Source organism: Alexandromys fortis, unplaced genomic scaffold (genome assembly GCF_014885135.2).
Source record: "Alexandromys fortis isolate MF-2015 unplaced genomic scaffold, M_Fortis_MF-2015_v1.1 scaffold_35, whole genome shotgun sequence".
NCBI classification, from domain to species: domain Eukaryota; kingdom Metazoa; phylum Chordata; class Mammalia; order Rodentia; family Cricetidae; genus Alexandromys; species Alexandromys fortis.
The window spans coordinates 14,123,265-14,267,443 of record NW_026067913.1 but is presented as its reverse complement, the minus strand read 5'-3'; positions in this window follow the sequence as shown (position 1 = coordinate 14,267,443).

Genomic DNA, 144,179 nt, shown 5'->3' with positions numbered 1-144,179 from the left:
CCTTGATTCACCCTGGTTGGCAGAAGTAGATCTATGGCTTTCTGTAGAAGGTCAAGCACATCCCCCCCGCCACCAAACCGGTTTTAGCAGGTGGGAAGGAGGGTATTACAGATGGGCATTACTACCTAATAATGAAGATGCTTGTTTGAGGCGTTCTCCCAAGTAGACTGTGTTATTGCCAGGTTGCCTAGCTTGAACTGGGTACGTCATGTGGGATCCAGTTCGATCCTCACGTACTGTAAACTTGAGATTCTTCTTGATTTCTCAGTTAAGGAAGTTGAAGTGCCAAGAATTGGACTAGCTGTCTAAAGAAATGCAACTAATAGAATTCAAAACAAGACAAGAGCAAAGTGCTCTAGTGGGAAGGATTAAAGTGCAGCCCTTCAGACTGAGGACAAGCGATCATTTGGAAGTGTTTCCCTGCCTGGATCCTCTGCTGGCTCAGCAGATCTGCACCCCAGTTGTGCTTACGGGGATTAAAAATGATTTTTTCTTGATCTCACTTTATTCCTTAGCCCTTTATGGAAGCATATCTTGATCAAAACAGACATCTCACACATCATGCTATTTCCATCCTTTCTCCTCATTGTCAACTTAATAAATATTGTGAACTTTTCCCTTCTGGAAGAACATACATAAATTGGTGTGTTGCAAGAGAATGCCAATGGATCATCTAAAAGTCAGTGTCTCACAGGCTTATCTGAACATTACAACTGCCTAGAAAAATGTAATATCGTGCCTGGGTCACACACACAAATTTCTTAAGTAGTGTTTCAGAGGAAGAGAGCAAGCACTGAGGTCAGCATCAGTGCTTTTAAAAGCATTCTACAGTCTTCAGCAGTACATCTATAACTGTAATAAGCCCCAAAGGTACCCAGGGATCTTGTTAAAACGCCACTTCTGATGGAAGGTCGGAGTGAAGGTGATAGCCAACATTCCTGCTCCCTTACTCCATCTGCAGTGTGGTGGAGCGCTGAGGCTCCAGACTAGCTGTTCTCAAGCTCTGGATCTGTGGCATGGGCATCATAAGAACATTCTTGTGCCCTGTGTACAGAACCCAGCAATCTCTTTGGGAGAAACTCAAGATGATTCCAATGGGTATCAAAGACAGAACTATTGCTGAAGGATCTTCTAGCGTCTGGCTCAGTGGTAGGCTTTGAGGGGCAAGACAGAAAGATCACACAGTGGTCCACAGAAAGGGTGTACTGGCAGGACACTTGTGGACAGAAGAGATCAGACTAGGAGAATCCAGGAAATAAATGGACAAGGATATGTTTGGCAAACCTCTGAGTCACCATGAAGCTTTCCAGGAATGGTGATGTGTCTGGGAAGTGTTATTCAGCATCTGGGATGATGAAACAGGCTGGTACCACTGTGGACCAGATCCCGATAGTAATGATTCTTCTTCTAGTCCCTTCTTTTATTGGGAAACAAATGTTTTCCCTGTCTCTGCACGTAGCAGAGCAGCTTGGCGGAAGATTTAGGATGAGGTTACTTGACTTAGAATTCTGCTTACTGACTGTATAATAAGGCACTGGTAGACTTTATTGACCTCAGATTCCTTATCATGGAAAATGAGACAAATGTGTTAATTAGAACTACCCATAGCTTTCTGCATAGGAAGGAGATAATGGGCGTACCATGTTAAGAGTATTCCTAGGGCTCAGGACGTATTCCTCAAATAAAGCGGCCACTTCCTTGATTTGTGTCTTCATATCTCCAGCTGAATCTATGCTTCACTACCACAAGTCTAAAATCCAGTTCAACACTTGACACCTATTGCGGTGGTGAGTTACTGTCACAGTGTAACTCTTCCACCTGAGGAACCTGTGGAAGCCATGCATTTGCTGTTTGGACTTGGCTGCCCCCTAGTGGTCCGGAGCACATTGTTTACTTCCACCAGAAGCTAAAGCCTGTGGGATATGGCACCACCTACAGGACATCCAATCACAACAATGCGCCCTTCAGGTATGTCATTCCTCTAGCTTCTCATTAGCCACTCCAACCACTTGCTGACATTGTATCTAAATGTGCATTAAGTGTGCATTTTATAGATCTGTTTTGATGTAAATCTACCTCGTTTTAATTGAGCACATATGTTATAGAAGTGAGGAAAGTTTTTAACTATTCTTTCTTTTTCTTTTCCTTCTTTCCCCTTTGTTTACTTTATTCTCCTTTTTCTTCTTATTTGTTTTGTTTTGCAAGACAGGGTTTCTCTGCATAGCCTTGGGAGTTCCGGAATCTGTTCTGCAGACCAGGTTGACCTTGAATACAGAGATCTGCCTGCCTCTGCCTCCTGAATGCTGGGATTAATGGTGTGCACCATCATGCCTGGCCTGTCATTTCTTTTTTTGTAATGAAAAAACTCAAAATTTATTCTTATTTTATGTATATGGTGTTTTATCTGCATGCATGCCCGTGCACCACTTGCATGTTTTGTATCCATGGAGACCAGAAGAGGGAGTTGGATCCCCAGAAACTGAAGTTACAGGTGGTTACAGATGGCCAAGCCGGTGCTAGGAATTGGACCTAATTGCTCTGGAAGAGCATTTAATGGTGCTCCTGGTCACTGAGCCTCTTCTCTAGGCTCCAACATGGTCATTTCTGCCTCTTCTGGAATCACTCAATTAACAAAGGAGCAACTTGTCTACTAGCATTTATTTTTACATTTATTTATTTGTGTGTGTGTGTAGGTGTGTGTGTGTGCGTGCATGTGTTCCCATCACAACTGGCATGTGGAGGTCAGAGAACCAGCAGCAGCCAATTCTGTCCTCCTACCATGTGAGTCCTGGGAACTGAACTCAGGCCATCGAATTAGGAGGCAAGCGTGTTTACCTGCGGAGCTATCTCACCTTCTTCACTTAATAATTTGTTTAATTTTTTACTCATTTTTTTTAAGAGAAAACACTTCTATACATGTAGTTCGTGTTTACCTTGAACTTACAGTGTGACTCAGGTTGGCATCAAACTTGAGATCCTCCAGGCCATGGTAGAAAGTGCTAGGATTAGAGCTAGGCATCACCAGACCTTGCAAAGGAGTGAACACTCATGAAAGGAGAAGGAGCTGCTCACTGATTCAGGGGAAGAGACTGATGATTTAGAGCTAAGTAGTGCACTTCCCTTGAACTTCAGAATGTCTGTCCTTGCTCAGGCTTGGAGAAAACAGGAGCTCTTGTTAGTCACTCAGAAACTCCTTTCATCTGTGTTCCCAGACAGGCTGCTGGATTCATTCACTCACAGGTGTCTTCTTTACTATCAGTAGTGCCTTAATGGATTCTTCATGGAAGACTAGACAATTGTGTGACTCAGTGGCAACTGCCCATTCTTGCCCCAGATATTTCTAGGCAGCAGTGTGAGAAACTTCTCTTTGTGGTTTGAATTTGCACAACAACATTTAATTGTCGATCTTTCAGAATGTCTGTGGGTTCTTCTATCTCCCTATAGGAAGGAGGGTGGAGAGAAGGGAGAGGGAGGGAAGGAAACAGAGAAGGGTAAAGGGAGTGAGCAAAAGATTTTGAACAGAGATCATCATGAAATGTCACATCATGAGGTCACCCTGGTCCCCAGCCCTAAATGTTGTGTGATATTTTGATTGTGTTCTGACATTTGTTTTGAATCAGCAGGTAGAGCTAGATACTAGCTAACCAAAATTAACCATAGAGGTTTTGGAGGACTGAGGACAGATAGGGGACAGGAAGTAATAAGGCAGAGCTGAGAGAGGAGCTTAGGTATTTTGGATTGAGGAACAGAAGAGAGAAGAGGTGATTGGTGACTTCTCCTCTTCTCTGATCATTCAGGTGCTTACCCCAATATCTGACTCTAATTTTTCATTGATAAAGAATAATGAGATAAACACATCAGTTAAAGGCCTGAATGGATCAACGTCTTGAGAATAATTTAGAAATCTCCCTGGTGGCCTTCAATTTGGCACATTAGCTTTGCTGTTTTTAAATTTTCCATAGGCATGTGAACTAGTTCTTTGTAATAAATAAATATCAGTAAAGAATGCTAGTTTTGTTTTCTTAAAAAATGTTAACACAGTTGCCTTCCAAAACCTTGAATCCAACAGAGGGCAGAGAAGGTGGAGACGTTTGAAGCCAAAAGGAAAACATAAACACCATACCGAATGTTAGTTAATAAAAGAAAAGGATATCTAAGACTCATTATACCTAGAACAATTCAATTTTACTTTTCCATAGAAAATAATCATGTTTTAAAACAATGAAGATAGTTGTTAGAATCTGGTCTGTGATATACAAGAGGTTTGGAAATGGGAAAGAAAGACCCCAATACCAGGAATTCCAAACCCCATAAAGCTTCCTGTAGATTCACCCTTATAGTATCCACCACACAAATTCACTTATTTTTCCCACGAAAGTATGTAAAAATTCACCATAAAGCTTCATGAAAATATATTGTTTTAAAATCACAAACTCATTTACTTCCCCCCAAATAAATTAGTGTTGTGTTATGATTTAGTCTCCTGTTCAGAGTGCTGGAGATGCAGGTTAGAAGACAATGAAAACAGAACCCTCATAATGTTGCGAGCTATTTTGATGCATTCTGATAGGAAAGTTGGTTTTGAATTGGAGGGCAGAGCATCCTGGCCATGGGCTTCCACATCGGAAGGGTTCAGACTCAGGCTCAGTGTCTGACTGAAGATATCTCAGCAACTGCAGCTCCCCTAATGTAACACGTTCTTGGATACTTCCAGAATGTCAAACACAATCTATCCTAAAATTCCGTAATACATCTAATTGTAAAGCTATGCATATATTTTATATAACAATGACCCCACCAAATTTACAGATTGACTAAAAATAAAACTATAACTAAGAATTGAAATTAAGGATAGTTTGGGGAATAGATTTTGGTTGAAATTAAACCATCAGTGGTGAGTGTGTAGTAAAAGTGATATTGGATATAATTAGGTTTCCCTCATGACTATTGATTCGTTTAATATTTAAATTGTGGTTATTTCCATTGTAATTGTTTAGCTATTTTAATTATAAAGCATTTTAAATTGCCAAGGTTTCGTATACTTCTAAATGTATACTTCCCATATTTCTTTTTAGTATCATTCTAATTTAGTATCATTGTAGTATTCAATCTAACAAAATATTTCATATCTTCTGGGATGTACTTGTGACACTTAGCACAGGTGCAGTTGTTGTAGAAAGGTGTTCAGCATGGTTGTAGGCCAGATCCCCATCTCCCTGTTGCTTTTCTTACCTTGAACTGCTAGAAACATCTTGACTTGATGTGAGGCAGTATCAGCCCCCACTTAACCGTGAACTCAAACACACACTGCTAGAACCTTATGTTCATCTAGATGACATGGCTGTTACAGTGTCAGCAAAGGAGAAGCCCAAAGGGGCATTATTGCTGTGACTAAAACCGACCATGTGGTTCTTTGGCCCTTGGAATTGTTTTGTAGGATGTATGTGCAAGAGTTTGAGGGCTATAAAATCCCTGGAACACTGTGAGCGGATCTTAGTGGGCCACTCTGGTGAGAGTTTAGGAGACAATGCTGAGAGAAGAACGGGCTGGTTCTTAGAGTTTTAGAGGGAAGCAATGCTGTATCTTGAACTGGGCTCCGTACTGTGAAAAAGCAAGTTTATTTGAAAGGAGGTGGCCTGGACTGGGAATTCTTCTGAAAGGTTCCTTGCTTGAAAACAACGATCTGGAGAAGTGTTTCTTCAGACTCAGCCTCAAAGAAATAAAGGGGCTGAGGAAGCAGCTGTGGGTCAAGTGGGTGGGAATCTATTCCAAGCTGGCAGCGGAGCTTAGATGCATTGCCCATGTATTTTAGTTTTGCAGGCATGAATGGTGTAGAATTGTGAGGATCGTGAAGTCTTCTACTTGAGCCCAGACAATATGTAGCACAATGAGAATCCCTGCAAGAAGGCCATGTCTTGAAGCTGTGAAGGTGAAGCATTGCATCGGATGTTGGCAATGTTAGAACCTGGACCTCTACTGTGCAAAGCTTCAGCCATGGAGTGGAGGTGACCCAAGAGAGAAGTAGCCCTGATGATTCCATAAGCCCCAGTTCTTGACACAGACTCACAAGATCTGATGTTTTCCCTATTGAGCTTTAGCGTGATCTTGGGTTGATCTTTTCTATGCCACTGTCTGCCCTTGTTGGAATGTGAATGTTTATCTGTGCCGCGCTCTATTGTAAACTTGTGCTTTGTTTTTTGTTTTATAAGCTCTCACATTAAGAGAGTGCCTCGAGTCTAAGAAGAGACTTTGGATGTTTCAACAGTGCTGACACTGTTAAAGAATATGGGACTTTAAGGTTGGACCAAATGCATTTGCACAATAAAATGGCCTTAAGCCCATGGTGACAAGGGGGTAGGAATTTTATGACTTAAAAGAGAGAAATTAGGGTGTCAAGTTGACATGTGGTGGTTAAAATTGGTTGTTATAGGATAGGATCTGGAAACACTGGACAGAAGCCTGTGGGAATGAGTTTTCTTGATCGGCTTAGTTGGATGGGAAGACCCGCTCTCAATCTGCACAGTCTTGCTCTGTGGGCTGTGGTGCTGGCGGGACTGAATAAGAAGTAGAGAGCAAGCTCAATGGAAGCATTTGTCTCCCTCTCTCCTGACTGTAGATGTCCTGTGACTAACTTTCTCCTGTTCCTTCCATGGTACCTTTTCTGCCGCGAAGAACTGTGCCCCAGAACTGTGGACCAAAGTAAATGCCTCCTTCATTAAGTTGTTTTGATCAGATGTTTAGTTGTAGAAATGAGATAAGTAGCGAATACAACCCCTGCATTGCTGTTTGTTTGGGGGCTCATTTAATGCAAAGAACAAAAATACATGTGACCAAATTCACTCCATACAGAGTTTACCTCTGAAGCTCTGTAGGAAACAAAAGTTATTCCACTACCCCTCTGCAGCCAATGGCTGCAGCACTGAGAACGTTAGCTCTTCTGCTGGCCTTATTGAGTTGAAGAGATTATCGGCATCTTTTATTTCGAACTTGAATCGTTATTGTCTTGTGACTTTGTGATGCTTTTATTACTCTATTTGACAAACTCAATAAAACCCTGACTCAGGCAGTGTTGATATCTTTTGAATGACATTTTCAACAAATGTTCCTAGCAGTGTGGATCGAACAGTATCATCCTCAGAGCTAATGAAGTGCTCTTGTAGCCTGCGTCATCCTAAGTCCACTGCCTTAAGCCTCAAGGAACAATGAAATGTCTGTGTACTGGAGCAAACCAAAGGAACAAGTGAGAGTTATATGCTCCTTGGGCATTTTAGATTTGATTTGACTGTGATGAGATTGCATAGCCTTTTAAATAGCCAAAGGTCCTTTTTATAAACAACTTTCCTAGATGAATTTGACAATGCTTAGGTTGTTTCTAGAAAGTGTGGTTTGGATCAAAGTTCTCCAAAACAAGATAATCACACTGACAAGAGAGTCCCCTAGCTCTGTAAAACTATATGAAAACTAAAGGAAATGTACCTGAAACCAGAGCTTTGCTCTGTGCCATTGGAGTGCCCTCCAGTGGTCTGGATGTCAGATGGTCACTGTGCCTTGAGGGGCAGGTGGGAGCTGCATAGCAGGCACACCACTTATTCACTTCCCTTTAGCATCTCGTCACGTCTTGGCATTTATACGAGCATGGCTAGATGAGCAAGGATCTTGACTTCTATAATAAAACTATGTAATAACAGTACCATTAACCAACATGGTAAGGTCTCATAGGAGTTGATCAAAAAATTCAAACTCAAAATGGCAAAGAAACAAACCAGGGATACTTCAAGTGGATTGACCCTGGTAGCTATTAATTACGCCTTGCAAACAAACACAAATATTTTAATTTATTCACTGGCCTTACATACAAGTCATTATGTGTTCCATAAAGAGCCTTTGTCAGAGTAAAGTTCTGGTCTAATCCTCTCACCTCTCCCTGTGATGCAACCTGGATATTTCTATCGCTGTCACCTATTGGAAATCATTTGTGATGATTGTCATTGACCAGTCCCCACCTCTGTCCCTTACTGTCTGGTTTCTAGTGTTCTGTAAATTGCCTGAGTATCAAAAAAATTACCTTCTGAGGGAAAAGGCATGGGTGGAGGATAACAGAAGTGGGACCAAGTCTGGAATACTTCATCACTAAGGGATTGAGGAGTTGGTAAGATGCCTGAAAAGGGGCAGCCCTGTAGAGGAGATGGCGATCAGCTTGATGAAATGACATTTATCTTCACTGTCATCTATTTCCCCGTCAGCTGCAGAGATGATAGGCAAATTTCTTCAATTCTGTGAATGCATCAGATGTGTGTAGTCCTCAGAACTAGATGCTTAATAGCCAATTAAAAACATCTCCACTTATATCTTTCACTTCTTATTCTGTCTTTCCTTTCATGTATCTAAACTTCATGAAAATAAACATCAGAGACCAAGTGTAGACTAAAGGGAGACTCTTACTATAAAGGTTTGGGGATCATTTGACACAGCATTCCATTCAACATATGTAGACTAAGTGCCTACTAAGTTGTAAGCGTGATAGAGGCTATTCTAGCTGCTTCAGGGAATCAGAAATTAAAGCAGTGTGTCTACAAAACTCAAGGTGTCTTCATATGTCTACAACAGAAAGACAAAAGTTCTACTTAAGTATGTGGATGGCCTGGGAATGCAAACGAGCTAATCACATTTATAGGAGAAATAACATAAGCCATGAAGGAAGAGAGAGAGAGAAAGAGAGAGAAAGAGAGAGAGCATATGTGTGTGTGTGCTCAGGGAATTATTAAGGACTTAAAAACAGATATTAAATAAAGAACAATTTAGGAAAATTGAAAAATTATGAACAAATCTACAGAGAATGGGGATGGGGAAGTATTTTTGGAGAGAGGCAGTAGTCACATTTTGCTGGATCATGAAAAAAGATGCTGAAAATAGAGAATAGTAAGTGTGCCGTAAAAGCAATGATGCTTCAGGTCTCGGGCGGAAATCTGGCTGGAGTAGTGGGTGAAGGGTGTTTCTGTGGTGAAGTTCCTGGAGGGCAGGGGCGGGTTCTGCAAAAATGCTAGCTCTGTACTGTGAATTAACTCAAGTGATGTCTGGATCAATATTTTTAATGTAAAAGGCATTTGTATACATGGACACTCCTAACTAAACAAAATGGAACTAAGGTCTGATGTTTGTAATTTTGACCTCGTCCCAAGTGATAAGATCCATTGTGTCCACTCTATTCTGTTTAAGATTTCAGGAAAATAAATAGAAAAAAAAACCCCACTGAGGTAGCATCTCAGGAAGGTTAGTGTAGACTGCATGAGAAAGAAGAGTGTGAGGAGACCTTTTGCACTGTAAGGATTTAAAAGCTAAGTGCACTCTCCTCTGGGAGAGGAGAGAGAGAAAGAATCGGTAGGTGGAGTCTGATAGATATTAAAAGGAAAATGGAGAACAATATGCCAGGCCAGCACCCGAGAAGTGTGCATGTGTGACCCGAAAGCAGAAAGAATATACTGCTATAACGCCGCAGCTGGGCTCTGTGCTGGGAGAGGATTGTCCTTTTTCCAGGAAGCCTCTGGAATCTTTACCTGGATCTAGACCAGTACAGGCTCTTTGTTGAGATGAATGTACATCACTAGATGCAGTCGATCTCTGGATACAGCTCCACCGTGTGGCGGAAGGGAGAAGCAACAGTTACAAGTCTATAGGACTCCCATTCACTCTCAGCCTTGGAAGAGGAGTCTCCCTGAGGAGGGTGGGGGAGTGTCTCCAGCGGTTTGGAGCAAACCTAAGTTTGTGTGCAGAGGTCTGAGTGATAGAGAATACAAAAAAAATTGAGGTAGGAGGTGTAGCTAAGTGATAGAGTGGCTTTGATTAAGAATATTCAAGGTCCTTTGTCAACCTAGATATATGGAGGAGGGCCTCAAGTGATGTAAACAGACTTTGCTGACTTCCCATGGGAGGCCTCACTCTCTCTGAGGATTGAATGGATGGTGGGGTGGGGTGGGGAGAAGGGGGGAGCAGGAGGATGGGAGGGAGAGGGAACTGGAATTAGTATGTAAAATAAGAGAGTTATAATAGTAATAATAATAGTTCATATTTTCTGGGTGGAGGTTCTTCTGTACTCTTTTACCATTCTGTCGCTGCTAACTTTTTCAACATTTAAGATGGCTTCTTTTCAATATTTCTCTATTTGGTTGACATTATTTATATGCTTGTTTTTGCATAAATTATAGATTCTTTGTATATCATGTACATCATGTGATCCATTCTATGAATAACTTTCTCTAATTTCTTTTTCATAACAATAATACACATACAGGAAGACTTTAATGAAACTTTGATTAAATATTCTTCTTAACAGAAGAAATCATCTATGTAATCTTTTTGTGACTATATATGTAATTTTTCTCTTTAATAAATACTAGGATAGAATTGCTGGGAGTTTATCTTTAGAAGACACTGGAAGCTTTTATTCTTCCTCTAGGGTAATACACTATCATTCTGTTCTTAAGTACTTGGAAATTGTCGAGACCAAGTCTATTAGAATGGAAATGGTTGTTAATTAAAATTTGTGTCAAAGTATGCAATTTAATATTAGAAAGCCCAACTCTGCAAAGAGTTGTCTTAATTATGAAAATTTAACTTCAATAACTATCATGCATAAGTCTTAAGGATCAACATTTCCCATAAAATTTGAAGACATTTTTAGAACCTGTTTTATAATGGGGTCCATTTATGAGAAAGAAGTCATAGTTATTTGTACAGATAATTTCACACAGATGTTAATTACCTATAACAGTGCAACAAAAGCGATAGGATGTGGCATTCTCAGAAACACCTCTTTTTGGTGTTGTGGGTGGGATGACTAGCATTCAGCAGTGTAGAACTTAAACACAGGCTTTCAGATTACACCACCTGGTAATGTCGATGTATTGGGTGGGGTTGCATTGAGTACGGGGTTCTGTGTCAGTTAGGGTTATGCATACCACGATACACATGACAAGCCCAGCTTAATTTTGCAAGTACCATAAGCCAAGATCATTTTTTATTTGCAAATGGTTGGTAAAATATATTTTAAAATGTATGTTCCCAGGGCCACTGTTAGAAAGTACTACACATTAGACAAAAGAAGTATACTCTTCCAGATTTCTGAGGTCTAGAAGGCCCAAATCAAATTGCCATCCAGACTAAGTTCCTTGACACTGATCGAGAGCTGGTGAATTGGACCTTATTTCTTCCCAGCTTTTGGCAGTGGCTCTCAATCCATGGTTTTACTTTGTGGCTCATTATTCGTCTCTCTGTCTTTGCCTACACATAGCATTCTCATCTGTGTGCGCCTATGTCTTTATGTGATGCTTTTCTGCTCTTTATGAGGACCAGCCATATTGCCTCAGTACCACCTTGTTCACCACTTTAACCTGATTACATCTTTAGAGAACTTATTTTCAAAACGGCTCATTTGTGGGTACTAAGGGTTAAGACTATGTAATGGTTATAAGAGATATAAGCCAATCAGTAACAATCATATTTCACAACATATAAAGAATATATGAAGTTCAATTTCAGCATAAATAAGCACAGTATACTTTCAATAATCATTGGTTAAAATATTGAATATAGGGAAATTAGGGACATAAGGCAGTTGGTAGAATGCTTGCACAAATCTATTGGTTCTAGCCCCAGCACATACAAGTAGGGCATGCAAGGTGTACACATATAATCCCAGCGCCTGGAGTTGGAGGCAAGAGAATGAGAATTCAAGGTCATCCTGGGAAACACAGAGAATTTGAGGCTACATGAGACCTCCCTTCTCTTTATCTATATCTAATCTATATCTATTTATATATATATGTATATACATTTATATGTTTATGTATGTATCTCTATATAGTATATCCAGTTTCAATGACAGCATTAAGAAGCTACTATAAAGCCATATGACCTACAGAACCTCATTTGTTTTCTCTCTTTGTCCTTACTAGGAAAGCTTGCAGACACTTGTTCTGTATCATCGCTTCCTCAAGTAACGAGAAAATACAAATTAGATTTAACTGTTGCTACTGAGAGCACTTGCTGCTCTTAGATGAAGATGTATTATTGCAGGGTACCCAAGGGGCCTTGAAACAGAGAAGCCAAATGAGAACTCTCTTTTTTATTCTCCTCGAGTGTGTGTGTGTGTGTGTGTGTGTGTGTGTGTGTGTGTGTTTGTGTTGCTTGCCATTGTTCAAGCTTAAAAGGGAAGAAAGAAACTGAGGAAGCAGAAAAAATGGTTTGTGGAGTCTTAGTCCCAGATTACTTTGGGATCGATAAACAGTTATTTCCCGAATACCTCAATGGGGGCGGGGCATGTAAGAGGAGGTAGATGGAGAAGACAGCTGTGATTTCTTGACCCTAGAGAGTTACCGAACACATCAACTCAAAGCATGACTGGTTACCTGTCCCAAATGAAGCCAGCCATATCCATCTTCCACTGCTTCCCTGCAACTCCTCCAGGGCCTTCAGCCCAGTCTCCCTGCCAGCGTCTTGTCTTCTCTACCACCCTGATCAAGTTTGAGAGTATTAAATGTTCTAAGTGCTTTTTATTCCACATAAAGTTTTCTGCTCTCTTATGAACATGGTTTTGGGAGCTAGGGAGATGATTTAGTGGCTACGAGTGTAGTACAGCATCTTCACAGGACTTGAGTTTCATTCCCAGCACCCAATTCGGTGCTGTAACTCCAGCTTGAGGGGATCGGATGCCTCTGATCTCCGTGAGCCCCCCCCCACGTGCATGCTCATACTAACACATTAATATACATGTAATAAGTAAACATAAATCTTTCTAAAAAGAAATGTAATGCTTGAATCATGTGGTAAAGGTTTGATTTTTAAAAATTACTGTTTGAGTATCTGACTTAAAGTTTCATAGAAGAAAACCCTGAAATGAATTTTGTTTGGGGATTAGGACAGATTTTCCAACAATTTCTAACTTGGCTTCTGCCATTTGGTATTGATGTAATACTGTTTGGAGGTATTCACCAGAGAAGAATGCTTGGACATAGGCTTAAGCAATAGAAAGTCTTTATTACCCGGCTGACGACTACACTGAGTGTTCAGGATCCCAGTATAACACTGAACCTTTCTCAGGGTGAGTTTTTAAGCAGAAAAACCATGTCCTGGGTTGACATACTTTAGCTAACAAGGCCATTTCGTCAGAAACAGAAATACAGAAGCTAAAAAGCAAGGTTACTACTTTCAAGACTTTCCCAGAACTATATAGACCTTGGTGGAGTTGCCCTTAATTTTAGTTTTGGCAGGTGGTGCTATTTTCATGTAGAGTTTTACAACCTGAATGGTACTTCCATCATGGAGTCTGTTGTGGTAAAGTCTCAGAGCTCACTAAGGTTGGGACCCTGTTAAAATACAGCATGCTGAGCATTGATGATTATAAAATCAGAACATGGACCAACTCTGAAAAGTTGAAGAGAGTCTCTATCCTAAAGTATTAAATATTCAGCTAGGCAATCCACTTCATTAGTATGCAAACTTGCTTTTGCCTTTTATCAGTAATAAACTAATATGCATTGCAAAGAGTTGTTTTAAATTAATTTCTTGCACAGATGAATGTATGCTTTCTCCTTTGGTTAAAAGCAGAACTGTGGCTTTCTGAGTCATATGGTAGTACATCTTTAGAATTTTTATGTTTTCCAGAGTGGCTACCAGTTTACATTCCCAACAAGGGTATGTGAATGATGAGGGTCTTCCACATCCTGGACCACATTTGGTGATGCAATTTTTTATTTTAGGTATTCTGGTAGTTTGTAACGACACCTCACTGTGCCTTAGTTTTTTTTTTTTTCCTATGAACAACATTGCTTACATTCGTATTTGCATTTTTTGAGTTCACTTCACTGGTATTTTCACTTATGGTTATTTATTTATCTTACCTTTTTTCTCATAGGGAAATAAATCTTAATTTTAAGTTTTTTATCAGGTAATTTGGTCACTACAGTGACAAAGTAACTCCCACACAAAGACATTGATCAAATGATACTCAGATTATAATCAACAAAGCAAAGAGAGAAATTATTCAGTATCAAGAACTTAGGACCTAGAGAAGGTCAAATTGAAAGAAAACAGTTTTGACTGATCCTGCATCTTCTATTGAGACAAATGTGAAGAAATGGGCAGCAAATGAAAGTGGCTGCAGCTGGACTGTGGAGATGATCCTGCCCCGAGCAAGCAGGGAGAGATTAGGAGTTCAGAGATTTTAATTGCTACATATCATTTCAAAGGACACATATGTCACAGCAGAACAAACAATGCTACTTGAGATACTCTGTTACTTCCAACAATGTGTCAGAGCCAAACCTATGTACAGGACTTCTCAGCAACTGTGTCTCACAGAGAAAATCCCTGGGCCAGCAGGGTTTCCCACATTAAATGGTATTCAGGTATACTTGGATTTTTAACTCAGTTTTGAGAATTATTTTTTTTGAGAATTATTTTAATTGCTTTTTAAGATGTAGGGTCTTTGTCAAAGTCTACTTTTTGGTTCTTTCACAGAGCAGAAAGTTTTTGGGATCCAATCTATTTTTTTTTCTTATAGGGTGAACTTTATTGTCAAGTTTCAGGAATCACTGCTCACTCACAGAGTTTTCTTTCTTTATATTTTTGCTTAAGTCTTGAGTTCTTTTTGAGTTACTCTTGGCTCCATGTGCTTAAAGGTTAGAACAAATTGAGGATCTCAATTTGTGCCCTTCTTTAATGACGACAGTTGAATGTATCACAGCAGTCTCTGGAGTCAAAACGTTTAAAAAGGCATTTTGTAGTTTGGCAAGATTTCCCCTCACCACAAACTTCTAAATAACAACATTAAATATTTCAGTTTTAATCTGGGACTCGAAGATGGGTCTCCCTCCCTTACCCTGAAGTTTTGTGTGGAGAGAACAGAAGGAGCTGTTCAAGGCTGGCATCGTGCCAGTCTCGGCAGAGCCACGGCCAGGAGAGACATCTGTCACTGGGCTGCTGCTGCCCACACCACAGGAGATGACTCGGATATTGCCACAAAGGCTAAAACCCATTGGAAAAGTGTTTATTTCACCCACCTCAGCTCTCTGCACATCACACATTCTATCCTTTATATATGACGAATTCTTCCTTTTGCTGAGAGCTTTATGTTTTTAGTTGTTTCCAATCTGTTGGCACTTGTCCAAGCTCATGACGAATTCTTAAATTCCAGGTTGAAATAATATCTTTCCAATTAGAATGAGCATGTGAATAACTGGGTGTTTCATTAAGAATGAAACTTGTTTATTTTATTATATTTATTACATACACTAGTTTCAACTTTTTAAACTTCTCTTCTGAAATACATTTTTTCTCATCTTATTTATGCGATGCTTAATTTAAGTAGACAGTTCTTCTGTTTTTATGCAGGAAAAAAGATGCCCTTCAACCAACTTTTCAGGTTGGACTTGGCTCATACTAATGTAGTTGTCTGACCCCTAGTGGTGATAGCAAGTATCTGCATGACTCATTGTAGGAACACATCTTGACTGTATTTTTTGAATGAATGCCAAGGAATTACTTAAACAAATTAGGGCAAAATTATGAGTTCATTTAATAAGCAATCATTAAAGGAACTTGGGGTATTGTTTTTTTGTGAAAAACATTTCTAAACCCGTGTTCTTGCTGGTTTTAATAAGTACGCAGGGTTTCTCTTTCACACCGTTTCAGAAAGCCAGTCTGTTGTTTGTGAAAACATGACTTTGTGTCCCACAGACACTGATGTATTTTTATTGTTCCAGAATGGCCCTGACCTTGCATTTCATCTGACACTTATGTATCTTTTATTGTTACAGAGTGGTCCTCTCTAGTCTGAGGTGACATTGGAATTGGACTTAGAGAGGAGTGAGATCTTTCTTGTCTGAGGTTCAGAGGTCCCCAGAAGGGCTGGTCATATAACGAAGTTGTAAAGTGAGTCATCAGAAAATCCGAGAGAGCAGTCTCTCAGAGGCGTCCAGACAGGAGGACCTGAAGCACAGCAGAGGGATTCTTGGGAGGTGGCAGATGAGGTTTTGTTGCAAGGACAGCAAGGACTCTCAGGAGGACAGGCTTGGTGAGGGAGGGATCACCTGTAAAAATTATAAAGGTGATGTAGTCACTGTAAAGCACACAACAGGAATATAGGAGTAAAGGAATCACTACGCCAGCCTACACCCTACAGCATAGAAATACTACTGTGTGACAAATAGGTGCTATTTTTGCACACACACACACACACACACTTGTACACCCAGGGAAGCATGCACATACACACACGCACACCCCACACATATTGTATTATTTATTTATTTATTTTGGTTTTTCGAGACAGGGTTTCTCTGGTTTCTCTGTGGTTTTGGAGCCTGTCCTGGAACTAGCTCTTGTGCTCTTGTAGACCAGGGTGGTCTTGAACTCACGGAGATCCGCCTGCCTCTGCCTCCATATTGTATTTTAATAAATAAAGCTTGCATGAAGATCAGAGGCAAAGCAGTCACACTGGACAGTCATACAGGCCAAGGAGTGGTGCACACACTTTTAATCCCAGGACACAGGAGATAGAGGCAGATGGATCTCTGTGAGTTTAAGACTACCCTGGGCTACACGAGATCCATCCAGAATCAGACCAGGTGGTGGTGGTTCACACCTTTAATCCCAGTGTTTGGGAGTCACACACCTTTAATCCCAGCACTAGGTAGATGGAAATAGAAGTGATATGGCTGGGTGGAGAGAGGAATATAAAGGGGAAGAGACAGGAACTCGATGGAGTGTGGAGTTTGAGCATTAGTGGAGACAGGATCTCGCCTTTTTGGTCTGAAGATTTGATAGAGGTTTGTAAAAGGTCTCTCTAGTGGTTGGCTGCTTTGCTTTTCTGATCTTCAGGTTGAACCCCAATATCTGTCTCTGAGTTTTTATTATTTATTCAACACACACATACATACACACATACCACAAGTACACACACATATACACACACACTACATACACTTTAAAAACCATGGGTTTATACTATGCATGTTATTTCAAAACTTAACTCACTCACAATAATAAAATACATTACATATCATTGCATGCCAGTATATTCTTACTGCCTTCCCATTATCTAATATTTTCATTTAACGATGGTGTCTAATTTATTATCTGCCCTCCATTAATTACACACAGTCTTATAAAAATTTCTTCTATGTAAACAATGTTACAATGAAAATACTTGACATATAAATATTTGTTTATATTAGTGCCTCTGTTGGGTAAATGTTTTTGTAGTGGCTTTTTGTTCAAAGCTTATAATATAGTTAAGAAACAATTATTTCTTTTCTTGCATATTCATGCGTTGTATGTACATGTGTGTATACATGTTGCTGTGTGTGAGGGTACATGTGGATGCTAATATGTGGTGGAAAAGTAAACATAAAACCAACCACAAAACCTTTGACAGAGAAGTCTGTCCTGCTTGGTCCCGCAGCTGTTCCATCCCAAAGAAACACACAGTGCTCTACATTAATCATAAACTGGTTGGCCTATTAACTCTTACATCCTACATTAACCCACAATTCTTGTCTGTGTCAGCATCGTGGCTTGGTACCTTTTGTCAGCAAGGCATTCTCATTTTGTTTCCTCTGTGTTTGGGTTATGACTGTAGACTGAGCCTTTCCTCTTCCCAGAATTTTCCTGTTCTTGTCACCCCGCCTCTACTTCCTACCTATCTACTGGCCAATCAGCATTTATTAAAGCAATACAACACATAAATCTTATAAGGTACAAGATCATTGTCCCACAGCAGCTCTATTCCAGTCCACTGAGCTTGTTAGGGGTGCAGAGGAAATGATGCTGAGACAGCCTTGTCCTCAACTCCCTTGAGAGAGGGGCATTCCTTGCTTTCTTTTGTGTCTCTCTCCTTTTATTTTGTCTTTAGTTTCAGGTACCCACTGGTACCTGTGTCTCTAGATGCCCCATGCAAGACACAAGAAACTGGAGTTATTGACAGTGGTGAAAACAGAATCTGCATCAAGTATGGTACCCTTATCCAGTGTGATGAATTTTGGAGGAAACATGACATCCTTTATAATCTGTGGTGTTCTTGTTCCATGGCTTTCCATGCCTTTCATATTCTGTATTCTTAAATGTGGTGCCTCATTCATCCTTTAAGCTTCATGTACACACACACACACACACACACACACACACACACACACACACACACACCAGATTTGCTTTTCAAAACATCTGGCAGATTTATTATCCATATGCCATCCTTTAAGGTTTCTAAACATGTCTCAGGGGAGCCAGGGACAAACTCTTGACAGCAACCTGTGCTTCAGTTAGTTCAGATTATCCAGGTGTAAAATTAGAGAGCAGTTATTACAAGGCATTTTTTTAACATAGGTGTTGTATTTGAATTACAACTGTAATTATTGTTTCTTAGTTTTGTCTAAACATGCTGGCTTGTATTTACTAGTAAAAACTGAAGTAAATTAGTTTGACAACAGTGAAAAAAATTAAAAATCATCATCAAAAATGAAAATTCCCTCCAAGTAATTTTCCTCCATTTTTATAATATACATATCATACTGGCCTTGCTGTTCCTTTTAGTTATTTTGCTGGATTGGCCAGAATGTTGTTTGAAATTTTCTCTCTCTCTCTCTCTCTCTCTCTCTCTCTCTCTCTCTCTCTCTCTCTCTCTTTCTCTCTCTCCCTGTCTCCCTATCTTCCTACCTTCTTCTCTCTCTTTCCAATTCCCATTCTGGAACTGCCAGGGCCATACAGTTTGCCTCTCCCATCTTCTAGTAATCATTCTTCTAGCTTTAGCCCCACCCATGGTTTCTCTAGTGATCATAGTTCGTTCCTTCTTAACCAGATTTCTTGAACTCCATCTTTCAGTCCCCTGTGCATGTTTATTCCAAATTGGTTACACTTTGGCAAAACTTTTATGCTTTGTGCATGTTTCTTTTCAAGATGTTCTCACTGTTTGGCCCAGGCTCTTCTCAAAATTTGTATCTGCTGCTCCAGTCTTCCAGGTGCTGGAGTTACAGAAATGGCACATTGTTCCTAGCACTTGATTGTCTTTCTTATCATTGATTCAGTTCTCTATTTTGCGTTGATGAAATATAATGTCAATGGCATAACATTCAAGGGCCTCATCAATGCCCCTTCTTACACTTCTGTGTTACTTCAAACACATGATTTCCATTACAACAATTCCCTGTGGAAATTAGACTATGTCAGATCTTGATTGATAATCTGTGAGAGAAATCCTAGGCCAGACAATACCAATTATGAACTACTAGAGACAGCTTGATGAAGATAGGAGCTATTAAAAAAAAGGTGAAGGTTGGAAAGATGTACCAGCAAAGGACCTGGGTTGAAGAGTTCTAGGCCTCATGTTTGGAGAGATAGAGCAGGAAGGCACCAGCATGGGGCCAGTCACTTAGATGGAAAATTACCATTCTCTTTCCTTGATCCTTGAGAAAATTTTAAGGCTTTTACAAACTTCCTTTAAAAACTTTTCCACATTTAAAAAAAATCCTCAACTATTGTATTAAATCACCAGGAGATATAGCTGGAACATGTCCAGCTTCCAGTGGGTTTGACATTTGTCTTCATTCGATCCCCATTAAAAAATTACTCTTGGAAATTTTTTTAACTGCAAATTAGAGGCAGTGTTGGAATCTGGAAGGGTCCCTTTCCATCTTGGCTGTATGCTCAGCACTCACATGCAGAGGTTGAAAACCTGTTCCCTCATGTTTACCTGCAGAACTTGCTTTGCGTGTGGGAATGAGATGGCGGAGAAATCCAATTTCTCTTTCTCCCTCATCATTCTGTCTTCCCTGTGCTTTTTCCTGTACTAGAGTTATATAAAAATCAATTCTATTACCTGGTGGTATGGGACATCCAGCATTAAGAAAAATGTCGTTAAAGGGAATAGTGGCCCTTAAAGGGCTTTTCATTGATTTTCAATGGGTTTAACTGCTGTCTTCTGGCTCCCAGACAACATTATCTCTTCCTATTGAAAATTACACTTTTTGTTCTTAAGCGGAACTTGCCAAGCAGAAGGAAGTTTCTGGAATCAGTCTTGTTATACAAAGTGAGCAGTGGAACTCATACTTAACAGTGCACTTTCAATATACTTTTTTTAAAAATTTTTTTATTGAGGATAAGAAAAAAAAAGTTTCCGCGTCCTCCCAGCCTCCCATTTCCCTCCCCCTCCCCCAATCCTTCTCCCCTTCCCCCCACTCCTCTCCCCCTCCCTCTCTGATCCAAAGAGCATTCATGGTCCCTGCCCTGTGGAAAGTCCAAGGTCCTACCCCCTCCGTCCATGTCTAGGAAGGTGAACATCCAAACTGGCTAGGCTCCCACATTAAGGTCCAAAGAAAGTTATGGGGAAAGGAAGCAGAAGTGGAGGAAATCTGCAACTGAGACACAGACAGAGCTGTGGAGAGAAGAGTAAATTAGAGCCACAGCTCACTAGCACTTGTTGAGCCTCTGAGGTTACATGGATTAGAAGACTGAGGCCACTGCCAGTCATCTCTGGGTGCTCAAGGAAGACAAATCTAATCAGAAGTGCTCATCAGCCCTGGGGGGGAGGGCAGCTATTATCTTGGTTCATCCATCTAGGCTTTAAGAGTCTTTGGGGGAAGGATGAGGAAAGGAGAAGCATTTCCCTTCTTGCTAAAAACCATGATATGCTATGTCCCTAGTAACACCCCCAGGATGATAGAGGCCTGAGACCAGAGTTGAGAGAGGACACTGGGGCATGAGGAGCAATGAGCTGTGAGTACTTGCAATCAATGTATGTACCTAACTACCATCCCTTTCTCCAGCGTTCCAGGAAGGTGCATTTGTTACAGGTTTGATCCTTTGGTTAAGGGCCTAGTGAGGCAAAGGGGCCATTTAAATGACTCATGAATATTTCTAGAAGGCTCTCAAGTATAAGATACAAGAGTCTATACAAAAAGTTGACAATTGTGAAGAATTTGAATGCTCTCAACACAAACAGCCCATGCCTGATCATCATGCCTTACATGCATGTATGAAATGATATAGTTTCCCTATAATTACCCATGAAACAGTCTCTCTCTCCTCTCTCTCTCTCCCAGTGTGTGTGTATGTGTGTGTGTGTCTGTGTGTGTGTGTATGACTGAAAAAAAAAACTGAATACTTGTGTTCTTCTATATACTTGAAACCTTGGAGGATGGAGTTCTTCTTCCACATCTATTGGGCTTTCTCACTTGCAGCCTATGTCCTAAAATAGACAGAGCAGTGATGGCCCTTATGACCAAATCCCAGCTTTCCCCTTGTCTTTCCTGCAAGGATACTCCAGTATCTGGTTTAACTCTAGTTCCTCTTCCATAATAAATATTGCAAGGAAAGACTTATTTGCTACTATCCCTTCTAACTCTAGATCTACTTAAGGACTGAGAAAATCCCATAAAGTCTGTTGTCTAGGGTTGATACGTCCTGAAACTGTCATCCCATGTTTTTAACCCCTTTTGGTATTTTCTGTTTAGTCAAACCATTGCTACTTTAAACTCAGGTTATCCCAAATGACCCTTTGGCATCTTATTTTCTTTAACTGACTTTTCTCCTGGATCCCCTATCATGTTTAATCATCTGTTAATTCCACCAGTGTCCTATCTTGGAAAGCCTGTGATAACAAAGCCACAGTTGCTAAGTATTATGTGTATGTAACTGGGAGTGCAGTTTATTTGAACTGCTAGAATAGAACACTGTAGACTATAAACAGGTGGCCTTCTTCTTAACATTCCAAGGTCTGGAAGCCCAGGATGAAGGTGCCAGCAGAACGAGTATTGTGTGCTGATGGTTCATTGTCCAATTTGCAGAAAGCCACCTTGTTTTATCCTCACATGACAGAAGAGGAAGCAAAACTACGTGGGAGGAAGATGGAGGAAAAGGGGAGAAATTTCTTGATGACTCTTCTTATATGGATCCTGATTTCACCCATAAGGGCTCCATCCTCATGACAAAGGAAGAAAGAGAGGAACAGCATGGGGAGGGGTAAACTAGAGGTGAGAGGTTGTACAATTCTTCTCACAAGGCACAAGTCTTGTACCAGAGCCCTTAACTCACATGAACTAGTTACCTTTCAAGGGTCCGTCTCCTAATACCATCATTGGGGTTTAATATTTTGACATACAAGTTTGGGGAGAAAGTAGTGTTAAAGTTGTGGAGAAAAGGCTGGGCAGTGGTGGCGCACACCTTTAATCCCAGCACTCAGGAAGCAGAGGCAGGCGGATCTCTGTGAGTTTGATACCAGCCTGGTCTACAAGAGCTAGTTCCAGGACAGGCTCCAAAGCCACAGAGAAACCCTGTCTCGAAAAACCAAAAAAAAAAAAAAAAAATGCATAGACAAAAAAGGTTTGGTCATTTTAGTGAGGGAATTGGGCAATAGTATATAGCCAAGTAGTCTGAACAGCTCCATTGTTTTTGGTCATGCAGATGTGGATGGAGAGAACTGTGTACTATACAGGCCATTCAGGAATCTTTGAGGCTCTCATTAATGTTCTCATTAATGATCTCTCTTATATTTCCAGGCACCTGAAGGCCAGTTCTGAATCACAGGCTGTGGACCTCCCTCAGAGCCTCTTCCCCGTTGTTGGACCTAGGATGAACTGCTTTACTCTCCTAGTGCTCACTCATCCAATCAACGGGCTTGCTGGAAAGTACACACGGGTAGAGCCTTATCTTGTTCCTGATTTTCATGGACTTGCTTTTAATTTCTATCCATTTAATTTGATGTCGACTGTAGGCTTGCTGTAAATTGCTTTCATTATGTTTAGGTGTGTCTCTTTTATTCCTGATCTCCCCAAGGCTTTTATCAGGAAGGGGTGTTGGATTTTGTTAAAGGCTCTTTCAGTTTCTAATGAGAAAATCATGTGGTTTTTTTTTTCAGTTTGTTTTTATGGTGGGTTACATTGGCTGATCTTCATATGTTGAACTATCCCTACATCTGGAATGAAGCATATGTGAACACGGTGCATAATCGTTTTCATTTGTTATTGGATTTGGTTTTCCAGTATTTTTTGAGTATTTTTGAAACTATGTTTTTTTAAAAAAGGTGTTTATCAGCTGTATGTAATTGGTCAGCAATTCTCTTTGTTGACTATGTGTAGTTTGGGTATCAGGGATGTTCTCTCTGTTTCTATTTTGTGGATTTAGTTGAAGACTATAGGTACTAACTCTTCTTTGAAAGTCTGGCAGAATTCTGTTTAAAACTGTCTGGCTCTGGACTTTTTTTGTTTGGGAGACTTTCAATGACTGCTCTATTCCCTTAGGTATTATAGGTCTATTTAATTGTTTATCTGATCTTGCTTTAACTTTCATAAGTTGTGTTTATCAAGAAAAATTTCCATTTCTTTTAGATTTTCCAATTTTGTGGAGTACATGTTTTTGAAATATGACCTAATGATTCTTTGAATTTCCCCAGTTTCTGTTGTTTAAACCTCTTTTTGTTTCTGATTTTGTTATTTTGAATATCCTCTCTTTATCTTTTAGTTAGTTTGGATAAGTGTTTGTCTACCTTGTTGATTTTCTCAAGGAACCAACTCTTTGTTTCATTGATTCTTTGTATTGTTCTCTTTAATTCGATGTTGTTTATTTCAGCCTTTAGTTTGATTATTTCCTGCTGTCTACTCATCTTGGATGTACTTGCTTCTTTTTGTTCAAGTGCTTCCAGATGTGCTGTTAAGTTGCTAGTATGAGTTCTCTCTAATTTGTTTATGCAGGCACTTTGTACTATGAACTTTCCTCTTAGCAAGGATTTCATTGTGTCCCATAAGTTTAAGTGTGCTGTGCATTCATTTTAATTGAATTTGGAAAACCTTTAATTTCTTTCTTTATTTCTGCCTTGACCCAGTAGTCTTCAGTTGAGAGTTGTTCAGTTTTCATGAATTTTTTGGCTTTCTCTTTTTTTTCTGTTGTTGAAGTTCAGCTTTAAATCATGGTTGTCTGACAGAGTGCAGGGATTGTTTCAATTTTATTTTATCTGTTTAAACTTGTTTGTGACCAAGTATGTGATCAATTTTGGAAAGAGCTCTGTGAGGTGCTGAGAAGGTATATTCTTTTGTATTTGTGTGAAATGCTCTGTAAACATTTGTTAGGCCCACTGGATTTATAATGTCTGTTAGCTCCAGTTTTTCCCATTGGTGAGAATGGGATTTTGTAGTCTCCCATTATCAATGTCTGAGGATTGATGTGTGATTTAAGCTTTAGTAATTTCTTTAACACATATGTATAGCAGGTCTTTCTTTGGACTGGCAGATCCAAATAATGAAAATGGAGACTTTTTATTAATTATGAATGCTTGACTTAACTTAGGCTTGTTCTTAAGTAGCTCTTAAAGCTTAAATTAAGCTATTTATATTAATTTAATTTCAGTCACATGGCTCATTGCCTGACTGTCATGACAGGAAATGGCAGAGACATACAGGGAGCTATTAAAAAGCCTGCCATAGAGATTGCTGCATCTGTGCACTGTGGCTACAGGAAAATATTCCTTTTGCCCTTCTGTCATCTGCAGGCTCCTTCTGTGGCTCCACTTTGCACATGGTGCTAGAGGCTGGCTCTGCCCCCTTCAAGCAAGTCCAGCCAGCTACCCCACTGGTTCTGAGCTGCAACCAGTGCTTGTGCCTATCTGTTATTGCTCGGGGCAGTTGTTGGGCCCACACTGTGGCAGGCAGGAGTTTCTACCTTGCCTCCCTCCCAGTAGCATGCCTGCTGTTCATAAGCCCCACTCAAGGGCTAGGCAGCACATCAGGGCCTCTTAAAAGAGCCTGTAGACCACAAGCACTGGTCCTGACTGAGACACTGCCGAAGCTAGGAAGCAATGTCTGGCTCTGCATCCATAACTTTGCTCGATTTTTCCTGGCCTTGTGCATGGATACACATGCCTCTACATTGGACACCAAATGTTGCAGGTCTTTCTTTGAACTGCCAGCTCCTGAATAGTGAATGAAACAGAGACATTTTATTAATTATGAAAGCTTGGTCTTAGCTTAGGCTTGTTTCCACTTAGCTCTTCAAACTTGATTTAACTGGTTTATATTAATCTACATTCTGCCACTTGCCTCATTACCTCTCTTAAGTACTGTGCATCCAACTTCCCCTGTTTCTGTCTGATGAATTTCCTGCTTCTCTGGTTCTTTCCCAGAGTTCCTATCTGTCCCCCGAAGTCCCGCCTATCGTCTCCTGTCTACATACTGGCTCTTCAGTTCTTTATGAAGCAAATCAGAAAGTGTCTTAGGCAGTTGAGGAAGGATAGAGGCACATCTTTACATAGTTTACAAAGATCATCCAAACAACTGTGTGTGCCCTTGTGTTTGGGGCACAGATGTTAAGAATTAAAACATCATCTTGGTGTAGTTTTCCTCTCACAAAGTGCCCTTCCATGTCTATTTTGATTGATTTTGTGTTGAAATCTGTTTTGTCAGACATTAGAATGGCTACATCAGCTTTCTTCTTAGGCCCATTTGCTTGGAACATCTTTTTCCAACCCTTTACTCTGAGGTAATATCTATCTTTGGTGTCAAAGTATGATTCTTGTATGCAGCAGAAAGATTTGATCCTGTTTACACATCTATCCTATTAGTCTGTGTTTTCTTATTTGGCAACTGAGTCTATTGATTTTCAGAGGTATAAATGGCCAATGATTATTAATTTCTGTTATTTTGTTGGTGATTTTTTTTGTGTGAGTGTGTATTGATTATTTTCTTTCTTTTGGTTTTGCTGGTGTGAGATTATTTGTTGCCTGTGTTTTCACAGGTGTAGTTAACTTCCTTGGGTTGTAACCATCTTTCTAGTATCTTTAGTTGGGCTGGATTTATAGGTAGATGTTGTTTAAGTTTGACTTTATTATGTAATTATTTTATATCTTAATATCTTTTCTCCATCTATAGTGATGGAAAATTATGTTAGGAATAGTAATCTGACCTGGTATCTGTGGTCTCTTATAGTCTACAGGAATCTGTCTGCACCTTTTTGGTTTTAGTCTCCATTGAGAAGTCAGGTATAATTTTAGTAGGTCTATTTTTATATGTTACTTGATCTTTTTCCTTGCAAATTTTATTATTATTTCTTTGTTCTGTGTGCTTAGTGTTTTAGTTATTCTGTGCTGCATATGATTGTGGTAATAAAGTGTGTATTCTGCATTTGTAGTGCAAATGGATTGTAGATGATCTTGGTTTGTTTTTGTCCTTGGCAGACAGCTTGGTAGACATGGATCCTAAGCATCTTGGGTGCCTATGCCTATATGAGAGCTTCCAATATACTGATCTGGGGTACGTGATAAGTTACAGGGTGTATGTGTAAATCCTGGCTTAATGCTTTAGGCTTTTGACAATTTTTATTAAGATTTATTATATGTTCTTGAATAGTTGTTTGCTGTTTGTTGCATTCTATTACAATGGTTTTTAGGACTTAAAGTTTTAAAATAGCATTTTCAGTGCTCGAATGGCTGTGATGATGGTGAGCCGTATACAGTACCCATACCAACACTCTGGTAGCCGATTTATCTTCTGTATTTTTAATACATTGTTCTCTTTTACACTACATACATAAATTAGAGTGAGTCATTGAATTCATCAAACAGTAGATGAGAAAAATCAACTTCCTGAGACAAACATCTCCAAACAAAGAGCTGGTTCTAGTAAACGTACCTTTGGATAGTGTACTGCAAGATATATTCCAACAGTTTTGGCATATAAAAGAAGATTTAGGAAGAAATCTATTTCATGGTTGCAAGACAAAAAAATAACCACAAATTTTACCTACATTTGTGACAAATAATGCTTAAGTACTCTGAAAATGTCCTTTATTTTTATTTTGAACAAAGGTAATTCCCAATTCATTGCTTTATATTCAAAAAGGTTATGTGTTTCAATCAGTTTCTTAACTTAAAATTTCCATTATCTGCTATTGAAAAATATGACCTATGAATTTAATCAAGTCTGAGTAAGAAATTTTGAGTTGAATAATTTAGTTTTGAGCTCATTTGGGAACAGGTGAGTGACACAGATGAACGTAATATATTTGAATATAACTCTGGGGGCAATCTAATATTCAAAGATCAGTTTCATTAAAAATGAGAACACATTGAATCATCTACACATCCGAGCTGCATAAAACTCCCAAAGAGAATTTGGTTGCAAGCTACAGACTTGCAATATTCAGGAAGAGCTTAGATTAAATGGGACATGGAAATAACTAACTAGTCCTAATAATGTGATAGTTGCCATGCCCTTACTCAATGTTTTCACTCTGTGAGATGGTGTACTGGTGTGTCCAAGATGTGTGCCTATGAACAGAAAGGGATATGGCTATGCTCAGCTGTCACTGTTGGAGAGGGCTGGAAGGGGTCCTGATGTGCAAAGCATTGTCCCTTTGTATTTGTCAGGGATGAGTTCCAATAAACTTCAGTTCCTTGCATAAAGAGTGAGGTGCTAAAGTGTTTCCATACATTTCCTGTTTAGGCTTTCAATCATCTTTATTGTACTCACCGCTAAATTCTAGGTATCGCTGTGGATACAATGAAACATTTTGTCATACTGTACTGTTGAGGGAATAATGTGGAGAGGAAAGTCTGATCTATTGAACATAGATACATATTTTCTTCCAAATGTTCTCTCTTTGATGTTGGTTGGAGAACACAGAATCTGCTGTTTAAGAGGGCTCACTTGTCTGTATTAGTGCAGTTGATGTCTTTTGCTACCCATTCTCCATAGATCAGTTTCTATGCCATTCCCCATGACATACATCTACTCCCTGAGGATGACAAATGAGGGAGAGCCAGACAGCAGAGTTTATAGATAGCTGTTGGCCACTATAGAAACGGAGATGAGAATAAGAGCAAACTATCAGCCTGGTTGTACACACTCATCCTTCTCCTCTGAGCAAAGTTTCTCATGCAGAAAATTGTAAATTCAGTGCAATGTAGTAATCCCTATATAAACTCCACTTTATCATTGACAGTTGAACCTGAGCAGTTTTCATAACCAACAAAAAACCACTTCCTTCTATGAATAAACATGTGTTATCCACATCTTTGTGATTGTGGCTTTCACGTCACCACTTACAGAATTCTGTTTTGATTCCATCTAATCCTGGACTTGTTCTAGCTGGAAGGAATTCTATTATCATTTCAATCTCCGTATTTACTATGGATCTGTTTAGAGTGCTCACTTCTTGATTTAATTTTGGTGGCTTGGATGAATCTAGAATTTCAGCCGCAGCTTAGTGGACTACAGTTATTTTTTTATTTTAAATAGTACACTAGTCTGAGTTTCTTTGACCTCCGTTATGTTTCCCTGTTGGAGTTCTTGGTTCAGAGACCTTTGGACTCTGGTTCAGGCTAAGTTAACTAATGACTCCAAAGGCCAAGGCAGCTAGTTTCTTTAATAACCAATAAAAGCAACACAAATACAGAAGGGCCTCCTACACCAATGTGTCTTTGAAATTTCTCTGTGGAAATATTTTGAGGTCCTCAGAGATAATCTGTGCTGCTTTGGTAAGTTTCCTTAATCCATTAACAAAGCAGAGTCATTCTGAATTTTCGGTTAAGGGTCACACAGATTTGGTTTGTGAATATAAGGCTGTGGTTGTGGCTACAAATTCATAGGTGAGCTCTTCATTCCCTGTTTACTAGTACTGACGAGTGCTGATTGTCAGTTTAACTGGGTCTAGAAAGATCTAGGAGACATAACTGTGGACATGTCTGTAAAAGGGTATTTAACTTGGGATAATGGAGGTGAGAAGACCCATCTAAAAATAGGGACAGCATCATTCTGTGGGCTGGGTTCTGTGGGTTATGGTTTAAAAAAGTAGCAGCACAGTTCCCCAAGGGCCAGTAGTGGGCCATGAAGGGCAGCAGGTCCCAGGCAGTGGAAGGCCAGTCCCAGAGACATATAGACACACCATGCAGAGAGAGTTTGGGGATAGAGTTTATTCAGCAGTGGGTTATAGAAGGGAAGGGGGGGAGGGAAGGAGGTCCATGAGAGGCAAGAGAGAGAGAGAGAGAGAGAGAGAGAGAGAGAGAGAGAGAGAGAGAGAGAGAGAGAAAGCAGAAGACCTGCTTGTTCCAGCTGAAGGACAGGAGTGGGTGGGGCTTGTTTCTTAAAGGGACAGAATACCCAGGTCACAGGACAGATTTTGCCCACTCATCAGGTCAGGGGCTCCCTTCCAGAAACTGACTGGCAGCTTGGTTTTACTCATATGCCCACAATCAGACGAGGTAAAATATCTTCTGGTTTTGGTAGACACCATATCTAGGTGGAATGAAGCATTCCCCACCACTAACAAGAGGGCCCAGACAGTTTCTGATGTTCTTCTCCAAGAAATTACCCCCCCCCAGTTTGAAATTCCAACCTCTCTTCAGTCAGATAATGGCCAGAGATTACTTCCCAGATCTCTCAAACTTTATCAAAGGCTCTTAACATTCCCTGGCATTTTCATATCCCACACTATAGGTTCATTAAGAAATATTCTTATTAAGATGTCATAGGAACTTCACCTTGACTGGGTAAAACTTTTGCCCCTGGCCCTTCTTAGGCTCCGGGCTCTCCCCAAAAGCCCCCTTCCATCTCACCATTTGCACTGATGTACGGGCAGCTGGTTTTAACCCCCGGCCTCTCACCTAAAACCTCTCCCCTTCCTGATCACCTGCTTACACCGCTGTTACCCCATCTTCACTCCCTATTATGGGATTTTACCATACACTCATTACCACAACCATGTGCCAACGCATGCCCATTGCTGATTAAAATAGGAGACCAGGTACTATTCTCCCCCCAGACCAATGCCCCTCACCTTTTCCCCTAAATGGCAGGGCCCCTTTAAAGTAACTCTTATAACTCCCACAACTGCCAGGCTCGAGGTCCTCCCTAATTGGATTCACCCGTTTCATCTCAAACCTTTTACTCTTCCAGCTCAAGATACTCCCATCTGTGTAAACAGTAACTCAAACAGGGCCCTGCCCCCTTAAGTTCCAGAGGACACCAAGATCAGCTATTTTTTTTCTCCACTTCCAGAGGAATAAAGTCTCATCACTGTACTCAACTCTCCTGTGCCAAAAACTCCATATACTCTCTCCTTTTCTCTTTCACCTATCTGCTTTACCAAGTTACCTTATCTCCAACTTCCAGTTAACCATTCATATTTGTTAGAGTGACCATCATTAAACACAGAGCTGGAGGTACAAAGACTGCCAGAAGCCCAGTTGGTAATAACCAATATCAAGCTTGGGGACATTTATAGCCCCAGACTCAAAAACAAAAACAAAACAACCCCAAAACCAAACCAAACCAAATCAAAACAACAACCCAAAACTCACAAAACAGACTTCATCATAACAGGTTCATCACTGACTGCAGCAGTGTCTCCTGGGTGTTAAGGTGATACTACCATGTTAAAGAAAACAAGTGCCTTAAAATTTGCTTCAGGTAAAACATTAAGGGGTCTAATAATTTCCCTTTCTAATTATTCCCTTTCTTTTCTTCCTTGCTCCCCACTGCCTTCTATTCCAACATCATACTATCGTAACCATAAGCTTTTAGTATCTCCAAAATTTATCTCTTTTTAAACATTTTCCATAAGCTCCAGGGAGCCATTTTGGACCTACCTGAATGGACCACATTTGCCTAGAAAAGTATCATTTAATTCTTACCTTATTGTTCCTGGTCTTGGGAACCCCTTCACCTCAAAAATTCGGGAAAACCCCCTCCATCTTCCATCTTGGGACTCTTCTCCCTCAATCACCAGGATCTAATTTTTTTCCAGACATAATCTTCTGCCTTTTTAGGGTCTTTCGAGGTCCAAGCTGTCAGCCAGCCAGTTCCACAGAGCCTGGGAAACACGGAAGTAAACAGCCACCCCGGAACGTGGTCAAGCATCTCAACTCTCCAGTGCCCACAAAATCAGCAGAAAGCAGTCTCGAGAAACCTGATGATGCCCTTTCCCACCCATTAAAGATCCCAAACCTCCAAATTTTTAATAATAAACAAAAAGATGGTATGTTATGTTTTTAGACATGCAGCAGTAGGGGAAAATTCCTGGTTCCAGGGCCACGCATGCGCAGATAAGCACTCAGGCAACATAGCCAACTAGCGTCCTTAAAAGGCCATGCATGACCTACATGCGGTGTGGTCACGCCACCTACATAAGCCCTTGCGTGTATGTGTGAACTCTGTCACCTGCTTATGTCGTAGCTACATCAGTCCCTTCTCCCCGGTTCGCATGCGCACATGCGATAGGCAGCCTTTAAAAGCTGAAGGCACCATTTCCTCACTTTCTCTCTCACCAACTTTCTCAGGCCTGCGTGCATGTGTCTTTTCTCTTAATAAACTCTTAAGTGGGTTTTGTTGTGTGTTCTGTTCTCACTCGCACAAACTAGCTATTTCACTGGGGGCTCGGACTGAGTAAAACGGAGAAAGGAAGCTGAATTACAGTAATCATTCCTCTCTGTTTGCAGACTGTGGATGCAACAGGACTAGCAGCCTCATGCTCCTTCTGCCGTGTCTTCTTTATCATAATATATCGCATACCCAGATGCTGAGTTAGAACAAACCCCTCGTTCTTTATGCTGGCTGTGTGAGATAGTTATAGTACAACAGCAAGGACAGTAATTAATGCAAGTTCCAGCGTGGGCACTGTGGCATTTTTATACCTGGACTATTTTATTATTCTTATCATTTTAAAAATATCCCCTCCCTTCCTCTCCCCCCCTCCCCACTCGTGTGTATGTGTGTGTGTGTGTGAATGTAGGCACATGTGTGTGCTATGATGCATATGAAGAGGTTTAAGGACAACTTTAGATATAAGAACTCTCCTTCTACCTTGTTCAAGACTATGTCTTCTTATTTTTCCACCTGGTTGGCCCAGGAACTTCTGAAAAATTCTCTTGTCTTCACTATTCATCTCCCCATAAGAATATAGTATGCTACCATATTTGGTTTTCCACATGTTCTTACATTTGCTTAAGTGCTTTACCCACTGAGCCAGCACCATAACATCGTTTAGTCTTTGCATCCTGCAATCGACATGAAGTCCCCTAGATTTCAATATAATAAAGGAGAGTTTCTCTTGTGACGACTTACATCACACGCACTCTAGGCTGCATCTTCCAAGACTCATGCAACATGAGAACAAAAGATTTTCTTGCTCTGGATGAGAAAAAAAAAAAAGTAACCGTGTGATCCATGTTAACTTCTATCTGAAAACTGGCCTCATATTTTACAGCTATTGAACCTCCCCAAAATGGAGTATGGCTTAATTTAACATTTAATTCCTAAATAAATAGTTTGATTTAATGAGATCTTTTCATTTCATGAAGATAAAACTTTTGATTTTTCTTTCCATTTACCTAGGGAGAAAAAAATCTCTCTAATATGCAATTTGGTGCTATTTTTGTCTTAGCGATCCATATTTTTGAAAATCTATTATAAACAATCTCCGAGGATTTTCATTATTGTTCATAAAATTATCTTAGAAAGTTGTTAATGAGCATGGGATGATTCAGAATGATTTAAATATCCTATTAAAATTTTCGAGTGGAATTGGTCTCTCAATACTTGATTTAGAAGATAATTACAGATCAAATATTTTATAAAATTCTGAGTTGATTTCCTTGCCCTGGGAGTATTTTTTTTCTCAAGTGACATTTGCATATATGTAGCTTAGAAGTAACGTTTGTGTTAAATATGGCTGTGCTTTTTGTCTGTAAATGTGGGCCACGCAGAGAACATGTACATAATTTCAGATGTGCTGTGTAGGAACAAAGCATTCTGAAAGGGCTGAATTACTTAGGCAATGTCACTTACCATCACCGAGGATGTTTAGAACCTACTTTGCATATTTTATTCTACCTATTAATTTTTCCTTTGGATGTTTTTCTGTCTTTGAGCAAGGGCAAACTCGCACTGGGCTTAATGAATCATTCAAATGATAGGTTGGAGATGATAGTTCCATTGACACTCGGAAAATGCCACCTCTGTATTTTCCCCTCAGGGTAGGGGACAGTTATAAAATCCCTTCTCCCTCTCACGATATTGACAGGTGGAACTAACTCAGCTTTGCACTGGCAGGGGGAAGCACCTGCTTCACCAAGGCCATAAACTTACTGAAGATAAGCAGCAAACAGTTTTGCAATAAAACAAAGAATGCTCAGGTCCATGAACGCATGGGATGTAGCAAGATTCTGTTTTTGGTGAAGTCTGTGTACTCTCAGCGCTACAAATGCATATTCATTTAATACACTTTGAAGGCAGGAATGCTTTCTAATTTTAAAAGATCTATTATCACAAAACTGTTACATAAGTAGCCTCGAATTTCACCTCTCTAACGATGATTACTAAAAAGACACAGAATTTATGAACTATGTTTAGATTAGCTCGTATGTTCCCATGCCACATTTCATGAAACAACTGTGACCTATGCTGATGCAGGATACTCTTCAGCAAGTTCACAGTTAATTTAGGCTCTGACCTGGACCGCCTTGGTGTTCCTGTCAGCATGAGCAAACTTTCAAAAGACTTCTTTCAGACTTCAGGGCCCTGATATCTATTCTTCATGAACCATTCACTTTAGAAAACTTGTAGTTTTAACTCCTTTTGCTACCCCTTAAAAAGTGAAAAGACTTGCAATTTGTTCAGCTGAGGATAGCATTCATAGTACTGGAAGGCACTCTGCACACCACCGAGGGAGAATGGTAACTACCAACCCATGTACAAACCCTCCTATTGACAGTAGTAGTCTACTGTGGATTATGCTCATTGTTGATAATAAAGCTGATTGGCTGATAGAGTTGGTTAGGAAGAGATTGAGTGCAAGAGCAACACTAGGAGAATTTTGGGAATAGGAAGTCAGAGAGTCCCTTGTAGATGCAGAGAATAGCAAGATGAGAATGCCATACTGAAAAAAGGTACCAAGCCAAGTGGTTAAAAATAGATAAGAATTATGGGTTAATTTAAGTCTAAGCATTATCTAGTAACAAGCTAGAGCTATCAGTCAAATATTTATAATTAATATAAGCCTTTGAGTGTTTTTTTGGGGACTGGCAATTGGGACCCGAAACATCCCTTTGCAGTGGTCTGTTCGCAATAGTGGCACATAAGTTGTAGGAATAAACAACTGCTAACTGATAGAATTTAAAAATTCTCAGCACTCTGAGAGATGGTATAGCAACCTTTGAAAATATACACAGAGAAGGCGATTTTCCTGACCTTTGTGCATTTCATACATGCACATGGTACTCATTGTAATCTAATTTATATTTGGGGTGTTCTGGTGGCACACTACATACATTCAATTATAAAAAAAAAAAAAAAAACTTTGAAGATGGATTTGCATCTTCCCGGTTGCTCAATATCAATCTTGCATACAGTAAGAGCTGCCTTAAGGAGACTTCAGTTAGTAACTAGAATGCACTGGTGAATTCAAAGTTACTATCTGAGCCTTTGTGCTTCCCAGGCCAGGCTTCAGGGTAAACGGTGGTGTCAGTGGTGAGCCACATTAGCAGCTCAGGGAAATCTGAACAAAGCTAGAGCCCTACAGAAAGCCCTGCAAGTGAAAGGATGCTCTCTCCCAGGCTTGTCTGGCTTAACTAGGAATGGAGACTTGTTTTTTGTGTGAAGAGGCAAATCAGAACCCCGTGATTCCTCCAACATCAGTACTTTGATCGGCTTGTCATCACACTCAAAAGCTTTGATATATGAGAAAAAGCAGTTGAATACCAGAGCACACAGCTAAAACTCTGGAGGAGCTGAGATTCATACTGACAGCTGCCAATCCTTCCTTCTTTCTTAGTCACAGTATCTTCTTTTGCTTGTTACAGCAATAAACCTAACCAAATGCCCAATACACTAATCCTCTTTGTGTTAGAAGCAGGTTGGGCAATTTTAGGCCAGAGACCTGGAAAAAAAAAAAGCATTTTTGTTCTTGACTGAAGCCAAAAGTGGTTTTGATTCTGTCTTAGCTGGAGGGCAGAAATGCCAGTGTTTGGAACCCTGGTTTCTTATTATCTTGCTTCTCCTTTGACACAGCTGTCTAGAAACTCTATGTGAGGATGTGATCAAAATTCGAGTCCAGTCGCCCATCCCTTTTGGTGAACAGCAAAAGAACTTGTCCTATGGATCTTTATGGTGTAAACAGGCCTTTTCTCTCATAACATCGTCAGCAATCTGTGAACCTCGTGTACTGAGTCACTGTCTTAATTCTATCTCCTCTTGTTTACAATTGATGTCCACTCAGACGATCCCATTGCAGTCAGATTCTAATATTTGAGTGCCCTCGGTTGCCTCCCAAGGCTTGAAAGTCAGCTAGAAAGGAGACTCTAAACCTTCACCTCATCTTCAGTCCATCACCTAAATGACTGTAGGGTATCGACTCCTTTTTGTTTGTTTGTATTTTGGTTTTGGGTTTTTTTTTTTTTTTTTTTTTTTTGAGACAAGGTTTCTCTGTGTAGCCCTGTATGGCCTGAAATTTACCCTGCAGATCAGACTGGCCTCGGACTGAGAGATTACCTTCCTCTGCCTCCTGAGTGCTGGGATTAAAGATGTGAATCACCATTGCCAGACCAGGGTTCAGTTCTTGACAAAACAATGTCAAATAGCTTGGAGGCCATTGAGGATGGATCTCGCCTTCCCATTTTCCTAGCAGTATTAGGAAAAGAACATCAGCTTTGCACCTCCTTAGGGACTGAATATCCTTTGAAAAGGTGGAAGCGCCACGGCTTTGTTGAGGCTCCTTCCTCCCAGTGAAATAAAAAATTAAAAAGGTTTCTGAGTTCCATCTCTGAGCCTGGGTGGAGATATAACATTCTAATCTGTTCCAAAGATTAGAAAACCTCAGACTCCTCCTCTAAGAATTAGTCCAGATAGACCCATCAATCGATTGGTCAAGAGAAATCGATTGGTCCTGGAAAAGTGGGACACATCAAAGCTGTTTGACCTGATAACATGACAAAGATATTGGAGTAATAATTATTCTCTTAATGACATAATGTAATTTATCCTGAAAGCCATTTCTCCAAGGCTGTGCTTACAGCGTGTCAGAGCTAGACCTTGCCACCCTCTGGCATTTGCTCTACAGTCCTCTCTTAACCTTTCTCTTCTTTATGTCTCCTTTTGGTATACTGACCAAAGGCCTAAGTATGTTTTTCCTGGTACTGGGTCTCTTTTCTATTTCTCTGAAGTTCCCCTGCCCTTCCAATATGCAGCTGCTTGTTAAGCTCCATTGTTGAACTTGCCAGCTTTCCTGGATACCAAATCAAAAAGGCAAAACTTTTTCTTTTTGTCTTCTGTATGTCCCAACTTATGACAAGACTTTCATCTTGCCTGCCTACTTCTTTTTCTTCAAGCTCTCATAAAAATAGTTCTCCAGAGATGCTCATGAGTTCATTTTTATTTCACTTATTAATGAGATCAAAAACCCATGAAATGGAGCTCTAAGTTACCTGGTATTGTAGCACAGGACATACATTGCCATTCCAAAATGTAGAGGAGGTGCATGTTGAGGAAATGATGGACAAAAGCAAGACTGAGACAAGTTGGGAAAACTCCAAATGCTGCATCTCCATGTCTGCTGTCAAGGCACTCTCCTCTTCAGGTCTTTAACTCCTTTTACATTTGTTAGTTGCAACACACTTATTTCTCTTGGGCTGGTTCCACGCCCTCTTAGCATTAGCAGCTTTCCTCAGCAGGTATCTCATGGCTCTGGTATCTCCAACATCTTGGGGTTTCGAAGGTACAGCTTGGAAACTCATGGCTTTACTCAATGGCTTCTCTGGGCCTCTATTCAGGGACACCTCTGACACATGTCAGGCCTTGGCATCTTTCCTTTGTCCAGGAAGAAGGTTCTATAACACCTTTTTTTCTCTCCTCAGCCCTACAGCCAGAACCACATGCCTGAAGCTGCCAAGTTCTGCTGTTTGCTGGGGCTGTTCAATTACGTCTTCTCCAGCTTTCTGTTCGCGAAGATTTCCTTGACAGCTTAAGCTTGATTGTCCTTGAATTTGCTTTGTAAACTAGTCTGGTCTCCAACCAGAGATCCAGCAGCCTCTCCCTTCCAAATGCTGGGATTAGAGGGGTGCGCCATCACAGCTGGCTCTAAGCTTTCCTGTAATTCCTTTTCATGAACTGGAAACTTAGTTGGGTGAGATCCGCCTGCCTCTGCCTCTCAAGTGCTAGGATTAAAGGTGTGGGTCACTACCACTCTGCCTAACATTATTTTTTTTTAAATTGAAAAGAAAACAAACTATCTTCTTTCATTTTATATACCAATCCCAGTTGCCACTCCCTTCCCTCCTTCCATTACCTCCAACCCAGTCCTCAGAGAAGGTAAGGCACATTGCTTTGGGGAAGGTTCAAGGCCCTCCCTACTGTATCTAGGCTGAGCAAAGTATCCTTCCAAAGGGAATGGGTTCCCCAAAGCCAGCACATCCTGCCTAACATTTCTTTAATTTCTTTTCACATATTGAAAACTAAGCAGGGTGGGATCTTCCCCCGAGGTCACCACTCCATTTATTCCATTTCTTAATCTCTTTATTTCCTTGAACATATGATTTAGCTCCATTTCACCTCCTGTTCTTTTTCTCCTCAAATTTTACGTTTTCTAATTTACCCTGCTCTGCTTGCTCCTTCTCATTATTAATCTTCATTAGAGTTACCACTAATCACCACATGACAGAGTCTATACTAGGCTATCTTGACATTTCCCCTGCCAAGGGAATTAATCCAAAACTCTTCTTTATCCTCAGGCAGACTCTTTGGACAAGGGGAAAAGGCAGTCACATTCTTCACCAAAATATCACAAGCATGCTCTCTAGGTCACATATTAATATTATTCTCCTCTGAAACTGCTTGAGCCAGTGTCCCGAAGTTCATCAAATCACATTCAGCACCAGTGTCTTCCATGCTTCTAATAGTATGGCCCATTAGGCAGCATTTAAAGTGTTCAACTGCTTTTGTAATCCACAGTCCCAAAGTCCATATTCCTTCAAACAAAGAACATGGTCAGGTGTATCACAGCAATACCCCAGTCTCTGGTACCAACTTATGTCTTAAGGTTTCTAGTTCTGTGAAAAGCAACCATGACCATGGCGACTCTCATAAAGGAAAACATTTAGTTAGGATTGTTCACTTAACGTTCAGAGGTTCAGTCCATTTATCATCATGGTGGTACATAGTGTATGCAGGTAGATATTGTGCTATAGAAATAGCTGAGAGTCTTACATCTTGCAGGCAACAGAAAGTGGTCTAAGTATCTTTGGCATATATGAGACCTCAAAGTCTGCCTCCACAGTGACACTTCCTTCAACAAGACCCCAGCTATTCCACAAGGCCACACTTTCTATAGTGCACTCCCTTTGGGGCCATTTTTCTTTAAAAAACACCACACCAGGTAACACTTATAGCTAGAAAATTCAGTCTTGTCAATAAAATTTAATTGAATGTATTGGGTGTGTTTTCTAGGAAAACCTTTCCCTTGAATAATGAACAAGACAAGCTTGGGTTGGTGGTACACAACTGTCAAAACATTCAGGAAATACAGGATACAGGTGGGAGGCTTGTCTAGCCTACACAAGGACACCTTGTTTTGAGGAGAGAGAAAGAGAGAGAGAGAGAGAGAGAGAGAGAGAGAGAGAGAGAGTGAGAAAGTATACCCTTAGCCTTCTGTCTTCTTTTCCATCTGGAACTAGATTTAATGCTATAGTCCCAGGAGAAGAGCCCTGGTTTGGAGTCTTGAAGAAGGGATACGCTAGATGATTGTGTGAAAAATAGTTGATCCTCGGCCTCTTCTGGCATCTTCTTTGAGGAAACTGAACTTGTCAATACTCTATTTTTGGGTTTCTGTTTTCTGTGAAAAAATGCTTATAGAGAGTGTGTGTATAACTCAAGCGCCTGTGTCAGACTTGGTCTCTAAATGTTTTGTATCACCTTCCATCAGTTGTTTGAAAGTAAAACACCCAGCATACGACTTCAAAGATACATAAAAGGATAGAAAAAAATGTACTGATCTGCCAAGCGAACATCTGATCAGACAGGTGTGAGCCAGTAATTACCCTGTATCATGTTAAGCCTCCGATACTTTGAAGTTGTACATCAGACATTCATATTGCCGGTTAAAGTGCTGACTGTCAATGTTCGCCAGCAGATGAACAGAGAACAAAAATGTCATATATCAATACAATAGATTTTTATTTATTTTGGAAAGAGAGGGGCATCTTGCCATTTGTAGCATGGGTGTAATAGGAAGATGCTTTTCTAAGTGACAGGCTAGTCACTAAAGGACAATGTCTTCATTAGAATATCTAGCTGAACTATCTAAAACAGGCAAGATTATGTAAACAGAGACTACAACAAGAACAATTGTGTTCCAGATTTTGGGGATGTGGATCATGATGATGGTTAGGAATATATGGAATATATGGAATATTTGTAATATTTTTATTATTCCTTAATAGGCATAAAGTTTTGTTTTTACAAGCTAAATAGGTTTTATTTACAATATACAGCATTGGTAGTTAAAATACAGTATTATGTAACTCAGAATGTTCAGGAAGGCCTGTTGAGCTTCATGAAATGCTGTTTGCCTATCTATTAGTATGACCAAGTGATTTTTGACCTTATATCTATTTATACAGTTTATGACAAATACTAATGTGTGTATGTTGAGCCAACTGTGTGATTCTGGAATAAAACCCTTCGTTCATCATGTAAGATTTTGATGTCTTCTTAAATATACCTTGTAAGTACTTTGTTGAGAATTTTTGTATCTATATTCATCAGGGAAATTTTCTGGAATTTTCTTTTTGTATACCTTTAACTGATTTTGGTATTAGGGTTATACTAGCTTTGTATAATTAGTTTGGTAACAATCTTTTTCTTCTGCTCTGTTGAGGAGATTAGAATTGTTGTTATTAGATATTTGAATAGTTGGTAGAATACAGTGACAAATCTGCCCAGCCTGGGGCTTTTCTTCATGAGGAGACTTTAAAAATTAAGTAATACATTTACTAATTCTTTGAGAATTTCAGACAATGTAGTTTGCTCATCTTCATCCATTTCCTTCTGTTTCCCCTCCCCACTCTCATCTCTCTATTCACTCACTCAACTTTGAATTTTCTTTTTTTTTTTCTCACCTCTTTCTCCAGTTCATTTTTTATTGCCCAAATACTTTCGGAAGTGTAGCCTGCCCTGAAATGTGATCAACTTATCAGGGTGACATAACTCAAAAATATGGATTCCCATTTTCCCAACAGGTATGAAATGACAATGTCTCAGTGCTTAGTGGAGGAATTTCATGCTCATCCCTCACCCTCCATACTGGAGTTTTGTCTGGTTTGAGCTTATACAGGTCTTGTGCATGATTTACAGTGGCTGTGAGTTCATAAGTGCATCAGCCATGTGTATCCAGAACACAGTTTCTTTGAAGTTATCTACCGACTCCCTCCTCCCTCTATTACTATGGTTTTTGAGCCTTGGGGGGGGCAGTTATTGAATGTAAATCTATGTAGAGAAAAGTACCTCACAGCATCTTATTCCTTGCATATTGACCAGTTGGGGGTGTCTTTGTTAGGTGCCATTTACCACGAGGAGAAAATTCTCCCATACGCATTCAAAGATGCACTGATGCCAACATAGTTGCTCAAAGAACAACTGTTGTTCTGTCCTCTTGGGGACATCTGAAGTTGCTGCATCTAAAGCTATAAAGATGGATTTTATCTGACTTCCCCGCATCACATTCACTGCTTCAGGGTGACCATAACCTGAAATCAAATCCCTGAGCATTTCTCAGTCTATTGTAGCCCGAGAAGAGCTTTCTGAAAGCTAGCTGCTGGAGTCCCTTGAGAGGAAAACACAAGGATAAGGAAAAGGTGTATCATGAAAGAAAGAGGGATCCAGGATCTATGTGCAGTGGCAACATGCACCAGTTACTTCTAGTGCCTCCCATTATTTGAAACTACTACACATCAGAGAACATGAGAACGTAGTTCTCTGCAAGATGAAGCAGATAGAGCAGAGAATACTGGGAATGGTTTGAGAACACTGATATCATAATACAAATACTCCTCCACAACACAGCACTGCCGCTGCTTCTATAGCTGTGTTTTTTTGTTTGGTTTGTTTTTGGGTCTTTGTTTTCTGTTTGTTTGTTTTTAGAGACAGAATTTCTTTGTGTAGCCCTGACTTCATTGGAACTCACTCTGTAGATTAGGCTGGTCTCAAACTCAAAGAGATCCACCTGCCTCGGCTTGCAAGTGCTGGGATTAAAGATGTGTGTCAACACTGCCCAGCCTTCTACAGCCAACTTAATGATTGCACAGTGGACCAACACACAAATTAATTTATTTCTGCAATATTTTTGATAGAAATTAGTTCTTCTCAAGTATAAACATTAATATGAAACAATAGTCGAAAATTTAGTTTTTATCCTTACCTTTTTCTTTAGATTAAGTAGTGTCTGCATTTAATAGGACTTCTGTGATAATGGGGAGATAGTTTTATCATTAGTCGAAAACTATAAAAACAGACAAAGTTCTTGGTAAAAATTTATATTACACAAAATTATTTTTATACAAGTCCTTGGATAAAGTTGGTTGTGCTAAACTGATGTTGCAAATGATGTATTGCCATCCAGTGGATATTTCCACTCCATGTTTGGCCTTGATACGACCAAACTGCTAAATAATAATAGAGCAATAATTTAAGCAATCCATTTCTCTCTATCCCTTTCTCTCATACATCAATCTGTGTCTTTATGAAAGGCTACACTATGGAAGCATCATATTTGAAGAGAATCCTAGATTTATTACAGACCAAAAGAATTTACAATGAAACCTCCATAATTGTGAGATTCTATGTCCCTGAAAAAAAAGATTTACGAGTGCCATAGATAGCAAGATGATGAACAAGAAGGGTAACATTTTGTCCTGTGTCCATATCTTTTTATTTCTCCTCAGTTTGCTGTCATCAAAAGCCAGTGATTGTGTTTCCCAAAATCAGTAAAAGAGTCGCTTTCATTCTGAAAGCATTCACTTGAAAATTTGACATTTGTCTGGTGCTAGTCAGGTGGTGTGGGACATCTTATAACCTTGTGCAAGTTCTTGTCCTTTGATTTAGTTGTTCTATACAGCCCTCTGCTGTGATTTTAGAGTTGTCTTGGTCTGTTGAAAGTTAATAACTGGCTGGCATGGATTCGATCAGATATTTACTCCTGGTTTGCTTCTGGGTCTGGCTTTACAATACTTCCAGCTTTTTCACAGAATAGTTTGTTCACTTCTTTAAATTAACTTTTACATTTTCTTATTTTAGGATAGCTTTTAATTTACAGGCAGATTGCAAAGATAACATGGTATGAGCTTCTAGATTCCATATTACCTACCATTGTTTTACAGATTATACATGCTTCATACCCAGTGAGCCAGGGTTGATGCAATTTTTGTAACTGCACCCATACTTTTCCCATGGTTACATTTTCTCATCCTGTCCCATACTAGACCTAATTTTGCTGTGACAATTTTTTAGACCTTTATTGTTTTTGAAGCATTTAGCAGTTTTGATTTCTGGTTAAGCATTTTGTAGATGTGTTTTAACTGGGATTGAGCTGATGTTTTCTTCAAAGATAAGAGTTGTGTTTTGAGCGATGGACCCACTAGGATTACCATTTTTATCAAGTGAAGAACCTGACTTCTAACTGATAATGGGAATCTTGGTCACCTAGTCAAGGTAGTGTTTCCCAAGCTCCCCCACTAAAAATTTTCCATACTGTCATCTTTGAAATGAAGTTACTATGCACAGAGCAAACTTCGGCATGATTCAGCAATTCCACTGTGGAGTTTATAGTCAAGGGAAAGAAGTTGGTGTCAAAAGATACGAAAGTCCCACACTTTATGGCCACACAATTCAAAAAGACCAAGATACAGGATAAATTTTGATGTCTGCCAATAGAAAAGTAGATGAATAGAAACATGTGGTATGTGATATTTTTCTTAAAAGAATGAAATCTTGATAATTGCAACAACATGAATGAGCCTGGAGGACATTTTATTATGTGAAATATGAGAGGCATAGAAAGATAAATGTTCATGTTATCATTTATTCATGGAATCTGAATATTTTGTTCTCATATATGAATGGGGAGAGTGACTGGAGAGTTGTTTGTAGGGACCAGTGTGCAGTAGGATTGGAGGAATACTTCCTATTTCCATAGCTCAGTAGGGTAATTAAGGCTGACAGTTCTGTATTTCACTGTGGCTGCTGTACAGGTCTTTAATGTTTCTAAAACAAAGAGGGAATAAATGTTTCTGATAGAGATGACAATTATATGACTATAGTCATTAAGTATTGTACATACTTATTGAGATATGCTATACTCCATTAATTTATACAATTATGAATCAATGAAAAACAAAACAAACAAGAAATGTGCCAGACTTTATCTTTCTGAAAGTAGTATATCAACATGTTTGGAATGTTTAATTTTATTTTATTTCAAATGTATACTTCACTGAAAATTATAAACTCTTAACTATAAATAAGTGTTCAAAAAACCCAACATTATTGCCTTGAACTGTTTTGTCATATCCCAAAATTTCAGGTAATTTTCCAAGACAAGACCTTAGTATTTAGAGGATATTGATTAAAAATTCATAGAATTTTTTATGTATCATGAAGGTTGATCAATCTTTTCTCCTGAGTTAGTATCATATATATTTAATAATACTATGGGTTATTTGACACAATATTTAAATTTCCAACTGAGTTGACTGAAGAGAGATAGGTCTCATGTAGGGATATTTTCCACCCTTTCTCCAGTAGAGCTGCGTGTTGTACATTTTCATTTCTTCAAAAACTTGGAAGAGATTAACTTTTCACTGTTGATGCATTCTGATTTTTTTCTTTTTTTTATGGGACAGAACTCTCAGGTGGAAAAGTGGTTTTCCTCTTTGACTTGCAGGGCTTTGGAGATCCATCACAATTTTATTCAGGCCCCATGGGCATTACTCTGATCATTGCAGCCAGAAATCCCGATGTAATCAGTTCAGTCTTCAGGGAGTTCTCTGAATCAAAACCATTAGGAGTGTCTAAATGAGCCTCTCTGGTGTCCTGGCTGGTTATGCACACAGGTAAGCTTCCATCAGTAATTGAATCTTTCATTCTTGGCACTGAGCAAGCAACACTTGCCCTCCAGGTCACTGCAATCTTGGGAATTTATCTGTTAAATAAAACGCAGCAGAAAATGCAAACCTTATATTAGTAATAAAGGTTATACAATATTGATCTTTTTATTTGCAATTTAGTTTTCTGTTGTAGATATATACAGAGGTACACTATCAGTTTGATTTCTGCTAAAATTAACTTTATAAATTTATTTTATTCACATTATATATCTAAATTACTCCAACTCCTTCTTCACCTATGTTCTTATCTGTCTCTGGAATGTTTCTATACATGATACATAGAGTTGAAGGACATTGGTGAAATTTTTGCAAACACTGAAAGGATAGTATTAGGCTAAGGTGAGAACATGCATAGAATATTTTTAAGAGTTTGGGGATTACTACCAACTACTCAGGGACATGGATGTTCGATGAGAACATACTACTGCCATTTTTCTAAACTATCACAACCCTAACTACATTCTAAATACTTATATTTATGTCCACTGAGAGGTGTATGTGCCAACTTGCACCAAAGACAGTTTTCTTCACAACAGGGACTATTGTAGAACAATCACAGTGGGTAAACATGCAGGACTCAAATGCTCATTGAGATTCCAGCCCAAATGAATATATACCTGTAATATGACTCCTGCACCTAAGATTCAAGAAACACCGCAATAGGAGGAGGCAGAAAGATGGAAAGAGTCAGAGGAGCAGCAAATGTGTTTGAGCTTGTATCTGCTAGAAGTATAATACTTCAATAATATGGCTGTCCAAGGAATACCTTAACGTGGACAACACCAGTAGACATGCTAATGTGAAAGGCAAAAATCTCATAGGCCCCTCTTCTAGCAAAAGAACTACAGACAGCTAAGGGTCTCAGAGAAGTGGTCTTTCCCAGGAAAGAGCCTTCTATTTGGTTATCCAATACCAAGTGAATCATTATGTGAACCAAAAGTCACATGGAGTTGATGGAGGAAGGTAATTGGTTAATTATAATAAACCAACTGCTTGGCCTCATAGCTTAGAACATAGGTGGGTGGAATAAACAGAATAGGATGCTGGGCGGAAGAGGAAGTGAGGTCAGACTCTGCTCAGCTCTCCTGGGTAGACTCGACAGCTCTGCTCTAGAGCAGAGACGTCATGCTCCGCTCTCCCAGGCAGATGCACGCAATGAAGCTCCTTCAACCCAGGATGGATTTAGGCTAGAATCTTCCCAGTAAGCGCACCTTGGGGTGCTTACACACATTACTAGAAATGGGCTAGTCCAGGTGCGAGAGTTAGCCTAGAAGAGGCTAGATAGAAATGGGTCAAGCAGTTAAATGAATACAGTTTGTGTGTTGTTATTTCGGGCATAAGCTAGCCAAGCGGCCGGGGTGTTGGGGACGCAGCCCCGCCGCTCCTATTTCAACATGAAGTGAAACAAGTAAGGCAAAGGAACATAGGTTAGGGAAGATATTACTCGTGTGTGAACTACAAAAACACTGATGTAGAATTTGCATCTGAAATGACGATCATTAGTGTCTAGAGAGAGTCCAGGGGAAGAAGAGGCTGATTGTGGTAGATAGTTACAGTAAGAAGCTCTGAGGTGGAATTGCACAGTACATACTGTGTGCCTTATGAAACTACAAGAAAAGATATGCATGATTTCAGCCATGAACAAACGATGTTTGAGGAGACATATATGTCTTCTCAGATTAAAAAATTAGGCTATATTTATGAATATCACATGGTATCTCATCAGAATGAACATTTATTATTTTTATGTAAGAGGTCACAAGTTTAAAAGCCTAGTATATGGGAGGATTTGGAAGGAGGAAATGGAGAGGTAATGAAGTAATTATAATCTCAATAATAAAGAAATTACTAATTAAAAATAAAAATTAATTAGAAGAACTATGATATAGGAGAAAACTAGAAATGTATTTGAAGGATATTAAATGTTCCCTTTCTAGGGTCCATGGTCTTCCTTCTGAGAATGAGTGGCGTGTTCACATGTTCTAATAAGAGACACCTACACAGACTGCTTGATGCTGGATCACATGGATGCTGGAGACTTTTGCTCAGTGTATTCAGAAGGTCATCCTTCTTCAGGAAGATGAACACTTAGGAGACCCATGAAGAACAGCATAGGCCACATCTGAGGACGGTGGGTACCTATCACCCACAGGAAGTGTTGATACCGGATTTCATCTTTGTGTGTATGAAGTACATATCCTTTGCGATGTGAAAGTCAAGGATTTCAGATACTACTTATCCCCCTGAGAAAGGTGTTGGAAAATGAGTATGAGTAAGACAAAACATTGATATACAGGGCTGGGAATAGTCAATGTGGATAGGGCAGTTATTATCTAGGGTGTAGAGATAAGCCCTGGAAAGAGCTTGGAACTGCTGTTCCCACTACAGTTGGGAGCAAAAGAAGCATCCTGAGGGCAACTAGGTGCCATGTGTCCTGCAACTTTAAAGACCAGTCTTTTGACTAAGGCTCAAATGCCTTTCGATGAAGGGTGAATTCTGGTGACAAGTAATACCAGATTTTGCCTTGGTCATATTCTTTATCCTTTTCTATCTTCCCTAGCTCTCCATATAACCGCAGGGCCTAATAAGTACCTAGTTCACACTCTTTGTCCTCAGAGTGCTATTCTCTACTAGACCTTGGTGACACAATTGTGTCATGCAGATGATAATGTGTGTGTCTATGTGTGTGTGTCTGTGTGACATGTAGAAGGAAAATTTGTCATTCTGTGTTTTCTTAGGTAAGGCCTGTTAGCTTGGATTCTGGGTAGGGAGAGTGGAAAGGATGAATTATCTAAATATTTCTCATGTGTTTTCAGAGAACTCTGTATCTTACCTGGAGGGGCTGGAGGATAAGTAGGTGATTTTGAGCATGATAAAACATGATATACACAGTTCTCCTATTCTTGACATCTGATTATCATGAACTCAAATTAGAACTGTATTTATTTGTTGTTTAATGTTGTTTCAACCTCGGCACTGTTGACATTTGAGCTGGGTAATATTTTGACAAGGGGATGCTGTCCCAGGTATTCTGTAATGCAGCATTGGAGGTTGCTTGGTCCCCAACAAAATTTTATTTTACAGATTATGTATGGTGAGAAGAATTAAGTTAGAAAACTCCACTCTGCCTTATAATTAATATAAATCTATTCTCCCACATGAAAGAAATATTTAAAGAAACATTCTCCCTGAAAGAGGTACGCTTAAAAGCTGAAAATATATACAGATAGAAAACAGCCCTTTGATGAAAAGCAATTTGCCAAAAATAATATTAATTTCTTTTTGAGTTATTCCTCCAGTTCCTCTGCACTGTAAGCATAAAATCGGAGGCCTTTTTTTTTCACTTAACAATGTTTTCAAAGTCAAAATAAAAAATTACATTTGATTTAATGCTGGAGTTAGTATTGATAATTTTGTTCAGAAGTGCAACAGTTGCCGTGCACTAGTCTGGACCTCCCCATAGTGCAGTGGCCCCTTCTGGTCACCTGTCAGTGTCTGTGAGGCTTTTGTCCCCCTTAGTCAGGCAGCATGGCAATGGTTCAGACGTATCATTGGTGACAGCTCCTGTGCAGAAGCCTTGGAAGAAGCACAAAGAGAAGACCCATCCTTGCGGTAGTTCAGGAAGCAATCAAACTCTGCAGCCCTCCTCCAAATGCCTACAGCTGCTTTCAATGTTAGGAGTTCTCGTTTGGATCCCTGCCTCTTTCTTCAGACAGCTCAGGTTTGAAAAGCTGAAAATTTTCCTTCGTTAGAGAATTATGTGACCTCTGTGGAAAATGTGGAAAACGTATTTTAAGAAAATGAGTGTTGCCTGTAATCATCATTAGTAGAGAAACAGCATTAAAATTTGAGGCTATTTCCTCCTAGGAGTTTATTATGCATTTCCCAGTGACGGCACCATACTATAAAACATAATTTAGTATTCTGCTAGTTAAACCTTAGCTTTATATCATAGAATAGTTTCTATGACTTTTATAATCTTTAAAACTTGGTTCAGGGTAATCAGTGTTGAACTGAATCATCACAGAAATTCAGCATTATCCTTTTGTACAGGAGATTGAAAATGCAGGAGCGGGGTGTGTTTTCCCCACTTCACACCCATGCTGACTGCCTGCTAAAGGATGGCCTATGACATCCCCATGACTTGATTTGTGTTTCAGAAAGACCATATTGGCAGTGTGGCAGAGGGATGCCAGCTGAACAGGGGTACTCACTGACTGAGGAAAGATGAGAGATAAAAGAGCTATTCAGGTGACCACAAGAAAGAATGTGGCTAAACATGGCTAAAAATTACAAGTTACTTTAAGTTATAAGATCGAGCTAATAATAAGTCTGAGCTAAAAGGCCAAACAGTTTATAATTAATATAAGTCTCTGTGTGTCTCCTTGGGACTGAATGATGGTGGGACTAGGCAGGGCAGAAATTTCTGTCTACAAGGCTGAGCAAGCTATGTTGAACCAAGAAGAAAGCAACACTACACTAACATCTCTGCTTCAGTTCCTGATTGCATCTTACCCCTGGCTTTCCCAAATGACATGCTGTGACAGAAATAAACCCCTTCCTCCTAAAGTTGCCTTACTGTTGGGAATCTTCTCTTGCAGGAGGAACCCGGGAATGGATTCCTTTCTACTTCTTTTTCCGCTATTATTGAGAATCCTTAGATGCGTAACTTAGGAAACTTCAAGACTCACTTTTGGGAGCTAGGTAGATGGCTTATTAAAGAGACCTGATTCAGATCTCAGGCACTCACACAAAGTCTGGGTGTCGTGGTGGTGGTGGAAATAAGTGGGTCCTGAAGGCTTACAGGCCAGCTACTCTAACCAAAACAGTGAAAGGTCTCATTTTAAAAATTAAGAACTCCCTGACAGAGGACTAATATCCAAAATACATAAAGAACTTGAGACCCAGAAAGGCTAAGTAACAAGGAGGGCTCTAAAGGGAGAGGGTATAAATCTCCCTGGGAAGGGAAATAGAACAGATTTTGTCTGAGAGGCAAGTGGGGACCACAATAGGTCAGATGTGGGAGGGGTGGAGGGAGAGAGCTAAGGGAGAGATGACTGGAATTGGAGGGCATTTGGAGGACCATGCAAAAACCTAGTGCGGTTGAAACCCCCTGGAATCTAAAAGGTGACTCATGAGAAGACTCTTAGTAATGGAGGGTATGAAGCTTGAGTCATCATCTATTATTTTATTGATTTTTGCTGAGTTCTACATTTTTCTCTTCTTCCATCCCTACCTCTCCCCTTCCCTTTAACCCTCTCTCTCCCAAGGTCCCCATGGGCCCAATTTACCCAGGAGATCTTGTCTTTTTCTACTTCCCATGCAGAAACGAGGGTCCTCATTGTTGTCTAAATCTCTGGGATTATGATTTGTAAACTGGCTTTCCTTGCTTTATGTTAAAAAAAACATCCTATGAGTTAGTACATGTGATAATTGTCTTTCTGTGTCTGGGTTACCTCACGCAAAATGATGTTTTCTAACTTCATCCATTTGCCTGCAAAATTCAAGATGTCGTTGTTTTTTCTGCTGTGTAGTACTCCATTGTGTAAATGTACCACATTTTCCTTATCCATTCTTCTGTCAAAGGGCATATAGGTTGTGTCCAAGTTCTGGCTATGACAAACAAAACTGCTATGAACATAGTTGAGCACATGTCCTTGTGGCACGATTGAGCATCCTTTGGATATATACCCCAAAGTGGTATTACTAGGTCTTGAGGAATATTGTTTCCTAATTTTCTGAGAAATTACCACACTGACCTCCAAGGGGATGTACCCTTGCATTCCCACCAGCAATGCAGGAATGTTCCCTTTACCCCACAACCTCTCTAGCATAAGTTGTCAGTAGTGTTTTTGATCTTGGCCATTCTTACAGGTGTAAGATGGAATCTCAGAGTTGTTTTGATTTGCATTTCTCTTATGACTAAATGTATAGAACCAGAGATAGTCACATTGAATAAGACAGACACAGGCAAATATTTTTATCATATATTGAACCTACACATAAGGTGTGTGTGTATGTGTGTGTGTGTTATAAAAATAGAAGGGAAACTGTGGGGCTGAGTGGAGGAAAGATGGAGGGAGAACATTGTATATTTTCTTTGATATGTAGGATGACACACATGTGTTGTAGGAAACTGCTTGTACATTCCCGATTGCTCAGACTCAAAATAACCCTACAAAAACTGTATTAATTATATCACTGCTTAGCCTATTAGTGCTAGCTTTTATTTGCTAGCTCTTACATATTAATTTTACCCATTTTTATTAATCTGTGTATAGCCACATGGTTGTGGCTTACTGGCAAAGATTTTGCTCCTCTGTTCCTGGTGGCAGCTACATGCATCTCTTTGATTCCGCTTCCTTTCTCCCAGCATTTAGTTTAGTTTTCCCTGCCTACCTCTGCTCTGCCCTGCTATAGATCCAAAGCAGTTCTTTATTAATCAATGGTAATCATAGCACACAGAGGGGAATCCCACATCACACATGCACTTTATTTGGAACACTGAAAATTTTATTAAAAGGTCACCAAAGTAAAAACAAAGAAAGAAAATGTATCAATTGCATTTTGTGTCTTTTACTGTTATTTTATTTGATTGGGATGGGACATTTATATTCATGTCGGTATTTTAATTCTGGCTTCCTGCATAAATTATTAGGTCAATGGGTTATGGACTACCATTGTTCCTAGAAATAGCATGCCTGCCTTTTCTCCATTGCAATTTTAGTAGCATAGGGTTTCCAGATCAACTTTTGAAAAGAACATATAAAAGTTTACAAATGATATGCATGTATATTATTTATATATAATAATTATACAATATATTTAATGTATCCTAGATTGTTCTTACTTTCTAATGCTGTTTTGATAACTACAGATCTTTGCATTTCATAATCCAGCTGCATAAGTTTCATTACTGCATAAGGGACTCTAGTTGGTTAGTTTCCAGCTAGAAGCACTTCTCTTTTACAGCACATTTCAGTGATAGTATTTTATCTTTATTCATGATCATCCTTGGTGTTACCTGAAAGTCACTTAGCTTTCTTCCTGTTTTATAGCAATTAATATAAAATAGGTCATAAAATTCTTGTCCAGTAATGTTGGCATTGTTGGATTTCTATTCCCTTCTCTCTTCCTATATCCTCCTAAGAGTCACAGCACCAGCTCCTCTCTTTCCCTACATTCCAGTGTTCAAGATAAATAGGGGTTAATTACTTAGAAGCTTCCCATATTACTTTCGCATTGACTCAAGATGTTTTATGTGTTAGTCTTGGTGGGCTAAAAGTATCTCAGGGTGTAGAATGTCTCTCATAACAGCACATGCACAGTAAAAGTTTGTTACCATACCAAAATATTTGTGAACACTACATGATAAGACATAAAATAATATAGAACTAACTTTCTAACTGATGAGTTCAGGCTGTTCCGGTGATTTCTAAGGAGAGCAAGAGCATCAAACTCAGTTACAAAATTATCATTGTGCTGTGGTTATATGTAAAGACCATTAACATTTCACTGGACACTTGTGATAGTGTTGTAAAATTAGACTCATATTTGACAATGATTAAATGTCACAATGTGCTGGCTCCACAATAGAATAAAGGCTCCAAAAGCATTTCTCTCCTGTAATCATAAAATCATGTGCCTAATGAACATGATTTTTCTTCCTTATTTCTTTACTATAAACCATGGAACAATTTGCATTATTACTGTCCATAAATTCTGCCCTGATGAGATTAGTTTTATAGATATAGGATCAATAATACTTGAGCACATTTGTAGCCGTGTATTGCCAAATATTACTCATTAATGACTTTAAAAGAATCAGTGCATTTTGCTAGAAGCAAAGATAATGAGCCATTGATTATTCCTGCACAGCACAATTCTTGCCTTATTTTGTTTTTAATGCAATGTTAAATTAATTTGTAAAAGATCAGAAGCATTGCTGCATTTCCAAGCTGTGATTAAACAGTTATTGAGCCTTTCTCAAAGCTCAATTTAATCAATCCTCATCTCCCCTAATCTCCTAGAGGGCTTTAGAAATCAGATGGGTATTACCTGAAGTTCTCGAGGAGCATCAATCCTGGAAGAGAAAATATCATCATGGAGCTCAGCTCAGGTGATGGGATGAGTGGGAGGGTTCCTATTTCTTCCAAGGTTAGTCTACAATTCTATTGTTGATCAGTGAATGGCCCAGAAATGTTACTAGAGATTTATGCGGAAGTGTCTTGAAGAGTTTATAGATCTCCGTCAAGGAAAGTCTGAAAGATTTGCATATTTATACTTTGGATGGTTTTGTAATTTAGGTTTCTTCACCTACCCTTATGCTTTTAATGAGCTTTTGATTGATACTTAAGGTCACTTTTAATAGAATGTCAGAGTTGTATAAAGTCCTCCATTTGTAGTCTTTCTTAGAAATCTCCCATCTTTAACTCTGACTGACTAACTGGAAATAGATTGTACATAGAGACTTACATCACTGTGGACAAGTCTCCAAGTTACTAAGTGGTCTTGAGAGTGTAGCTTGACCTCAGAAGAAAATGACTGAAGAATGAGCAGAATAAAGTGACTGGCAGGAGAGCCCGAGGGAGAGAGGACAGGAAGGTTAAGAAAGGAAGGTCCTGTATGGCTGCTGATGTCATGGACTGATCTTAGAATAGATGGCTACGGAGCCCTAGTAGGGGAGACAGACTTCCATTCGGAAACTGGCAAGATATGCAATGAGAGAAAAGATTTTCAGGGGCTAAAAACACTGACTCGAAATTCATTACTTTGCAAAAGTAGGAGAATGTCCGAAAAGAGTTTATAAGCTATAGACTAGAGCTTACTAGTAAAGTTGTTAAATTATGGTCTCAGAAAAGGGCATTGAAGGTCTAAATAACTGCCAAAGCCCCAAAATGATTATATGGGAATATTTAGTCCTAGAAATTTGGAGAGGCAGTTAAGGAGAGAACACAAGGCTGAGGTGCTTATCCATGTTTATCAAAATGAAACAGCAATCCTGTCTAAAATGGATTTCAAGACATCACTCATCTCTCATCAGGATCTACCACATGTGTTTTGATTAGCTGGGCTGGGTGACAGGAACATTGATGGGACTTTAGGGTGTGAAATGCCTTTAATGGCAGTGCAAAGAACACTTGTGAAAGCTTATAGAGTTTGGCCCTGTAAGTGAGTGGTACGGTCTTTCATTGAAATGTTGATGCTGTCTGATGAATTATGGATATGTCATCTACCTCCTCTCTTCATGGATTATGGATTAATTTGCTGCCTCATTTTATATTTTCAAGCCTTTCCCCAATGCATCCCCATTTCTTTATGTTCCTCATTTCTTTCTTTCTTTTTTTATCTTTCCCATAGCTCTTATTCACTCCAGATATTGGCTTGGGAAAATGTCTCATAATTTGAAATATTTTGGGTTATTAGAGACCAAAGATAGGAGAGATCATGGCCTTGTGTGCAATAGTAGGAGTAGACCAAAGGACCAGACACTGATTCCTTAAGGCTACTGACCTGGCTTACCACCTGTGAATGGTACTGGGCAGCTGGGGAGTTGTGACGTTGTGCATGCTTTAAATGAGTGGGGAAATTGAGATAAGAAAAGCAAGGCAAAGGAAAAATTCAGCTGTAGCAAAATGTTTTACCTGACTGTTTTGTGTAAGAAAATCAACCAGTTAAGAAAACCCCAGCTGTGATGGACAGCTAAGTCCTTTCTCTAAGTGGTTTTGTTTGGCTTCATACTATGAATCATAGCACACACTTCAGTAGATAAAGCTAGGTTGAACCCCACACCTGGGATGCTGTAAAAAGGAGACACACTGAAGAGTGGACAAGTTTAGGTAGTAATGTAAGAGTACTAAGTGCACAGAATCCCAGGGAAAAAATAAGCATGATTAAACACATAAACAAAGAAAAGAGTAAACCATAAAAGGAAAGACATATTTAAAGGGTGTGATGAGGTGTGTTCTCAAATATTGTAATGTGTGACTTACGGGAAAGGAGATATTCAGTGTTTATGGATCTGGGACTACAAACATATGAGATTCTTATAGGAGAAAGAATGTGTATAAAACTATGGTCCTTATGCATCATTTAACCCACGGAAAGATGATTATGCTTTCTACCAGATAGAGGCATATACTATTTTGAGAAAAGTGACTGTGCAAAGTGAGTATTTTCATATATAAGTAAACTTACCAAGGGATAACTGGTCATTGTAGAAAAGGCTTCTTTGCATTCATCCTGTATTCCTAGGAGATGTTGTCCTGGAACTAGTAGTATTATAAGAAGAGTATGATCCAAGTTCTTGCCAAGACTAGACATCTATCCCAGGAAAATCCATCATGCAAGTATACTCTCACTGTTATTTTATAAGCCCTTCATGCTATACAGTAAGGAATTATTTTCTCAGATGACAAGCTGAGGTGACAGTTTCCAAAGTCATTTAGCACACTATATCCTGATTGAGAGCAGAGGCTCCTTCTCGATGGGCTCTCTAGTTGCTTACCTTCTCCCAAATCCTGTAAAACATCTCTTCTCTCTCAAACATTGCACTAACAGGAACATTACCATGGTTGTTACCTTGATAATAGCATGATAACATAGTCTTCTATAGGTAGCCCTGTGTCCAAACATTTGCTATGTCGTGTGTTAACTTGAAATACTTAAGCTCCTTGTTTGTTTATCTTTAAAATGGAGACAACACCTATTCTATTTTTAATAAGCGTTAAGTGAGATAATGTAAATTTATCAGGACAGTAATGGCGCTTAAAAGGTGTTTCACAAGTATTCCAGATGATCACTTTGTGGACAACACAGAGATGTCCCAAGGGCAGGCTAGTTTCTTCAATACCGTAGCTGAAACTATAGTTCATTTCTTTTTAATATACATCATTCATCTGAGCATTTCTTTGGGCTGAGAGGAGATTACTAAAGTCTCTATTTTGACATATTTTTAGCTATCATTTGCAATCAGAGATTGTTTGAAGCACTGCAGAGCTTTGCATAGGAATTTGATTTATTTGTCTTATACCTTAACTGAAATAAAGTTGTTATTAGACTTCTGCTTAAGTTAGCTGAATTAATTCCACTTTAATTCAAGTTCATCTCTGCAGTGGAAAATGACAGGCATTATTGAGTTCTGTTATATATTTAATAAGAAACATACACTTCTCATCCTTCCGGGAGCAATTTAATACACTGCAGAGCCTGTCAAAATTCAATTCAAGGTTGAATGACTAATGCATAAAAGTCAACTCCACATTCTATCAGAGATAAAGCCAGTTACTTCTTTTTATCACCCAGATGGGTATGTTGTGCAGATCTCAGGAAGCAAAGGTTTAAAACTTCTGGCTTTGCAATGTCAGAGGAGATATGAATATGTAGAAAACTAGGGAATTTTAGGAAAAGAGATTGCCTCATGAAATGAATCAGTAAATGGAACAAGTGAGGGAAGAGGAAAGGATGGAGAGGATTAGAGAGACAGAGACCGAATAGGACATTTGGTTCTTTATTCAGGTTCACTTTTCATGGGGTTTGAATTAAGGAAGAAGCTCAGCATAAGTCCAGAGCTGGGGGTAGGTTTGCTTTTAAGGCTCTGACCATTCTCTGATGCTCTTTTACTAAATGTATATATGTGGCAGGAGGGGAGACAGAAAGCTTTGTACGTGGCCCATGAGCAAGGAGAGAGGGAGGCCTCTGGGAGGCAGACTTCAGTGAATCAGCTCAACTTTATGCTGAAGTATATGTATATAGGTTTGGGGATTCTGGGCATAAATCCTAATTTGCATAAGTGGCATGCTCCTATTATAAGGCTTAGTATGTGGTAGTAGGGTTTTATAGCAAAGCTCATAGCATAGGTCTTCTTAGCAGGCACCTGTGCCAAGGGCCAAGCCAAAGATGAACCAGGCACCTGATTTAGGGACAGGTTTTAGATAAGGTTAGTCCTTCAGGCCCAGGGACATTCTCCAGATAAAGGCAGGTAGAGAACCAGAAGCATTGCTGGGTAGGGAGGGAGTTTCCATATTGTCAAACTTTAGAGAAAGGTGTGACGCTACAGCAAACTGCAACCTCTAACCAGCCATAAATGTATTCTAACATATATGCATGCATGTTTGTACATGCAGACATTTATTCATACATATATGCATGTGTTTGCCAAAGCATAAGCATGGGATTAGTCTTAGCAATGGAGCAGTTGACTAATTTGACATTTCTCAAGTAGCTGCTAGATATTGTAGTTGTTGAGCATATAAGGATAAAGAAAACTTAAAAAGATCTTTACAGAATTTAGCTGAGTGAGAAAGATGGTAAGCAATAATATAGTGTTTGTATTTCAGCTGCTGGGGAGTGCTCTATAGAAGAGCAAATGAGTCACAGAAAAAAAAAACCTTGGTGGGAGGCACAAATGGTATTAGGCTGAGGCTGGTGTAATCCAGGAAGTTATGTAATGGGTTGCATTGCAAGCAGAGGCCATGAGGCTCAGGCCCTGCCAAGCTGGAGAAGCCCCAGAAAGGCCCAGCTGGAGAAGCCCCACAAAGGGGTATTCAGTTACTAACTCTTCCTGTATCACGACCTCCTCACAGCTTCTATCTTACCCTCTCAGATTGGTTTGCTTCATTACTAAGCATATCACACGAACACTACATTGCCAGTAAAGGCCATAGTCACTCTGACCATTGGCCCATCAGGCTGCCCTTTTAATCCCTGTGACTTCTTCCTCTTTTCTCCAAGCTATCCTACTGCATACGTAGCCTTCCTTCAATAAAGGACATTATCCTCCTCTTCCATCTCACATTTCACTCTAATACTAAATCCCGCTTATCTTATTTCCAAACCCACCAGACTTTCACCCCAGCAATAAGACATTTCTACAGAACCTAGCTCAAACTTGCAATTTATGTCAGGAGACTAACCCTACGTCCACCATATGACTGCCTATGTTTCCCACTTCCCCAGGGCTGGGGACATCTTCCTGGATGGATTGGCAGATAAACTTTACTCATATGCCCACTGTGAAATGCTTTAAAAACCTTTTAGTCTGTGTATTCTCTGGATGGGTTGAGGCCAACATAACCACAAACAAAAGCACTTCCACTGCCCCCACTCTTCTGCTCTCTACCGTAGTCTCTTGCATTGGGTTGCTCACCTCCCTCCAGTTAGAAAATGGCTCCAAACTCTACAAACACCTTGGCATTTTCATATCCCATATCATCCATGGGCCTCTGGTATAATAGAACAGACCTATAGAACCCTAAAGGAAGTAAGTGTTTATAAAGCTTACCCTGAACCTTCACCTCGATTGGATCAAGCTTCTTCCTTTAGCTCTTCTTTGTCTGGCTAGGTTTGCCTAGCAAACTCTTCAATCATTCTCTTTGAACTGATGTTTGGGATCTCCTTTCTTTTACCAGGGCTACATCTCTTGCTCTCTCCCATCCCTGATAAACTCCTATTCTCTCTCTTATAGGGCATCTGATCCCTCATCTGAACACATTCTGACTACCTCCTTCCCATGTCTCTCAAAAACCCTCTGATGTCCTTTGTAGATGGGTTATCAAGTTCTCTTTACATCCCCCAAACAACCCACTCCAGCCTGTGCTAAGGGTCCTATGCTGTGGTTCCCATGACCCCAGCTGGGGTTAGGCTCTGGTAAATTCTGCTTTAGGTCCACCTGCCTCATCTATAACTTTATTGCCCTCCTCTTTCTCCTTCCCCTTTCCTCAGTAATCTCCTAGTCCCTGCTTTATATATGCATCCACACCCTCTGGTCCATTCCATGTTCCCTTAAAATTACTCTTTCCACCCTACCTCCTATTTCTGAACAAGATGAATCTTACCCTCCTTCTCCCACTCTGGGTTTTTATCCCCCCACTTAATTGCCAATATGCCTGGCAATTCCAGATCAGGGAAACCCTCATAAATCAAAAGAACTCTGTTCAGGTTATTAGTAAAGTTTTTTGTCCCTCGGATAGATTCAGTGCTTCTATTACAATCCCTCTTCAGTACTGTTCTACTTTTGCAAACCATGATGATCTACCCTCTGTCTGCCTCACTTTAGATGAATTTGACTTAGACTATCTAACTTCTCCCAAATATGGGGGATACCCCCACTGGGTCTGCAAAGTCCACTGGACCACCAGCACCATCCGATGCCAGTCACATGACCAAGACTTCTCCAAACAACTAAGATCCATATCCTGCAAATGTACATCAAAGACCCACGGGAGGATAGATGTGCTACTGGATTCCAAGGTGTATTTTACAAAGAGAAATTAGTTTGAAATTTTTGATACCCGTGGCCACAATTAATATTCACTACCACATGGCTTCCAGGTATCTTCAAATACTATTGCTCTGAACAACTCCTACACTCCCAATTTCAAGACACAAATAAACTCCAACCTCCTCAGTCATCTCCCTCTGATATACATATTGTCAATGGCCAAACCCTCACTTGGGTTGGGGATATCCAACAAACCCTTTCTTTGTCTTCTCAACTTCACTGATCCTTTAGTGTCTCCCACTGCTTTCTATGTCTCTCTCTTCCATGCCCTCCTTTAACCACAGTCTCTTTTACTAGTGACGCCTCAATTCTCTATGCCCCTCTACCCACTACTGACCACTTGACCCCAGACATCCCAGCTCCTCCTAGAGAACAAAAGAGATTGGTACTCTCAAACTTTCTACATCCACCCAAAGATGTGTTACTAGCCATCTCTTTCACAGTTTAGCAAAGACCGCCCCAAACATCTGTGTTTCCCAAATGTCTCATTTTCAAAGTCTACCTGGGAACCCCAGGGAAGACTACTTTGTTGTAATGAGAGCCTCTCAAATTGTATTCTCCCCAAAGCAACTGAATTTGGTTTTCTGGAGACAGTTTACTCTCAATTGACCTCATATGGCCAATCTGAATTTTACTGGCTCCTTTGAAGAACGTGTCTCCCCAGGGATGCCTTCTTGCCTATTACGGAAGGTATAAGCCTAACCAGTGCCTTAACTGGAACAGCTAGGATTCCGGTACTTTGTTCTTACAGCTCAAGACTCTGAGGGCAAATCATAACTCCCTTTATAATCTATGGCCCAGCATTTGGCCCCTCTCAGGCAACAGCTTACTTCACTGTCCTAAGTCTCTCTCCAAAAGCATTGAGTCCTAGAGTTCCTAAAAGCAGAGAATGGTGGATCTTGTTTGTTCCTCAGGGAAGAATGCTGCTGCTACATCAGTGAATGGGGGCAGTAGAAGAAAATGTCTGTAAGCTAACCTGCCTTCCCAAGAGGCTGCTAAAATGCTAAAAGGAGCTTCCCTCTTTGACTTCAGCTTCACAAACTGGTTTCACCTGGTCTTGCCCTCCTCCCCCCCATCATCTAGTAATGAGATCTAGATCTGGCCTTTGGTTGGCTTTCTTGTCTTTATCATTTTCTACTACTTTCGACCAACTGTCTCTCCTCTTCTTGACCACAGCATTACTTTGACGAGTAATGAACCAAACTTTTAATCAGCTCCTCCTCAGAAGTTATCATCTTTTCACTCCTGAAGATCACACCCTTTCCTTATCCTGCCCAGTGAACATTTTATCTAGGCATAGGGGCAGTTTCTTGATGGTCTCTGAGAGGATTCCTGGCTTCTGCAAACACTTTTCTGCATGCAAGGTAATGTGTCACTAATCTATGGCGTCAAGGAGTCTTCCAGCTCCTTGGTGGACCCAGAACTTACTGAGTTTTGTACTTTCTTTTTAAGCCACTTAATTTTACCTACCTCCTCTGTCACTGACCCCACCTCAATATTTTCAGACTAATAACTCCCCTTTCCTTTGTATTTGCCCCTAATCAGCTAGAAGTAGCTAAAGGGCTGACACCTGTTCACCCAACACCCAATTACCAAATAATAAAACAAAACAAAACAAAAAAAAGGAATGAAGGGCTCTCTAACAGGTTCAAGCAAGGCAAACATGGCACCTGCAGGCTTTGCCCTCCTCCTTTCCTATCCCTTGCTGAACCATTAAATTCCCTCATTTAGACAGCTTCCTAAAAGCTAGCCATGAAAGTCCATCCCTTTTTTAGGTACTTCCATATGCCTGACTCATTTCTGATCACCAAGGTCCAGCTATCAAAATTCCCCCTTTGACTATCCTAACATGTCCAATAAGAATTTACCCCCAACTCATCCTAGTATGGACCTTCTTTACTCTCTGTCCTACCATACCCCTGCTCTTAGATTCTTTGTTTCTGTTTCTGCATGGTCCCCCAGGTTTTAAGGGAGTGATGTAAATGTCTTCTTTAGCATTGAGCCCTTAGCTGTCCTTTATTCTCTGTATCTTGTGCAGCCTTGGGTCTCTGTTCTTAACCCTGTTCACTGGAAGAAGAGGCTGTTTAAGACTGGTAGTAGCCTTGTGTGTGAACTTATATGTAGATCTTTAGAGAGTGACTGATGCCGTGTTCAATGCTGCTCAGCTGTTCTAATGCATTTTCATTTAATTACAGGTTATTTATTAACAAAGAGAAAAAGGAGGCTTTTACAAAATAAAGAATACATTAATTTTTTTCTGAGCACAAATAAAAAAGATTTACAAAATTAACAAGAGTCCCAATTTTAACCTTTAAATATCCATTGCCAATGAATGTAGTCAATTTTTCTGTTTTCTTTTTTTTTCTGGAGTCAAGTGAAGAAAAGCAAAACAAAACAAAAACAAGAGCATCAAACAGTGGCAAAGAAAGGAGGTGACAGTGACAGAGACCGTGTGGTCAGGGTAGATGGTGACACTTGCTGTGGCAATTTGGAGCCTGTTGGACTGCTGCAGAGCCTTACACAGTGAAGCAGCACATGATGCAGTGTAGGACTGTAGGGGCCTGGACTGAGTATTTGCCTAAATACCAACAAGTACTGTAGAACTTTAAGACAATTCTGAAGCTATTTCTGACAATTCTGAGCCCTTTTACTCTCAGCATTAATGCTCTCCCCTTCCCCCTCCGGAAACCAAGGACCTAACATTTGCCCACACACGTACTGAAATGTTGGGAACTTTCCATCATCTCCCTGAGTCCTTGTGAATGTTCTCCAAACAGAACTCAGTAATTGAATAGGGGCAAGATAACCCTTAGGTGTTGACTCAGTTGCTGATGTTTTGACTTAGGCCCTGGGAAAGGGGCAAAGTGACCCTCAGATGTTTTCCCTTACCCCATCTGATCTGACAACCACTCTCCAGCCAATTATTGGTAATAGTCCTTTTGAATAAGCCAATCATAATAGTTAAAAATAACCCCCAGACACCCCTTCTTTCTGTGGCTTTTCCCTTCTTCACCAGAGTTATTTGGAAGACATGCTTTAACCAGGCTTGGGACAAGAGAGGCTGCTCATATACTGAACCCATTTTATTATGTGTGGGTTTTTCTGCATTTTTTTCATTTGTAGGGAGTCTGAGTTATATTTATGAGAAATTCTGTAAAAGTAGTGTGATTATTTTTTTCTATTTCTTTTAGAAATCACCAATATGGATCATTTTTGTCTTGCAAGATTAAAGTAAGAATATCTAATTTCTTTTTTTTTCCCTGAGCATCTGTATGTATGGGTATTGAGAGGGTCTCTATGTTTTATCTTTTGTATTTCAAGCTTTAAAATTGGCATGAGTCAGAAAGACAATGTGAGTAATTTTTTATAGTCCAATTCTTTTTTTTATTGAGAAAAGGAAAAAGAAAAGTTTCCGCCTCCTCCCAGCCTNTTTGAGACAGGGTTTCTCTGTCAATCAGTCTTGGCCATCCTGGAACTCACTCTGTAGACCAGGCTGGCCTCAAGCTCAGAGATATGCCTGCCTCAGCCTCCCAAGTACTGAGATTAAAGACGTGCTCTACCACTTTAATGGTCTGCTCTGTCCCTTTAAGAGACAAGCCACACCCACTCCCTCCCCCATCCTCCAAGGCAAGCTGATCTTCAGCTTCCAACCTGAGTCCCTTTCTTTTCTGTCTCCCTCTCGAAGAGGCAGCTTCTGTCCCCCTGTTCTCTCTTTCTCTCTCTCTTTGTCTCTTCTTCTCCCCTTTCCCCTCCATAACCCACTAAATAAATATCCAACCTCACTCTGCATAGTGTGCCTATCTATCTGTCTCTTGCCCGCAGCATGGCTCCCTACTTTGGACCAGCCACCTTCGGAGACCTGCGGCGTGGTCTCATGGCATACCCACCCATCTGTCTCTCCTCGTGGTACTGGCTGCCCAATTGAGGTCTCTCACCCACCATGTGGCTCCCTGCCTAGGTCTTGCTGCCCCTCTTGGCCCACTGCAGCCACTTGGGGAACTGCGCAGTCCCTGCCTGGGACTGGCAGCTCTCGGGACCCACTGCCCACTATCTGCTGCCACATTGGGGACCTTTGGTGTGGTCTCAGGACTTGGGGACCTGCAGCATCTTACTTAGGGAATACCTCAGTAAATATGGTGAGACTTGGTCACGTGACCTGGCTCTCAGTTAAGATGGCAGTAAGATCATCTGACCTCAGTCAAATGCTTCTACCCTCACAGCTAGTTTCTATCTCTATCTAGCTGTATTTGTATTTACGCCAGTATCTAAATCTGTAGCACATCGATATATGATGACAACAGGAAATGGGAACTGGACCCTGAAAGCATAAAGCAGCCATCAGGAATGTTACTGGTTTTTTTCCAGTCAAGAATGCCAGAAGGGAGCACTGTTCCTTATCTCCTCCTGAATGAGCTCGGTGCCTGAAGGCTTGTGTGAGGGTGCAGCAGAAACTCCAATCCAGACACTATTCCCTGTTGGTGAACAGCTTTAAAGCTGGCCCTCTAAATTTTCATTGTGGGAAGACATTGTTTTTATTTCCAAATTCCTATTTTTTTATTTATTTTTATTGAGAATAAGAAAAAAGAAAAGTTTCCGCCTCCTCCCAGCCTCCCATTTCCCTCCCCCTCCCCCTACTCTTCTCCCCCCCCCCCCCCCCCCCACTCCCCCCCCCCTCCCTCTCCAATCCAAAGAGCAGTCAGGGTTCCCTGCCCTCTTAACATATCTGTATGCTCCGAGGAGCAACAAAATTCTATACCTCCAATTAAGAACACTTTCCTTTTCTTTCCTAACTGATTGCTGGAAAGAAAAAGATCCTTGAGGCTGCAGAAAATAAAATAGTTATGGGGAAGACTTGTCTCACTCTACAGTCCTCTGAATCATTCAGGCTTTTCTTCCCAGCTTTACTTAATCTCCAGCTTCATGGGAAGATGATAGGCGGGGTGGAAATGAGCTAGCTATTCATCAAAAAAATAAACTACAAAATTCGGCAAACACGAATGCTGAATTAGCCTCTGTACCATATGTAAAGGTGTTGCATAATATGTTGTAGAATATTATTTTAAAGCTGTATTGCTATTGTTTATGCTGCATTTGTTTAAATCTGTTGAACTGATTCTTTGCCTGTCTAAAACACCTGGTGGTCTTCTAATAGAGATGAACAGCCAATGGGAAGGTAGGAGAAAGGATTGGTGGGGCTGGCAGGCAGAGAGCATAACTAGAAGAAACAAGAGAAGTAGAAGGAGCAAGAGAGCAGGAGAGGAGGAGGCTAGAGGCCAGCTACCCAGCCACATAGCCAGCCACTGAGTAAGAGTGAAACTAAGATACACTAAGTAAGAGAAACGTAAAAACCCAGAGGCAAAAGGTAGATAACATAATTTAAGATAAGAAAAGCTAGCCAGAAACAAGTCAAGCTAAGGCCGAGTGTTTATAAGAAAGAATAAGAATCTGTGTGCATTTATTTGGCAGCTGGGTGGCGGGCCCCCAATGAGCCAAGAGTTAAAAGAATTTAAACAACCAATAACATTTTGACCTTCCAACGTGGGGCTAGAGTAAAAGAAATTCCAACAACAGTAACAGACTTTTCTTGGAAACCACACACACACACACACACACACACACACACACACAATTTACTTGCCTCTGATAGGGAACTGATGACGAAATAAAGTATGGATACCACCAAAGTCCAACTTGATGAGCCAGTAAGTTTTATTGGAGTTACTTACAGAAATACAGGTGAGAGTTACTTAAAATATCAGAAATGACTTAAAGATAGCTACATTACCAGGGCCCTCCCCAGCATGGGTGATAAGTTCACAAAAGCTGGCTACCTGGAGCACACTGAACAATTTTCAGGCAGGTCTACAGTCTGGAGAGTGTCCTTCCTAAGTGGTTCAGTTGGTCGGAGTCTCTTCTAGACAACTGAGCTTGTCTTGTTTCTCCCAGGCAGTTCAGCTAGTCTCTGCTGCTTCAAGGCTGTCAGGCTCATCCCTGCTTCTTTCAGGCAGTTGGGTTTGTTTGAAAGTCTTCTTTGGGGCTTGTCTTGTCCTTCAGAGTGACATTCTTTACTGCTTATATACTCTTGGAAAGGGAGGGAGGGAGGTAGTAAATCTGCTCAGTTTCAGAAACTTCCTGAAGTTATTTTGAGTTGTTTACTTTTTTTTCTTAATTGGCTCACCTGCAGAATGGAATGTTTCAGTCTGGGAGGAAACTGTCATTCAACCAAAGGGCTGAAGACAATTCGAATATTTAACTGATTTTTGTAATGCATTTTTGTAGCAGAGGGCTTCTTGTATATACTCCGGAGAACTGTTCTTGTGAATGGACAGTACTGCCTTTGGTGCTGCTTTTTAAAAGTGGAGCTATTGTGAAGGCTGCAGTATGCTAAGCACACAAGTAGTTACGTATTAGACTTTCCCCCTTAGGAGAATTATTGCCCAAGTACCAAACAGTATGACTGTTACAGGAGACGTTTTGTTTTCAACCTTTTCAAGTTGTCTATTGAGTTGCTTTGATTCTTTTAAACATGAAGTTTTAAAATTAATTTCAGTACATCTAGGGCAATGACACTTTAGTGTAAAGCAAAAAGCTACCAGAAATTAAAAACGACTTAGTTTCCTCAAAGGCTTTGAATTAAATATCCATTCAATTTCATTAACAATTACTGAATGCCTGCCGGGAGCCGAACACTGCTAGGCACTTGAACTAGAAATATGCAGACATTCAGGAAGTCTCCGCGAGTTTATAAATTTGGGTGGAAAAACTCAGAGTCATTTAAACTGTACTCTTTTGAAGTCTATATTTCCTTTGATAAAATGCTCATAATAGTATTTAACCTGATGGGAAACTTCTAGGGAATATGAGATGAACAGAAATTGGTGTTCTTTGAGTCTTAACTTTGAATTGAAGGGATTTTTTTTTTTTTTATCACATCAAGATACAACTTAAATCACAGCACAGAGTGGTTTAAAATTTGAGCAGAAATTAGCTTTGGAAGAGCATGTGGTACAAAACTCCTGCAGCCCATAGGCCTCAATGAAGGGACCCCCCCACAGCAGGGATTCCCTCCTAGACCCCAGATTAGGCACAAACCATGCTTCAAACACCTATTTTCACGCAGAAGATCTTGTATTAAGGGGGGAAGAAAAGTAAAATTGGCTGCTTTCTGACTCAGGCAGAGGAACAGAAGCAAATGGTCTTGCCCAGGTGATTTTTAAGAGGAGGAAAAGGGGGTGGTGTCTGTGTTAGAATGAGGTGGGATACCTTGGTATATTTTGATTGGGCATGCTTATTAGGTGAACCCAAGGGGCTTCTGATTGCTGGACCTTAGTAGTCAGCCTCAGAAAGAGGCCAATTAAGAGAATATATCTTGGTGGCTAGATTTAGGTATGCAATTTAATGGTTTTTAGCAAGGCAGAGGGATCTGGGGAGAACAGCAAAACCCCAGGAAGCCATGTTTGCCTTGCTAGGGCTGTCTAGAGCCCCTTCACTCAACATTCCAGGTTTGGAGTCTGTTTACTCTTGAGTGTATTCTGAGAGATAACAGCATGAGTGGTTTTTCCTTTACTATCATTAGGAACCAGGGATAGCTGAGAAAGTTGTTAGAGGAAGGTCAGAACTGCTGGGATTTTTCTACCTAAGAGCACCCACAGCTACATCCTTTTCTTAAGAGTGTGTGGGATTCGAACACTGTTTTCTTGCTAATATTAAACAAAGGACGCCAAAAAAAACGTGTTGTTTCCTATGGACAAATACACTCCTGGTCTGTGGTTAAGGGATGCAGTTGTCCATAGTAGGTCTTCAACACAAAACCTTGAAGTGTGTCCTTTTGATCCTGTAGACACTTTAAAACAACAAACTGATTTATTTTTGCACCAGAATCTTTTTGGGGGATAGGATTTCACCCTCCACTGCATTTTTGTTGAGAAGTAGCTAGCAACATGGTGTGGGCCTAGACTCTTGTCTGCTTAGCTTTTGCTTATGACTATCCTTGCATCCATCCCAAGCAGTCTTAACTACATGGTTTAGAATTAAGTCTTGCTATCTCAGAAACCACTTTTTCTTTAAGTCTCCTTTCATGTACTTGGTAAGTATTGGATCCCTGGTTATTGGGTATCCTCCTCCTATGCAATAAGCCAATCAGGCTGAAATAAGTCCACGTTTAATAAACAGAGGAAAGCAGCTCCCAGGTGACTCTCAGAAAGGCGAGAGAGAAAAGAACATGGCAGGTCCGGTGGCAAGTCTTAAGCATCATGTAGGTGTCATCTTGATCAACTCTGGGAGAGCACCTAACCCTTGGTAGACTTTCCTTGTTTGTCTGCAGGGGGGAGCTTCAGGGAAGTGCTACTTGGCATATAGAGGGTGGGGTTTGGGAATGAATCCCCAAAATGGAGATCCCTCACATTATTTTTAGGCATTTTTAAGTCCATATGTGTTTAGAATTGGTTTGACAATAAAAATACACTGAGATTTTAACTGGGTGTTAATTTAAACTATAGAGCAATTTAAGGCTTTCTCAAAATTTATATTTTCTACTCTACAGGCATAGTACATTCCCCATCTTCATAAATGTTTTTTCTTTGTCTCATGGATATATTTCATATAGAAGCCTGCTATAACCTTATTTTCAGTATTTTATTTATATTCTGTTATAAAGGGCAGAATTTTGAAAATCTATTTTTATATTTCTCATGTGAAAATATGATTTATTTCTCTAGATGTGAATTGAATAAAGAGACTCTCCTAAGCTGATTTATTAATTCTCATATATTACCTACACATGCTTTAAACTTTTTCTTTCATAATACATTTTAAATTAAAATATAATTATATAACTTCCTGGGCCTTTTACTCCCTTTAGTCCCTCCCATGTTCTCTGTCACCAGCCCCTCCCATGCTACCCCCTCCAACCTCTCCCATGTGCCCCTCCTCAAATTGATAGACTTGCTTTGATTATTATTGTTATATACACCTGTTTAGCTATGCATACACATATATGCATACATATATAAATACAAACAGCTGAATCCATTTTTGTTGTTTGTGTGTGCATAGTTTTATGACTGACCATATCAATATCCAGTTAGGGAGCTCAACCCTGGGAGATGTTAATTTTCCCTGTCTCAAGAGTCATTAGTTGCCTTTCATCCTTTGTCTAGGGCTGAGGTCCCCTGAGATTTGCAGCCCTCTTCGTTAGTATGTCTACTGATATGGTGCTGTCATTGTTCAAGTCTTGTTTATGTGGCCATTCCCAGGAAAGAACTTTCACTGTGTTTCTGCCTCCTCTTCCTCTGTGCTCCCTGGAGCATTAGATTCAGGAACTGTGCTGCAGTCTATTCAATGAAGCTGGAGGTGGGGCGGGGCTCTCAAACCATTCATCTCTGCATTGTGTGCAGTTGTGGTTAATGACTTTCATTTGCTGTTAAGAGAAGTTTCTTGAATGAAGGCTGATAGTCCAAACTGTTTGTGGGTAAAAGGATAAGAGTTAGAACCTATTTAGGGTTTATAATGGTCTACCAAAGTAGAAGTAGTAGTTTCTCTTTTAATATCCATGACCTCACTAGTCCCTGGGTAGTTGGCTAGTTTTCTAGTACCAAGTATGGTTCTCCTCCTGTTGAATAGGCTGTAAGTCTGCTTTGAGAGTTGTTACTGTTCTACCTTTCTGGCTATCTTACCATGCTGCTCATTGTGGTTTCCAGATGTCACAGCTGCTAAGACCATTCATTGGTTCCCCACCTTTGCAGCTTGCATAACACTTGCTGGTACTATGGAAGGTAGCCTGTGGAAACAGAGGCTTTCAGGTTAGGTCCAGCTGGAATAACCCAAGTTCTGAGTCTTAAGTGTGCTGGGTCTTCAGTAATACGGGCTTACCTTCAACCTCTGAGAGGCAACCAAGGGAAATAGCAATAGCCTCTTTTGTTCTGACCATTATGTAGACTATCCTGACCAACTGTTCAAAGGGAAAAATCTTGTGTCAGGTACTGGGGGTTTGTCAGTGTATGATTCTTATGGGAAGCATTGTCAGCCCAAGTGGAATAATTTTATTTAATATATATATGATATATTTTATTTAAGATATATATCTTATATAAGTATATGTGCATTTATATAGTATATTATAAATAAATATATATCATACAGAAACATTCACATACACTCATATTATTGTATATAATTTAAGCAAATATAAAATAATATTATTCCTTTTCAAAGACAAAGCAATGCTGTCTATAAATGATAGCAGTAATATATCCTTGCAATATTATGCCCTTTATTTCTTTCCTTTCCCTACTGTACTAGGTAGCACTTACAGTTACAACCTGAGTAGATGAGAGAACAGTAAGCATCTGACTCACTGGCAATTTTGCAAGAGTGACATCAACATTTACCATTAAGAATGACACTTGCTGTAAAGATTAATGTTAAGGAATGAATTTCATCATAATTATGCAGGTATCTAGTAGATGTTTATCGATGTTTCATTCTTCCTTTAGTTTATTTTCTTCACTCTAATACTTGGTCCTCCAGCAATTTTATAAGCATTTTATTAAATTTCCCTCTCCAGTTTGTCAAATCTGCCAACCAGGTCCATGATATTGGTGGTCATTATATTCTGTGATCTGCTTTAATTTATTTGTGACAAATTTAACATTGTAGCACTTTGTGCCTGGAACTTTCTATGTAGAGCAGATTGGTCTGTCTCCTTGGAGCTAGGAGCAGGATCATGAGTACACTACACTACTGTTTTTTGTTTGTTTGTTTGTTTGTTTGTTTGTTTTTTTCTGTTGTTACTTTGTTTTTCCTTCTGAAGGCATATGGGCCATTAGAACCACTGCTGGTTTCTTTTAGTATTTCCCTTAGCCAGTATTCTGGGAATTTGCACTGTCCTTGCCGGTATCCAGATGTTGTATCTGGTTCCTTGGCTTTCCTTTTTCAATTGCCTATGGGCACTGAGCTCTGTGTAATACAGTAGGTGTCAAGTCAGTCTGTGGAAAATACTCAAAAAACTTTGGAGGACTGAGTAATTTTAGAGAAGAAAGTATGGAGAAGAAAGGGGACGAAATTGCTGCTGTGCTTTCAATTTATGGCAATACCAAGGCAACTTTGATTAATACAAAATTTGATGGATACTGTAATTGGGTCTACATATTTTCTATACCATTTGTCAAAATGATTAAGGTACATTTCAAACCATAAAAATATTCATAGGACTTCTGAAAAGTCACAAGATGTGTTAAACTTTGAAATGGATATCCAAAGATCATAATGGCATTCTGTACATAGTGAGTATTCATTCAACAGATATCCAGTAGCTTTTGTATGCCAAGCACAACTCATGGTGTCTGAAATGCAATAATGAACAACATAGATAGAAATCTATGCCTTTCTTCATGGAGGAAGACAAATAATAAACACAACAAATAGATTAAATTCTTTAGAAGTTAATAAGAGATATAGAAAGAATATATTGTTTTAGAATCCAGGGAAGGATACGAAGTAGAATTTTTAGATAAAGTAGTCAGGAAAGGCCTCATTGAAAAGGTCACAGTCGAACAAAGATTCAAGAATAGCACTGCAGCAGATGAAGCAGTCAGTAGAAGGGGCACACAGGCTCCTACATAGCATGTTCAGGAGCCACTATGACTGAGGCACAATGACAAAAGACAGAAGAGTGAAAGACAAAGCCAGTGTGGTTGTGCTCAAAGATAGACAGTGCCCTGTGGAACGAAATAGGAGTTTGTGAATAGCTGCATCAGAGGACCAATGTGCTCTGATTCCTGTTTGAAGAGATTACTTCCCCCGCTGTGATGCGAAGAGACTGTAGTGGCCCAAGGTAGAAGTATCAAGTTTACTCTAGAACCTCCTGATGCAATTCTGGCAGTTCCAAGCTGGTCATGGTACAGTTAGCTTTTTAGGTGATGAGAAGTATTCCCATTACTGTGAAATAGCACCACAAAATTGGTGTCTTAAAAGTATGACTTATCATGTGTCCATGGGTTGGCTTCTTTGTTCTTCTGATGAGTTCTAGACTCACTTATGTATGTGTCTGCTCCACACTGGAAATGTGGCTTCTATAGGTGTTCAGGGCTTCTCTGTTCCCTTTCACTCAGCCTTTTTATCCACTAGTAGCCTAGGGACCAGGAAAAGTGTGCTGTGATTTGGATGTGAACTTTCCTCCTAGAGTCTCTGTTTGGTGTGCATTTGGTGGTAAATTTGAGAAGTGATTGGATGAGGAAGCTTCTGACATTATCAGCAAGTTTTCCTCTGATATTGAATGGAGGTGAAGAATATTTGGAAGAAGTAAGTTGTTGAAGTGTGTTTCTGAAGAATATACCATGTGATGTTCTGTCTCACCATGAAGCAAGCTGAGCAAAGACCAAAAGCTCTCTAACTCTGAGATAAAATAGATTTTCCCTTGAGCTGGTTATGTGAGATATCTTATCACAGTGATGAACAGCTAACAGAGGGATATGGGTGCTCGAAAACACTTCCTCGGTGTTATTTACATCTTGTCTTCAGAATTATGTTTTTCAAAACAAGTCACAAGTGCAGTGCAGATGTAGATGAGTGGAAAATATATGATATATCTCCTTTAAAATTTTTAATAAATTAATTTGATTGCATGTGTATGAATGTTTTGCTTAATTATATGCCTATGCATTACATCCACATCAATGCCTGATGACAAAGGATGTCAGAAAAACATGTTGAATCCCCTAAAACTAGAGTTATGCATGGTTGTGAACCACTCAGTGGGAGATGGAAGTCAAACTTGGGTTGCTTGCCAGAGCAACAAGTGGCTTTAACCTCTGAACCACCTCTCTAGCCCTGGTCATCAACTCCTGATGGGAAGAATAATAAAATTACAGTGAAAACAGGCTTAAAAACAGAAGAAGAGGACCTTGTATCATGTTTTTAGCCTACCAGAGAGTGGTCAGTGTTTTAAGAACATAGGTTGTGATCATATGATGTGAGAGAAAAAGAGGATCCAAGAATCACTGTGAGATTTTTGGCTTTGAGCAATTGGCAAGGAGTTTCAATGAGCAAAAGTGGATGAACCGAAACCTGGGTGAGGTGTTAGAGTATAGATGAGCAGGATTCAAGCAGGAGACTTGAATGGGAGCGTTATGTACTAGCACTCCATATGCAACTCAGTCAAGTATTTACAGATCTGAAGAAGATGGTAACTAAATAGAGTGGCCATGAACAGATGAAGGGTACCTTTATTATAAAATGTGAGTCTACCATAGAAAAAGACAGTTTGCTGGACATGGATGGAAAAGGGTGCATAATACCATGAGAAGCTTCAAGGAAGAGTTATAAGAGGCTTATTAGAAGATCTATATAATATAAGAGTCCTGAGAAGAACTGATAGAAACTTTCTCCCTTAGTGAATCTAGGGTTTCTCACAAAAACAAAAACAAACAAGCAAAAAATCATGAGTGGGAAAACTGCACTTCCATACTGGGCTTGAATGTAGAGGGTAGTTGCTCTGAGTCCTTAAGAAAAGAAAGGACAATTCTAATGTCCTTTGAAAGTAAAGATAATGCACAATTTAAACACAATATCTTTATCTATCAATGCAACTCATTTTGATCTAAGTATAAAAAGACCATGGATATTAAGGAATTGAGGACAGGGAAGAGGGAAGAGCAGGAAAAACAGAGATAGAAAAATACATAGAGAGACAAATAGACAGAGACAGAAAGAGACAGCCAGACTGAGAGATTCATGATGCGCGAATCGTTGCGAATGTGTATGAATGTGTAGATACAGACCTTGGCTAGATCATTGTTTAACACCTATGAACATTAGCAATTGTCCTTCCTTTCCTTTTTAGGTCAGGGAATTAAATGATGAGGAAGAACAGGTTCCACCCTGCCTGGTCCACACTCTTTTCTACAGTTTACAAATAGGATATTACAGAGTCAAGACGTAATGAAGTTAATTTGACAGTCTACCCAAGTGAGAGAGTTAGATTCCATGACCTTTGAAAGTTAATTTTCATCTCAAGATTTTACATTCCAATTATGTCTGATGGACTATTTAAATAAATGATGGTTTTTCTATTAGGAAAGGAAATTGACTAGAATTCATTCTATTTGAGCTTCAAAAATTTGAAAGTAGGTCAACTCTTAATTATCCAGGGTAATAGGGAACATCTTGGATGGATTATTCCAAACCACAGGTAATTAAGAAAATGTGCAAATTAGGCACTGATTCATAACATTCATTAAAATTTACATTTAAGCTACCACTTAAGCAGCATAAATTTGTAGATGAGCAAATCATCATGGTCAAAATAATTTTAAGATAGATACAGGCATTTTTAATAAAACATAGAGTTAAAAATACTGTCAAAGAATGGACAACCTTAAGTATTTTGTGTTATAAGATTCCTATGTATTTGGATTGCCCCAGGACATTGATCAGATATTATCATTTCCTTTCTGAGAAGGCAAGGGAACCATCAAGAGAAGCACTTTATCCCTTGAAAATCTCCTTAGTGTGATGCTAAATCTTGCCCCATATTCTATGGGCTGTGAGATCATCTTCTTCCTAAGACGTACCACTGTGAAAATGCCTCATGGTAGCAGAAAGATCAGGGCAAGTGAAAAAGAGAAACTGGAGTTATGTTCACAATATCGTACTGTCTAACTGACCTTAGACCCAAATTTTAACACCTGTGATATATCACCCTTAGTTTTTTTTTCCTCTCAATTGATGCCCAAACAATATAAACTATTGTTGTTTGTTGTCTTACAGAGGCAAAAGGTAAGTCCCTTTTACTGAAGACACCAGGCATTTCAGACACAGGACTCGGAAGAATCAAGCTACATATGACCCAAAAGCCTCCTACCTAAGACTAACTTTCATAATCCCAGAGGGTGCTATGCAAATTATGAAGGATGGGAAGCAATCAATAGTCAGATCCACACTTGGTTGCTACCCAGATGGGTGTATTGTTCATTCCTCCTCAGAGAAGTTTCTTCCTGCAGAAAATGTTAATGAACACAAAGATCTATAATTGAAAAAAAGGGTGGAAAGTGACTTTGAGATACTCATTCCAAAATGGAAAGTCTTTATCAAACCCCTTCCCTCAGTGCTTAAGGAGGCAGAAAGATGGGCAGGACCAGGGATGATGGATGACTCTGAGAAACTTACAGACACAACAGGACTAATACACAAATGGACTCACAGAGATTGTGACAGTGTACATGAGGTCGGCTAAAGTTCAGTCCAGACAAATGTCCTGTCACTGTGATGGAGAAGTAAACACAAAGCCACGACCCCAACCAAGAACTTGTTTATGATTCATACCTACCGGGAAAGGGAAAACAAGCTCTCTAGTGAACTGTCACTGGGTATATCAGCTACACTTCAGTGCCAACAGAAAATGGTCTCTCTGTGAGTGTGTGTGTGTTCGTTTTGTCTCTTAATATTTTTCTTATTGATATTTTGACATTTTTATTTTCATTTTTTGAAGGGGAACATGGAACACAAAGTTGGGTGGATATGAAGTGGAGATGATCTTGGAGGAGTTGGGAGAGGGGAAATAATATGATCAAAATTTATTGTATTGTCAGGTTTAGGCCAATGGGTCTGCACATTCCAGATGAGGGTGTGTGGACTGAGGAAAGCAATAGACAAGAGACAAAAGATAGAGTCAGGAGGGCTTCCAGTAAATACTGTGGCCAAAAGTCAAAAGCCAAAAAGCCCCGAGTTTATTTCTTACATACAGTTCTTGTATACTCCAATTAAAAGGGAAAGGAGCAAGACTCCCATGATACAAAGAGCAGGCAAGCCTAATTACTTCCTCATGTCTCAAAACACCTTTTAACCATGCCCTAGGTCAAAGCATCCTGTTGGGTGGCTTTTGTAGAGTAGCCACACCTGTGGTCAAACACATTGTTATTCATCCTTATAGAACAATTATAGGTCTGAACTCTCTGACTTTAGTCAAGATGGAATGGATTCAAAACTGTGGGCCGTCAGAGTATATGAAAAACGTTAGTCCTCCACAGCTGTGAGACTCAGAAACTACAACATGGCAAGATATTCCTAAGGGTGCAATAGTGACCTTCAGATTTTGGTGCTAACCAACAGCTAACTGGATATAAGGCATGCTTTACCTGAGGTAAAATATTCCTGGTACTGGAAATGTAGTTAGGCCATGGATCTTAGATGAGATCCAGTTTCCTAAACCAGTGCTCCTATACTGCATTCCAGGGACCCATATCCAGAGGTAAGTTTGGCAGAGAGAGAGAGAGAGAGAGAGAGAGAGAGAGACCAGCAGTACTTTTGCTGAGATAAATACACCTCATTAGTGTGCTATAGGATTCCAACTTTCCATTTGATTGGCAGATTTTCATTTCAAATGTTTTTAACTGTGATTAGGCCATGTTAGAATTGGCTTGGACTTAATGTGATAGATCGTAGAATAGATTGCTTGCAAGTATTTTCTCTAAGTAGTAAAGGAAATACGTGGGTGAGAGAATCAATGAGAACCTCTATGTAATAGTGAGGCATGGCGGAACAGATATCAATTAAAGCCAATCTTCCATGGATCTTTGGTTTGACAAATCGCCTCTCTGCTCTGCAACAAGCTGCTGTAGGTTAACATGCAGTCAATGCACTAAAAGACACGTCCTCAAACTCATTCCCTGTGCTATTACTCTCAAGAGAGATTTATTTATCAGAAACGCACCTTTGATCTTCAGAACAAGAGAAGGACATGTGTTCTGTGATTCCAGAGAGCGCTTGATTTCCAGGCACAAGGAGATTAGACTGAACTGTGAACCTACTTCAAAACATTACATCCAACAGAGAAGCAGCCTGCACAACAGAATAATGACCCTCATAAATCTGCTTTAGCTGTGGGTTTACCGAACAATGCATTTCCATGTGAAGTGGCTCTGCCCATTTTCCTTCATATAAAACACATCATCAAGACCCCCTCATCTTCTGACAGGCGTGGCTACCAACCACCTACACAACATGCTTATGTCACTGATGTGCACATACATGGAGTACATGAACTGTAAAAATCTGTCTTTGAGCTTGAACATTTGCATTTTGGTGTGATGCATATTAATTTCTGAGAGAATATTGTGAAAATTTGATAAGCTGTATTTGAAGAATAGAATTTTTGCCTCAGAATTTATAGACTGAAAATCCAATAGCCTCTCTTTGATACCTTCTCACACCATGTACAACCCACATTAAGACCTGCCTAGCAGCCCCCAAATCCAGCTGGAATTTCCTGGAAACCCTCAGGCCACTCCAGTCAGTGAACGAGGTAAGTTAACTGCAGATCGTCCTCTTTCCCACGTCTCCTCCACATCCAATACCCCCTTCTCATCCTCAGCTCTGAAACAGACCACTTTCTTTGGTCTCCACTGCTTCTCTGCCTCCATCTCCAGCAGATCACTTATACCCTCCCCTCCAACCTTCTTTCTCCCTGCTCATCCCATTATCGCAGCCATAAACTTCAGTAGGCATTCCCTGGGAATCTGTTTTATTTCTTCTTTCAGGGGAGATCCCTCCATCCACCTTAGCGCTCTCCTTGTTACTTAGTATTTCTGGGTCTTTGAATCATAGCATGATTATCATTTACTTAGCAGCTAATATCCACTTATAAATAATTATATAGCATGTTTGTCTTTCTAGATTACTCACACAGGATAATTTTTTTTCTAATTCTATCCATTTGCTTGCAAATTTCATGATGTCATTTTTTTTAAAACAGCTGAGTAATGCTCCAATTGTGAAAATGTGTCATATTTTCTTCAACCATTGTTTGGTTGAGGGACCTCTAGGTTTTTTCCAATTTCTGACTATTTTGAATATAGATGAATATAGATGCTCTGAACATAGTTGAACAAGTGTCTTGTGGTAGGGTGGAGCATCCTTTGGGTATATGCCCAAGAGTAGTATAGCTAGACTTTGAGGTAGGTGATTCCTAATTTTCTGGGGAATCAAGGAACTTGCCATATTGATATCCATAGCAGTTTTTATATGTTTTCACTCCCACCACCAATGGAGGTGTGTTTCCTTTGTTCTTCATCCTCGCTAGCAAGATCTCTCACTTGTGTTATTGACCTTAGCTATTCTGAGAGTTGTAAGATGGAATCTAAAAGTAGGTTCGATTTGCAATTCCCTGATGGTTTATTTCCATTTTTAACTGATTTCTTCAGGCATTAGTTCACATTAAAGCTCTCGTTGAGTATGTGGGTTTTGTGTTTCTCTTCAGTTTGATTTGTCATTTTCTCCTTGTACTTTCTTCTCTGACACAGTTTTCCAGCTTTTTGTAGGGATGTGAAATCCTGATGCCTAGGTCCGAGGGCTGAAAGTTTCAGCACTTAGCATTAGACACTTAACATACACTTGATGCCTTATTTCACTTTTATGAGTGTTTTTTTTTTTTTTTAATTCTGTAAGACTGTTTGGATAAATCCTGGTTCAGATGGCCTCCTCCGTCTTCTCAGTAGGACTCCCCAACTGAAGCCCAATGTTTGGCTGTGGGTTTCCGAATTTGCCTCCATCAGTCACTGGATGAAGGCTCTCTGATGGCGACCAGGGTAGCCACCAATCTGATCAAAGGAGATAGTCAGTTCAGGCTACGCATTTATTTACCTTTCTGCCTCTATTATTCATTCACAGAGCCACAGGTGGCTAACATTTACAGTATAAATTATGTTATTTATCATTTTTGCCACTGTTGACTTTATACATCCCTGTGATAGTTTTATTTCATAATCTGTTCTCTTCAAAAATTCTATTGCTATTTTACTAGTACTTTCCATTTTTATACACTCATGTCTTCTCAAAGGTCTGTTTACTGTAGTTCAATGATATTAGATGAGGAAGTGAAGCTGTCGGTATTCATTTGTTAAAGACTGAGTGTGAAAGATTCCCACATGGCTTTGAACCCTTAGTTCCTAGTTGGTGGTACTGCTTTGATAATCTGTGCAAACTTTAGGGAGGTTGAGCCTGGCTAAAAGAAGCAGACCCGGGGAGGGTTACTTGAATGAGTTATGGCTGGATATTTGAGAAACAGCATCCACTCTCCCAATGCTACAGATGGAGCCATTACCACAGTCACAATGGACTAACCAGCCACCCAAAACTATAAGTCCAAACAGCTCCTTCCTCCTTTAAGTTGTTCCCATCAGGTGTTGTGTCATAGTGATGACAAAAGTAACAAAGGCAACATTCAACCCTGTCTAGCTGTGGAAGCCCACTAATTGTAAATTAGAATGAAGGATTTACATTTGATTTTTAAATTTAACACAATTTAATACCAATTTATTATTTTATTTCTGTTTTCTGATTCTAAGTATATGTGTACATTTAAAATCGTCTTCATTTGTTCGTGTTTTCCTTTGGCATAAACAACACATGTACACAGACTCAATCAAGCATTTACACATGCACATAACGCACAGCATCCCCCCCCCCAAAGAAATTGCTTGGGATGAATCAGGCAAAATCACATGTTATGGAAGAGAAGGGTCCTGTATCTGCAAGGAGATAGTCTGGTAGTTTGGACTGCAGAGAGGATTTCAGGTAGAGTTCGAACACCTGTGAGCTGAGGTATAATGCGTCACTTTCCATGTGAGGTACTTAACCTGCATTCGATGTGGGCTGCTTTCCTACATTGGTGTACTTTTGCTGTATTTCTTCCACCACTTTTAGATGTAGCATGAACTCTGCAGGCAGTTCTTCAGTTGGTGCTGACTTACTCTCTGGGACTTTTGCCTTGAAAGTCAAGGGGTCTAATCAGTTTTAATTACATATTTTACTTACCAGGAACCCTCCTAATCACACTGAGAAGCTTACTTTTGATTAACTCTCCTAATAATGAATAAGCGAGAAGGTGCTGAAATAAATCCACCTACCATTCGAAGATCTCATCTTTCCAGTCTGGTATTTTCAGCCTTGCCTCTGCATTTCTGCCAGAGAGACCAGGTGCTTATCGAGTTTCACAATAATTAGGAAAATACTAATGGAAAGGCTGTGAAAACAGAGCTTCAGGCTGTTTTGGGTATGAACTAAAGCTTATAAGTCCTTAAAATAAACACCCTACTGCTGAGTATGTTATGAATTCATTTTTCTTTAAAAGAGACATGTAAAAATAACATCTTAAAAGGAGAGTTCTTGTTGTTCATTCATTTTTCTTTTTCTAGGTTAGCCTAGTTAATGTGGATTATTTAAGTATAACTGATGCTAATTTTATAGAAACCAGCAAAGTGTCAACAAGAGAGTTCAGTACCTGCATAAACAAGAGTCAGTTTGCCAGAAACTGATGTCTATAAACATGAATCATGGTAGAATTTTCTGAATTTCAAGAATGACTTTTCTCCTTTGCTTTTTATTCTGATTCTTCATTCCTGCCATATCCTTTGTAGTTAGGTAACTAATGGCAAGCAAAGTAGAAAGCAGTGGAAAGCAGGTTCAGTAACACTTGGAATCAGAATGGATGACCGGGATTCAGAAGCACACAGATCATACAATACATAAATATAACAATAATAGTAACAATAACACAACTATTATGTAATTAATTGAAACTATAATTTTATGGCATCATTTTCCTAGCTTCACCTTGTATTTCACACTTAAAATGGAAATTAAATAAGAATGAAATGCTAATTGCTCAAAATAAATCCTGTTGAAAGGATAAGTAGTAACTTGGTATTTATTGAAAAGACCTAAAAAAATATAACCCAGGAATAGAAATGGAAGCAAAATATTTGGCCTTAAGCATTATCTTGCAATTTATACACAGAATATGCAATTGTTGCTCAAGGTACAAAATTTTGTCCCAGGAAGTCTGTGATGACTTAGACCCTTGATCTAATTCCCCATTAGATATCAGAGAACTCGCCTATGCTTTGGCACTCAACCTAGTAAGGACATCTTACTAAACTAAGACATAAGCAGAGGAGAATCCGACTGCAGACCCAGACTTTACCAAGCTCTTGGTCCCCTTTACAGTTCTTCTTTATCTATAGAATATTCACTTTCAGCATTGTAGGCTGCTTCTGTCCCTCACTGTTTGCACCTCTTTTGTCTTCCTTTCTTGTTCCTTTATCTCGTCATCTTTTTTTCATTTTTCCCCCCAAAGAACACAGACTGCTATACATCACAGAGACTCTGTGGTTATCTCTCCTGGGAGATGATGCTGTTCTACATTATTTGAATGCGTACCTTACCCCATTTTATTCAGTCTACCTTTAACCAAAATTCCCACATCTCACCTGTCCCCTTTCTTTTGCCTTTTATCACTCCTACTTCTATGTATTGCCCCTGTCTACTTCCTGTACAGCAGCCTAAAGCAAGTCACCAATGTCACTGTGATTTCTTCCTCTTTATTCACTCCACTCACACTCACAATAACTAAGATTCACTTACACACAGTGTTTCTTATCGTGGTCCTTCACGCTCCCAATAACTCCTACTCAAGGAGTGACTATTTTGTAGCTAACTGAGGTTCCATTTTCACAGTGAGATTACTGTCAGACAGTGGCTATAGTTATAGACTGTCCTTCACTTTAAGTGGAGGGCTGGAGATAGAGCCTGGTAACCGGAACAACAGTATAAGAGCAGAAAATGTTTCCTCAACCCTAATATAATCTTATCTTTCCTTAACACTGGAAATACGCCAACTAAAGATAGAAAGAGGACCTTAATTTACAAAAACAATAACAAAGCCCAACAAAAAACCAACAAAAACCTGAACTCTTTACCAATTATCTAATACCGCATGCACAGATCCTAGTTAAAACAAACAAAAAACACCAGGAACATGAAAAACCAAGATGATTTATCTTTCCAAAAAATTACTAATCCCACAGTAATTACTCCCAGCAAAAATGAATGAGATGAAATGTCAGACACACAGTACAAAAGGACAATTAGAAACTAGTTCAAACAGCTCAGTAAAGATAAGAATATATTCCAAGACAACATAAATGGTTGAAGAAAAATGAAAGCCAACTTTAGAATATGAAATTAAATTCAATGAAGAGGTAGAGGACCAAATTGAAATAATAAAGGAGATGAAACATTTAATAGGTCAAACAACATCTTTGGTGGAAAACCTTAGATCATGTAAGGGATAGAATTTTTGATCTGCAGCAAGATAGTGAATTTGATCAGTCATGATCAAAAATAAATGTAAAAATATATGAATAGAGCATGACAGCTCTTTTGAACTCTATGGAAAAGCAAAATTTAAAACTTCTGAGCATCCAAGAAGGAGAAAAAATTCACACTAAATTAATAATAAATACTTTCAATAAAATCCTAAGATGAAATTTTCTAAAACTAGGGAGAGAAATAGCTATATACATACAAAAGGGTTATAGGAAACTTAAGACCAGATAAGAAACTCCTCATGTCATATCACAGTTAGAATAATATACAAATCAAAGAAGGCATCCAGTAATCTACAATAAAGAAAGTCCAAGTTGCACACAAAGACAGGCTTATGAAATAAACTGCTAATTTCTCAATAGAATTGTAAAAAACTCAAAGGACTTGGAAAGACATACTTTAAATTCTGAAGGACCACAGTTGCCAAATCCGTCCTAGCATAACCAACAACTATCTATTAAAACTGAAGGAGGAAGGCCAACTTTCCGTGACAAACACAGGCTAAGGGAGTCTATGTCCATCAAGCCAGCCCCACAGAGGATCCTGGAGTAATACTTCAGACCAAAAGGAAAGATAAACATACCCAAGAGGGTTAGTAGCAGCAGAAAGTTAACAAGGCAGCCATTGAACAGGAATCCCAAAGAACAGAAACAACAGAATGACAGGAATATACACCTTTCAACAACACCTCTGAATACTAACGTTCTCAATCTCCTTATAAAAGGACACAGGCTAGAAATCTGAATTAGAGAATAACACCCTTAAAAATTAAATACCCCAAAACAGATATACTTTGACTTCAAGGATAGTCACCATCTTGGGTTAAAAGAATGGTAACTAGACTTTCAAGGAAATGGGAAAAAAAATTGATTGTGGGATTCTAATCAAACTATTTGTATATGAATACTCTCTTTTAATAAACACTTCCAGTGGGTAATTATTTACAATTTCACAGTAGGAGATGAGAGGACACCCATCAGTGGCAGAGAGATGAAAAAAAAAAAAAAACGAGTTTAGCTAAAATCTTTCTATGGCTTTACTCCAGAGAAAAGCAAAGCCTGTATGTTGGGGAGGAGGGTGCAGTGACTAACTCTTCATCAGTAGCTGATGAGACACAGTAGCTGAGATGCAGCAGCGGCAACATTTGCCAAGGACTCTTCAGGAAGTTGTGGGTTGTGGGACTTCACCAAGGAAAGCTACTCAATGCCTAAGCTGTCACTGGGCTGCAGTGGGCATGGAAGCTTCTGGAGACTGCTCAGTTGCCTTCTTGTCCAGCTATGCTGTGTCAATTCTCTTCTCCTTGGGAGCAGAGCCAATTAAAATAGAAAAGCAAATTTTACCAAAATGATAAAAGACTGGTACTGCTGATTTGCTTCAGTTGCTTGCTTAATTTCTGCCAGTCCCTGCTTTTATCTGAATATTCAGTTGGTTTTTGTGCTGTTTGTTTATATGCAGTTTCAGTTCTATTCCCATCCCCGTTTTCTTATGAAGATTTTGTTTTCATTTTTGTTAACCTCTCTCATGTCCCTAGTGTTCTGAGGTCTGTTGCTCTTAAAGCAATTTCACTTATGTCAGCATCCTTGGGGACTTTTCTTTCTTTGCTCCTTCTGCTTCAGTTACTCTTTATAAATCCCCCTTTCATCAGATTTTCTCTTTCCACTTAGATTTTTACCCTGAACCAATAATGGAAACACTCTTTTTTTTTTTACAGTGTCTTTTCTTATCTCAGGAGAAAGGAAAATATCTCTCTCTGTGAATATGAATAGGATCTTTGAGAAAAAAAATACAAACTTCAAACCATTCAAGCAATTAATGCAGTAGAGCTCTAAGTCAGTAGTCGGGAAGCTGAGCAAACAGTGCATGGTTCTGAGACCCCCAGTTGCTTTGAAACAAATGGTCTACAAGAGCTAGTTCCAGGACAGGCTCCAAAACCACAGAGAAACCCTGTCTTGAAAAACCAAAAAAAAAAAAAANAAAAAAAAAAAAAAAAAAAAAAAAAAAAAAAAAGAAAGAAAAAAAAGAAAAGAAACAAATGGTGATACTGAATGAAGGGAGAGGTCACATAACTCTCAGGATAGTGATGAATCTCCTTTCTTAATGATAGTAACCTAGCCTCATCATTAAAAGAGACATTATATTGTTTCATGTTGTGTATTTTTAACACATGCTCTTTGGTTTTAAGATATAGTAATGCCTCAAAGAAATCTGTTTAGAATGGTTGGTTATGCTAAAAACAGAATTTGTATAATGAAAAAAATTTGTTTACAGCATGCAAGCTTAATCTATAGTGGCACACTCCATTTTCCATTATGCTAAGCCTCCGTTTGACTTCCCAGATTTTGTGAGATTGGCTACAATGCATTTCAAAGCACTCTAAGAGTGTCATAGGAAATAAGAGCAGAACCTTATATGGCTGCCATTTAAATGTGCCACATTTCTGGATTCACTAAGCAGAAATGTTGAGAGACAATCATAGACTTCAATATTTTGCCTTGGCTATTCATTGGTTATTTTCAGTGTGTTTACTACCAACTGGGCTGATGGCCAGTGATATGTCATTTTTTTCTCAGTGGGCAATGAATAACAAGTAATGGAAAACTTTCATTCTTTTTGCTCAAATTCTTTAAAGAACCTTCTGCATGGCAATTATAGGTTTTTTTTTTTTTTTGCATACGGATTGTCAAATTGCTATCAAATTGTTTCCCATATTTTGGAATGCAAGCTAATTTCTATTAATGTTATGGGCCCTCTGGTAGGCCTTCACATTCTTACATGTAGAAACAAAAGACCAGAGCTGAAGGCTAGGGTAAGACTATAGTTGTGATAATCCCTTCTTTGAAGGAGAAATAAACAATGCTAACTCCTTCTGTAGTAGGTTCCAATGACAAACCAAAGTATCATTCCACCAAACTTCAACCTGGAGCATGAATCCACGTGTTTATTGGGCTTCCATATGAGCATGGGTGAGCAGTCACAAGAGTGCAGGTGACCTCAAAACTGCTGCACTGGAAAGTCTTCGTTCTCATGGTCAGATAGATACCCCTTTCAATTAGCCTACCCAACTGATATTCTCTAGCACCTTCCAAGACCCTCCCACTTTCTTATTCTGTGAATGTCAATAGTCAACCAGAAGTATTGTAGGATCTTTTTTTCCTTTAACTGCCTTCGTATTTATTCGTTTTGCCTTTCACATCATGCATCTCGATCCCATTCATGCTCCCCTCCCTTTGAATTTGCCCTCTGCCCTTGCGACCCCCACTCCCCAAGATAAAATAAAATTTAAGAGAAAAAAGGAAAAAAAAGAGGGGAAAAAGGCAAAATCTGGTCACGGAAGCTATAGTGTGACACAGAGAGCCACACAGTAAACGCTTTTGTATGCATATCTTTAATTGCAAATGTTCGTGAAAAGAGTCACCTCCTGCCCTGCTGCAGGTGGAAGAGCAGGCTCTAAGGTCATAAGAGCAGGGGAATTGGCCCCGCCCCTCACCAGCTGCAGCACTCAGGAGAGTGGTCCCTTCACATCACCTGGGCAACACATTGGCGTTGACCCTGATGGTGTAGGTGTGGGAGAGCTGAACCTGAGGCTGTGAAAGCAGGAGAATTGTCCCTGCCCCTTGCTCATTGCTGTAGTGGGTGGACTAGCTGGGGCATCACTAGAGTTCACTCTAGTGATGAGGATGGGGAGTCCTGGTAGAAGCACCCACCCTGTAACTACCAAGGCCCAGAACCAGGGTGCAGTAGGATTTTGCAAGCAGGCACAGCTGACCTGAAGAGGAAACACGTTCTACAACAGACCACTCATCATGCAGAGGTATATATTTCTGGTTAACTATAATAGTTATAGGACCAAAAGTAATATTTTCATTGTAGCCTATGACTGAGGGTGTATGGCATTAAGTAAGGAAAAGGGGTACAAATAAAGATAATGGAAAGAACTATTTAAGTAGATCTTTCAAAGCTCAGAGAGCCTGATCCAGTTTATGACAAAGAATAGTAGGTAGGATACTAATGGAAATATTGGATCATATCAAGTTCCCTTATTAAAATCCATAGATTGCCTATTAGTTAGTTTTGGATTTTTGTGAGTAAAACATTTGACAGAAGCAATATAAACAGGGCAAAGATGTATTTAGGTGCATGATTTAAAGGGATTGCAGTTCATTACGTTGCAGAAAGCATGGTGATAGGAACACCTCTGCCATGGTGGCATGTGTATGAGTGAACATGGCCATATGGTTCCAGGCTGGAAAAAGGAAACAAAATTGAAGTCAGGGGTGATATGGCTTTCCAGGCCCTACTTCTGTCAGTCAGATAGCACTTTCAACAGGCTCCAGAGTCTTTAAATAAGCCTATAGAACATATTTCTAGATTCAAATATGACATCCTGTCCTTGATCCCTGAGGGTAATGGCCATCTCATAATACAAAGTACACGCGGTGCGACCTCAAAAGTTTTCATAATCTTATCCATCTAATACTGCTTCTAATTCCAAAGTCAAAAGTCTCTTCTGAAACTCGAGGTAGTCTTTTAACTATGAGCTGCTGTGGAAAAAAATGTTACATGCCTGCAACATACAATGTCATGGCTGTACATTCTCATTCCAAAATAGAGGAATGGAAGGATAGCAAGGAAAGACTGGGCAAAAGCAAGTCTGAATTTAAGTCAAACAGGCAAAATCCTATGTGGTGGCTCAGTGTGAACTCCAGTGGGCTTGAATAGACCTGCCCTGTGGCCTGGGTACCTGCAGTATATATGGGCTCTGTCTTTGGCTGGTTCTACTCGATGGCTGTAGTTTTCCTCACATATCTTGTGTTTCTGACAACTCAAATATTCTATGATCTCCTTTCCAAGTTATGATTAACAGTCTACGAGCCTTTCACATAGACTGATTAGGGGAACCTCTGAAAGTAATCTTACATAGCTACACCTTACATGCCCTTACAGGCTTGTGTTTGGGAACCTTGCCATTACTCTTCATAACCCTACAACTATTTTGCTTTATATTGAAAACTATTTTTAAGTTAATGCACTTATAAACAGATTCACTGGTTTAAAAGCTATAAGCAAGTTCGGACTCTTGATACATATAGCTATTATTCCTTTGGAAAGAGTAACTTAATTTATTCTTTTACAAACTTAGGAGAATAGCTTCCTTCCTTCCATAGTACTTGAAAATATTCTTTCAATCTGCACACATCTGGCTATCATTTTTATATTTGCATTTTGGGGTTGCGGCATTGATCGAATATTCTTTTGGCCACTTTTTATCCACTTGCATTGCTTTTCAAAATCTTTATCAGTATCTGATTTATATACTTGAATTCTATTGCAGTAAAGTTCCTGTACTCGCCATTGAAATTCAGAAAATATGTCTGACACATTTTTTCTTTAACATCTCATTTAATCATGGACACTTTTTGGAGAGAGAGACACAGAGAGAGTATACTCATTTTAAGGACAAAGGACAGCTTGAGTTTCTATATCCAGTATCTATCTATACATAAAAGACTCTAAAACATTTGCAGCTGATAAACACTTTCAGCAGAGTAGTAGGATACAAAATTAACTCAAAGTATCAGTAGCCTTTCTATAACGAATACCAAATGGACTGAGAAGGAAATCACAGAAACAATACCTTTCACCATAACTTCAAAACAATACTCTGGGGTAACTCAAACAAAATAAGTAAAACATTTGTATGTAAAAAACTTTAAGGCATTGAAGACAGAAATTGGGGAAGATATCTGGCACATAACTTCTGGAGGTATCAGCATTTCCAATTTCAAGTTGTACTATGATATTGCCATAAAAACCAGCACATGGTTCAGTAGAATTGAATTGAAGACTCAGACATAATTCCACACACTCATGGACTTGTGATTTTTGACAAAGAAGCCAAAATACACGCTGGATAAAAGACAGCTTTTTTTTTTTTAACAAATGGGATTGGTCAAACTGGATGATTGCATATAGAAAACACAAATAGACCCACAAATAATACCCTGTACAAAATTTAACTCAAATGGATCAAGGGCCTCCATAGGACTAGAGACTCTGACTCTGACAGTAAAGAAAGTGGAGACTAGTTTTGGACTCATTGGCATAGGAAAATGCTTTGTGAACAGGACACTAAAAACAGATACTAAGACCAACAATTAATAAATGCAGCCTCATGAAACTAAACAGCTTTTGTAAGGCAAAGGCTAACTTCATTTGAGCCAACTGGCAACCTAAAGAATGGGAAAAAGCTCTTTAAAAATACACTTCTGATGGAGGTTTACTATCAAGAATATAGAAAGAACTAAAAGAAAAGAACCAAGAGGAAACACAGCAAAATACAATAACCTGAACATCAAGAAAACAAAGAATCCATTTTACAAAAATAAAGCATAAAACTAAGCAGAGAGTTCTCAAAAGATAGACTATAAATGATTAAGAAAGGCTTAAATGTTGGGCATCCTTAGCCCTCCAGGAAATGCAAATTAAAATTGCCTTTCATATTTCATCATCTTCCACTGGTCACAAAGGGAGAGATAGTAAACTAAGTGACAGCTCATGCTGGTGAGGTGGGGGCAGAAGGAGAATGCTATCTCTTGCTGATGAAGGTGCAGCCTGGTGTAGTTACTGTGGAAATCAGTGTGGTTCCTCGGAAAGCTGAGACCCGAAATGTTTTCCATATGGCCTGCGAGGGTGATGTAAAGGACAAACAAAAACAGCCTTTTCAATCACATGCTCTGAGAATCCCCTAGCTTGGCCCTATTTTCTAAATAATTGCTAGTGAATTACTGTACTTATTTTGAAAAGTAGTTATTCTGTGCCTCGTATTTGGAGAAATTAATGAGCACTTTGGTCACTTTGAGATTCAAATGAACTTAAACACTCCCCTGATCTATTTTTTCCTGTTTTCCAGCTCTGCCACACAACACTGCTTATACTCTGATAGGCAGGTACAGCTGAAACTAGTGCCAGGCATCTGCCATTGCATGTCGGTTATCCTCCTACCTATGCATTGGCTCACCACCACAATGAATCAGGAAAAAGCTTTAACTAAAAATGTTTTAGTTTTAGCTTTGACAACTGTATCAGTCAGGGTTCTCTAGAGTAGCATAACTTAGAGAATTATTCTCTTGGCATATATACATATGTATGTGTGCATATGTATGGAATTCATTGAAATGCATAAGAGGCTGTGGTTCAATTAATCCAACAGTGACTGTCTATGAACAGAAAGTCCAAAAGTTCAGAAGTTGTTCAGTTCACAAGACTGGAGGTCTCAGCTGGTCTTCAGTAGATGCTGGGCTCCCACAGAAGTAGGCGATAATAATGGCAGAGGAATGGACTTATGAGCAAAGTGAGAGAAAGCAGGCAAAGAACAAAACTTCCTATTTTGATGTCCCTATATAGGCTTCCAGCAAAGGTGTGGTACATATTAAGGGTGTGTTTTTCCACCACAAGATCTGGATTAAAGGCACATGTATTCTTGCCTCAAAGACGTGCATTATAAGTGATTTACTACTCAAGCACAAACCTTTGTAGGTTTGCCCTCTATTTCAGGATTGTAGCTCATTACAGATGCAAACTTGACAACCACCTAGCCATCACATCTTCTTAAATCAAGCTTTCATCAGTATCCAGAGGGATTGTTATATCTACCCTGTAAGGTGCCATGAGGATGGACAGAGACAACACTTATGGGTTCCAAAGGTTTTTATAATTCATCAGAGAAGCTGGTCACTGATCCATAAGGTTTGTAGGGCAAGCACTTGGTAGCCTTGTTTCTTATGACAGCCCTGGTAGGATAGAAGCAGGGTTTATAAGCATAAAATTCACAAACATTCGTTGCCAAGTTAGAGTTACAAATTTTACTAGGGGCTTCATTGAATGTTTCATCCTTATCAATTGATATACAATGCAAGCTTTCCAGTCCAAACAATCAGATTAATTTGTTCCTTCTGTTGTTAGGAATAGCTATGATGTTTCTAAAGAACTAAAGATGCATGCAATGCTTTGAACAGTTTAGGGTTGAGGTCAATCAGCCCTTGGAATGTTCTCAGCAGCTCCCCTGGGCATTGGGAACCTGAACTTTATTTCACCCTGCAGATAAAAAAGAATCTGAAGTCAAAATGACAGTACTCAATCCAAACTGCTTTTGCCCACTCCCCTCATTCCCCTCTTGTCTTGTAATGAATAAGACAAATCTTCATCTGGGAGAAAATACGGTATTTTACTCTGACCTCAGAATCATTAACTCGAGCTTGCCTATGCGATCTTGAACAAAGCATGCAAAAGTATTGATATTGCAGGGGGCAGACAGCAGAACAGGGAACCTATTCGACTTGTGATGAGGCTTGTCCACCAGGGGGACCAATGAAGAGAGATTTTTACAAATTGGTACTTTGCTTTCTTTCTTCCTCCTTAGTGAAAAGGTTTTCTTTAACTTTTGCCAGGGTCTCTGTAGTAACAGGGTCTCTCTGTTTCTCCTGGGAATGGGAACTAGACAAGATCTTATGAGTAAATTGGGAGCGTGGGGGCAAGAGGAGAATGGAAGGGCAAGGGGCAGAACATGCGGAATTAGGATGGCCAAGTTGGGATAAAGACAGAGAGCGAAAACAAGGAGCCATTATGGAATTAGCAAGAAACCTGGTACTGAAGAAAATCCCAGGAATCCACAAGAACGACCCCAGCTAAAACCATAAGCAATAGTGAAGAGAATGCTGAACTGCCCTTCCCCTATAATCAGATTGATGCCTACCTTAATTGTCATCATAGAACCTTCATCTAGTAAATGATGGAAGCAGATGCAGAGATCCACAGCTAAGCACTGGGCTGAGCTACTGGAGTCCAGTTGAAGAGAGGGGGGAGTGACAATATGAGCAAAAGGGGTCCAGACCATGATGGGATCACCCACAGAAACAGCTGACCCAAGATATTGGGAGCTCACAGACTTCAGGCTGACAGCTGGGGAACCTTCATAGGATTGGACTATATCCTCTGAATGTGAGTGACAGTTAGTTGTGTGGCTCGGGAAGTTTGTGAGGCCACTGGCAGTGGGACCAGTATTTATCCCTTGTGCATGAACTAGTTTTCTGGAGCCCATTGCCCATGGAGGGATACCTTGCTTAGCCTTGACACAGGCAAGTTCTGTAGAAAGCAGAAGTACAGATGAAACCTCAAAACTGGGGACAGAACAGACACCTTATAAACATCCAAGGCATCTTTTCTGGAGGGACTATTAGAAAAAAGAATGGTAATTAGGATATTAGGGCTGTTGTTTTGTAACCAACTGGGCAGAAATAAAGTTATTTAAAAACACACTTGTATCTCTCATCAGTCAGATTATTAAAACAATGACTTCAAAGAAATGGTGTTTCCTCTCAGGAAATTTCTGGGGAAAATCTTATGCTAGAAGAAGGGAAAGGTGCAAAGCAGTGGAGGATTTGTCTTCTGGAAGGAGATTTCAAACACCTGTCATAGGGTCACTATCACTGTGATGAGACACCACAGTCAAAGCAACTTGGGGAGGAAAGGGTTTATCTAACTCACAGTTTCACATAGCAGTTCCTTATCAAAGCAGAGAGGGCAGGAAATCAAACTGGGCAGAATCCTGGAGGGAGGAGCTGATGCAGAGGCCGTGGAGGAGTGGCTGCTTACTGGCCTGCTTTCCATGGCTTGCTCAGCCTGTTGTTTTTTATAGAACCCAGGACCACCAGTCCAGAAACAGCACTACCCATGATGGACTGGGCTCTTTTCATCAATCATTAATTGAGAAAATGCCTTATAGGCTTACCTACATGGTGTAGTACAATTCTGTATTCTGTCAGTTATGTTTTAAATAAACACTGATTGGCCAGTAGCCAGACAGGACATATAGGTGAGACAACCAGACAGGAAGTAGAGGTAGGGTAATGAGAACAGGTGTATTCTGGGAAGAAGCTTCCTTCAGAGTCCTGCCCAGACACTGAAGAAGAATGTGACCTGCCCCGCTGAAAAAGGTACCAATCCATGTGGCTAACATAGATAAGAATAATGGGTTAATATAAGTTATAAGAGCTAGTATGAAGCCTGAGCTAGTGGGCCAATCAGTTTATAACTTATAGAGACCTCTGTGTGGTTTTCTTTGGAACTTGCCGGCTGTGGAACTGGGCAGGGCAGAAAACCCAACAGAGAAGACACTCATGTTACACCTACAGCCCAATCCTATGGAGGTATTTTCTCAAATGAGGCTTCCTCCTTTTTGACAACTCTAGCTTGGGTCAATAAATTAGCTTGTGAAAAAAAAAAAAAAACTAGGCAGGACAAGCTATCACAATTTATGGGTTGAGACTGAAGCACAGATAATGTTGAGTCAGTGGTCAATGGAACCATACCTTGTCTGGAATTGCTTAAATGTTCAAATCTTTGACTTTCTGTTTAAACTTTAGTCTCACATCAGGACCTAAAATATGCACTTGGGAACTTTCTGTCTCTGTTCCTCTTCCCAATGTGGTCATATTGAGCATATCTCCTTTTTCTAACTTTTACTTTTAATTTGGGTATTCTAATTATTGAGGCTGAGTAGCCAGACATATCATTTGGGGCACAAGTTTTGACCCTGCCCCATCCAACTGTTTCTTTCTAAAATAACTTCTTTGTTAATAGAATGACACCCGAAGAGCTGTCTTTAAACACTGTAGAACTGAGAAATATTCATTGTTTGGTTGTGTCAAGTTTGGAGACTGACCAACAGACAGTGGGCATCTTAAGCGATAAAGCTGTTAACCTTATTTTAGGATTGGATACAAATATGTTTAGCTGGGGAAAAAAACATTTTATGCTTTAGGTTGGTGGAAAATATTAGAATTCGACCAAGCACCATTTAAAAGTAGAGTTCTGATTGTTTTGAGTGTGAAATTCAGACTAAATACATCTTGCTGTTTAGTTATGCATTGTTTCTGTAGCTTGATGGGGAAATTTTCATTGTAATTAAAATAATTAAGATAAAAATCAACTCGTAATCCTAATGAATTATACATTGAAGTCTGAAGTAGAGAGACCAGGAAAGGCCACAGCCCTGTACTCAGCTCAGTCTGTTGTCTATCCCTTTTCATATAGTTTTCAATAACAGAAAAATTATATGAGAAAGTTTTAAGCAAGATAAGATTTGAAATTTTAGATTTTCTCTGGAGTGAGGTCAATTAAACCCACGGAAAGAACTCAGCTTTAAGACCTCTGAGTTCATAAGCATGAGGGAGTTCTAATGTCACCTCATCACTTCTGCCATTTATCTCTTTGATGGGATTGGTCTTGGTCAGTCAGGGAAGAATGATGCCATTTCTTTTCATCTGCTTCTAGCAGTTAAAGGGCACTGCTTGCAAAATCAGCCAGAGTGTAGTGGTTCTACGTGACACATTGAACTATTTTCCATTCATTTAAAATTATTACAAAGTAAGAATTCTCAAATCAAGTCTTTATAGAATTCTGCTTTCAGGACACAAATGCAGATAAGCAAAGAAGCGCTTCAGGGCACTTGTGACTTCTATTTTCTAGTCACTGACAGGAACCGCTGAGCAATTCTCAGGAGACACTATGACTAGCTTAGTGAGTTTCCAAGTAGATGTAACACCTTGAGGTGAGGACAGTGAGATGGCTCCGCATGTAAACCTGGCAGCCTGCATCCCATACACTAGGACCCACATGAGGTGGAAGGAGAGAAATGATGTCATACGTGTACTCCACAATGTGTGTCTACATACTCTTGCACCTTCTATACCAGCTTAGGATTCTATTATTATATTTTCTGAAATAATTAATGCTTTTACAATAATTAATTCTGTAAGAATTAGTGTTTACAGAGAAATTTCACAGCTTGATTGTGAATCTAGAAGTCTAGCTGTCCTTGATATTAGGCTCTCCAGTTTCTCCAGTTTCCAAATAATCACTAAACTATGGATAATTCATCTATAGCAGGAGGTATCATGGGTTTAATAGCAGTTGTTTAATTTCTTAAGTTTTTTTAATTTAATGTTACAAGTGACTTCTGTTGATGTTTATTATAGAAACATAAATCAAAACTTTCTTTTAAGTCTATTTTGCCTTTTCTTTTTCCCCAATCTTTTTCAGGTGTGGGAAGTCCTTCTGTATGTGTTGCTTTTATTAGTTAATGAATAAAAACATGTGTTGGCCAGTGATAGGGCAGAGTAGAGCTAGGCAGGGAAAACTAAACTGAATGCTGGGATAAAGAAGGCAGAGTCGGGAGAAACCATGTAGCTATGGCAAAAATAGATGCTGGATGGAGCCCTGATGGTAAGCCACAGCCACATGGCGATACACGGATTAATAGAAATTGGTTAAAATAAGATGTAAGAGCTAGCTCATAAGAAGCTAGAGGTAATCGGCCAAGCAGTGATTTACTTAATACAGTTTCTGTGTGGTTATTTTGGGGTCGAGGAGCTAAACAAACAAGCAGCCTCTTAACAAGTGTGCTATTGCTGTAAAGGGACATCATGGCCACAGCAAATTTTATAAGAAAAAACACATTTAATTGGGGCTTCCTTACAGTTTTACCTTCCTTAGAGGTTTAGTCCATTATCATCATAGGAGACAGCAGGTAGGCAGACATGGTGCTACTCTCTGGTGACCAAGTATTCAAATCTATGATCCTGTGAGGACCACTCCCCTTCAAACCACCACTAGTATCATCAACTGCATATCATGAACTTATATTCTTCCCTCTTCACCTTGCTGCCCTTCCCTATATACTCACTTGGCACACTTCACTGTGGACCTTCAGGTTTGGTCAGGCCAGTCTGGAGGTATTGTGTCTCTCTGTGTCTTACGACAAACATCAGCATCTGGGGACAGAGCATGCACGTGACGCCTTGTTCTTTCTCCTCTGCTAATACTCTGCCTCAGAGGTACCAAAGGGTTCCTATTTTGAGGTTACTTGTTTGAAAGAAACCTTTGTGTAATCACTTCTTTGCCCATGTATTACCACTTTTGCTTCCAGAGGAGCAGCATGAGTCAAGCGGAAGGCAGAGTACAAACCTGGTAGTATCTACCATTGTCATAGCATGCCTAATAGATTTCATGACTGGTATCTTAGGCTGGCTCACCTACATACTTTTGATATTAGCTGGATTTCTAGTGTACCATGAATCAAACTTTAGGGTATTATATTTAGACAGTTTATCAGGCATGTCTGAATCCCGCTGGTGGATGTGATTTGGGCCTCAAGTAGAAGTCAGACATTTTCCATACAGACTCTTTTCCACCCCCTTCCCACAGATCACAGCATGTTCTTTCTCTGTCATGCATTGAAAGGAAAACTTCTCCACTTAGTAATCAAGACCCTGGTGGATAAGCAAATGATTCTTTGCAACTTTCAGGTATCTGTTGCAGTAGACAGTAAAAGAGCAACGCTGTGGTCTCTTTGCATTAAAAACAGCTGAGGAATCTTCAGAAATGAGAGAATAAAGGAGTCAGAAACTAAGAAAGCAAAAGAAGAAGCCACGGGGAAGTCGGCTTGTCCTGAGCTGGCTCAGTGCAGCCTGAGGAGCTTGCAGAGGGCAGGAGAATCACAGGTTAAAGAATACTGCAAAGTGATTTCATTTCTCTCAGGAACTTTTATTGGCAGAATTGCCCTTACCCTGTATTTCTTTGTAGGCAGTGCCTTTGTATAGGTCATTGGTTATAGCCTGACACTGATGCATTGTATTCTGGATGATGAATCAGGGGAAACACAGTTAAGGACCCGATAAAGCAGATAAGAGACTAACCAATTACTATAAGGTCCTTGCTCCCCCAAGCCCTATCAAATTCTTTGGTAGATGGAAAACAACCTACAGAGGTTAGCATCTTTTCATATTGCCTTACTCAGTTAGTTTTAGGGTTGTTGTCTCCTAGGTGGATTGAACTACATGGGTGAAAGGAAAGGACCAAGGAAATATATTTCCATCTTATTGCATGTAGTCTGAGGCCAGTCAGTGAGATGGTGAAACACTAACCTGCCAGGGTATAAATACAAGGTCTAGGAATTTGAGTCTCTGTTGTAGGGAGGCCCGTTGTTTGATCCTGGCTGCTCAGCCCTGAAATAATGACACAGAAACTGTATTGATTAAATCACTGCTTGGCCCATTAGCTCTAGCTTCTTATTGGCTAACTCTTACATCTTAATTAACCCATTTCTATTAATCTGTGTATCATCACATGGCTGTGGTTTACCAGCAAGGTTCTGGCACATCTGTTCTTGGCAGTGGCTACATGGTGTCTTTTGACTCCACCTTTCTTCCAGGATTCAATGTAGTTTTCCCTGCTTACCTCTATTCTGCCCTGCTGGGCCCAAGACAGATTCTTTATTAACCAAAGGTATTCACAGAATACAGAGGGGGATCCCACATCAAGTCTCCTAAGGAACACATTCACCCAAGTGGAGAACAAGCTTAGCTCAAGGCTTAGACCATTTCTTTGGGGATTAAAACAGATTTTGAATGCATCTTCATGGATCACTTCTGTCAAGTGTGACACCAATAGAATATTCGGAAAGAGATAAAGGCGTCCAAACCAACACTGCAGGAAAGGGAAAGAACAGGCTTGAAAAGAACCCACTCATAAACTTAAAATAAGTGGTTATTTAAATGAAATATTCTCCATTAGAGTTCTAAAATGAAAATATTCAACCAATTACTACGGTTGCCTTAGCAATCTTGTAATTCCTAGTGGTTTAATAAACATAAATGTGTCATCTTTTGTGTGCTGGTGGTTTAACACTGCAGTGGGGCTAAAGTCAGCCACGGTTCCTCTCAACTGTTCTCTTTGATCCAGTGGCTTACACTGGCATCTTCTTGCAATGTTAAGTCTGATGAAAGTGATGACATTTTAGGAGTAAGGTGTAAAAGTGCAAGCTGCCACTTTCACTTAGAACAACGTGTGTGATCAGACACAATACCAGAAATGTAGGGGCACACTCATTGCCATCGGGTGGAATTATAGCAGGTACGATTTGTTGGGATTGAAGAGCTTCTCTCTAAATCTGACACAGGGTTAGTAGAGAATGGAGAGAAGCTGTCTAGAATTAGATTATGATTACATGCACGTCAACCTAGAGAGACTGACTTTATTCTCCAGAGAGTCAACAGACAGTTTTAAATGTGTTAGAATTAAACATCAGATTTATGTTTTAGATACATGACCCTAAAGCCAATTGAAGAATAACACAGAGAGCAATATATAATTTTAGATAAAATAAATAGATAAGAGTCAGGCAATACTTATTCCAAAGGAGAAGTACAACAGTAGAATATCGGAAAGAAGAGATATTAATTTGCTCTGGCATATTTTGAGAAGACATTTATATAAGATATATACCAAAATTACTTTTATTAATTACAAACAAGTGGAGGGGAAGGGAGGGTCAGCATGGATTCAACAAATATTCATTGCATACTAGTAGTATGTCCATGCATTTTGTTGCAAATGCAACTTTATACAAGAAAAAAATACTTTCTGCTCATGAGGAGTTTGTATGTAATGCAGAGTTAGACATTGGCAGAAATATATCTAGGACGGTATGTGTTGTGAACTGAGGGATAGTGTTCAGAGCTTCTTCAAGGAGCTCCCCTGCTAAAGTTTGGGCCACTAAGGTGTTCTTCTACCAGGAAACAACACTTGAAGGCTGTCTGAAAGATAGAAGGGGTTAGTTAGGTTAGGGGTTGGTGAGTGAAATCTGGTAATAATGAAGATTTCCTGTAGATATACAAGGTGTGCCCTTCCGGAATAACTCTGTAATGTAACTTTTGTTATCATTCCTACTTTACAGACTCTGAAATTGGTTCTGAGAGTTTAGAGTGATAGAAGTAGTAAGAAGTGCACCTGGAACACAAGCTGATGCAATCTTTTCATGTGTTCTTCCTTTGTTCTCGTTACACAGTCTCCCTAGGTAAGGAAGAGAATGCCAGGCAGATGAAACGATCTATTCAAAGGTTTAGAAGTTGCCTAGAGACGAACTGTAAAGACACAGAGCTTCAGACACAAAGGCTGCAGAGGAAAATCTTGTAATGAGGTCAGGTGAGAGAGTCAGATAAGACAGCTGATGCACGACATTGTAGCATGGCGTTGTAGTTTATGAGAACAACCTTTCCTGGTCAAGGTGAATTTTAAGATATAAAGCAGATATAAGCAGATATATCATATTAGGGAGGAAAAGAGTAATACAAATGGGCCATTTTGTGGATCATGCAATAATTGATGATAGTTTATCAAGGATTCCCATTGCACAAAGATTGACAGCTGTGGGGAGATCTTACAGCAGTTTAACTGTGATTGATTCTTTGCCTTCAGGAGCTGAAGCAATAAGTTGTGATTACTGTATAGTTTTCTCAAGGCATCTGAGATATGACAAAATGTCTTGTGCTACCATAAGTGTGCTCTGGCTAGCTAACTGATACTCCTTTTTCTCACAGCAGTCACAGCCAGGGTGGCAAGGGAGAATCTAATAGCTTTTAATGAGGAAGATAAATTGATCCATCTCCCAACATCTTGGCTAAACTTAAGTAAATGAACAGCAGAAGTAGTGCTTCCTTTAAATACTTAAAGAACTAATTATTATTATTTTTTCTTTTTGTGTGTGTTTTTTTAAATTTATTAAAGATTTCTGCCTCCCGGCCACTGTCTCCCATTTCTCTCCCCCTCCCCCAATTAAGTCCCCCTCCCTCGTCATCCCAAAGAGCAATCAGGGTTCCCTGCCCTGTGGGAAGTCCAAGGACCACCCTCCTCCATCCAGGTCTAGTAAGGTGAGCATCCAAACTGCCTAGGCTCCCACAAAGCCAGTACGTGCAGTAGGATCAAAAACCCATTGCCATTGTTCTTGAGTTCTCAGTAGTCCTCCTTGTCCGCTATGTTCAGCGAGTCCGGTTTTATCCCAGGCCTTTTCAGATCCAGGCCAGCTGGCCTTGGTGAGTTCCCGATAGGACATCCCCATTGTCTCAGTGTGTGGGTGCACCCCTCGCGGTCCTGAGTTCCTTGCTCGTGTTCTCTCTCCATCTGCTCCTGGTTTGGACCTTGGGATTTTAGTCCGGTGCTCCAATGTGGGTCTCTGTCTCTATCTTTTTTTCATCGCCTGATGAAGGTTAATATTCAGGAGGATGCCTAGATGTTTTTCTTTGGGTTCACCTTCTTATTTAGCTTCTCTAGGATCACGAATTATAGGCTCATTGTCCTTTATTTATGGCTAGAAACCAAATATGAGTGAGTACATCCCATGTTCCTCTTTTAGGGTCTGGCTTACCTCACTCAGGATAGTGTTTCCTGAAGGAAAAAGGGCAATTAACTTATAGAAGGAAAAGAACTAATTATTGTTATTAGTGGTTTCAACTGTGTTTTAACAGTGTATAGCACCTGCCCAGGCCTAAGGAGCAGAGTCTAACTTTTCTGTTTCAGTGTTACTGTTGAGGACAGGCAAAGCTGATGACTGATGGCATTTTTGTAGATGAGGGAAATAAATCCTGACCTGCCAGTAAAGTGGAATATGGGGTGGGCTAACAGACTGAGATGATTGCAGAAAAGAGTGTCCTGCTTGTTTTTTTTTTCTTCTTATTGTTGCAAACCATTAGATGTCAAAAATACAGAATCAAGTAAAAATAGTAAGAAACAATGCTACTTTTCTGTCAGATAAATTAGTGACAAGAATCAAGTTATTAAGCTCAATATTACTTCTATTTATATTTTACAAGTATAAATACCATTATATATATGTAGATATTATGGTTTGGGCAACAAATTAAAAGATACTAGAAACAGTCTGAATAAATTCAGATAGTTTAAATTCAGATGAATTATATCGTCTTTGTCTAGAATTTTATAGTATATACCTCCTAGAGTAAAATATGACCTCAAAGAATTAAAACTGATCAATTTTCCTTCCAACTAAAATTGTTGACATACATAATGTGTCCAATAACTTTTTCATTTCAAACTATATATAGGATGCCTGCATCTATCTGCTCACTTCACAACAGGACATTTCTTTTTTGAAGTATGAAAAATAACCATGAAGTAGCTTTCAACTTTGAAGATCAGGTTGGTTCAAAGAGGGAGCTTCCCTCAGCAGGCAGATCTGTTCTGCTGTAAACAGTTAACTAAGCTTACGAGTGCTAGGAGATGTAGCAGAGTGTCTCAAACAAGTAGATTGTAACAAAAGCTTCAGGTGATAAACATGTTATTAAATATCTTCCAAAGTGAGGTGAAGATATAAAATAAACTTCCCCGCTGGAACTTTAATTAGCACTTCTCTTTAGACCTGCTACTGTAAAAGACTTAATAAAGGGACACACATTTAATTTGTTCTTGAGCCAATGAATTGTGGTAAACTATAAAAATTGTGTAAGGTCATTTTCAAATTCTTGATATTTTCATTATAAGGACTTTACAGTTTATTAAAACAAATGGCATACACAGTCTTATAGAGGATTGTAATCATATGGAATGGTAGCTAAAGTGCCTTAAACCAGGCCTGCCCATCCTGTAGACTGCATGTATCCCAGGACCATTGTATTACTAAATATTTAGTGATGATGTCATGTAACAAAGATTAACCAATTCCGATTTAGACCAATGGCTGTCACCAATAGCATTATGATCCTCTAGGGATTGTTTTATAAATCTATGGGCATTTGTGGGTTCTCACAAATACTGCAGTTTCTTTGTTTGGTTCATGAGACCAAGATATTAGTAATAAAAATTGGTTTTATAAACCACATGGTTTCCCTACATACTGTACTTTAGAACTTCCTAATATATCATTAATACAAATACGAGTGCTTCGTGTAATCAGATGTTCCTAGGAATTAACTGATTCTGTACACCAATATAATTTTCTTATCTTTTCAGAGCTTTACAGACATTCACTTTTCCAAAACAAATCAACAATACATAAATAATAAAAACATTACATAAGTGTGTGTGTGTGTTTATGTATACTATAGTACACTTGAGAGCACCCGTGTGGACCTCACAGAAAAACGTGTGGGTATGGTTCTCTTCTTCCACCATGCAGATCTCGGAGGAGTTGAACTCAGTCTGCTAACTGAGCCTTCTCACTGGTCCCAATGTGTATGATTTTTAACTTTAAATAGATGTGTAATCAGTCTGGTGCTGATGATAGGTATTTTAGTAACTAGTACACTATATTTTTCCTTTAGGGGTGTTATCCTGGTCACAATGTATAGTAAATATACAGGGCAAAATGAATAATTATAAATAACAGGGCAAAAATATGACTTCATTATGTCTTCTAGATTTGAAATACTTGCGTGTAGGTCTTCCTGAAAATGTATATCTATAAATATTTTATCGAGCAATAAAACACAGACTGAAATAATTATGGAAATGAAAAATGCAGTAAGTCAAGTCAATCTTAGTGGAAAGCCCTGCTGACAGGAGTCATGTGGTAACCATCAGGACCATAAATGAAGGAAAGGAATTAGATCACTTAGTAAAGGCAAATATGAAATTAAAAATAAAAAAAATGTGAGAATGAAAAAATGGGAGAGCTTTTGGACATTGCGTAAATACCCAGCATCCAAATTCAGGGTATAGAAAGAGAAGAATATGATAGCAAAGGCATAAATAATATTTTCAATAGAATCATAGAAGAAAATACCCAAACACAGAGGAAGAAGTGCTTATCTATTTGTAAGAAATTTATAGAACATCAAATGGAAAAGAAATTACCAATGACATATTATAGACAAAACAAAACCACAAAACAAAGAAAAGATATTGAAAGAGAAAGAAAAGTCAAATCACTTATAAATGACAGCCCATCAAAATAACATTTGATAATTTCACAGAAACTTTTAAATCAAGAGTGACATAGAAAAATGTATTCCAACTTCTGTCACAACTCTCAGCTCGGAATATTTTACTAAACTATCTATTAAAAATGAAAAAAAAGTCAACGAAAGGAATAGGAGGAGAGGAGGGAGGGGAAAGTGCAGTCAGGATCTAAAATAAATAAGTAAAATATTCAAAATTTATTATAATACATATTTTTACAAATAAAGTAAAAAAAATCTACAAAAATGCTATTCCAAGTAGATGGAGGGAAAACTATAGTCAGGATATATTGCATTAGAAAACCTTTCAATAAAAGGAAAAAAAATGAAAAAAAAGAGTAACCCAACACAGTTTGGTGATAAGATTGTTTCAGATTTCAATACAGAAGGTACAACATATGTGCACAGTAAAAGAAATCTAGACATGTTTTTCCTTACAACTTGATAAGAGAGCGTATGCCGTTTTTCTCTACACTTGCTGAAAATGCAAAGTGGGGTGAGTGCATTAGTCAACTTCCTGCAGTAGATGGAAAACAGCAGAAGGTTGCAGATCAGCTGTGCACAGTCCCATTTCCTGGGAGACACCAACTAGTGCCTGGTAGGGCTGCTGTCCAAATTACGTCTCCTTAAAAAGATAGAGAGAGAAATAGGAATAAGATTTGAAACACTGTCACTCCTTGAAACCAAAACCAATGTCTGACAAATACTGAGAAATAGGAGCAAAACTGGATTTTGAGCACAATTTTAAACTCTAATTTCAAATGTATATTTGATAATGCTATAAATAAGTAGATTTCTGTTACTTTTCTTACATTTTCTTCTGTTTTTATATCACCACATAGATGGCATGCATATACAGTTTACTTTTAAGCTATAAAAAGATTTTGTAATTAATATCCTGTCATTGATCTTAAAGGATCTTTTATGGCAATTCTCTCAATGCTTTGAGGCTCCTTCAGTGAAATCAACAATGAACATCATTGAACTTGAAATATAAACAAAAAAGAAATAAAATCTTTCCCTGGTCAAGAGAGGTTAAAGGAATTTATTATCACTTTAAAACTAATTTTATAGAGGATACTAGAAGGAATACTTAAATATAAAGAGCAAGATACATGTATCCATGAAGTCATGGGGGGACAAATAAACAATGCCAGGACAGTTAATTGAAAGAGACCTAAGAAATTCAATAAGTTTTCAGGAATCAATCTACACTTTCTGAACAATCACTCTTAATTTTCCAATAAAAAGATAAAAGCTAACAGATTGATCAGAAAGCAGGATCCATCCTTTTTATGCTTTTGAGAAACACATTTCACCATCAAAGATAGGTACCACTTTACTTTTTAAAGAATGGGAAAATATATCCCAAACAAATGAAACTAAGGAATAAACATCCATACTGTGTTGGATAGTTTTCTATCAACTTGGCACAAGAGAAAGTCATCTGAGATGAGGGAACCTCAATTAAGAAAACATCTTCATAAAATCAAGGTAAGGCAAGCTTGTAGGGCATTTTCTTAATTAGTGAGGATGGGGGAGAGTCCAGCCACTTACAGTTGTTGACATCCCTGGGCTGGTGGTCCTAAATTCTATAAGAAACCAGGCTTAGCAAGCGATGAGGGGCATACCTAATAGCAATACTCTCCATAACCTCTAGTTCCTGCCTTCAGATGCTCTGTTTGAGTTTTTGGTCCAACTTTCTTCTTTGATAGATGTATAAGCCAAGTAAGGCCTGTCCTCACCAACGTGCGTTTTTATCATGTTGTTCCATTGCAGGAATAGAAACCACAACTGAGATACATATGATAAAATAAAGCTCAAACTAAAACTAATCAGAAGAGGTAAGGAAAGAAACTCACTAGAACAAAAAAAAAATCCACCAAGAATATATTATAATTCTAAACATATATGCACCTAGCATAGACTCACAATTTCGTAAAAAGCATACTATTACATATAAAACCTCAGATTGATTCTAGCACTGTGAGTGTGGGTACTCTTCAATACCCAATTCCCAACAACAAAGTATCTGGATAAGAAATAGAGAAACACTGGGCTTTAGTAACATCATATGCTAAATGGACTTAGCAGATATCCATAGAATGTTTCACCCAAACACTAAAGAATGATTTGCATCTTAGAAATACATGGAATTTTCTCCAAAATCAACTATATATTAATACACAAAACAATCTCAACACTGTAAAAAAAACTTCAAGTAACATACTGAATCTATCTAACTACACTGAATAAGGTAGACATCCACAGTAGCAGAAACTACAGGAAGTATATACATTATTGAAAATGACACTATATATTATTGATAATTGAGTCAAGGAAGAAACCAAGGACATCAAAAAATCGTAGAATTGAACAAAAATGAAAATAAAACATCCTGAAATCTATGGGATACAATGAAGGTAATGGTAAGTAAAAAGTTAATAGATTGAGTGCATCCATTAACATTGTTGAGATATCACAAATTAAAATAATATACTTGAACATGCTTGGGGGAACAATATAAAAAAGCAAACAAACACACAGTGAGCAGTAGATAAAAAGAAACATCATAAATAATCAAAATGAGGGCTGAGATGAACAAAATAGATATAAAAAAAGTCAAAGAATCAAAGAACTGGTTCTTTGAAATGCTTAGTAAGATTTACAAATCTTTGCAAAACTAAACAAAAGAACCAAAGATGATTTAAATTAATAAAATGAGGAATAAAAAGGACAAAATAATTTAAACATATCCATAATCGCAAATGAGATTAAAATGGTAATAAAAAGTTGGCCAAATTGAAAGTAACAAAAACCACACTAAATTACAGGACCAGATGGATGCCCTACAAAATTGTACCAGAACTTCAAGGAAAAAATAGCATAAAATTTTAAATTATTCTATAAAATATAAAAGGAAGAAAAACTTCAATATTCTTTTGGTAAAACCCAAACCAGATAAAGACAGAACAACATCATCAGCAGCAGCAACAACAACAAAACACAGACAAACCTCCCTGGTGTAATGAGTAGTAAGAGTTACTAACATTACATAATAAATATTAACAGATTATGATATCGTAATGTGTACTTTTAATTAAAATCTAGAAGAAAGCACTTTGAATGAGTGCTATCAACATAAAGAAGTAATAATGTTAGAGGACATAGATATATTTGCTCTGATTTAATCATTAAGTAGTATACTGTGTATCTCTATACATGTACATATCAAGTACAATTTTTCATATAAATTACTTATAACAATTTTCCACATATAATCATGTATACTCAAGTCCCCAACTTTCTAAAATAAGAAATTCTAATCCTGTTGAAATTGTAATAAAACTTTGTATTGACAAGCCATACCATGTTATATTATCTTATCCCATTTTGGTCTCATGCTCTTATACAGAGAAATAAGAGAGCAGGATGTTAAACCCACCATGAGACAGAGTGGACCACATGGGCTCAAGGCACTTTGTGATATATAAACTTCAAGGATGCTAAGTTACATGCCATAGCATACTTTCAGATTTACATTTATTGCCGGAGGATTTGCAATAGCTAATATATGGAATAAGGTTTGGATATCCATCAACAAATGAGTAGACAAGGAAAATATGGTACATGCATAGATGTAAAGAAGAAGCCATGACATATGCAGGAAAATGGATGGAACTGGAAAGGACTAAGTAAGCAAAATAAATCAGATTCATATGCTTTCACAAATGGAAAGAAAATACATCTATGTATGTATAGCAGGCATAGATATGTATGTAGTATCAAAGGTAGGAGGGGACTGTTAGAATGGAAGAAAAAGATTTAAGGTGAACAAATGGGGAGAGAGGCTAATAGAATGCATACAATATGATTTTGGTAATATCTTTGGGCAGAAGAGAGGTGCCTGGAAGAGAGAGAGGATTTGGGAAGGCAGTGGGAGATGAAGACAAATAAAATTAAAGTATAATGAAATACATTTGTGAAAAGGTTGAAATTAAACCCATCACTTTGAATATTAAGTTTAAAAATTAAATATAAAAATGATGACTCTTGTTGAATAAAACCTGGCTTGGCAGTGTGATTTGATTTAGAATGGTCATCATGGGCCCATATATTTGAATGCTCAGTCATCAGGGAGTCCACTATTTGAGAAGGGTTAGAAGAATTAGGGGGTGTGGCCTTTTTGGAGTTGGTGTGGCCTTATTGGAGGAAGTGTGTCATTAGGGTTGCCTTCACCATAGAGAACAGATTACATCCTGGTCTTAAGAGTGAACTGTTCTATTCATGTCGACTATGTTGAGTTGCTATAGTGTTGAGTGTATTTCCTTTTGATCTTTTTTCCAAATACTTATACTTTACCCATTTACTAAGAGTGAGATACTGTAATCTCTATTAATGTATAATTAAATTTTATCTAAGTAGACTTCTCCTAATTGATGTCTTGCATTTATATTTATGTCCATAATTATATTTAAATTTCTAATTGTTATTTCCAGATGAATTGCCCATATAGAATTCTCTTGTCTCTTATAAGAACTATTTTTTATATTCTTAAAAAGTAATCTTATTTATCGATGATCTTGCACATGTGTATAAGGTAGTCTAATTGCTCTCACCTCACTTCTCTTAACTTCTCATCACCCGTTACCCCATTTCTCCCTGTGAGTCTTTGTCTTACATCGTGTTTTTTTTTTTTTTGTTTTGTTTTGTGGCCCTCTGAGTCTTATACCATGTATTATTTAAATTCTATGTTGTATAATGCTGATGTAGTGTCATGGGCCACCCACAATTCTATAGTAAAATTTCTCAGCCTGCATAGTCTATAAACAAAGTTATTGATTACAGTGTAGAGGCTGGAGAGTCTCAAATGAAAACATGTGTTTGATGACTGGTGATAGCTTGAGTCATGGCTCAGAGATGGCTGTCTTTTCCCTCTGTCCTTCTATGGTGGAAGAACAAAGGAACCCTCGCAGGCCCCTTTTATAAGGACACTAATCTCCTTTACGATGGCAGGCCATCACAAAGACTTCCCCTGATACTATTGTCACTTCCTACCGAGAGTGTAAACATGTTCTTTGGGGGAGCGGCAAAGATACTTAGATCACAACATATAGCCACCCAGTGCTTTTTGGTTACTATTTGTATGGATATACTCTTCAGTCTTTTTAATTTTTTTTTAAATTATTTACTTATTTATTATGTATGCAGTCTTCTGCCAACATGTATCCCTGCAGGCCAGAAGAGGGTACCAGATCTCCTTACGGATAGTTGTGAGCCACCATGTGCTTGCTGGGAATTGAACTCAGGACCTCTGGAAGAGCAGCCAGTGCTAGTAACCTCTGAGCCATCTCTCCAGCCCCCAGTCTTTTCAATTTTAACATACTTGGAATTTTGTATGTAAAATCATTTTCCTTTGGACAACAAATAGTTGATTGACCTTTAAGCTCATTCTGTCGATGTCTCCACTTTGAATATTCTGACCATATTCAATGCTATAGGTATTTATATTATGTGCCTCTGATAACTTAATCAGACTCTTAATTTAAATTAAACTCTTAATTTAGCACATGTCTACCTTCCTTCATTCTTCCTTTGCTGGAATTTGAATTGCACTTACTCAGGGATGAAAATCAATGTTTGTGAATAACAGTTTAGCTTAAGTTGTCCCTGAGTTGGAGTCAGTAACACTAAGCTGTTTTCCTATGTCTCAGCTCTGCTTGCTTTGTGTTTTCCCCCGGTCATTAATAATACATCTATGTAGAATAGGCTAATCAAGAAAAATTATTGTGGGAGTACTTGCTATAAAGGCCTGATGATCTGAGTTTGATCCCACAAACTCAAAAAGGTGGGAAGACCACACACACAATAGCGATTCTCTAATCTCTACATGCATGTTGTGCATACACAGACACACATGCATACTCACAAATAATTAATTATAGTGTTTAAAAATTTTAAAGAAAAATTTTTTAATTTTGAACCAGTGGGTGGATCATCAGTTAAAGGTTCATTCTGTGTGTGTTCCTGTCAACCTAAGATAGACTCCTGCAAGTCACGTCATGCACAACCACATACAGATGCCATTCACACACATGTACTTTAGTTATAATAATAGTAATTTTAAATTCATATTTTATAATTTTGTTCAATTTCATAGGAAGTAAAAGTTACATGTCCCAACCTGCACTAATATAGTACTTTTTTGTAAAGATGCTTTACCTATTTTTTTTTTTTACTTTTTCATATGGTATGGCATCAAATTATCTTAGCGGTTGTATAGTGTTCCCATCATTTTAGTCCCAAATATTCCCAGTAGCACCACTTGTAGTAAAAATTATTAACAAACTCTCTCATCAATTGGTTATCTGCTGGGTTTAAATTTTCCGATTTAGTTTTTTGAAGGATAGTTTGAATGTTTTTGAATGAGAGTATTCATGGTTTCCCAGGTCTTAAAAATGAGAACCTACTCTTTTTTGGCTTCTGATTTCTATTGAGAAATAAATTGTTAAAAATCAACTAGGAATCCTTGCAAATGTTTACTTTATTCTCTTACACTTTTTAAATTTTATCTGTTTTTCTGTGTCTTTTATTTTTGATTTGCCTATGCCTAAAACTAGACATACTAGGTCCAAGTATATTTGGAGAGTTCAGTGATTTCCTGAATGTGTAGATTCATCTCTGATTTAAAATTGATACAGGTTTTGATCTTTTATTTCTTCAAATGCACTTTTGATTTTCTACCTGTCTTTCTTTCAGAACAACCACTATATACACAATCATATGCTAGTCACTTAATTGAGTATATTTCCTGATATTACTTAGTTCTTTTTAGCTCTATAATTTCCACCCACATTTGCTATGTCTGAAACTGGATACTTTCACTTGATATCAAGTTCATAAATTGTTTTTTATGAATGTTTATGACTGAAATTAAAACTCTTTGATGAGCTTTTCACTTCAGTTATATTTTTTCAGCCGTGGTATTTTGATATTGGACCTTTTTGTACTCTCTTGACGTTATCTTATTTATTTATTTTTTTCAGATCTGCATCTACTGGTGCAGTTAGCTCTTTGAATGTGAACGTAAAGGTTTATTTTTCATTTCATGTGTATATGTGTGTGACTGAGTGTCTGCCCACTATTTTGCATACAGAAAGCAGCAGAGACCAAATGAGTTAATTAATTCCTTTGGAACTGGAGTTACAGGCAGCTGTGAATCATCAGGCTTGCGCCCCAGGAATTGAACCTGGGCCCTCTACAAGAGTTTTGTATTTGTTCTTGTAGAACTCTCTACAAGAGTTCTATATTGTGTGCAGAGGAAGCCCTGAGTAAATAGTCTGGAGCAGATGTGTTATTTATTGCCAGAAGACTGATCCCCTGTCAAGACTACTGAGATTATCTAAACCTGCATTTTTGATCCAGTTATACACCATATACCCTGCCTCTTGTATGTCTTCATGTAATAACCTTTTCTCCTCATTTAGTTGCATGCAATAACACTACCTCTCTGTTCAGCTGTATACAATAAACACACTGAGCTTCTGGTGTGCTGTGGTTTTTCCATCACAGAGTCCAGTCCTCATAATCCAAAATTTGTATTTCTGTTTATGTATGTGCCATCATTTTTTTATTTCCTCGACATCCCAGTCCAGTGAAGTCCCTAAAGAGATAAGGACTTGGAAAGAGAAAGAGCTCCTAACCATTGATCCATTTCTCCATCCTCGCTTGACTATATTTAAAATAATTGATTTGAAATCGTTGCCTCGTAAGTGCATTTGTGCTTCCTCGGGCACATCTGTTAGTCTACTGTGTGTGAATCATGCATCTCCTTTTCTTTTCATTTTCTTTCCACATCTCTGATAATATGACATTTTTACTTTACAACAAGGTAAGTCCGGAAATAAAATCCTTCTTCTTCATGCGTATAACATGCTCAAAAGTCTAGTGAGTCTTTGTTTTATAGTCTGCTGTGGCTTTTGTTAGTCATTTACTAACTTTTATAACCAATTTTTATAAAATCTGTATTTTGTACCTGGTGGTCACTTATATCCCAGTCTGTTTTTTGTTTATGTTTAGCTTGCATTTTTGAAAGAACTTACATGAATTCTAGGAGGAAAAATGTAAAGAAATGAGGAAGCAAAGCAAAAAGAATAGCAATAATAGTTTTCAGTTTTTAAGAGTTAATGATCTGTTGTAGCACCTCTTAAAAATTTATTTATTTATTTATTTATTTATTTATTTATTTATTTATTTGATGTGCGCATGAACCATTTGTCCACGGAGGACATAAATGATGTCAGATTCCCTGGATCAGGAGTTACAGATGGTTCAGAGCGGTTCTGAGAATGCTGGGAAATAAATCTGGGTCCTTTGGAGAAGCAACCAGAGCTCTTAACTGCTGAGTCATCTCTCCAGTCCCAGATTTTACCTCTTGCTGTTGTTATGTCTAGACATTAGTCAGAACCTAAATTTTAAAAATATCTAAGCATGCTCTAGGGATACATGTGATGTCCAAATTCCTCATCATACACAGATGCTTTTGAACCTTCTAATTTCCCAGTGGCACTCATGAGCTTTTCTCTCCAGACTTTCAGTACTATATTGTTTGCGTCAACTTCATATTGGCCTTAGGTGGAAATTGGGATTTTAATTACTTTGCAATTTTTTAAAGATACTTTTTGCTCAGCCCATCGTTCCGGAGTAAGTTTCAGGTGGCCCTGCAGTGGGTGTGGAAGGGGAGGATCATCAGACCCACTGACACACATCCAAGTCAGCAAGAAACTTAAGAGGCACCATGCGAGAGATGGTGCACATCCAGGCGGGCCAGTGCGGCAACCAGATCGGTGCTAAGTTTTGGGAGGTCATCAGTGAGGCAGAGAGCAGCATGAAAGACTGGTGTCTGAATACCAAGCAGTACCAGGATGCCACTGCAGATGAGCAGGGCGAGTTCGAGGAGGAGGAGGGCGAGGATGAGGCTTGAGTTCCCCAGGCCAAGAAGGTTAGGGAAAGCTGAGATGAAAGCAGGGGGAGGGGGGCTTATCTGTGAAAATACCTTGGCAGTTGAAGGAAGAAAGATGGTCTTAGGTTTGTGCTGGGTCTCTGGTGCTCTTCACTGTTGCCTGTCACATTTTTTCTCTTTTTGTAATATTGATAACATCAATGTAACACTCGAGATCTTTCTGAACTCCTGTTGTAATGGCTAAAACCACATAAACCTTTGTGTCCTAAAAAAAAAAAAAGAAAAAGATACTTTTCTGTGTTTTTCTATTAAGAGTGAGTTATAAGTAGCCTGTGCCAGTGTCAGACTTTCTTAAGTATTGTGTAGCTGTAAACAGGTTAAAATGAGAAGACAAATTTATTTATGGGTAAGTCTGCCTTTCCTTTTCTCTAGCTAGGATTGCACTGAGAAAGGGGTCAGTTTTCAAGCCTAGAGATGTGGTAATACGGGGCTCTATAGGACAGATAAAATACCACAAAGTTTTTATTATAGTTTTAAGGTTTATCTTTGTTTCTTAACTCAATGCTTCTTTGCTATAAATCTTTAAACTTTTTCAGCATCTAGGCAAAATCATGTTGACAGCTTAATGTTTCTGGATGTTTCTTTGGAACAGCAGACTATGAGAACTACTTGATTCTTTATTTGAAAGGTTACCCGTTGAATATGTCTCTTATAAACAAATGTAAGACCTACTAATCTTATAAACCACTTACTTTTGTTTTTTAAAAAAATCCACGAGCATGCCATATAGGAGTTATAAATTAACTTATATATGAAAATGGATTAAATATGAGATGGATACACTCCAGTCCAAACATGTACACACCATGAAATGATTGTGTCAACATAGGAAATCTCATTCTCCAGGGATTGCTACAGATACATGACCTCTCCCTTATTTTTTGCTTCCCAATGTGAAATTAAGCAGAAAATATAAAGGTCAGGAACTGACAATCTTTAGAACTAGGAGTAGTCTGTACCAATGAAAGCAGTGAAGAAACATGGATTCACTGAAGTATCAGCGACTTTTTAGGGACAGTGCCTGTCTCTGTAGCCTGTGTTGTTGCTGCTCTCTATGCTATTGCTCTTACTTTATACAGTTCCATTGAGACACTTGCTAGAATGCAAGGAATCACAAGGGTGGAAAGATTTTAGGGATCAGCTGTTACCACTACCTTTATTTACAGGCATGGAAAGAGGACTCCAAAAGCAGAATTTTCTATTGCTTATTGGTTGCCCTCCGGAACTTAGCCAGTGTTTCATTTTTAGAATTTTGATATTTTCAATCCTTCAGTACTTCTGAGGCTTTGCTGGTTCCACGTCATTCGTACATCTCCTGGACAAGTGTCCTGAATATTGACTCTTTCAGATAGTTTGCCAGTTTGATTGCCATTTTAAGATAGGGCCACTGGAGCACTTTCTCCATGGTAGAGAGTTCTAGTGCACCCCTTCCATTCAAATTGAGTCTGTTTCTTATGAATGGAAAAACTCCCAGTGCTTTGAGCCAGCTTTTTCCCTTTATTCTGCCCTTCACATTATTGTTGCTTATGAAGGTAGAACCCACTTCTGCAAAGACTTGTAAGATTTATCAACTCTCTGCAGGAAGTTTGTATTCTCAATGCTCTTCTTGTCTGAGATATGTATTGTTGTATGTATTGAAAGTGGCTCAGCTAGAAAAATAAAGCAGTCTTTTCTTGGCTACCCAGATAGACTTTCTCAGCTTCAGAAATCTGAATGAAGCATGACTTAGCTTGCTCCCAGTTTCCTTTGACATTCTGGAATGCACAGTCCTACAAGGTTTTCCCATTATCATTTTGCCCTTGCTTCTCCCATCTCTGGTTGGGATGCAGGTAAGTTGTCTCTGACTTTCTTATTAATATTATAAAGTCCAGCACACGGACCTGTTGTCTGGACATGACTTGTGTTGGGGTGGGCCCCATCTCCCAAGTTATCCCTCCTCAGTCACTTGCTTCAAGTTTGATCTTCTTGTTTAGTAGAGTATTGTTTGATTAACTTGCTCTGAACCTGAATTGTGTGGATCTCTTGAAAACAAAAGATCAAGCATTTAAATATGATTAAGTATATATAATGTATGTCTCATATATATGTATTAAATATCTATATATCTATGTATACTATATGTTTCATTTAGTTCTTAGGAACTAAAGTCATGAAATTATAAAGGAAATAAAACAGTGGAAGAGAGGTAATATGGCAGAATAACACAGGAAACCACCTGATTGAGTATTGATTCTAAAACAAACATCACACCCCTTTCCATCTTTCCTGTGCACCTCTTCTATCACTGTCCACAGAATTCTGAACATGTAAAATAAGGATCAATGCAGGCATTCTAGAAGGCCTGTCAAGTGGTCTTCTCTATAGAAATGTTAACAACTCCCATGAACTTTAATTTTTCAGCAGTTACTGACAATATGCTGGCTAGAAAGAGTATAAACCTGTAATCCCACATTTAGAAGCATTAGACCAGAAATGTTGGGCTTGAGGCCATCCTGTGCTATACGGGTAATCTGTGTAAATTTGGGGCCTTATAAAAGAACTTTCTGTCACAACAAAGGAACAAAGAAATCACCTATTTACCTACTATGCTGATTTAGTTGCTTCCATCATAAACAATAAACAATATTGTGAGATGACGCATATATTAATTAGCAGGATTCAGCCAATCCTAATGTATGTAAACTTGTATTTTTTTAATTCAACTATAATTTTTACATATTTAAGTTGTCTTTATAAAGTTAAATTTGTGAGGTGCCATGTGATGTTTTGATACATGAGACTATTATATAATGTTCTAATAAGGGACATAATCGTTTGTCTGGTGAAAATAAGAGGCTGCTTGTTCACCTCTTGGCAGACAACACCCCTGGAATAACCACACAGAAACTGTATTGGTTAAATCACTGCACTGTTGGGCCCACTAGCTCTAGCTTCTTCTTGGCTAACCCTTACATCTCATTTTAACCCATCTCCATTAATCTGTGTATTGCCATGAGGCTGTGATGATTTATTGTTAAAAGAGAATATATAATGAAATAAGTGACCAAGCATAAGCAGGTGGTAAGTAAACTCGGGGCATGCAAAGGAGCCTGAGACCCATAGCGGGAAGTCAATGGATTGTTTAGTTAGAATGTGCCTGAGGTAGACTTGAGCCAAATTGAGCACAGTGGGGTTGGCCTATTTTTTTGTTTCTTATTCCTAGTGAGTATTAAACCACAATAACAATTTGGAAACATATAATATTAATATTTGGTCATGTGCTAGGAATTCAGCAAAATCCAATTTGGCACAAAGTAGACTCTCAGAAGGTTACTAATTATAGTGTCGCATATTTTTAAAAACATTTTTTTTTCTTTTTACTGTTTAGAAAATCTCACTCCATAGTCTGGATGGTTTGGAACTTTCTAAGTAGATGCAATTGGCCTTGAGCTCTCTGTCTGCCTCTAGCTGAGATTAAAATCATATGCCAGCACATCTGACCTATCATTATTTTATGTGCAAATTTACTTCTAGCTTCTAAATACAGTTTGAATATTATTTAAAAACTCTTGCTTAACTTTCCACATAAGATATGCCTGCTGGTGGAATGATGGTGTGACTATATTAGGGATAACCAACTATTTTGTAAATAAATTTTTTGCCTGATCTATGGTAGGGAATATACGTCTCATACTATAACACTTGGCAAAAGCCTGTGGCTGGGGAGGTCATGGGAGCAAGGCGAAAGCATATCACCATTGCTCCCCTAAATGGACACATTGGTAAACTTCCTTGTATCTATGCTTATACCCATAGGTTAGTGCTGTTCTCAGCCTAGAGCAGAGAGGCTCCTTTTTGCAGAAATCAGTGTTCAGTGAAGAGGATCATTATTTGTTCAAAGTGTTGAGAATAAGAATAAGCGTTCATCACTAAATGAGACACTTATATCATTCTCTCTGACCCCGGGGTTTAGGAAATATCATGGAAGAGCAGAGGGAGAAGGGACATCAGAATCGAATGTTGAAAGGTTGCCATGAAATACTACCATCCTTCTACAACATTTCATTGTGATTAAGTGCACATAGACACAGTGCATACCTGCATAAGATTGGGACCTTCAACCTCCAATCATCAGTAGAGCAGGTGTCCACAAGATGTCTCCCCTTTTTCTTGAAAACTAATGGTTGCTGCAGGATGCGGTTGAGGAGAACAACAAATTCAGAAGAAAAGGAAGGTGGATAAGAGATGGTAGAGGAAGTGAGTATGGGCACAACACAACGTACTGATGTACGGAAACTGTCAGAACCGAGGAAATAGAAACCAACAAACAGTTTTCTTTTTCTATCCTTCGAATACTTTCTCCCTGAGTCTGTTCTGCTGTGATCCTCTGATGAAATAGTGTTTATTCCACTAGCTATTCTACCATCATATGGGTGATTTTCTTCTCCAGCCTTCTGAAGACAAACATTTAAGACCAAGTATCATGTAGGGCACTGCCAGAGCACACACTGAGTATGAAAATAAGTATTCTGTTTACAGCTGTTACCTAGAACAGAGTTCTGGAACCATTCCTAACCTAATTTTACCTAAATCTTTCTGTAAGCATTAATAAAATAAGACATTGAAAAGGTGTATGTTAACAATGCTAAATAATTTTATAAATTATTTTATAGTCTATTTGCTATGCTATTTGACAGATATATTTGATCTGAATTTGTTTCCAGAAGTACAGATTGTCATTGTTCAAATTAAACTCATTTTTTATAACATCACATATAAAACTAAGTCATTAAGCAACTAAATTATTTGAGGACTGTATATGGATCTTTTAAATACTGAGATTTTTATATTATATTAATTAAAAGCAAGTCAAATTTTCTATTCAAAATCAACTAAGTGGTCCCAGTGAGTAGATTCTTTTCTTAGATCATCAGATCTTTATATTCAAACAGTGAGGGACAAGGCATGTTTCAGTGTAGCCCACATGTCTCTGTAAACATCTATGAAGCCTTGTTATTTTGGGCATCTGGTCTGAGTTGAAAGATCTACAGCTCTCTGACTTAAAGTTTAACTTTAGATATGTTAATCGTTTTCAAGTTTTTTTTTTTTTTTTTTAGGACTTTTCACCACTGAACAAAACCAAGTATTCACTCCACCATCAACTCCTAAAGACCTCTTGTGAAACTTTGATCACAGAGACTAGGCTCTATGCAGTAAATAACCCTTGGCACACACTAAATTCTGGGCTTGTCACTAATGACATAATGTGCTATGAGATATAAAACTTGAATTAGAAGGTGGGCTGAAGCATTGGAGTTTAAAAATACTTGTCCTGAGATAGCTGTGATAGAGCAAACTGATCAGTGGGAAAAAGCAACCATTACTGATCAGAGATTTGATTCTGACTACTCCTGAGTTTCAACTACCATAATTCATGGTGTTACTTACCTGTCTTGTGAGAGATTCCCTCTCTTGGCCTATTCTATCTCTATGCTCTTTTATCTTGAGCAGTTGAGTTGGTTTAGAACTTCACTTTAGGGAGGAGCTTTGTTATATTTTTCACTCCTATTTTGAAAGACCTATGCCGTCATATCTAAACTAAGTCTCAGAAGAAGGAATGTTTTTCATATATATTTTCTTCCTTTTTGTGTAACTTTTATTTGTATAAATACATATGGATTGGTATATAGGTATCACCTGTATTATATTACTACAGAAAAGCACAATTAATGAAAACTCAGGGTCAGAAATTGGAGCTCAACCTGAAGATCCAAAAATCAAAACGGTGAGCCACTGGCTCTTACTTCAACCTCAGTCCAAAATGATGATCCCGCCTCCCAGAATCTCAGAATGAGACTGTCCATTGAGAGCTGTTTCCTCCATTTTATAATCCTCTCTAGGGCTTGGATTAAAGGCATGCACCACTCAGTTTCTATGGCAACTAATGTGGCTACTGAGATTAAAGGTGCATGTTACCATAATCTGTAAGGTTAACCAGTGAGACTATTTTTGTCTGAGATCTTCAGGTAGTCTTTATTTATTAAAATACAGTTGAAATGCCACTATGCTAGAGATGTTTTTATGTGCTTATAAAACAGTTACTATCTTAAATATTATGTGTATGTGTGTGTATATGTACGTGTGTGTATGTGTTCAATAACCCCACTTATCATAGATAATTGATATTACCTCCATTTTTAAAATGAGAAGACTGAACAACAGACAAAATCAAGCATTTTGTTCGGGTCACATATGCTCTGAATGTTAGAGGTTTATTGGATCCCCGTGTGTTGATTTACACTCTAGCTAAATTACCTATGTGTATATCAACCACTCTACCTATGCCCTGTATGTGTAGAAAGATTAAGTGTTAGTTACCCTTTCTGTTGCTAGCCATTTACTTGTTCATACGGTTTTCCTTTCAACTTGAAACCAATGTCACTTTAAGAAGGAATAGAAATGACTCATTTTCCATAAAGGAATATGCAGAAAGTTAGTGTTGTCTACATGGCCATGATTAACAAGTATCTTTTACTGAGGAATCCACTCTTCCAGGATTTGCTTGCCAAACTAGTAACAGCCACAGTTATTTTCAAACAATTCACCACACAAATTCAGTGCATGCCAACTAACTTAAACGATTATATTATTTCTTCCAAGTTTAAGGACAAAATATCATATTTAGATGAATATTTTCTTCTAAATATAAGGATGCTGTCATAACTAGCTTCAGCTGTCAAACTAAAACAGCCAAGCATTATCTAAAAGAGTCACAGTTGGGTATTCCCTCCATCTGACTGTCCCATGGGCCTGTCTGTGGGGCATTATTATCTTGATTACTGATCAGTGTGGAGAGCGGAGCCAAGTGTGGGTGGTGCATACTTAGGTGGTCCTGGGCTGTATTAGAAAAGCAGCAAAGCAAGCCAGGAGATGCAAACCAGTAAACAGCGCTCCTCCATGTTGTCTGCTTTAGTTCCTGCCTTGACTGACTTCCTGTTGTGGTTTCTGAAGATGATAGACTGTATATAACCTACAAGATGAAATCAATCCTTTTCTTCCTCCCAAGTAGCTTTTGGTTGTGGTGTTGATCACAGTAGCACAAAACAAACTAGAGTAGATACTAAACCACAACATGAGTAGAAAGAAGTAATTGTCACAGTAGGCTCTTCTGTGTTGTTAGAATTCCACATCTGTTTGAAGTTTAATAACATATCCCTACACAGAGCAGGATCAGAGTTTATGACTGGAGTCAATACGCCTAATAATTCTAAAATTGAACTTCCACATAAGTCAACCTGATTTATCAATAGTCCATGATTCAGTAAGTCAACTCCACTGTCAATGTCACCTAGGAATTTATGGAACCAATTACTCCTCAGAGGTTGTCACCGGCTTTTACTGTGTGCCTTGCAAAAATGTTTTGCTGAGAATAATTTGTAAGTACATATAAGTCAGAGGGGAAAAGTTTTATGCTGGAAAGAGAAAACAACCCAAGATAAAGGATTAAATTATAAAAATGTGAAGAGAATCAACTAGATAACTAGGGAATAAAATAATTATTTAAAAGGTTTCAAGTGCATGTGGTCAGAGATGAAGCAAAATCTTTCAGAAAAAAAAATTAATGTGACGGTATAGAAATAAAATAATCAAAGATTAAGAAGTCAATTTCTGTGTTTCGGCCTTAGGTGAACACCAGCATTTCTTGGGAAGCAATGAAAATTGCTAAGGAACCTGAGAGAGACCTAAGTAAAGACACTGTTGTCCCAAGTTGATCATCTAAGGTACAGAATCTAGCTGATGACTTGGATTAGTCAGTCCTTTAATCTGGAAATATTACAGATGTGAGTTATACAGAAAGATTGATATCAAAATTTATCTTCATTAAATCTCTAAATATTTATTTTATATATAAATCCCTAAGCTGAAAATTGGGCTTCTTAGGGTAAGAACCCTGACAGTGACTTTATATTTAGTGAATTCCTTTACATCTAGTATATTTTTATTATTTCTTTTTAAAATTTTATTTTCTACTTTTATAATTTCTTTTGTAATTTCAAACTCAGTTCTCCCTCAACTCTCTCCAGCCCACCCCATCCACCCCTTTCAATGGGTAAGGGCTACCATGGGGAATCAACAAAGTCTGGCACATTAAGTTTGTCAGGACTGAGCACCTCCCCCCCCTTCATTAGGTAATCAGCTCCCACAAACTAGCTCATGCACCAGGGATAGATCCTGGTTCCACTGCCAGGGGTCCCTCAGATAGTCCAAGCTTCACCACTGTTCCCCACATGCAGAGGGTCTAGTTTGGTCCCATGGAGTTTCCACAGCTGTCACTCTGGAGTTGATGAGTTTCCACGAGCTCGGTTCAGCTGTCTCTGTAGATTTAAAATTTGTGATGAGTCTTTCTTATTCACAGTAGTTATGAGGAAAATTAAACTATTACTTTCTATGAAAAACATTTAACAGATTTCTTCCCATTTCTTCATGTTAAACAGTAGGTGTTTGGTATTTATATGTGAAGTATCTGTTTTGTACAACTACAAGGCAATTCTTATGTGGCCTCACACATTTGTCCAAAGTCATGGCATCTACAGCACTAGGAATAAACTTGGAACTGTGGATTTTGGATCTTAGCAATGCATTAACCTGGGGTCACTGACTGTGACTAATGTAGCACTCAGGTGTGGGGGGCTGGTTATGAAGGAGTTTGTGCTTGTGCGCCAGGCAATGTGAAAGGATGTCCTGAATCTGCCATAGTTTTTTTCCCTCTAAACATAAAAGTAGTCTAAAAGGTATTTACTAGTATTTTTATGTATCATTGCTTTGAGAATATTGCTATTTAAAAACCAACAGCTAGAGTATTCGCTGTCTAGAGTTTGCAAGTATTGTTAGGGTTTGAATGCAAGACATCACCCCACAGGCTCATATGCTTGAAAACTCGGTCCTCACATAGTGGTACTGTTTGGGAAGATTATAGAAGCTTTGAGAGGTAGAGACTCGCTGTGGGTAACTCTCGCTTGTTGTGGGAAGTGGTTAATAAGGTGTGAGCCTTGAAGTTTTATAGCCATGCCCTACTTCCTGTTCTCTCTGTTGTCTCACTGCAGATACAGTGTGCCCACTGACCTCCCACTAAGGACTGTTTCCTCTTAAACAGTAAGCTAAAGTGAACCGTTTTTCCTTAAGTAGTTTCTCGTTTCATACTTTGTCAGTACAACTAGAAAGCTTATTAAAAAGCCAGATATAATCATCGAAAAAATACTTTGCTCTTTTGTGTGGTTGCTAGAGATTACCACGAAACATGGGAAATCAAAATAGCAATTTATTATGTCACAGTCTGGAGTCCAGAAGTTCAAAATCCACCATAATTAACTTAAAGGCAGGGTGTCTGCAGAGTCATGTTCCCTCCAGAAGTGCTTCACCCCTTCTGTCGACTGCCAACATATTGCTCAGTTTTCTTTATTTATATAGTCCAGAGAATGACCATACACACTGTGTACTGATTCATCCACCTCAATTATTATAAGACAGCCACTCATGGGCATGCCAAAATATCCCTTACAGAGTCCAACTCAGATATTCCAGGTTAATTTTATACTCCTAAAATCTGCAGCGTGTGTGTGTGTGCGTGCGTGTGTGTGTGTGTGTGTGTGTGTGTGTGTGTGTGTGTGTGTTTGCTTGTTGCTTTAAAAAGGTCCTGGGGATTGAACCTATAGATTTAGATGTGAGCTACACTGAACTACATCCCCAGAACTCATTTCAATGTCTTAAAAGCAGAACTTCAAGAAACATCTTCTCCCTTGGCTGTATGAGTTAATATTGATCCAGGGCTTAAGAATCAGAGGTATTTTTTGATATAGGAGGTTTCTTAAGACTGGCACAAATTCCAGGTTCAAATTTTATTTTTTATTTTTTTTATTTTATTGAGAATAAGAAAAAAAAAGTTTCCGCCTCCTCCCAGCCTCCCATTTCCCTCCCCCTCCCCCCTCTCTTCTCCCCCTCTCCCCTCTCTTCTCCCCCTCCCCCCTCTCCTCTCCCCCTCCCTCTCCTATCCAAAGAGCAGTCATGGTTCCTTGCCCTGTGGAAAGTCCAAGGTCCTCCCCCCTCCGTCCATGTCTAGGAAGGTGAACATCCAAACTGGCTAGGCTCCCACCAAGCCAGAACATTGGAAGAATGGATGAAGAAAGTGTGGAATATATACACATTAGAGTACTATGCTGCGGTAAAAAACAATGACTTCTCGAATTTTGCATGCAAATGGATGGAAATAGAAAACACTATCCTGAGTGAGGTAACCCAGACCCAAAAAGATGAACATGGGATGTATTCACTCATAATTGGTTTCTAGCCATAAATAAAGGTCACGGAGTGTATACCTGGTGAACCTAAAGAAGCTAAAGAAGAAGGTGAACCCAAGAAAAAACATATAGTTATCCTCTTGGCTAAGGGAAGTAGATAAAATTGCCAGGGACAAAATTGGGGTCTTGGGGGTGGGGTGGGTTGGGGATAAGGGGGGACAGGGAGAGAAAAGTAAGAAGGGGAGGATTGGGGGAACTTGGGGAAACAGGAAGATTGGGATAAAGGAAGGTTGGATAGGGGAGCAAAAGCACATATCTTAGTTAAAAGAGCCACCTTAGTGTTGGCAAGAGACTTGAACCTAGAGTGGCTCCCAGGAGCCCAAGGCGATGTCCCCAGTTAGTCCCTTGGGAAGCTGAGGATAGGGAACCTGAACTGACCCTATCCTATAGCAATACTGACGAATATCTTTCATATCACCATAGAACCTTCACCTGGTGATGGACGGAGATAGAGACAGAGACCCACACTGGAGCACTGGACTGAGCTCCCAAGGTCCCAATGAGAAGCAGATGGAGGGAGAACACGAGCAAGGATGTCAGGACCACGGGGGGTGCACCCACCCACTGAGACAGTGGGGCTGATCTATTGGGAGCTCACCAATGCCAGTTTGACTGTGACTGAAATAGCATGGGATAAAACCGGACTCTCTGATCATGGCGAACAATGAGGACTGATGAGAAGCCAAGGTCATTGGCAAGGGGTTTTGATCCAGGTTCAAATTTTGATCTTATAGAAAGTTTTTTTTTTTAAAGTATGCTCCAGATTAGAACATTACTGACCGCGCTTCTGATATCCTCAAAGATGATGACAATTGTGGGCGACTGGCATTGGCGTCTTCTCCTCCATGGCCTGAGCTTCTTCACTGTGAGATGAAGCTGTCTGCGCATTTCCTCCTTACCTACAATGGCAGCTCTGGAGGGGACGCTGCACAAGTGCCAATCTATAAATCTGCCTCCTATGAGCAATGGGTATGCTAGGTGTAGAATCAACATGTTCTTATTGGTAAACAACCTCCCCATCTCCATGCTTCCCTATCTGTCAGAAAACGCAGATCAGGATGAGTTGTTCCATGTGTATAATGACTGTAATACAGAAGGTCCTAGGTTTTCAGGAAGGAAAGGGATTTTTTCCTCTTAGAGCAGAAGCAACTAAACTTTAATTCAGATTCTAATGAATAGACAGCCTAGTTGCTGCCGTTCAGCATTCTCAGGCAGTATGTTGCTTCTATAATGTGAGCAGCAGAAATAATCACAATAAGGTTGTCTTTTAGCATAAAACATGGAAGGACTATATGAACAGAAGCAGTAGCCATCAAGCTTATTTAAGTGGCCGAAACATGATATGAAAATGCTTTAGAAATGCTTGCAACGTATTTTGCAGCATCGCTGTTAGTCTGACCCTTGGTTTTGTAAGGTGCTATTTCCAGCACTTTGGAGGCATGTGGGTGGATTGAGTCATTCACACCCTTCTCAACGTGCCCTCTTCTGTTCCTCCTCCACCAGCAATGAGCAGTCAGCTGCTTTCAGTACTGAAGAAAGTGGTGGGTTTACTTAAGGTGCTTCTGATTAAAAGCTCAAAAGTACAATAATGCATTTGAGTCCTTTTCAAATAAATATTATTTTTTTCTTAAATTCAAGTATATAGTGTAAGACTGTTCTTAGGATTTAATGCTACTGTGGGGTCTGAGGATGAATAAAATAACAGAGTAGAAGAAAATGGCTCTGGGTGTTCTTCCTATTCTAACAGTTCCTATGTGTGTGTGTGTGTGTGTGTGTGTGTGTGTGTGTATTTCTCTGCGTGTATGTACATCGTGTGTGTATGTATCTCTATGTGTTTATAGGTGTGCGTATGTTCTGAAGATTGGTGTGTCCTTCTTAAGAGAAAGCATGGAAATCTTAACTTGGAATCCTGTAGCCTCATCAATTCATAGGGTCCTAGACTTCCTTTGAAAACCTTTGTGGGGCTTCCCCTAGAGATGGACTCTATCAATGAGGCCATGATCATCTACCACAAGTTCTGTCCCTCTTGCGTTGCCTTCTGTAACTTCCTGCCTTAGGCTTTTTGAGAAGTCCTGTCAGTTAATTGAATATCAAGTGCAGAACATACGCGCTTTTCTCCCCCTGAGGAAGCCTGTATCCTGGCCCCACCTTTTATCACTTTTGTCCTTGAAACTCTCCCAAAAGTACTTCCTTGAATCAAAGAGTGTGGCTTCTGAGGGACCTGCTTTATCATCTCCATAAGTACATGTTTATGAAAACCAGAATGAAACCCAGTAAGGACAAGGTTTTATTTGGGGAAGTTGCAGCGTGTGTCAATACCTGATAGACATCGATGCTTAAATGGGAACCAGTCTGTCTTTTGGACTTGTGTGCAAAGTAAAATTATTTACATGAAGCTTCTTGGTCAGAGTTTTAGGATAAAGCTCTTTTAGGAGAAGGTCCGAGGTGCCATTTTCATGTGCTCCCTGGCGCTCCCAATACTGTTTGCCCAGTCATAACCCAGTCATAACCCAGTCATAGCCGGCTGCTCACAGAGTACAGCCTGTGCTTTTATGTTTTGTTGTTGGAAAAGCCTTTATCTTGCCTAAGAAATGGTGAGTCATTAGGGAGGCAGTCACTAGAAGAGATGCTTTTAAATTAAGAGGGGAAGGGTAGACTTGAATTCCCCTTCTCATCACAAATGTCCCATTGCCTGATGTGTTTTTTGGCCCATGACTGCTGCCTCTGGCTAGTTGGGAGGGAACAGAGACGGGAGCACCAGGAGATGCTGTGGGTTTGGTTCCAGCTCTGCAAGTCAGCTTGAGTTGTATCTTCTGATCTATTATATGATTATACTGGAACAGATTGTGCTTCAGGTACTTTCCAGCTTGACTTATCCATCCATCAAAAATGCTTTCTGTTACTTGTTAATTATCAATTGCTAGTCACTTTCTTTGTCCCATGTCTTATTGTACAAGGCATGCCTAGGTTTAAAGACCTGTTATGCTATAAAAATGGTGATGAACTACATGGTCCTCTTGATGTTCATCTCTACATTTAGACAGGGAGAGGTGGATTATAAAATACCTTCACCTGTATAAGCTCAAATACCCTGCATGGACATTTAAGTAAGAGAGAACTGATGCTTAGAAAATTAAGGTTTTTATTGAAGACCTGACATCAATGCTGGTAAATGGTTATCCTATGATGGAGGAAGGTCATTGGTAATAAACAAACTGCCTTGGCCCATTTGATAGGCCATCCCTTAGGTGGGTGGAGTAGGCAGAACAGAATGCTGGGAGGAAGTGAGGTAAGACGCCTTAGACAGACGCCATGCAGCTGACTGCCAGGGCAGATGCAAGGAAGCTCTGACCTAGGATGGACGTAGGCTAGAATCTTCCTGGTAAGCGCACCTTGGGGTGCTACACACATTATTAGAAATGGGCCAGGCAGTGTTTAAATGAATACAATTTGTGTGTTGTTATTTCAGGGCATAAGCTAGCCAGGTAGCTGAGAGCAGGAATGCAACCTGCAGCTCCTTCAACAATCCTAAAATTAGAATCAATTCTTCTCTGGTGAAGAATGACATCCTTTCTTTTTCCCTTACTGTGAATACTACTGAATAGTGTATTCCAGAATGTAGAAATATCCTCTGAACAGTGGAGAGTGTGCTCAATACATTCCTCTGCATTGAGGCAGTAGGAAAAGGTCACATTTTACTTTGCTTAAAAAGACAATAGAAAAGTCACCACAACTGCCAGCGTCTGGATTTCAGTGAGTTACATCTATTCCTAATGTTCCAAAGTCACCAATACACCACCCATTTTGTCATCAACTATTCAAAGCAGGCTTGCTTACTTCCTCTCTCTGAGTGTGGTTCCTACCCCATGCACCAAAGATTCCCTCCATCTGTACCATGTCCTTGCTTTGGTGCTTGTGATAAATGATTTAGTAAGTTTGATATACAAGCTTTCTGAAGAAGGGACAAATCATCTTCTCTCTTCCTATCTAGGGACCATCTGTGTAAGTCATCTTATCTATGCTACTCTTTCTTTGTATTAAGAAATGAAGCTTGAGGAAAATATGGAATGAAATTTGCCCAGTGTTTAGGTTCTCATGAAAGAGAAGCAGCCAGGATTGTCCAGATATTAGCCTGACTAACAGCTCCTAGAAAACAGGACCTAACGAGCAATTTATAGTGTTATATTTTTTTCTTATTAGATTTAACTTCTAATACAGCCTTCTGTGTTGCTTTGGAAATTTTAAGTAAATTAAATTTCACCAAATAAAAGACGGTATCATTCAAAGTCTATAAAAGTGTGTGATACACTGGGCATAGGAAATGAGAGAAAAGAACAATAGAAAGCTCAATTAATTTCTTCGCCATGAACTCCCCACAAACCTCCCATAGTTAGGAGAGCAAACTGTACTTGAGATTCTATTGTCCAGGACACGGTCTTTGTTTAAAGAGCTAGTGCAAATTTCAAGGCTTTAGCTTATTGAATTCAGTTAAGTGGCATGTGGCCAAAAACTTAATGAGAATTGAAGCTCCAGATATCTCCCACCATTCAGCTCCATGCCACCGGGACCACAGCTGATGGGAAGGCAGTGTCTGATGGTTCCACACAGACCTAATTTATCCTTTCTATTTGTGACTTTCATCAAAATGAAGTCACCTTCATAACAATGACTTGCAGCAGGAGGTTTTCCTCATTTTCCATTTTTGGCTAAATTTTGAGAGCAAATAAGGGGAAATAAATCACTTTGTCCTCTTTTTGCCTTACAGAGTCGGGGAGCACTTTCAAGTCTTACAGTCACAAGATGAGAGTAGAGGAGACCTTAGGCAGTCAGTATTTACAAAGTTAGTGAAATTGAGTTTGTAAGTGTTATAAGGGTAAACATAGTTCTCTTAATATCTCAAAATATTTGATAGTTGAGTGAGGCAAATGAGGAAGATGAAAAATGAGTGGGCAAGAGCTACACAGATCGTAGACCCCCACCTCTCTGTATCTCCCAGTGAATGGTAGACTGATTTCAATTTTCCCAATGTCTTTACTGTTTATTGAATATTCAGAAAGTTATTGTCTTGTAATGATATGCTTGAGATCTCTGAAAGCTGTGACTTTTTTCTATATGAAATATAACTATAGCTATGTAGGGAAAGATAAAGCTTTCATAAGACATTGTGGGGTGTGTGTTTCCTCTGAGATGTTGGCTAGTATCTTACATGTCACAAATTCTATAACTCAGAAAAATGCATTAAGATTATAGGCTGCAAAATATGTCTAAATCTAAGCATTAAGCTACCCTTCATGCTTCAAAAGAATATATCTGTGTAGTATGAATAACTGGACATTAGATAAAAATAAATAATGTCTGTCTTTTAGCAGAGAATTTTGTTGAGATATCTTCCAGTGTTTTTCTAAGTTTTTTTTTTTTTAATAACACACATGTAGTACCAATTCTAGGGAAACTGGCATTAGGTTTTACTCAGAGTTCATACTCCAGAAATGGAGCCACTGCTTTAATAAACAAAGGAGTCAGGCTGAATTTACTATGCACTACCAAGCAGGAGAGTTTAATGTGAACTTAATTTCTGTAATTAGTGGTATTGAAAATGTCAGTGTAATTATAGTTACCCACAGCTATATTCCTTTCCCAGCATCATATGACAGGTGTGTTCTCAATGGATTAATGGGAGCATTGTCCACTGTTGAGCTAGCTTCACAATCAAAGAGACCAAACATCTGCTGTGGTGACATCTATGCGATTCACTTTATGATAATAGATTAGGTCAGGTCTACACTGACTTATCTTTAAAGATACCTTTGCTTTAAGGCGAGTGTTGGAGCGATAATGGACATCGTGCGTAAATTAGAGACCTAAGTCTTTCAATTCTACACGCTTTAATAAATATTTGTCCATGTGTCTGCTAACATGCTACATATTATTTTTACATGAATTTTATTTTAGCTTTGAGCGTCTGCAATTGAGCATCATTGAATGAAATAGGCTGGAAAGGAGAATGGTTTTAAAACTTTCAAAATTTCATCTTGGGGGAAAAAAGAAATCTAAATTTGGAATTCTTTGGGGGGAAGGAATTGGCATTTTTGCTTTTTAAATCACAGAGCAAGGGCCATGAATCTGAAGAGTGAATTATTCATGTGAATATAGATGTTGTGAGCAATATTGATTAGGCCAGAAGCTGGATGGTATCCTTAGAAAAAATTCTGCAGACATGCCAATATGTTTTTCTTAGGCAATAAAAGGCTATAAAATATTCACTACTTTTTAATTATTTCATTAATGGTAATGTTCATTCTAAGCAGCTGGAAGGGATTGAACTTGATAAAGAGGATGGTCAATTGTCATAAGAATCCTATTTAGAAAATAGTTTGTTCCAACGTAAGCACATTTTTATATGACTCTCTAATTTCCTATTGAGATAATTTTTATAAGAAACGTCAGATTGTGACAAGGTGCAGACCTAGTCAGGACTCACGGAGTTTCAATATGCTGAAAGAATCGTTTGGCATTCAGTACATTGTATGAGGAGCTTCAAAGTTAGCAAAAATGCATTAAAATAAACCAAGAAAAACAATGCCTCTTCTTGCATGCATGAAGGAGACAAGGTCACACCGAAGGCACCAGAGGACACTGAAAACCACATCCTTATCAGGGCAAAACCTAGTACCAGAGACTTCCTCAAAGCTACTGCCCCTGGGCAAATAAGGGATCACTGATGTGGTCATGAAAGAGACCAACTCCAGGTGCGGGGCAAAGAAATGTCATATATTCCTGTGAGCTTTATCTCTGGGAAAGTGTCCAGGTTCTCATGCCAACTGTAGGAGGGAAAAAAAAAAGCATACTTCTGCCAGGTGAGGGAAAAGGAGCAGTGTTGAAACCAGTCATAATATTCTATTCTTAACAGGGCCTTCTCTCAGGAGGAACTGCTTAATCAGAACTGCACCTTCTGGGACTTAGGAAGGAGATGTTTGGAAAGAGTGAGGCTGGTGGGCCTGGACAAGATCACACTGAAGGAAACCACACAAATGCTCAGGACTACGGAAAAACTCGGTCCTAACAGCAAGTCCTCCACACTTTATTTAAACACCACGCTACCTTATCACTTTCTAAAGCTCACAGAAGATTGTTATTCGATGTCAAATAGAATTCTGCCTCTTGTTGCACCAGCAGGGTTAACAATCTGTCTGCCCATAAAAATACTCGCTTCTGAACATGTGGGACCCACAGAAAGTCAATGCTGAACTTTACAAAAGACGGGATGGTTCTTCAGGATTCCTGCTTCATGAAAAAGTTTGCCAGACAATTCTGCAGAACCCAGAAGAAAGTGACTGATGAACTGCCATTATAGGTGAAACAATCTTTCAAATTTCCTGCTTCATGGAAAAGTCTGCCTGATACTATTGGCCTGTAGGCTAAAGATGGATGCCCTAATGTTACAGAAGAATTTTGGGTGACTGTCCAGGAAGTGAGATGTCTCTGTCAAATCTAGAGTTTTGTAAGTTGCTTACAATGTACTTCCTATTTACTTAGGTAATATTATATCCTTCTAGGTTACTTGATGGAGTTAAAGACAGATACTTATAGTTTTCCTCGATAAATTAGATATGTAATTTTAGACTCACAAAAATATTGTAACTGTAATACTTGCTTGATTCCTGTTTTGTTATATGCAATTCCACTATGTGAAAATTAAAACATTCCTTTTTATTTAAACAGAAAAGGGAAGATGATGTGGTATGTCCTTCTGTATATGTGTTGCATTTATTGGTTGATGAATAAAGCTGTTTGATCCAATGGCTTAGTAGAGTAAGGCCAGGCAGGAAATCAGAACAGAGATAGGGAGAGTAGGAAAAATCAGAGAGACACCATGTAGCTGCCGAAGGAGAAGGATACTGGAACCTTACCAGTAGGTCACAGCCTTGTGGTAATTAATAGAAATGCGTTAATTTAAGAGTAAGCGCTAGCTATGAGTATGCCTAATCTATTGGCCAAACGGTGTTGTAATTAAAAATAAAATACCCTCTGCTATTATCACATTGTCTGCCAGTCAAGGAATACAGGACTGTAGCAGTGGGCTTTCTCCTTTCTCTTAGGGGAAGGTGCTGCCTTAGACATCTCAGGAAAACTTGTCAGTTGGGGAGTGTTTAGTATACTATCTGGGCTTATTGTTCCCATTTCTGGGAAAGCAAGGATTCTAATACACTCAGTCAAGAACATCACTTACTCTTGAGGTCAAGAGAGGCCTCATTTTTCTTGCATGTAATTTAAATACAGTGCCCCCACACTGGCATATTAATTACAATGTAAGGTAATTGAAGTAGTTTGAAGAGATGCCAGTAGGCTTTGAACCCAGCTGCAGACAGTTAACAGAAGGGCTGCCTCACACTCTTCACAGATGGAGGAGAGGGACTACTTTCCTTCTTACACTCTCCAGGAAGGAGGTGAGCTTTGGTGAAACATAAAAGAGCATCCCTCTTAGGGACAACGCAGAAACAAAGTTCTCTGTCCTACTCACTCCATAATGGGGCAGAAATTCATTCTTCTTTTTATGAGGTAAAAGCTGCGCTGCACCCTTGGAAGATGCTTGTTTTCTGTTTTTATCGTTGTCACTACCTGATCTTGAAAAAACCGTTCAAATTCTCCCTGCTTCCTTTCCTCCACTGTAACTGTGGCTGATCATGAAAACTTGTTACCTAAACAGGGCAAGGGACTGGGAAGATTTTACAACACATTTTTATTTATCAGCAACAAGTAAGTTTGACATTGGCATAGGGCAGACCTTTCTAGAGGTGTTGGTTGAGGTGTTCTGGACATGTAGGTCTATTACTAAAAACAATAGAGAAAGTTGCCAATTTATTTAGTTAGGCAATAGAATTGACTTAACTGTGAAAGAGAAACAGTCATCTCCAAGGGATAACTATGTCTCAAAAATGGTTAACTGAGTTTTTTTTTAATCAAAGTTTGACTACTTATCCTTATATCAAGCAGTTTTAGAAAACACTGCAAATTATGACTTTATAGGCTTTTTAAATTAGTAACTCTTCACTTTCTAAGAAATTAAGCAGTTGCATTTACTATCTGATTATATCAATGACAAAGGCATGATTTCGACTATTAGTTTGAGCTCAAGGTATTTTATAGATTATAATATTATATGAACATGTGAGTATAGACTTTTAGGTATACACTGAAATTACAACAACAGCTAGAAGCCTGAAAAAATGTTCTAGTGCTCTGATTTGAGTCTATTCAATGATCGCAGAGGTTTTGATTCATCGTTTCTCCTGCTTATCCTACACATTTCTATGTATCTGAAGATAATAATGATCACACACACACACACCAAAAGCATCTCTTTGCATCAGTAAGCCAGTTGCCTTTCATTTTATTTGCCTCCATCACTGTCCTTTTCATTACTTGTATGTTTGACAGACAGGATGGAAAGGATTAAGATCTCGGTGTAGCCCAGGCTAGCTTTCCCTTCTGCTTCAGTTTTAACCAGTTGAGATTACAGGCCTGCAGCACTTCTTTAATCTTCTTTCAAAATATTTATTTATGTAGTCACTATTTATGTGTGTATGTGCATACAAGACCCACATGTTGAGGTCAGAGGACGGTTCTCAGGAGCCAGTTCATTTAGGCGTATGAGTAAGTGCTTCAACCTGCGGAGAGATTGCTCTTTCCCTCTTACTTTTCTTATCAGCTTTGCTTTTTCTGTCATTTGTTCTCAAACCGTCTCATGTGTAGACTGTCATAGGGCACACTTGTGAAGACAGTGTGACTTCTACATAACGCTTGTGAAATTTCCCTAACCTTTTTAACCCATAATCTATTCATTTGTCCAAGAAACCTCTGCAATTGACTGAATAGTAATCATTATTCTATACCTACATATGTATGTATGTCTGCAAATGCCAATAAGCTATGCTAAAAATGAGAGCCAATTATGCTGGTTTGCGCTACTTGATTTCTTTTTCAGAGTTGTATTCTTGCTTATTAGTTCTATATTTATTTCTTAGAAAATATTTGCTACTCAAAAACAATTCTATATTATAATTATGAAGCACAGTCATAAAGTAATTTCAGCCTCATGTGAGAACTGGGACATCATAGTATGTATGAACAATGTGCTTCTCTCTTGCCTCTCAGACCTTCCCATGGCTTTTTTAGGTTTTGATTATATTTTTCTATTAAAATAATTTGAAAATTCAAATGCATAGATTTTATTCAGTACTGTTTTTTTTTTTTTTTTGGCTTTCGCAGTCTTTGGCTTGTACCTTTCAAAAATGATAGCACCCCATAGTCCCGAATGGTTTGCTTTTTCATTTCTTGTGATGTTTATGGGCTCATTTATGATGCTTTGCTTGCTGTGACCTATTCATGTTCAGTGCCAGGAATATATAAGTATGTGAATTTACTCACTGACACTTGAGAGTTTATCCATATATTTTTTCAGAGAACATTTGAGTTATTCTCTATTTTCATAAATATTAATGATTCTAAGATTCTAGACCTTAAGCAGGGGGTTCTCTATGCATTTAGTTATGAGCACAGTTGTAAAATACACGTGTTAGACTTTAACAGAAAAGGGCACAGTATTTTGCAAAGTGCCTATGAAATTTCATTCCTACTGAGAATGTAAAAGTGTGTTAGTTGATTAATACGGTATGATGTTTCACATCGCTATAGTCCTATGTTCAGGGTGTTGATGTATATGACACTTTGTTTGGAGGCTAAATGCTCCCTGAAATGGAGATTTCACTAGGATCTATTCAATTCTTTTTTACACCAGTCAGAAGTGATTGTCTCCTCTAAGCCACGTTCACACGAGATCAGAACCTACATCACAGTGAGAGAAAACCGTGGATTGTGCTGCCATATCAGGAAGACTGAACTGTCCCAGGTCTTCCCTCTTTCCTGACAAATCCATTGCATATATCCCCAAAACCTCAAAGAAGGATACACATTTTCTGTCTCAAGACTGAGTCTTCCCACTCTGTTTTTGTGCTGCCAATCCACATGGCCTCCCCTTTGTTCTACTGTGAGACAGCCTGGGCTGCTGTGAATATGAGAACATTGTGGCTGTGGGTAGTCTACAGTGTGAAAGGACTAGAAACACATGATGTGGGTTAACTCATGGTGGATTTTCCATGGCAAAATAGGTAAGATCTGCTGTCTTTTAAAGACTCATACACAGGCCTTTGTTAGAAACCCATCCAGAAAAAGGAAAGAGCTCTGGATAAAAAAGCATGGGGTACATATATGGGTATCTTCAAAGAAATAGGCATGGCTGACCTCTGTTCTGAGATCTGCATTTTTGGGTAGCAATATTACATAGATACTTAAAAGACCCAGAGATATTCTTTAGCCCTAGAGAATGTTTGCAGATATTTTTTTAGGCCCAGAAAATTTGAATGTTGAGCTCAAAATTGCACAGATAGTTACTAGCAGGTGAAACTAGAGTTGACACAGAGTATCTCCGTGCTCATCCTGAGCACAGCTTCCATGAAGACTCGAATGCTTTGTCTTCTCTGCCCATTTGTGTAATTTTACTTTGAATGATTAAGCTAAAATGCCACTACTATATGCCAACTCCCAAGGCAAGGGTAAAATGTAAGTTATAATCCACTTTACTGAATGTTTTCTGTTCAGAGAAAACCGTTTGTCTAAGAATTTCTATTTGAATTCTTATATAACTCCAACCCAGGCATGTCTGTGGGTGTGCTTTGCAAAGGAATGTTGAAGGAAAGGAAGGAAAGAAAGAAAGAAAAAAAGATGAGAAGAAAGTAAGGAGGGGATGGAAGAAGAAAAGAAGAAAAGAGAGAGGGGAGGAGGGAGAGATGAAGTAAGGAAGAGAAGAGGAAAGGAAGAAGGAAAAGAAGAAGGAGAGGAAGAAAGAAGTAAGTAAGTAAGAAAGGAAGGTAGGTAGGAAGGAAGAAAAACTGGTTAAAGACATTGGGAATGTGTCTGGGAAAAGAAGGAGGTCCTATAAGCAAGGCCTATGGGGAACTTGGAAGACTGTCTGAGTCATGCTTTGGAGTGGTGCCCATAGGTAGGAAGGAAGCACGACAATTTGGACATTTACATACTCACAACCCAGCTTTCTTAAGGATGTTTCCACAGAAAGAGAGAATGATCATCCCTAAGCACACCCAGGATTCCTTATGTACAAAACAAATCAGATTCCATTCACCTGAAGGGAGCCCCACAACACCTCACGCATCCAGACTGAATAGTCCTTCCATGGCTGCCGAGCATGAGCAGTGTAAATGGCTCTAAGGGGTGACATAGACCACTGGCTTTTTCTGCTGTAGCTTTGACTAGATCTTTGATGGAGTTCTCTGTGGCAATGATAGCGAAGTCAAACTCTATTACATGAATAATTTGCTTGGTCTGTCTCAGACATGGCTGATAAAAAAGCAAATCATATAATGTTTTTGGAGTAAGTTGGACAATACATCTTCACAGTCTTAAATGTGGGCATAACTTTTCTAGTGGCAATAAGAATTAATAACTATTTATTATATTGCTGATATCTTTTCATGTAGTTTATTTGCTCTTTACTACTTAAGTCTCTTGACAATCCATTATAATACTATTGCTATCCTTATATAATAGGTATGGAAAAGAGGCTTATTCATGGTTTGAGCTGTTACAAGTCACCCCAATAGTTAGACCATGGAAGAGCTACAATTTGACTCAGTTCTGTTCCATTCTAGTTAGTGCATTTGATGCCAGTATAATTTATGACAAATGTTTATGTACAGTTAACGATGTGAAATAAATAGCTTTCTAATGTTTCAAAGTGAAAACTTAAAACCAATTCTATGTCCAACAATTGTGATATGGTGGGATTTGTGTCAATTGTGGAGAATAATTTTTAACTCTTTAATGCTGAAAATCCATATCTTGTATGTCATGAAATATTGATAGCTATACCATAACTAAAAACTCAAGCACAAAACAACTATGTAAAGAAGTTTTCTTTGTGAGACTAAGAACAGCAAACCCCCACTTGAACAGACAGTACGCAGGATGACATAACACATTCACATGCCAGGCTGCCAAAATCTCCTTTCTAGTAATCAGCACCATGCTGCTCCCCTCCCTCACTTCCTCGATGCACCTTCACATAGCTTTCATGGCAGCATAGACATTTTTAAAAGATTAGAGGTTGATAAGAACTGCAAACGGACAATGAGAATTGCCCTTCTCCAACCTTGCCCATAGGATGATTTATCTTTCCTTCTTTCATCCAATACCCTCCCTTTTCACCAAGAATCAATCCTTCATCAGAACTCTTATGACTGACCACCTGGCTTGAGTAGGTCTCCCTCACCTTCCTGGTGTGTGGATCATACTGCCTGTAGTGGCTTCAAAGTGTGACGTGTACCTGAAGCATGATGCCTTTATTAAAAGTGGTTTTTAGAAGTAATTGATTATGGGAGCAAATGAGCATTTGGGGTGTTTGCTCATTACTTCAGCAGCAGAAGAATAAAAGTAGAAGGGCAGTTTCCAGACCACTCTGATCAAGACAGAAAGTCTAGGGAGCTTTAACATTCTGCAACCTGCCTGTCTGGCCCTGAGTCATTCAACTGCATTCAGAGAAGTCACCTGACACAGCGTCATATAAAGCTAACAGGCCATCAGTTTTCTCTCTTGCTGTTTTCCCCTCGATATTTCTGTTCATTACTTTCTCCTGTTACTCATCTATGCTCCTATTTTAATTTCTCTCTCTCTCTCTCTCTCTCTCTCTCTCTCTCTCTCTCTCTCTCTCTCTCTCCTCCTTCCTTCCTTCCTTCCTTCCTTCCCTCTTTTTTCTTTTCTTTTTATTTATCTTTTCGAGACAGGGGTTTTCTGGTGTGTCTCGCATTTAAAGCTGCAGTTCACCATGCATTCTACAAAATTTGAGTGTTTTAGAATGTTAAGCATACAGGGAATTCAAGAATGTATCTGATATACGTCTTAAATCTGTCAATCAGTAGGAGACAGAAATGTAAACTAATTATATATATGTATGTATCAATTGTGTATTGTGTGAAGGGAGATTGGTGTCACACAAATGGAATGGGTTAATTTTACTTTCAAGTTTTCATAGAGGAAGAGATGAAATACGTTTTTTGCATCTCTCTCTCTCTCTCTCTCTTCCTCCTTCCTTCCTTCCTTCTCTCTTTTTTCTTTTCTTTTTATTTATCTTTTCGAGACACCTAAATGAACTTTGCTATGGCCTCAGCCCTACTTTTCAAGAATTTATTCTTTTACTTAATAAAATGTGTGTGTGTGTACCAGATACTATGCTAACAGTATAACAATAAATATTGGTAAGAGATAAGATATTAAATATACTAATATCTTGACTTGTGTTCATAGGGTGCTACAAAGCATTTGGATATTGAGTAACAGATAGAAGTCCCTAAAGCTTCAAATGAGATGTCCTACAGAAAATTTTGTATACTTATTGATGACTTACATTCCATGCATTTGCCCACTTTAAAGTGATTGCTATCTTTTCCAAGGTGCAGCAGTAACAAACAAGGTCTACAGAGGACTCTACACAGCTTGCAATGTTTTACCCTTTTAGAGTTGCTCCAAGGGTCATAGGATATGGGAAGAATGCCTCCGAAGCATCAGTAACTTGGCTCTGATCACATCTACAGAGCAAAAATATCTGGCCACTAACTATAGGAGGGTAGGGTCTAGCAAATGTTTTTTTCTTTCCCTGCATTGCTTAAAGAAGGGGTCCTTGGTACTGTACTGGTGTGAGAAAAGCAGTTGGGACAGAATTGCTTATTGCATTTTGCTGGCATAATGACAAACAATGCTTTGGTAAAAGCTGGAACACTCACTCATTAGGATGCTCTGTACAGGCAACAGGGAACCAGACAAACTTTTAACTAAGAATTCCATGTCACTTATCACTTTAACAATTCTTAAGCCTGAATGAAGCAGAGGCTCTACACAGATTAACATTTCTTTGGCTTTTTCATATTCTAAAGAAATATATAATATTAAACTATTTATATTTACTCATTTTTAAGTGTCAGGAGAAACAGCAACCTTTGAACATATAGCATCGTCTTCTGTTGGTCCACAGCTTCTGTATTTCTTCAGATTCTGCTACAGCACATTGCTTCTCAGAGAAAAGGCAGAAGAGCCTTCAGGAATGGCAATATCATGTCTGCTTTAAGGATGAAAATGGAATTCACATAATCAAATTGCACTGTGGAGTTATAAGTCAACATAAAAAGGTATACAGATGTTGTAAGAATGGTTGAAGGATGTTCTTTATAGATACAAATTATTGTATTTTATTATTTTATGTATTTTAAGTGTTTGCCTGTATGGATGTCTGTGTATTTGATATGAGCATTTGGGATAATCTTATTTTAAAAATGTTGACATATGGTAAATACATACTGAAGGTCACTAGAGTCCTAAAGTCTGAGATCAAGAGCGTCTGGGCAGTAGATTTAACAGATGGTAGACATTTACCTAGAGAACTGGGCTATTTTGTGTCCCCCCAGCAGTCTCAGCTGCTCCTCTTCCATTTACCCAGCTCCTGTCACTTCCCCAGACAGTTAGGCAGAATGAGTGAGGGTGAACCTGCTCTATCACAGCAGTAGCTCACCATGCCTCTAGATTAGTGACGATGAAAGCTGACGGTGTGGGACAATTTCACAGATGAAAGAGCTCTCAAAACCTGTGATCCAACTTTGCTTTACAGATGAGAAAACAGAAAATTAATAACATTATATGACTTATTCAAGGTCACAGAACTCTTTATGGATGGAGGTGGGAAGACAATTTAGATCTGCTAACATTATGTAATCCATTCTTCCTACTTGCCTGCCAGATCTTCCTGAAAGCTTTCCAGTATCAGGATAGATACTGTCATTATAAGCACATAGAGCTGTGTGTGAAAAGGTCAGTGTGAACAATGGTTAGAAAGAATGAAAAGAAAACAGAAAATAATGTACTAGAAAAATTCAAATTTTAGAACAGAACTCATGTGTCATGAACATTCAAAAATGCATTGCCATTTTTGTCTATTTCAAAATGCACTGAAGTGAATTATTGCATGCTTATTAAAGTAATAGCAGGGCTGGAGAGATGGCTCAGTGGTTAAGAACACTGGCTGCTCTTGTAGAGGACCTGGGTTTGATTTCCAGCACCCATATGGAAGCTAATATCTGTCTGTAACTCTAGTTCTCAGTGATCCAATGCCCTCTTCTGGTCACAGTGAGCACATAAATTATAACATCTTATTGTGTGAAGGTTCCTGCTAACATAGAAAGCAATGATCTCTTTCAGGAGCTCTTGTTTATTTTCCTTTGGAAATTAGGACACTGACATTCCAAGACTACTTGTGGTTCTAGAACCTCCTTTCAGGGGCATGATTTTAAACACATTAAAAACACATAGAATTGAAAAAAAAAAACCTTAGTTGAAATATAGTGGCCCCATTTATACATCCTAGGTTAAGCTCTCTAAACGTACAATTATGCACCTAGCCTAGGAATTCTCTGAGACCAGAGACCATGCCTGTGGTTCATTAATATGCCCTAAAAACACAGTGAATAGTTAAGGCATAGTATACATGTTAAAGGCATAGAATTTTACTAATCTTCCTTGTTCTAAAAAGCCTGTCTCCTCGTCAGTTTGTATGTGCTCCTTTTGGCTTTCCATAGGGCTTCATCCATACTTAGTGCTCAAATAGTGTTTCCTAAATGATTGTACAGATGACCTTTATACTTTCTTCTTCAGACTACAATAAACACAGATCATTGCTAGCAATTCTGTTTTTAGGAGGTGCAGCTTAGCTTAAAGTCTTGAAGAACTATAAAGGAGGATGTATTAATCTGTTTGGACTGTCATCAAAAGCAACAATAACAAGTTATTGTACATGAGGCAATTCAAACAACCAGAATTGATGTGGGAGACCCCTTTGTGTGCTGTCATTACCATTAATGAATAAAGAAACTGCCTTGGCCTGTTGATAGGGCAGAACTTAGGTAGGCAGGGAAAACTACATGACATGCTACAAGAAAGGAGGCAGAGTTAAGAAAAACACCATGGAGTTGCCAGAGAGAGATGCTGGGGACTTTACCTGTAAGCCACTTCCACATGGTGATACATAGATGAACAGAAATGGGTTATATTAATATAAGAGTTATCTAATAAAATGGCAGAGCTAATGGACCAAGCAGTGCTTTAATTAATACAGTTTTTCTGTGATTATTTTGGTTTGGGGGCAGCCAGGACGAACATGCAGCCTCCTCCGACACAGAACTTACATTGTCACAGTTGTGGATGGCATGAAGTCCAGGAGACTTTGACTTTGAATGGTTGGCAGTGTAACGTTTTTGATGGAATTTCTTTCCCTGGCTTATAGATCGCCACCTTTTGCTGTGCTCTGATGACTTGTTGGAGAAAGTTCTGTTTTGTCATGCAGTAGCATGTTTGGCTAGTTTTATTGGTTTATTTGTCTATTTATTTAGACAGGGTCTTCCTATATGGGCTGATCTCATACTGAAGGTCTTCATACATTAGCCCCACAAGTGCCAAGCCTGCCTGTCAGGTCTCTTATCAGTTCAGGCAATCACTGCATTTACCCTAGTTACTTAAAGGAAAAGCTTATTTACCAGCACAGGGACACTGGAGTTCACTGTTTCCACATAGGAATTTCAGAGTTTAGCCTCTAACGGTGGGTCACAAATGAAAACCCCAGTTCTCTGATACGAAGTAGCCAAAGTACATCCTGTTTCACTACATGTAGAGGACTAGGACTGGATGGCCCCATTCTTCCTTCCACATCTAGACTCTGTGTTCTTCTCAAGAGTGAGTGCCTTGCAGTTGAACTTGCTATGCATGCTGTAACTGGCCTCTGAAAAGTTACCCTCAACAGTTTCTCAGAATACCACAGAGTAAAGAGAACTTTGAGAAAAAGGTCCAGAGCTTCTCAGTGACATTTAACATATGAAACCTGGTGACAGATTTATGCCTTTAGGGACTCTGAGTTCTGCACATCTCCTGAGTTATGAAATGGCTTGGACAAAAAGCACTGGTGCTCAAGAACTGAGTGAACATAACATAACTTTGGCTTTTTGGATTGCTGCTTAGCTTATATTAGGGTTATGTGGGGTTTTTTTTTCATTGTTGTAGTTGCTAAACTGAAATGAGACAACAAATAGATCCTAAGCCTATTACATTTATAAAGCTAATAAGCACAGGTAACAGGAAGATTTCTTTGATAAGGACATTTTCTGATGGCACACTTCTCTGATTAGGGCTGTTCGTGTTCACCATAGTGCATTCCACAGGCTGGGCTAAGTGTCATGCTCTACTATACTGAGAATCTCAGTATTTTTCTCTTTAATGTTAGCAAAGTTCCTCATTATCAGAAAAAATAAGACTGAAAAAAGCAACTAAATCTTGTAATTTTCAATATTATTATTGAAACAAATCATTTGTATACATCTTGTGAGACTAAAAAGTAGCAAAAAATACATTCTTTGAATTGATTTATTTTTCCAGTTAATTCAATAGAATTACAGAACAAGAACAATTTTCAAATCTAGTCTAAACCAACTTTTTTTTTGTTTGTTTTTTTCAAGACAGGGTTTCTCTGTAACTTTTGGTTCCTGTCCTGGAGCTAGCTCTTGTAGACCAGGCTGGCCTTGAACTCACAGAGATCTGCCTGCTTCTGCCTCCCTAGTGCTGGGATTTAAGGCCTGCACCACTACCACCCAGCCAACCATCTTTGTATAATAAACAGTTATACATTTGTTTATTGTAATGTCTGCAAGTTCTTATTTTTTTCTATTTATTTCAGTTAATTTGTCATCCACTCTCTGCTTGTTTATCTGCTCACTTGTGTTTACTTATCATTTGGCAAATGAGTCATTATAGAGGGACTAGCAGCACGGGATCAAGTTAAAATTCCATTTCTTTATTATTAGTGATATGTATACTCTGTAAGCTTCAGTTACCTAATATTTATTTAATAAAATGCTCAGTTCACAAATTTAGTTCCATCATTAAATGAACTAGTATATTCTAAATATTAAAGTAACTTACACATAAATGGCTCAATGTCTTCCGCTCTTAAAAACTATCCACCTATACAGCTCCATTATCAAGATTAAACTGATAATAAATATAAAGCTTTCTAATAAATATCATACACAAATAATCCTTTAGTAGTAGCAATACTAAAATATTTATGTAGGTTCAGAAAATATCTTAAGGCACATTGAACAAACCAGTGAAGAAGCTTTTTTTGCTTCTGTTTTTATTTTACTCATTATTATTATTATTATTTTATGTGTGTGTGTGCATGTGAATGTGTGTGTGTGTTTTACATTTCTTCAATCATTCATTTCTCTCTGGATAGAAACTAGGTTAGACCATAAATCTGGTTCTCTCTGAGTGTGGGGAAAATGGAGAATATGCCCTACATAAAAACAAGACTAGAACAAAGTCTTCCAGATACAGTGCTCAGACCCCTGGACACAGGAAATGGATATGCCGTAACTTTTATTTAGATGCTCAAGGCTAGGGAAAATAGAATCATATAAAAACTGAAGTAGAGGTAGAGAAGTAGTCTTTGAAGCTAACTTAAAATTGTTCTCTTAGTAAGCTAGATCATTAAAGGAGCATTAACTGGAATCAGGAATTAATGAACAATGAGATGAAATTGTAAGTGTCACTCATTTTTCCATAACTAAGAAGTGGAGGTGCCTTTTGAAATTTTATGCAAGTAAATTTGAAAAAAAATAAGGCAATGCGCATATGTAGAAACAATGCACCATGAGATGTATTATTTCAATAAATCATCATTTTGTAGAGTATTCTGGTGAAATGATAAAGAAGTCATGAATATTCAGAGAATATGGGTGTTGGTGTGATAGAACAAAACCATGTTCTTATGGGGTTTTCTGCAGGTCTTTGGCACCTGATGTCCAAATGCCTGCTCTAAAGGGTGCTCTGGGACCATTTCCCTCTGTCCAGCTCAGTCAGCACTTCTGTCCAGCCTTTTCATCATACTTTGTCAGTAGCATGCAAAGGTATAGTTTTATAAACTGTTAGTTTAGGACAGTGTTGGTTTCATCATGATTTAGGATTCCCCCTGGGAAAATGGGGAAGCAGGCAAGCATACTCTCCACTTTCTAAAATACTTTTATATTTCTTATTTTCCTCTTTCTTTTTTTAAACTTCTGTTGTAGCATGATTAATAAAAAAAAACTCAGAGACAGATATTGAAGTTCAACTTGAAGATCAGAAAAGCAAAGCAATTAGCCACTGACTCTTATCTCTACCTCAGCCTGAAATGGCAATCCTGCCTCCAGAAATCCTCAGAATGAGACTGACTGAGAGCTGTCTCCTCCCATTTTACATTCCTCTCTGGGAGTGGGATTAAAGGCGTGCACCTCTGCTGTCCAGTTTCTATGGCAAACTAGTGTGGCTACTGGGATTTAAGGTGTGTGTCACCACTGCCTAGTCTGTCAGGCTGATCAGTGCAGCTGTTTTACACTCTGATCATCAGGCAAGCTTTATTTATTAACATACAAATGAAACCCCACTACATCTGTTTGCATTGATAGTATCTGGAATGATTTCCAGGAATCATTCTTATCTGAAGGAATTCTCTGCTTCACTGTCTGTCACTTTTCCATGAAATATTTGCCATCTAAGGAAATGGCTACTAAATCCTGTTAGTTAAGAACCCAACAGACTGTTCCAAACAACTTTTATGGAAGGGGTAATGTTTTCTATCCTGCCATGTATTTTAGTGTTCCTTTAATTGAACACTACTGATGTAGTGTAAAAAAAAAAAAAAAAAGTATGTTTTCTGTTTTCACTCCACTTCATGTGATCAATGCAAGAAAGAAAACCAACAAAAAGGGAGCTCATATATTTTCCAGGACATTTCAAGTCAATTTTATGTTTTGATTTATTAGCCATTTGTTGGGTCCTAACTGTTATTTCTTGGGTGCAGTAAATAGGAACTCAATATTCTTTGTTGAGATGCTTCGGCCAGCCTGGGGTCTGAGGCTGTTTCTTAGTAGATATGTGTATACACTGAGCAGTGGGTGTGATTTTTTTTCCCTGTGAGCCCACTGTAACGATAATCAAGGCTACAGTCATTTATAAAATCTTTTCAATGGCATCAGTTAAAGGTTCAGAGAAAATTAGCATAAAATGTTTACTTTGATCCTTTAACAACTTTCTTTTAGACTTTTTTGTATTAATACTTAAGTGTCTGATATGTGGCAAGTATCTATATGTTCTACCCTAATTAAAAATCAATAGAATTTATCCCACAACTTTGAACAAACCTGTCTGTCTGTAGAAGAATGATGGAAACATTTCCATAATATATGTGGAGTACTGGCGGCATACAGAAAAGCTCTGTTTAGCATATAGCAATGTAAAGTATTTGTCTTTATTGTTCCCTAAATATATATTCAATCAAGATGGATTTAAAAATAATTAACACTTGGTTATTACTCTCCTCATTGTTGAAACCTGCCAAAAGTACCTGACGAAAGCAACTTGACAAAGGAAAGGCTTCTTCTGCCTTAGGATCTGAGGTATGTAGTCCACTATGGCAGCAAAGGCTTACATAGCAACAGGAACAGGAAGGCAGGAAGTGGCTGGTCTCATTGCATCCATTGCGGAAAAGCACAGGGAGAACAGAAAGTGATGCCTGCCTAGAAAACCCCAGGGGCTGCCCCCATTCACCCACTTCCTCCAAAAAGGTTCTATAACCTTTCCAAACAGTCTCACTGGTTGGAGGCCAAGAGTTCAAACAGATGAGCCAATAGGGCACACTTCACAGTCAAACCACAATACACCGAATAGTCTTCTTTGTACAAGTCGGATATTTCCACTCTGTGGTCCAACCTTAATTGATATTTCACTCTTCATTCAAATGAAAGGTTTCTCCATGCTGTGTTCTTCTGTTAATGCTGAGGGTATGGCTTGGCAGATGGCCACACTAACTTTTCCTCTCAACTTTGTCCTTGGATTCCATCAAGATTGTAGAGTTAGAGGGAAGACGCCAAGATATGTCATGGGAAAATTCTTACTATATTAACATCAGGTTCTTTTCAGGTTCTGTGTTCTGGCCCAGAATAAATTATTTCCCATTGTATACCTCTGTTAATCCATTTCTGGGTGCACTTTTGGGATTCCTTAGAACGGATTCCATAACATAGATGAGACCTTTGCATTCTTCTATACTGGATAAAGTAGCATGGTCACCCGTCTCCATCCTTTGCTTCTCTGTGGTCTACCAGCGTTGAGTTCCCTCATCTTACCACATATGCCCAACTGAGCCAGGTCAACTCTCCATGTGACCTACATTGGGCCCATAGGAAAGGTCCCTGTAGAAATTATTTCATATGGTTCTTGGCACACTTAATTAGTACATGGAGCCATCTTGAGCATCTCCTAATTATGAAAAGCTTATCAGTATCCCAGAGTCTCCGAGTTCAAAAGCCCTGCTCATTTGTCTTCAAGTAAGGAAACAATCCCTGCCTTCTCCATCCCAGGGGAAGTGTCACAACTTCATTTCTCTATAATCTCTCTATGAAAATGCCCTTTTACACTCAGCAATTTTGAGAGTCTTAATCAGTCTAGATGGTTTCAAATATGGAGGAATATTTTTTAAACGTTTCCTCATAAATTATCCATTTGGCCTGACACCTGTCTTTGCTATGAAGGCTAATTTTGCCTAGGTGTTTGGATAGACCTTTCTTTACTGTTACCTTGTTATACCAATTTTCCTGGAAAATTGATGAATGCCAGAGTGAGCAAAAATGGGAACTTTTTAAAATCTTTTTTTTTTTTTTTTTTTTGGTTTTTCGAGACAGGGTTTCTCTATGGTTTTGGAGCCTGTTTTGGAACTAGCTCTTGTAGACCAGGCTGGTCTTGAACTCACAGAGATCTGCCTGCCTCTGCCTCCCGAGTGCTGGGATTAAAGGCGTGCACCACCACCGCCCGGCTAAAATCTTTGTAGACCGATTGGAGGCTGGATATGATTTTCAAAATGGTAAATTCATCCATAGACAGCTGTAACTTTGAGTAAGTAAATCAAACTTAGAATTCTCACCTGTAAAACAAGGATAACTGCACCCATATCCTATTATGTTGTCAGAATTAAATGAGATACCTTAGAAGAATTTATTACACTGCTTGAAGAGCATAATACTAAACAAAAATTAATAAGCCCTCATGGCCATTTGGCTTCAAAGATATATTAGTCACATTATAGATTCTTTTGTCCTGAAGTCCTCTCCTCACACCTTTTTCTCACCTCTATCCATCTTTAGCTTAACATAGCACCTGAAAGTAAGAGCAGGGAGTCTGAGATCTGGCTAAGTTGTTTCCAGACCTTCATCCTCACGTGAACAGAGTTTGGTGTAATCTGAATAATTCTTTTCTCCACCTTGATGCTTAAATAACCTTGGGTAACTTTCCCCTCTGCCCTTCTCTGCACTCCTTCTGGCTTTCCAATACAATGCCACATTGCTTTGACTAAAATGACAGCTTTATTATTTGGAGCAAAATGTGTCCAGTGTTTCTGTAATGCTTTTTATAGAGCATGGGGCAGAGTTGTCATTAAATCCCCATTGCTCTTGCCAGCTCAATTTCAAGAGGATGTGCCCAGAGCTGGATAGAAATATGTGCAGATCCTAAAGACGACCAGTGATAATGACATTCTTGCCACCATGTTGTTTCTAGTCTACAAGGAAAAGATAACCAGCATTCAAGAGAACCAAACCACTTTAACTTCTTAGTGCTATTTCTGGAAAGTTATCAAAACTCCACACTTGCATTCAGAAACACTATTGTCAAGAGTTAGAATATACAACATCTTTCACAAATGATGTGTGTATGTGCTTGTGTGCATGCGTGTGTGCATGTGTGTGTACACATACATGTTCAAGAGTTTATATTAGTTTCTCATCTGCAAATTCCAAGAGTTCTCTCCTATCACTTAGCTGAACTCTTCTACATAAACTTCAGTAGTACATAGAGTAAACCATTTTGTCTAGTTATTAGATAGAATTATTTTTCTTTTTTTTAGTATCTAAGAAAATGACTTTATTTTTTTCCTCTCAATCTTATCTACTAGAGACACTCTACTTTTTCAAATTTTATTTGGTATTACAGAATGCATTTCAGGCTGGTGTCTATGCAAAGGCAGTATATGGAATTTTAAAGTGCTTTCTTTGTTTGCTCCATTGATGTTGAGAGAGTGCTTGAGTATTTGGACAACTCCAGACCCTGTTTTCTCTCTCAGGGTCATCTTCAAACAGAAGCTTTCTGTATGGTCACAACTAACACCACAGGGTTTCAGAGGATGATTGCCGGAACAAGTAGC